Consider the following 144179-nt stretch of genomic DNA (forward strand, 5'->3'; position numbering starts at 1 on the left):
GGTGGGAGGCCCTCATAATGAGCACAGCACAGGGATGGGGGGAGCCCCTCATAATGAGCACAGCACAGGGATGGGGGGAGCCCCTCATAATGAGCACAGCACAGGGATGGTGGGAGCCCCTCATAATGAGCACAGCACAGGGATGGAGGGAGGCCCTCATAATGAGCACAGCACAGGGATGGGGGGAGCCCCTCATAATGAGCACAGCACAGGGATGGTGGGAGCCCCTCATAATGATAAATTCATCATAACGAACATTCGTAATTGTTACGAAAAGTTAACGAACCTATTTCGTACAAAATTTCGAATTACGAAATACGAATTAATCCTGATACGGAACGAAACGAAACAAATTTATCGATGGCGCACATTAGGTTACTAATTTCATTTAGTTGATTCATTTCGGAATTCATTTAGTTTCGTTTCCTCTATTAATTTCTAGGAAATTTCAATTTTTTTCAGGAACGATTCGGTACGGTCGGAAAATTATTGATCGATTCTCATTCTGTGTGAAGCAGTGTTCATCATTTTGACATCAAATTTTCGATTTCGTTTTTTAGTTATAGTCTTTGGACTAAAATGCCATTTTTGTTTTAGTCCCGTTTTGGTCATCTGAATTGTTTTTTAGTCGTATTTTAGTCTACTGAAATCTCCAGTGCGTTTTAGTCATCTAAAATCGAAAAGGTTTCGTTAAGTTGTAACGCATTATTTAAGCATTTCTCTAGAATTACCCAACTCATTATATACTCCTGGAGTAAAAATTGAAAGAACTTGTCATTGTTTCTGGTATTAGGGAATTAAACGTGCACTACAGACACAGATTTAGCCATTGTGATATATAACGTCTTTATAAATAAGTTTCATAAACAAACAAATAAATATATTGCACAAGAAGAAGTACAACTTAAAAATATAAAAAAACAAAACAAAAAACTAAACTCTTTTGGCTGTATGGAATCGATGTCTCCCAGCGATCGTGCCATGGAGCCACAGAACGGGGAGATTCCTATGTAAACAAGGCATTTCCCCGTTCTGCCTAGTGAGATGACAGACATCCACTGCTCCCTGTCATCGGGTGCAGTGATCGCTGTCATGTGTGTTGTAGCCCCCCCCCCCCCCCACACACAGTTAGAATCACTCCCTAGGACACACTTAACCACTTGATCGGCCCCCTAGTGTTTAACCCCCTTCCCTGCCAGTGTCATTTACACAGTAATCGGTGCATTTTTATAGCACTGATCGCTGTATAAGTGACAATGGTTTCCAAAATAGTATCAAAAGTGTCCGATGTGTCCGCCATAACGTCGCAGTCATGATAAAAATCGCAGATCGCCGCCATTACTAATAAAAAAAAAAATAATAATAATAATAAAATGCCATAAATCTATCCCCTGTTTTGTAGACGCTGTAACTTTTGCGCAAAACAATCAATATACGCTTAATGTGTCCGCCATAATGTAGCAGTCACCATAAAAATTACAGATCGCCGCCATTACTAATAAAAAAAAAATAATAATAAAAATACCATAAAACTATCCCTTATTTTGTAGATGCTAGAACTTTTGCGCAAACCGATCAATATACGCTTATTGCGATTATTTTTTTTAACCAAAAATATGTAGAAGAATACGTATCGGCCTAAACTGAGGAAAAAAAAAGTTTTTTTATATATATTTTTGGGGGATATTTATTATAGCAAAAAGTAAAAAATATTGCTTTTTTTTTCAAAATTGTCGCTCTTTTTTTTTTTTGTTTATAGCGCAAAAAATAAAAACCGCAGAAGTGATCAAATACCACCAAAAGAAAGCTCTATTTGTGGGGAAAAAAAAGGAGGTCAATTTTGTTTGGGTACAACGCCGCACGACCGCGCAATTGTCAGCTAAATCGACGCAGTGCCGAATCGCAAAAAAAAAATGCTCTGGTCAGGAAATCTTCAGGGGCTGAAGCGGTTAAAGTTCACGCACGTGTAAAGGCAGGCATCACAATACTTTTGGCAATATAGTGTATTTAGCAGTTTATTTTTACCAAAATAATTGCATTTCAGGCTGTGTACACAGCGGGGAGTCCGGTGCGTCCCTGTTCACCGTTTCAGGTCCGATTTCAGCCCGAATTTTTGGCTGAATTCGGACCTAAAACGGACCAGAAGACTCACAGGACTCCTGTGCAATTCGCTCCGGAGCCACTCCAGAGATGTGCGAACCGGCTCCATTGAGAGTCGGTCACAATCTCCCGCTGTGCGAATTGGACACGTGGAAATCCACGTCCGATTCGCAATAGTGTGAACCCAAAATCCATGTTCTGTGTACTGTGGGAGACCAGATATAGTGAATGCAGGCTCCTGGGTTTAGTAACACTCGAAATGTTTTTTTTCTTATCCATGTAAACTGATACATTCTGCTGGAGAGCTTGTGCTTTTGAATAAACAGACTTGCTGGCTGGATCACCAGTTGAAAATAGAAAAAAAAATAGAGCCTAAAAAAAAAAAAAAAAAAAAATGAATGCAGCCATCACATCTGAAAATTGGTAAGCTGCAATATAATAAATGTTTGCTTTTAGGTTTAATATCGCTTTAAATGAAAGAAAACAGACGGTGTATATGAAATGTATTGCGGTTAATGGTTACGGTCAGCTTGGTGATAGGACGGCCTATACTGAGGAGCGATGACATCTCTAGAGGAAAGTAAAGGCACTGTTGTTGGAGCGTTGAGGATTTATGTCCCCCGTGTAACCACCTTGGAACCTCAGGCAGGCCTAGATATTCAACTCTGCATATTAACGATCAATGTGATCGCCCAACGCTCAGAAATGACGGCTTTTTTTTGTCGCTCGAATCGGGCAGATTTGGGCGTTTTTGGCGCGTTTGTATTCCCGTAGAAGTGAATGAAAACGCGCCCTTCATGCGTTTTTGCGTGATTTTCTGCTCAAATGAAAAAAAAAAAATAGTAATAATATATGAATGAATAAATGTAAAATAAATACACAAATAACTAAAAATCATCATAAATAAGTCAAATAAATGAATATTATGTAATAATATATTAATAAATAATAATAAACCTCTAACCTTAAAAAATATTAAATACAATATTATTATTACTATTATTATTATTAATATTATTAATAATAATAATATAACAATAAACACCCAGACTTGAACAAAAAAATACATTAATAATAATAATAATAATAATAATATTAATAATTTAATTTGTGTTAGGGATAGGGTATTTAGTTATTTATTATTATTTTATTTTTTTAAGGGGTAATGGGTTAAAGTTAAGGGTTAATTATTTATTTATTGTTACTTAGTATGAAGTTATTGATTTTTTTTTATTTATGATTTTTATTTGTGTATTTATTTTACATTTATTTATTATTATTCGTATAATAATAAATAAAATAAAAAATAAAATAACAATATAAAATATTATTATTATTAATAATATTAATATAACAATAAACACCCAGAAAAAATACATTATTAATAATAATAATAATAATAATAATAATAATAATTTATTTTGTGTTAGGGTTAGGGTGTTTAGTTATTTATTATTATTTTATTTTTTAAGGGGTTAAAGTTGAGGGTTAATTATTTATTTATTGTTATTTAGTATTAATGTATTGAATTTATTTATTTTCATTTATGATTTTTATTTGTGTATTTATTTTACATTTATTTATTATTATTCGTATAATACTAAATAAAATAAAAAATAAAATAACGATAACAAATATTATTATTATTATTAATATTAATAATATTAATATAACAATAAACACCCAGACTCAAATAAAAAAATACATTATTATTATTAATAATAATAATAATAATAATTTATTTTGTGTTAGGGTTATGGCGTTTAGTTATTTATTATTATTTTATTTTTTAAGGGGATTAAAGTTGAGGGTTAATTATTTATTTATTGTTACTTAGTATTCCTTTATTGAATTTATTTATTTTTATTTATGATTTTTATTTGTGTATTTATTTAACATTTTTTAAAATTCATTTATTATTATTATTATTATTTGCATAATAATAAATAAAATAAAAAATAAATAAAATAATAAATAACCCTAACCCCAACTCCTATTAACCTAAACTGAACTCTAACCCCTTACCCTAACGTATAAACATTATAATAAATGAATAATAAAAAAAAGAAGAAATAAAAGCTGATGCAAAAGCTGAAATACCTAGCAACAAATGATGCAACAGATAACAGTTTTCTCTATTGGCTATTAAAAAAAAAAACGCTGCATACAAATGTGCAAAAACGTGCCAAAATCGGGCATAAAAACGCGTGAAAAAACGCTCAGGTGAGAATGCAGCCTTAGCGTCTTTGAGCGCCTTTCTGGTGTTTTTTTTTTCCGCTTTTTAATGCGTGGTTTTGGCGAGACTTTGCGCATTTGTATGCAGCGTTTTTGGGCTTTGGCGGGGTTTTTTTTGTTTTTTTTTGGATTAGAGGTGCAAATTATTTTAAGTACAGCCGGCAGCATGAAGGTCCTGAAATTCCATCACCCAGTCCAGCAATTTAGCGCCCCCCCGTGACAAACCCCGGTCCCCCCACTTCCATTGGGATAAGATTGATGGTCTTCCCAGGCTTGAACCCCCCTCTTCTCTCATTGAGGACAATTGAGGCTGTGATTGCAGTGAATTAGACACATCTCACTGCTTCTATCTGCTGCTATTCATGCTCCTGCCTATCTCTTGCTTGCCCTGGGAGTGACTATACTCTTGTCAACAGTGTGGTGGAAGTCATGAATATTCATGAGCAGCTGAGGCAGGGCTGTGCCGCTGGATTGCTTCTCCCAGGCAAAGACTGAGCCATCATCACCATTGTATACGCTGTATCTGGGTTTTTTTCCTTTCTGTTGTTGTTGCAGGGAATATACTAGACGACGCCAGGAGAAAATACATGGACTAGGATGCTCGCCTAAGCAAGAACGCCTATTGTTTACCGCAAGCTTTATTCTGATGCGGAGAAGATTGTGACTGGATCTTTTGCTATCTTCCAGGTGCTGTACCGTCATTATGTTGCTTCACCCCCCCTCTCCCCCTTAAAGCCAAATTCATTCTTTTCTTTGCAGTTTGCATTTGCCTTGTCTGTACAGGTCATACTCTCAAGAGGGCCTTGAAGGTTCTTAGATGCTGGTGGAACCGGCGTGTGATCCTTGGATGCTATAGTGGGGGGTCAGCATCCTCCGGCAGTCACCGGTTCCCTTACCCTTTAGTGACCGTCTTGCCGCTGCTGTGCAGCAAAATTGTTGGTATCAGGTCATATTGTCTGTGTACAGGTCATAATCTCAAGAGGGCCTGTGGCTTTGCAAGGTCTTGAAGGTTCTTAGATGCTGGCGGAACCGGAGTGTGGTCCTTGGATGCTATAGTGGGGGGGTCAGCATCCTCCTGCAGTCACCGGTTCCTTCACCCTTTGGTGACCGTCTTGCCGCTGATGTGCAGCAAAATTGTTAGCATCAGGTCATATTGTCTGTGTACAGGTCATACTCTCAAGAGGGCCTTGAAGGTCTTGAAGGTTCTTAGATGCTGGTGGAACCGGCGTGTGGTCCTTTGATGCTATAGTGGGGGGTTCAACATCCTCCTGCAGTCACCGGTTCCCTTACCCTTTAGTTACCGTCTTGCCGCTGCTGTGCAGCAAAATTGTTCTTATCAAGTCACACTGTCTGTACAGGTCATACTTAGGGTTGCCGCCTCATCCTTTTAAACCCGAACACATATGAATTACACAGGTTCTGAGGCTAATTGAATGCAGGTAAGGCACCAAGTCAGTTTAATTACCGCCTTAATCATCCACCGAACCTGTGTAATAAATATGTGTTCGGGTTTAAAGAGATGAGGTAGCAACTCTAGTCATACTCTCGAGAGGGCCTGTGGCTTTGCAAGTTCTTGAAGGTTCTTAGATGCTGGGGGAACTGGCGTGTGGTCCTTGGATGCTATAGTGGGGGGTCAGCATCCTCCTGCAGTCACCGGTTCCCTTACCCTTTGGTGACCGTCTTGCTGCTGCTGTGCAGAAAAATTGTTGTTGTCAGGTCATATTGTCTGTGTACAGGTTATACTCCCAAGAGGGCCTTGAAGGTCTTGAAGGTTCTTAGATGCTGGTGGAACCGGCATGTGGTCCTTGGATGCTTTAGTGGGGGGTCAGCATCCTTCTGCAGTCACCGGTTCCCTTACCCTTTAGTGACCGTCTTGCTGCTACTGTGCAGCAAAATTGTTGTTATCAAGTCACATTGTCTGTGCAGGTCATACTTAGGGTTGCCACCTCATCCTTTTAAACCCGAACACATATGAATTACACAGGTTCTGAGGCTAATTGAATGCAGGTAAGGCACCAAGTGAGTTTAATTAACGCCTTTATTACACACAGACCCTGTGTAATTAATATGTGTTTGGGTTTAAAGGGATGAGGTGGCAACTCTAGTCATACTCTCAAGAGGGCCTGTGGCTTTGCAAGTTCTTGAAGGTTCTTAGATGCTGGTGGAACCAGCGTGTGATCCTTGGATGCTATAGTGGGGGGGGTCAGCATCCTCCTGCAGTCACCGGTTCCCTTACCCTTTGGTGACCGTCTTGCCGCTGCTGTGCAGCAAAATTGTTGGTATCAGTTCACACTGTCTGTACAGGTCATACTTAGGGTTGCCACCTCATCCCTTTAAACCCAAACACATATGAATTACACAGGTTCTGAGGCTAATTGAATGCAGGTAAGGCACCAAGTGAGTTTAATTACCACCTTAATCACCCACAGAACCTGTGTAATTAATATGTGTTTGGGTTTAAAGGGATGAGGTGGCAACTCTAGTCATACTCTCAAAAGGGCCTGTGGCTTTGCAAGTTCTTGAAGGTTCTTAGATGCTGGTGGAACCAGCATGTGGTCCTTGGATGCTTTAGTGGGGGGGTCAGCATCCTCCTGCAGTCACCGGTTCCCTTACCCTTTGGTGACCGTCTTGCCGCTGCTGTGCAGCACAATTGTTGTTATCAGGTCATATTGTCTGTGTACAGGTCATACTCTCAAGAGGGCCTGTGGCTTTGCAAGGTCTTGAAGGTTCTTAGATGCTGGTGGAACCGGCGTGTGGTCCATGGATGCAATATTGGGGGGTTAGCATCCTCCTGCAGTCACCAGTTCCCTTACCCTCTAGTGACCATCTTGCCGCTGCTGTGCAGCAAAAGTGTTGGTATTAGGTGTGTGATCCACATCACGGCGAATGTAACATGACCTGCATGTTGTAACGTGATAGATGCGGGGTAGACGTGGAAGGATGTATGTCATATTTAATGTGCTCCAGGTTAGCTGCAGGACCAGACAGGTATACATGCAAAGCCGGTGATCAATTACATGTTTCTCGCTCATCACCTTTTTTTTATTCTTCATTAACCCTTCATTTACGGTTGCTACCTCCATCCCGTTAGACCTGAACACATATGAATTACACAGGTTCTGTGGCTGATTAAGGTGGTAACTAAACTCACTTGGTGCCTTATCTGCATTAAATAAGCCCCCAGAACCTGTTTAATTATTATGTGTTCGGGTTTAGGGATGAGGTGGCAACCCTACCTTCATTCTGCATATACTACCGGAACGATATTGGGGTTTTAAATAAACATTATACTTGTCTCTTTCTGACAACTGAGTGTGAATGCTGGGGGGGGGCTGGCATTATTAATAAGGATCGAAGAGATGATTGTAGTATACTGCCATGTTTGCAGTGCATTCATCTTGCCAAAGATTCAGGCCTGCAAAAAAAAAAAAAAAAACTGCTAGGCTTTTCCCCAAGCCAAAAAGGCTGCGGCTGTAGACGTAGCAGTGACATTTTCTGGAAATCAAACAATAATAGGCACGGAGCATCCCACAGGCCTTAAGCTCTAGTGCAGCCTTTTTCAAGCAGGGTGTCCAGGCAATCCGGGGGGGTCTTGAGGTTTCTTCAGGGGTGCCTTAGCAAAATGCCTACAAAAGTTGCCCAAAAATTGTATACAAACCAGCGGGTGACTAAAGCCTGCCTTTTGGTTACACAAAGCCACAGGTTTTCATTGTGCACTAGAGCTGAACGATTCTGGCCCTAACGAGAATCACGATTTTTTTTTTTGCTTAGAATAAAAAGATCACGATTCTCGCGGCGTAAAATATTTCACATTATACAAAAAAATTGGCTAACTTTACTGGTTCGTTTTTTTTTTTAAATTCATTAAAGTGTAATTTTTTGAATGACTGCTGCGCAAATACAGTGTGACATAAAATATTGCAACAACCACCATTTTATTCTCTAGGGTCTCTACTAAAAAAAAATTAATATAATGTTTGGGGGTTCTAAGTAATTTTCTAGCAAAAAAAAAAAATGATTTTAACTTGAAACCAACAAATGTCAGAAAAAGGTTTAGTGTTTAAGTGGTTAAACTTCCCTCATTTACACACCAAAGTGTATTCCTTTGATCTAAAGGACAAATCGTTACAATGTTTATACCTTAGTTCCACTGCTAAAAGAATGTTGTAATTCTTGGCAGACTGCACTTTTTTTTTTTTTTCCTTTTTTTTGACGGTTGTCGGCTTTAGCAGAGCAGAGAGAATTCTCTGCATAGAAAGAATCGGGAAATACTTTGTCAAGATCGCAACGGGAAAGAAAATCGCGATAACGATTCTTAACGAATAATCGTGCAGCTCTATTGTGCCCCATTACAACCTTCTAACCACCATTGTCCTAATAATGGCATCACCAGTTAATAAGGAGGATGTCAGTCGCTTGCATAGCATCCTTGTTTGACCCTCTCCTGCCCCTCTCCATCAGCACTGAGGGCGCCTTAGCTGAGCGATGGAGAAAAATTGAGGGAGAAGAGAAACATTGAAGTACTAGTCAGTACCAGTTTGCAAAAGTGTATTTGCTTTGGAAGAATAAACAACCTCTTAACGTTGGGTGTCCTCATAGGCACGTGCAGGAGTTGTGCCAGGTGTGCCTGGGCACACCCTAATCACTATGTGCGGCGCCGATTCCACCTACTGCCCAGGCTCCCCCCCCCTCTTGTTGGCCCCCACAGTGCTGCTGGATTCCCTCCTCTGCCCCCCGGATTCAGCGGGGTGATCTTTCAGGATGGAGAGTGGGGGAAGGGGCTTGCAAATATGTAGTTTACCTTTGGCCCCTTTCTTTTCTAAATGAACAAACTCGCTCACTGTGTCCATTCATGACTGAAGCATAGGTAACTGTGTTCAGTTTGTGAATGAACAGGAAGCCACTTAGCATAGAGCGCTTCCCATTCGTTCACTGCCCCGTGCACCTGAATCTGCAGAGAAAGGCATGTGTGTTTGAGCTTTGGGCTGCACACCATAATGCAATGGGTTGCGCACACCTTATGGGTGTCCTACTGTACATGTGTGGATGTTGTTGCATTATGCAAAAATATTAGAATTGTTTTTACATTTTAGTTTTTACATTTTAGAATGGGGTGATTCGAGACTTTCCATAATTTATAAAGGGTACATCGACACTGTCCTTAATTTTTAAAGGGTGCTTTGAGACTGTCCATAATTTATAAACGGTGCCTCAAGACTTTTCATAATTTTTAAAGGGTGCCTCGAGACTGTCCATAATTTATAAAGGGTGCCTCAAGACTATCCTTAATTTTAAATGGAGCCTCAAGACTGTCCATAACTTCTAAAGCAGGGGTCTCAAACTGGTGGCCCTCCAGCTGTTGCAAAACTATAAGTCCCATCATGCCTCTGCCTGTGGGATTCAAGCTTGTACCTGTTAGCCTTGCAATGCCTCATGGGACTTGTAGTTTTGCAACAGCTGGAGGGCCGCCAGTTTGAGACCCCTGTTCTAAAGGGTGCCTCAGGACCGTCCATCCTTTTTAAAGGGTGCCTTGAGACTGTCCATAATTTTAAAGGGTGCCTCAAGACTGTCCATAGTTTTAAAGGGTGCCTCAAGACTGTCCATAACTTCTAAAGGGTGTCTCAAGACTGTCCATAACTTCTAAAGGGTGCCTCAAGACCGTCCATAATTTTTAAAGGGTGCCTCAAGACTGTCCATAATTTTTAAAGGGTGCCTCGAGACTGTCCATAATTTTAAAGGGTGCCTCAAGACTGTCCATAACTTCTAAAGGGTGCCTCAAGACTGTCCATAACTTCTAAAGGGTGCCTCAAGACCGTCCATCCTTTTTAAAGGCTGCCTCAAGACTGTCCATAATTTTTAAAGGGTGCCTCCAGACTGTCCATATCTTATAAAGGGTGCCTCAAGACTGTCCATAATTTATAAAGGGTGCCTCAAGACTGTCCATAATTTATAAAGGGTGCCTCAAGACTGTCCATAATTTATAAAGGGTGCCTCAAGACTGTCCATAATTTATAAAGGGTGCCTCAAGACCGTCCATCCTTTTTAAAGGGTGCCTCGAGACTGTCCATAATTTTTAAAGGGTGCCTCGAGACTGTCCATAATTTATAAAGGGTGCCTCAAGACTGTCCATAACTTTAAAAGTGTGTCTCAAGACATCTATAATTTTTAAAGGGTGCGTCGAGACCGTCCATCCTTTTTAAAGGGTGTCTCGAGACTGTCCATAATTTATAAAGGGTGCCTCAAGACTGTCCATAATTTATAAAGGGTGCCTCAAGACTGTCCATAATTTTTAAAAGGTCCCTTGAGATCGTCCATAATTTATAAAGGGTGCCTCGAGACTGTCCATAATTTATAAAGGGTGCATCAAGATTGTCCATAACTTTTAAAGGGTGCCTCGAGACTGTCCATAATTTATAAAGGGTGCCTCGAGACTGTCCATAATTTATAAAGGGTGCCTCGAGACTGTCCATAATTTATAAAGGGTGCCTCGAGACTGTCCATAATTTTTAAAGGGTGCCTCGAGACTGTCCATTATTTTTAAAAGGTCCCTTGAGATCGTCCATAATTTATAAAGGGTGCCTCAAGACTGTCCATAATTTATAAAGGGTGCATCAAGATTGTCCATAACTTTTAAAGGGTGCCTCGAGACTGTCCATAATTTATAAAGGGTGCCTCGAGACTGTCCATAATTTTTAAAGGGTGCCTCGAGACTGTCCATTATTTTTAAAAGGTCCCTTGAGATCGTCCATAATTTATAAAGGGTGCCTCAAGACTGTCCATAATTTATAAAGGGTGCATCAAGATTGTCCATAACTTTTAAAGGGTGCCTCGAGACTGTCCATAATTTATAAAGGGTGCCTCGAGACTGTCCATAATTTTTAAAGGGTGCCTCGAGACTGTCCATTATTTTTAAAAGGTCCCTTGAGATCGTCCATAATTTAAAAAGGGAGCCTCGAGACTGTCCATAATTTATAAAGGGTGCCTCGGGACTGTCCATCATTTTTAAAGGTTGCCTTGACCGAAAAAAGGTTGAGAAACGCTGCTATAGAGGATCCGGGATTGTTGGGTTTGTGTAGAGTATTATGTCTTTTCCCTGGAGGGGTGTTCTCACCGCACTGCTGCAACGTACAAAGTAATTACAGAAATGATTTGCTGTCCTTAAAGCCGTATTAAACCCAAAAATGAACATTTATTAATGTTGCAGTTTAGCAATTCTTAGATGTGATGGCTGCATTAGTTTACTTATTTAATTTTTCTCTTCTTTTATTTTAACCTGGTGATCCTGCTGGTAAGTCTGTTGTTATTCAACAGAACAAGCTGTCCTGCAGATGTAGCAGTTAGAGCAGTGGTTGTTATGAGCTTAAAGTGTAACTCCACTGTTGTTAAGAAAAAAAAAAAACATTCCCCTCTGGGTGATCTGTGTACATTGCAAGGATTTTAGCAAACTTTGTCACAGATTCCTACCTTTTGCTATTTCTACAGTACCTTTTTTGTTATTCTTTTGTTATTCTATGTAACTATGAAGGGATAGCTGTTTGCAGAGTTGCCGATTTGGCATGCGATTTGACATGTCAAAAAAGCGATGCCAAATCGCTGCAATGTGAACCAGGGCGCAGTGTGAGGGCTTAAAATGATTGGTGTTGAAGATAAAAACGTGATTTTTAAAATGCAAGGCTTAAAAAGACACCAACCATAATAATTAGCTTTAAAGCCTATAATTTGTCATGCACTGTACCCACTGTGATGTCACTGAGCTAGGGTTGGCCATATCCACTTGAAGACCGGGCCTTTTTCTGACACTTTTTTGTTTACAAGTAAAAATCAATTTGCTACAAAATTTCTTAGAAACAAGCCCCCCCCCCCCCTTCAAAAAAATTGTGTATATATTTTTTAGTAGAGGCCCTAGAGAATAAAATGGTACTTTTTGCAATGTTTTTATGTCACACGGAATTTGCGCAGTTTCGAATGCAAATGTTTTTAAAAAAAAATACACTTTTTAATGCACACAAACACAATATAAAACCCAATTTTAAGGTAAAACATAAAGGATTTTTCGCAGAGTTTCGCCAATTAACCACTTGCCGACCAGTCGCCGCAGTTGCACTGCGGCAGAATGGCACGGCTGGGCGAAACGACGTTATGTTACGTCGCTTCGCCCTGTGGCCACTAGGGTTGCGCGCGCGCTGCTCCCCCCTGGAGCCGATGCGAGTGCTCAGCGGTCACAATCACCGCTGGGCTCCCACAATCGCTGCTGACACACCGAGAATCGGGATTAGTTTCCGGTTCTCTGAGTGGAGAAGAGACAGATCGTCTGTTCATACAGAGTATGAACAGCGATCTGTCATCTTCCCTACACAGTCCCCTCCCCCCTCCAGTTAGAACACACACTAGAGAACACAGTTAGCCCCTTGATCGCCCCCTAGTGTTAACCCCTTCCCTGCCAGTGACATTTTTACAGTAATCAGTGCATTTTTATAGCACTGATCGCTGTATAAATGACAATGGTCCCAAAAATGTGTCAAAAGAGTCCGATCTGTCCGCCATAATGTCGCAGTCCCGATAAAAATCGCAGATCGCCGCTATTACTAGTAAAAAAATAATAATAAAAATGCCATAAAACTATCCCCTATTTTGTAGACGCTATAACTTTTGCGCAAACCAATCAATATACGCTTATTGCGATTTTTTTTTTTACCAAAAATATGTAGAAGAATTTATATCGGCCTAAACTGAGGAAACAAATTTTTTTTTAATATATTTTTAGGGGATATTTATTATAGCAAAAAGTAAACAAAATTGTGTTTTTTTTCAAAATTGACGCTCTTTTTTGTTTATAGCGCAAAAAATAAAAACCACAGAGGTGATCAAATACCACCAAAAGAAAGCTCTGTTTGTGGGGAAAAAAGGACACCAATTTTGTTTGGGTGCACTGTCGCACGACCGCGCAATTGTCAGTTAAAACGACGCAGTGCTGTATCGCAAAAAGTGCTCTGGTCAGGAAGGGGGTAAAATCTTCCGGGGCTGAAGCTGTTAAATAGATACCTAACATGTCATGCTTTAAAATTGTTCACACACGTGAAATGGAGACAAACTACGTCGTCATAGCCCACACTTTAAAAGCCTTTACAGGTTACCAGTTTAGAGTTACAGAGGGGGTCTGGTGATAGAATTATTGCTCTCACTCTGGCATTCGCAAACAATACCTCACATGTGTGGTGTGATCTCCAATTACGCATGTGTGTGGGACCCATGCATGCGTTCACCTTTGCGTGTAAGCACAGGTGGAAGGGGGCGCTTTAAAGCTTATTTATTTATTATTAGTTTTACATTGTTTTTTTACATTTGTTTTTTATCACTTTATTGCCCCTTTCACACTGGGGCGGCGGGTCCATTAGCGGGTGGCGCTCTGGAATAAGGTATAAAGCAGCATATGTTTTTATATAGAACATACACTGGGACACATGACTTTATCGAACACAGGGGATTGTATGAAGATAACAAAGTGGCTTTACAACCACTTAAATTTCGTAAAGGCTGTTAACTTTGCAAGGGAAAACGCATATTGCAGGGGATTTTTCCCCAGAGTTTAGTGAATGTGGTGAAATTTCACTTTGCAAAGAATACCCAATCATGTGCAAGAAAAAAAAAAAATAGCATTTTGCTTGCACATAATTTGATGTTGGAAGGCAGCAGAGCTTCACCTCATTCACCTCCCTTTGCAAAGTGAACGGTCTATTTGCCTTTAGTAAATTAACCCCCATCTGTCCACACAACCTCCCATGTGAAGTGACAGAAAGGTGAACGGCTTTAATTGCACTATCCTTCTGGTTTACTACATGAAGGTTGAAGCCTGGCCCCCAGTGGCGGCTGGTGTTTTTTTCTTTTGGAGGGGGGGCGGCAGACAGCCCCCCCGATCGGTCGATGGCAACCCCCCACCCCCCGGGAGGGCGGTCAGGACATAAAAGCCCCGCATTTACCCCATCTAGGAAGCGGGCGGTCAGTGTGCCCGGAGAGCGGCAGCTTTCTTTCTTCCTCCTTCTGTGCTTCCGCCGTGCATCCCCCTTCTCCTCCTAGGTGTCCAATAGGATCGCATGTCCTTTCAGACAATTGGGAATATATATATATAGCAAGTTATGCTTTATAAACATCCATCTGCATGCACCCATCATGCTGCATGCTGTTGGATTGTCATATTTTGAAGAATACAACAGTTATTGTATGAGACGTGATCTCAAAATGATTGGACAGGGAAGTCTTGGGAACTGATTTGACACAGGGAGTAGATGTAATTTGGCAGTTGTCCGCATGCAAATGCTTTTTAGCTGTATTGTGGACAGTGCTTAAAGAAGAACTTCATCCAAATCAAACACATAGATCTGGGAGGAGTGCAACAAAATTTAATTTTGTATAAAATTTGTTTCTTTATCGTTCTGGCTACAGGATGAATTTTGGACAATGGCAAAGAAAATCGTAGTTGGCCAGCTAGGTATAATCCCTCCCACCCCATCACGCTTCAATTTTTTTGCTTGTATCCCAAGAGAAAAGTTTAACTATTACTTGACATTTTTTCATACTTCAGTGAGATTTTTTTTCTTTCAATAAAGACTTAATCATTCCGCTCCTGAGATCAGATCTTACGCAGCTTTTCACATCGTCACATCCTCCGTATGACCTTGAAACTTGTATTCGGCCCTGAAGATCGAGGGGCTTGCCTGCAATTTGAACCTTGGGCACTGGTCACAGCTTGTGGCAGACCTTAGACACCTACTGTGTTGGTTTGTTGGCAGCAGAGCTCTTCACGGGTTAAGGGCCATGGCCCAGCTTCTTTTTATTTTTACAAATGTATGGCACAGCTTCTGGTATGACCCTTTGTCCCTGATGACTACCTTGGGATACACCAAAGGATGAGGCAAAAAACTCTTGGAAAGTGACATTAATCACTGGGCTCTGTACATGGCACTCTCTGGTACCTTTAGTACTGTGCTTGTTTGCTGCAGAATGTTCTGCAGTCCTACGACTATGGTAGATCTCTTGGACTTTGCCCTTTATGAGCATGGCACACTATTAATTTTCTCACGCCATTGTTTTTCCCTATTCTTCACAGAAAGGATTAATGCTAACCAGGGGCGTCGCTAGGGGGTGGCTTTTGGGGCTATAGCCCCGAGTCTCTGCAGGGTCCCCAAGGGGAGGGGAGGCTCTCTGGGGACCCTTATGTAAGTGGGGGGCTCTCTGGGGACCCTGATGCAAGGGAGAGGCTCTCTGGGGACCCTAATTTTAAGGCAGAGGCTCTTTAGGGACCCAGATTTAGGGGGAGGCTCTCTGGGGACCCTAATGTAAGGGGGCTCTCTGGGGACCCTGATGTAAGGGGGCTCTCTGGGGATATATATACACACACACACGTATATTACTGTATACACATGTTAATGCTGCCCAAGCGTATGACTTTCTTTACTACGCTGCTATGGGCTCTAGCCCCAGATCTTTTGTAGACCTAGCAACGCCCCTGATGCTAACTCTTTTCGCCTTTTCAGTATGAAGTAGTTTACTGTCATTGCACTACTTGCATGGGTCACATTGTTTGACCTCAGTTTTGTCCTTCTTGCTGCTTACAGTGGTTTAGTTACCCCCAGTCGTATTCAGCAGCTGATTTGTGAGTACCCAAGGGCCTCCTTGGTGTGTTTATTTATGTTTTCTATTGAAGTGTAATATGTCAGATCTTAAATGCAAAGCTAGCGACCCTGCGGGCCTCTTCAGCTCATGATCCACTAACAGCTCCAGGGGGGGTCTGCAGTGTCCTTCCTCAAGGACCTGATGCTGGTAGCCTGGATCGTTGTTCCCACACTCCTCAGAGTCTTCCTTGGCATCCTTCTAGATGGAGCCCCCACCTCTGCACTACTCAGTGAGGAGTTTTCTATAGCTATGCTAGATTTTATGAACAAAGTCGTTACCGTGATAGCTGACTCCAGAATGCAGGGTCCATAAGCATACGTCTACATTTTTTCCTTTAGAATCTGTATCTGACCTTCCTGCAACTGTACAAGCTTCTGAGCACTTCACTGAGAATGTTTTCTTTGATGAGGAGTCTCACAAATCTGCTTTGGATGTGTTTGTACCTGAGGAGCCTCAGTGTGCTGATAGAGCTCCTAGGCTTGAAGATACCGTTCTTATTGACATGGTGCGCCATGTTTAAAACTGGAGCAACCTGTGTCTAAAACCACTACTTTTACTAGTCTAAACTCTATTACAGGTCCTAAGACCTTTTTTTTTTCTCCAGGGACTCCGACAAGCGCGTCGGGACCCTTCGGGGTAAGACCGCGCTATATCAAGATACCACTCGACTCAACTCAAGACTGTCAAAACCTTTCCATTACGTTTCGTACTTGAACCTTGAATTTTGTTCGGAGGCTAGATCACTCCTAAAAACTGGTCTCTCTTCCCAAATGCTTTTCTGAGCAATATCTGTTTTCGAGGAGAAATTTACAAAGAAGTGGGTCAGTCCCGCTGTGGATCTGGCAGTTTCTTGCCCTAATAAAACATTTACTATTCGCATTGAGTATGACTCAGTGTTCAAGAATCAGGTTGACAAATTTTGTAGGCCATTTCCAAATCCTTGTTCTCTTTAGCAGGCCCTGCTATGCAACCTGCTATAGCTGCCATATTAATTTGTTTAAATTTATGGGTGAGAAAAACTTTAAAAGAGATGTATGGGGTTTTTTGTTTTTTCAGAATCATACTTACCTAGGTCAATGAGCATCGGTTTCGATGCTGCTTCTGTCCCCCGCCGGCTCTAAGAATGAAAACCGAGCGATCAAACACCGTTGACCACTCGGTTCTCAGGGCTCCCTGAGCTGTCCCCCCCTCACTTACTGAAGCGCTGGGTTTTGGAAGGGGCAGGAGCGTCTGGCTCAGACTCTCAGTGGCTCGCTGAGAGGCGGCTGAGCTGCCTGCCAGTCCAGGCATGTGGGTGGATCCCGACTTCATTGTCGCGATCTTGCCCCAGCCTGGACCAGCTCTGTGACATCAGCCAACAGCGGGCTTCAGCAGGTCAGAGAAGTGCAAAACAAACTGTACTGCTGTGATCCACAGGAGAAGTACAGCCAAACGAGCTTTGGCTTTACATCTACTTTATCTGTCCATTCAGTTATGCAACTTTTAGTTCTTATCCCTGCTGCATTACACCATGTTGTTGAGAGGTTAGTGGATATTGTCTGTTTCATGTCCTATAAGTCTCCTATCTGTAAACACATGGAGAATTCTTTTGCCCTGTACACACGGTCGGACATTGATCGGACATTCCGACAACAAAATCCATGAATTTTTTCCGACGGATGTTGGCTCAAACTTGTCTTGCATACACACGGTCGCACAAAGTTGTCGGAAAATCTGATCATTCTGAATGCGGTGACGTAAAACACGTATGTTGGGAATATAAACGAGGCAGTAGCCAATAGCTTTCGTCTCTTAATTTATTCTGAGCATGCGTGGCACTTTGTGCGTCGGATTTGTGTACACACGATCGGAATTTCCGACAACGGATTTTGTTGTCGGAAAATTTTATAGTCTGCTCTCAAACTTTGTGTGTCGGAAAATCCGATGGAAAATGTCCGATGGAGCCCACACACGGTCGGAATTTCCGACAACACGCTCCGATCGGACATTTTCCATCGGAAAATCCGACCGTGTGTACGGGGCATTAGAGCGCCTCTCTTCTCTTTTATACTTAGTTGTGACATGACGCTACTTCTATATCACACGGTCGGAATTTCCGACAACAAGGTCCTATCACACATTTTCCATCGGAAAATCCTATCGTGTGTACAGGGCATTTGGCTTAAATGTTGGTCTGAGGAATAACAATGCAAAAAACGTTTGTTACGTATGCCCTTTAATGGAGAACAGCTCTTTGGTGCTTTCCTGGACAACTTTATGAAAGATTTCGCTGGCAGAAAGACTGCTCTTTTACCAAAGCAAAGGAAACCTAAGCCTCAAACTGTCAAATTGCATCCTGCGTCTGAAGCTAATAAGAGTTCTTTTTATTTCTCCCTGGCCTTTAAAGCTGAACTCCAGCGTTTGTTACACTTTAGTATCCTATGATTGGTTGAATCAGAGTGGCGGGCTGATGATGTCACAACCTCTGCCAATTAGAGGAAGCTTTGTATTCTTTTGCTAGAATACATGGCATTTTATGAATGGCTGAATGCCACTGTTATAGACTCTACTGTGTTCTAAGTATGAGACAGGAAGGTCTCGGCTTGAACACGGTGCGATATGCTATACGAAGCCTCAGCTACAAACAGTTTATACCGGACATCCAGTGGCCTCACATGTTAGTGAGGGACATCACATCAGCTTGGCCCAAACAAACTATCTAAAGTGCAACAAAAGCTGGAGTTCAGCTTTAAGTCGAGACCTATGTCTGGGACCCAGTTTAATTGCAGTTCCCAGACTTCCAAATTTGCAGGCAAGTCCTCTGCACAATGAAGGGACGCCACCATTAGGAGTAGGAAGACTTCTGTTGGCCTTTGCAGACACCTGGACCAAAAGCATCTCAGATGCATGGGTAAAAGATCTGGTGTCTAGGGCCTACAAGCTAGAGTTTCAGTCTCTGCATCTGCCACAAGTTCACGTCCTCTTGCCTACCTTTGTCTTTGGACAGACCATCATGCTGCTCTAGCAGACCTCCTAAAACATGGATTGAAATTTGCCGGTTCAGCAGGGACTGGTCAAATTTCGATCCATGTATGAGTAGGGAGGTTGTACAGAAGTTTTTCTACCAGTTGACTTCTGTACAATCTTCTTATTAGAATTTCCTGCTCGATCAGAGCTGCCAGCTATAGCCAGCAGTGCTGATCAGTGTATTCTGATGGTGGGAAAGTCTCCCCACTGTCAGAATACAATAGCTCAGCAGGGAGGATTCCCCCACCCACATAGAATGTGTGGATGGGGAAATTGAGTCCGTTTTTTTTCATTTAACCGGCTGGTTGGACAAAGGAAAAAAATGACTCATCTATCATCTGCCTTAGGCAGGCCATAGACGGTGCTAAATTCACACGATTCCATACCTCCCAACTTTTTGAGATGGGAGAGAGGGACACCTATTAGCAAATGTATGTAGGCATAGGACACACCCCCTGCCACGCCCCCTTAAAGGAGAATTATACAAAAAAAAATGAGTGTAACCCACAAGTGCCTTTTTTTTACCACTACTGTTCCTTTATATTGGCTTTTGAAGTTCACAAATGCAGCAATTTAGAATTTGAATGAAAGGTTTAGCACTGGGAAACACTTTTTGAAAGCTAAACAGTGCATTTTATATACAACTATATAGATCAGACCAAAATGAGGGACAAATGAGGAGGAATGAGAGACAGAGAGACTTTGTTCCAAATCAGGGACGGTCCCTCGAAATCAGGGACAGTTGGGAGGTATGGGATTCCCCCATTACCACAGACTGGGCTGACAGGGGAATCCCTTGCTATATTTAGCCTGCCCATACACGGTTCGAATCTCGGCTGGTTCCTGCTAAACTGGCTGAGATTTGAACCGTCTATGGCGGCCTTGGGCAATTGGCTGTTTTGTGTGTTTTCACTGTTTTACTTTAATCACTTTGCAGAAAACTCTTTTCCCTTAGGGCCCTTCCACAGTGTCTTTCAAGCACCTGAAAAAAAAAATCAATGAATGTGTGGGGGCGGTGTGCTTCCATTGCGGTGAAAAAAATCCTACTTGCAGCATGTTTGGAGCATGTTTGGGGAGCTGAAAAAAAATGCATCAAAAACGCACCTTCCTATTGAAAGCAATGAAAAATGCAAAAAAAAAAACGCTGCAAAAATTCCCCCGTGATGCATTTTCGGTGTGGTTTTTGAGCCTTTTGTCCTTCAAAAAGCACATCGCAAACGCAATAAAATCACAGTAAAATCGTTTTGCAGCGGATCAGTGTGAAAGTGCTCTTAGACGCTATTGATCATTGTAAAAGGAATCCACTGCAATTTGATGTTCTATAACAAAAAACAAGACAAAACGTGAACCCAACTGGGTGACCGGGGAGCTGAATGTCATTCATGTATATCACTTACTTTTTTGTCTAATAAATTAAAATATTTTTACAACAAGAAGCATAGGGATTAGGGACTTAGCAGCTTTTTGGAATGCGAGGGCAATTATTGGCAATTAATAATCACTTGTAAAATCAGGGTTATGGTATGTAATCAGTTTATATAGGAACATTGTGCTTTTTTGACTGCTTTAGTAAATCATTCAGTGCCTGAATAGACTGACAGTTATGCTGCACATTGCCTTTGTTCAAATTTATACAGAAAATTATCCTCTGCAGTATTTTACTCAGACATAATACAGAGCTGATTAATGATGAATAGGAACTCAAGAGGAGCTAGGGATGTGATTGAGTATGTGTCTACCACTTTGTCTTTATATATGTGTATTTAGTAGTCTGACTCATGCAGAAGATGCACAAGTCATTTTGCCTTGTATATTTTAATTTCTTAGGAGAAAGGGTTTGTTGCGTATGTTGTCAACCACAACTGTTTTTATTTTAGCATTGAACGGGATGCAAAGGAGCTAGAACCATTGCTTTTTTCCCAGGTAGCAAGCAAATGTGCTGCAAGTTTAAAAATTACTTGCTAAGCTATTGCTAGACTTGCCAGGATTCACAAGTTTGTTGCACAATTGCATCCGCATTGCATGACTCCAGATCAACTGCAAGTCTGCTGCAAGTTCTGGTTCAGTTATGTTGTGCAATAGTCATCCCACCACAGGGGTCACTGTCTGCCAGTGAGGTAGAACCCATGCAGTTGGGCTCCACACGTCTCTCTGCGGATGAGATGAGAGGGCCTTTAGGAGGAGGGAGAGACTGAGCCTTTATTGTGGTCAGGCAGGTCACTTTTTGAAGTCTTGTCCTACCCATCCGGGAAACACATTGCACCTGAGGTCCTGTAGGGGACAGACCTTAGGTGGCGTTGTTACGTCCCTAGTTATCCTGAAGGATAAGCCTTTAGTTCCGGTTAACCTTTCTTGATCTGAGTCATCCATCGAGACACAGGCTCTAATCGACTCTGGGGCTGCAGGCCTGTTCATAGATAGTGCATTTGTGTCTAAGCACTCGATTCCGCTGAAGCTTCGTGCCACTCTACTTGCCATTGAGGCTATTGATGGGAGACCTCTACAGTCTGCCCATGTGACTGATGAGACTACTCCTTTGACCATGGCCGTAGGGGCTCTTCACCATGAATTAATCCAATTCCAAGTCATTTCCTCACCTAATTTCCCGGTGGTTATTGGTTATCCTTTGTTTACAGAGGCATAACCCCTTTTTGATTGACTTTGTGCTGAGGTTCTTTCCTGGTCGCCGTAATGCAGTAAAACATGTTTTCAGAAAGTGGCTAAGGTCCTGTGCACCTCTTCACTCTCCTTGTCAGGGGAGTACAGTGAGTTTAGTGATGTCTTTGACAAAGGTTAAGCGGGTAGTTTGCCTCCACACTGGTCGTATGATTGCACAATTGACCTTCAACCTGGTACCATGCCCCCTCATGGCCGGGTTTACCCTATGTCTGTCTCTGAGGATAAAGCCATGGAGGAGTATGCTGCTGACAGACTTTCTCGAAGGTTCATGTGCAAATCTTCGTCTCCTGCTGGTGCTGGCTTTTTTTTTTGTGAAAAAGAAGAGCGGAGAACTGAGACCTTGTATCGATTATAGGTGTCTCAATTGCTTCACGATTAAGAATACTTATCCGATTCCATTGCTTACAAAATTATTTGACTGCCTCAAGGGAGCAACGGTTTTCACGAAGCTCGATCTGAGAGGGGCATACAATCTCGTGAGGATCAAAGAGGAAAACTGCGTTTAATACCAGGACAGAACATTACGAATACCTCGTAATGCCGTTTGGTCTTTGCAACTCTCCTACAGTTTTTCAGGAAGTCCTCAGAGACATGTTGCAGCAATGTGTGGTAGTTTATCTCGACGATATCCTCATAAATTCTAAATCCCTAGAAAGCCACCACACAGATGTCTCCCAAGTGCTACAGAAGCCAGATAATAACCTGTATTATAAGTTGGAGAAGTGCGAGTTCCATCGTGAACAGGTTAAATTTCTGGGTTATGTAATTTCTACTGACGGTTTTTAGATGAACCCAGAGAAACTATCTGCAGTTCTACAGTGGCCTCGACCCGTAGGTCTACGTCTGCTACAACAATTTCTTGGCTTTGCCAATTATTATCAGAAATGTATTCGGAACTTCTCTTCTCTGGTCAAACCCCTGACTGATATGACCAGAAAGGACGGTAACTCACAGAATTGGTCTCCGGATTCCATTAAAGCGTTTGAGTCTCTCAAGGCTGCCTTTGTTTCAGCTCCTGTGCTGGCACATCCTGATCCTACGTTACCCTTCATTCTTGAGGTTGATGCATCCGAGACTGGAGTAGGCACCCTTCTGTCTCAACGTCCCACCTCTGAGAGCGTTATGCATCCTTGTGGCTACTTTTCTAAGAAATTGTCTCCTGCAGAGTGCAATTACGAGATTGGGGAAAGAGAAGTGTTAGCTATAATTTTAGCTCTTAAAGATTGGAGGCATCTCCTCGAAGGTACCACAATGCCAGTCCTCATTTTGACTGACAATAAGAATCTCACATTCTTGTCTGAGGCAAAACGCTTATCTCCCAGAAGGGCGCGATGGGCTCTTTTTCTGTCAAGCTACAATTACATAGTTTCATTCTTAACCGGTACTAAGAATGGAAGGGCTGATGCATTGTTGCAACAGTTTTCCTGCTCCTGTGATACCTCCCGATTGTATTCTGGCCACTGTTCGTACTAGTTTCACGTCACCGTTGGGTGACAGAATTCCTGCCGCTCAGATCCATTCTCCTCCTGAGAAACCTTGTGACCGCTGCTTTGACCCTGAGAGTCTTTGCACTGCTTTGCTCCAGACTTACCATTATCCCAAAGCAGCCCGCCACCCAGGCAAGAATCAACTTATTTGGACCATTTCTCAACAATTCTGGTGGCCTAGTCTCCGCGCTGATATAGCCCCCTTCATAGCCGCTTGTTCCGTGTGCGCTCAGAGTAAGACACCACAACACCTTCCAGTGGGCCACCTTCAACCCATACCCAATACATAGTTACATAGTTACATAGTAGGTGAGGTTGAAAAAAGACACAAGTCCATCAAGTCCAACCTATGTGTGTGATTATGTGTCAGTATTGCATTGTATATCCCTGTATGTTGTGGTCATTCAGGTGCTTATCTAATAGTTTCTTGAAGCTATCAATGCTCCCCGCTGAGACCACCGCCTGTGGAAGGGAATTCCACATCCTTGCCGCTCTTACAGTAAAGAACCCTCTACGTAGTTTAAGATTAAACCTCTTTTCTTCTAATTTTAATGAGTGGCCACGAGTCTTGGTAAACTCTCTTCTGCGAAAAAGTTTTATCCCTATTGAGGGGTCACCAGTCCGGTATTTGTAAATTGAAATCATATCCCCTCTCAAGCGTCTCTTCTCCAGAGAGAATAAGTTCAGTGCTCGCAACCTTTCCTCATAACTAAGATCCTCCAGACCCTTTATTAGCTTTGTTGCCCTTCTTTGAACTCGCTCCATTTCCAGTACATCCTTCCTGAGGACTGGTGCCCAGAACTGGACCGCATACTCTAGGTGCGGCCGGACCAGAGTCTTGTAGAGCGGGAGAATTATCGTTTTATCTCTGGAGTTGATCCCCCTTTTAATGCATGCCAATATTCTGTTTGCTTTGTTAGCAGCAGCTTGGCATTGCCTGCCATTGCTGAGCCTATCATCCACTAGGACCCCCAGGTCCTTTTCCATCCTAGATTCCCCCAGAGGTTCTCCCCCCAGCGTATAGATTGCATTCATATTTTTGCCACCCAAATGCATTATTTTACATTTTTCTACATTGAACCTCATTTGCCATGTAGTCGCCCACCCCATTAATTTGTTCAGGTCTTTTTGCAAGGTTTCCACGTCCTGCGGAGAAGTTATTGCCCTGCTTAGCTTAGTATCGTCTGCAAATACAGAGATTGAACTGTTTATCCCATCCTCCAGATCGTTTATGAACAAATTAAATAGGATTGGTCCCAGCACAGAACCCTGGGGAACCCCACTACCCACCCCTGACCATTCTGAGTACTCCCCATTTATCACCACCCTCTGAACTCGCCCTTGTAGCCAGTTTTCAATCCATGTACTCACCCTATGGTCCATGCCAACAGACCTTATTTTGTACAGTAAACGTTTATGGGGAACTGTGTCAAATGCTTTTGCAAAATCCAGATACACCACGTCTACGGGCCTTCCTTTATCTAGATGGCAACTCACCTCCTCATAGAAGGTTAATAGATTGGTTTGGCAAGAACGATTCTTCATGAATCCATGCTGATTACTGCTAATGATATCGTACGTATTACTAAAATCCTGTATATAGTCCCTTATCATCCCCTCCAAGAGTTTACATACTATTGATGTTAGGCTAACTGGTCTGTAATTCCCAGGGATGTATTTTGGGCCCTTTTTAAATATAGGTGCTACATTGGCTTTTCTCCAATCAGCTGGTACCATTCCAGTCAGTAGACTATCTGTAAAAATTAGGAACAACGGTCTGGCAATCACTTGACTGAGTTCCCTAAGTACCCTCGGATGCAAGCCATCTGGTCCCGGTGATTTATTAATGTTAAGTTTCTCAAGTCTAATTTTAATTCCGTCCTCTGTTAACCATGGAGGTGCTTCCTGTGTTGTGTCATGAGGATAAACACTGCAGTTTTGGTTACTGAAGCCCCCCGATTCACTCGTGAAGACTGAGGAGAAGAATAAATTCAATACCTTCGCCATCTCCCCATCCTTTGTAACCAGATGTCCTTCCTCATTCTTTATGGGGCCAATATGGTCTGTCCTCCCTTTTTTACTGTTTACATACTTAAAGAATTTCTTGGGATTTTTTTTGCTCTCCTCCGCTATGTGTCTTTCATGTTCTATCTTAGCTGTCCTAATTGCACCTTTACATATCCTGTTGCATTCTTTATAAAGTCTGAATGCTGAGGATGATCCCTCAACCTTGTATTTTTTGAAGGCCTTCTCCTTTGCTTTTATATGCATTTTTACATTGGAGTTAAGCCATCCAGGACTTTTGTTCGCTCTTTTAAATTTATTACCCAATGGGATACATTGGCTAATGCCCTTATTTAATATGCTCTTAAAGCAAACCCATCTCTCCTCCGTATTCTTTGTTTCTAATATTTTATCCCAGTTTATGCCTTTTAGCAAGGTTTGTAGTTTAGGGAAGTTGGCTCTTTTGAAATTCAGTGTCTTTGTATTCCCTTTATGTTTCCTATTTGTGTGATTTATACTGAAACTAATTGACCTGTGATCACTGTTACCTAAATTGCCCCGCATTTCCACATCCGTGATCAGGTCTGTATTGTTGGTAATCAGTAGATCCAGTAATGCTTTATTTCTAGTTGGTGCGTCTACCATCTGACCCATAAAATTGTCCTGCAAGACATTAAGGAACTGGCGAGCCTTAAATGAATGTGCGGTTCCCTCCGCCCAGTCTATGTCTGGATAATTAAAATCCCCCATTATGATAACACTTCCCATTCTTGCTGCTAATCCAATTTGTGATAGGAGATCCGTCTCCACTTCCTCCCTCAGGTTTGGGGGCCTATAGCATACTCCCAGTATTATTTTCCCCTTAGCTTTATCCCTTTGGAGCTCTACCCATAAGGATTCCACCTCCTCTCTAGCTCCCTCAGTGATGTCATCTCTCACATTCACTTGTACATTTATAGAGAGAGGACTTGGACCCACCTGTCTATGGATTTTATTGTGGAGTTACCCAACTCTCAGGGCAACACAGTTGTTCATATGGTGGTTGACCGGTTCTCGAAAATGGCACATTGTATTCCACTTAAGAAGTTGCCCACATCCAAAGAACTGGCATTCATTTTTGCTCAGGAGATCTTTTGATTACATGGGCTACCCAATGTTATCATCTCGGACAGGGTAGCCAGTTTGTCTCCAGGTTTTGGCAAGCCTTTTGTGCACAGTTGGGAATTCAGCTTCCCTTCTCCTCTGCCTATCACCCACAGTCCAATGGGGGCGCAGAACGAGCCAACCATGCCTTGGAGCAGTTTTTATATTGCTATATATTGCTATATTTCTGACCATCATAACAAATGGTCAGAGCTCTTACCTTGTGTGGAGTTTGCTCACAATAGTGCTGTCAATATTGCTTCTCCGTTTATGACGAATTATGGTTTCCAACCATCCATGTTGCGTTAGAGGAGCATCTCTGTGATCTTCGTTCCACTTGGGTACAGGTCCAAGCGTCCTTGCGACTTGCCAGTGATAGGTACAGACTCCATGCTGACCGCAGACGCCTACCTGCTCCTTCCTATCAGGTTGGGGAGAGGGTCTGGCTGTCATCTCGCAACCCCCGACACCGCGTTCCCTCACTGAAACTGGCACATTGGTTTATTGGGCCTTTCCATATTCTCCGCAAGTTCAACCCAGTGGCTTACGCATTCGACCTTCCTTCTAACATGCGTATTTCAAATGTATTCCATGTCTTCTTATTAAAACCTTTGGTGTGCAACCACTTCACCACCCCAGTACCACATCCTCGTCCGGTTCAGGTAGAGAACCATGAGTAGTATGATATACAATCTATCATTGATTCCCGTAGGTTCCGTAGGCGCATACAGTACCTGGTTCATTAGAAAGGGTACGGTCCTGAGGAACGCTTTTGGGTCTCACATACATGCTCCTGTCCTCCTCTGTGCTTTCCATATATGTTTTCCCCTCAAACCTGGTGGCCCTCCAAGGGTGGGGGGTCGTTGAGGAGGGGGTACTGTCAGGGTTGGGCTCAGCCCTCCCTTCTCAGTGCTCAGGTTGCTCAGCTGTCGATTAATTGCCAGCACCCATCATTCCGTAGTGATCATTTCCTGCTCGTCAGCCAGCCCCTTCTGGCTATTTAAACTGCCTGGTTCATTCCTTTGGTGCCTTCGCCTTTGATCAAACATAACTGGAAACTCTCAGCCGTGTTCCTGTTGAAGACTTGCCTGACTGACGTCCCTTCTGGTTACTGATCCTGTCTGCTGCCTCCGACTACGCTGATCTCTGGCTTCCTGATTCACTGGCTTTTTCTGACTACCTGCTTTGGCTACTGAACCCAGGCTATGTTTTGACTACGTTTACTATTTGTACCATTTTTTTACCATTTATATTACCATTACCATTATATTAAAAGGTGTGATTTATACTGTATTTTCTGTCTCTGTCTGATTCATGGTTCCTGACAATCGCCCACTATTTTTACTTCACTACCTTTTACTGCCTTTTAAAAACACCTTTTTTTGAGAATCACATTGAGGCACAATGCTATCATAGGGCATAGTCAAACCCCAACCCCCCTCCCCCACAATGTCCTTGCACATTGGCAGTAATACCCCTTTTCATTAATCCACAGCAAAGGAGCAACATCGCTCAAGGCTAGTACACCATAGCCATATCCCGTTCGCAGATGAAGGTGCCTGCCCGGCTCGCCTTCACAATGGCTAAACATTCAAAATATAATGGTTGCACACTCCGCTGCAAACATTGATGCTTTATTGAAGATTCAGATAAAAACGATCACAGCACAAGAGCACAGCAAGTAGGAAAGTTAACGCGTTTCACACATCAGAGCGCTTAATTCTACTTGCTGTGCTGTTGTGCTGTGATGGTTTTTATCTGAATCTTCAATAAAGCATCTCTTTCATTACTTATGATGTGTGAAATGCAATGTGATCATTAAAAATGTTTATTATTTTAAGCCATATTTATATGTTGCATTGTGGTCCAGACTTTATCTTATTTGTACTTATCACTTGACCTCTGGAAGATTTACCCCCTTCATGACCAGGCCACTTTTTTTGCTTTTTTGGTACTGCGTTACTTATAACTGATTGTGTGTGAAAAATCAACATCAAAACAGTCTTACGTATTTCAAAATACTGAATTTCACTATACAAACTGAGTTTACTGTTTACTGCGAAATGCAAGACTCCGGTGGGTGTAACAAGATGTCCGCTTGCCGCCTTCTCACTGTATACTCACTGTGGAGGAGTGCGGGGTGTACCAAGATGGCAACGACAGAACGCCACTTCCGTTACAAAATCTGACGGGTCGCATAATCTGACAAAACACAGGACTTGACTTTGCTGTTTCATATGGGTGCCTTGATCACAAGATTATCCAAAGCACCAGACAGGGTGTTGTCCAGCATCTCAAGTGGAACTGTTAGAAGAGCCACAGTCAGATATTGCAGAGGTCACAGGTTCAGATGCAGACCCTATTATTATTATTATACAGGATTTATATAGCGCCAACATTTTGCGCAGAGCTTTACCACATGGGGGCAGACAGTACAGTTACAATACAATTCAATACAGGAGGGATCAGAGGGCCCTGCTCATTAGAGCTTACAATCTACAAGAAGGTCAAGTGGAACAAAAAGGTAAAGGTGTGGGGGGTGATCAGATGGAGAAAATTAAAATACAGTTGTTAGGTGTGGGTAAGATAGGCTTCTCTGAAGAGGAGGGTTTTCAGGGATTGTCTAAAAGCTAATAGAGTAGGAGATAATCGGACAGATTGGGGTAAGGAGTTCCATAGGATTGGAGAGGCTCTGGAAAAGTCCTGGCGGCGAGCATGGGAGAAGTTGATGAGGGAGTTAGAGAGCAGGAGGTCTTGAGAAGAACGAAGAGAACGATTAGGTTGGTATTTTGAGACTAAATCAGTGATGTAGGTGGGGGCAGAGTTGTGAATGGCATTGTAAGTAGTTGTTAGTATTTTGAATTTAATTTGTTGGGTGAGCGGAAGCCAATGGAGGGATTGACAGAGAGGAGTAGCAGACAGAGCGATTGGTAAGGTGGATGAGTCTGGCAGCAGCATTCATGATGGACTGAAGGGGGGATAGAGTATGCAGAGGTAGGCCAATGAGGAGGGAGTTGCAGTAGTCGAGGCGAGAGATAACCAGCGAGTGAATTAATACCTTTGTTGTGTCATTGGTTAGAAAGGGGCGTATTTTGGAGACATTGCGGAGGTTAAGGTGGCAAGATTTGGACAGTGATTGGACGTGGGGCTTAAAGGAGAATTCAGAGTCCAGGACTACACCTAGGACCTTGGCATGCGGGGATGGGCTTATAGTCGTGCCATCGATTTTTGACAGAGAGATCAGGGGGAAAGGCACGAGAAGGAGGAAAAATTATAAGTTTGGTTTTCGATAGATTAGGTTTGAGGAAGTTGTGTGACATCCAGACTGATATATCTGATAGTTAAATTAGTGATATGTGAGGAGACTGAAGGAGTGAGCTGAGGGGTAGAGAAAAAGATTGGGGTGTTGTCAGCGTAGAGGTGGTATTGGAAGCCATAGGAGGCTATCAGCTGACCCCGGGAGGAGGTGTAGATTGAAAATAGGAGAGGTCCAAGAACAGTACCTTGGAGGGACCCCAACAGAGAAAGGAAGAGGAGAGGAGGAAGTAGAATGGTAAGTAACGCTAAAGGTGGGGTTGGATAAGTAGGAAGAGAACCAGCGAAGAGTACAGTCAAGGAGACCAAAGGCATGAAGTTTTTTGAGGAGGAGGGGGTGGTCAACCGTAACAAAGGCAGCAGAGAGGTCCAGGAGTAGGAGTACAGAACAGTGTCCATTAGTTTTGGCCCTTAGTAGATCATTTGTTAGTTTTAGGAGAGCAGTTTCTATAGAGTGTTAGGGACGAAATCCAGACTGAAGGGGATCAAGAAGGCTATTATCAGCAAGGTGGTCGCTCAGTCCGTTCAAGGAGTTTGGATAAAAAGGGGAGCAAGGAGATGGGGTGTAGGTTGTTAAGATTGGATGGGTCCAGTGACTAACTGTACTTTCCTAACTGTACTCTCCTCCCACCAAGATGGCCCCTTGACATCTTAGGGCCAGGTGGAAACCTCTGGTGGAGCTACAGAATTACACATTCTTTGGCACACAAAAAGTCCCCACCTTTCTGTTATCAGCTGCATATTTAGCTGCTTGTCTCGAATCCATAATGTTAAAATGTTTTAACCGCTTGCCGACCAGCCGCCGTCATTTTACTGCGGCAGGTCGGCACGATCCCGCGAACCATCGTAGCAATACGTCGGCTCGCGGGACCGGAGGCGCGCGCACGTGCCCGCTGCACTGCGGGGGTGCCGATGCTCGTGGCCGACAGTCGCGATGATCACCGGCCACGAGCGATCGCAAGCACGAGGGACAGAAAACAGAAGTGTGTGTGTAAACACACAAATCCGTGTTCTGTTCTGAGAGTAGTGACAGATCGTGTGTTCCTATAAGCTAGGAACCACGATCCGTCACTTCCGCTAGTCAGTCCACTCCCCCTTCAGTTAGAATCACCTCCCAGAGAACACAACCCCTTGATCGCTCCCTAGTGTTATCCCCTTCACTGCCAGTGACATTTTTACAGTAATCAATGCATTTTTATAGCACTGATCGCTGTATAAATGCCAACGGTCCCAAAAATGTGTCAAAATTGTCCGATGTGTCCGCCATAATGTCACGATAAAAATCGCAGATTGCCGCCATTACTAGTAAAAAAAAATAACAAAAATGCTATAAATCTATCCCCTATTTTGTAGACGCTATAACTTTTTCGCAAACCAATCAATATACGCTTATTGCAATTTTTTTTACCAAAAATATGTAGAAAAATACATATCGGCCTAAACTGAGAAAAAAATTAGCTTTTTTTTAAAAAAAATGGGGATATTTATTATAGCAAAAAGTACAAAATATTGTGTTTTTTTCAAAATCGTCGCTCTTTTTTTGTTTATAGCTTAAAAAAAAAAACCAATCAAATACCACCAAAAGAAAGCTCTATTTGTGGGAAAAAAAGGACGTCAATTTTGTTTGGGTGCAAAGTCGCACAACCGCACAATTGTCAGTTAAAGCGACGCAGTGCCAAATCGCAAAAAATGGCCTAGTCATTCAGCTGCCAAATCTTCCGGGGCTGAAGTGGTTAAACTGCTATTTTTTTTTAATGGTTTAAATAAAAAGTAATTTGCGTAAAACAAAAATTCCTTAATTTTCCAACATCCATTGTTAATCTCTGACTCTCGGTGCCTGACGTCTTATAGATGTTCTATAATAACATTATGAAACCCCACCCCCCGTATATAAGAAAAAGAGAAACCATACAACTAGATAAAACACTGGTCCTAATACAATAAAATGAAAAGAATGATGTCATTTCTTACCTTCCAATAGTATGTTTTCTATAGAAGTCATTTAAGGTAAGGGGCCAATTAGCAAGCGAGGGATGAAAAACTCAGATTTGATAGTGAAAGCTCATTAACTTTCTCTCTACACGATTCAGTAATTGTCTGACACTGCTGGGGGTGCATTCATAACCCTATTTAGCAAATCTTTTCCTTCAGTAAATGGGTACTGCAATTAGTCCATGTAATGTCAGTTGCGTAGGATATATTTATTTCTTGCAAAGTGACAAGGTAATACAAATGACAGGATATTGGGTCAAGGAACGGAATCGGATTTGCAATTGTGTTTCTTCTATTCTAACCCATCTCTACTAGTATTTTAGATTCTCATAGTTGCTGGCGGTTTATTTGATATGCTAACATTTTTATTTCATATTAGTCAGGATTTTAGGTGAGAAAATGTCACTGCTATCGTCACAAATAACAATGTCACTCCACCCTAAGTGATGACAGGAAATGTCGTTAGAGACACATAAGGATATAAGAATAAATAAAATATCTGTTTCTGGTTGGCAACAAGTAGGTAGGGCCATATTGAGTTGACCTATAACTAATCATTTTTAGGTATATTTTCTTTAACTAGATACCCGTATTTATCGGCGTATAACACGCACATTCATTTTAAGAGGGAAGTTTCAGGAAAAAACTTACATTTTAAAGAAGGAACTTTGAAGCAAAATAAGGGTCAGTGTCCATCTGCAGCCTCTCAAGTGCCATCAATGCAGCAGCCTCACCATTGCCATCAATGCAGCAGCCTCACCATTGCCATCAATGCAGCAGCCTCACCATTTCCATCAATGCAGCAGCCTCACCATTTCCATCAATGCAGCAGCCTCACCATTTCCATCAATGCAGTAGCCTCACCATTGCCATCAGTGCAGCAGCCTCGCCATTGCCATCAGTGCAGCCTGATCGATGCCCATCTGCAGCCTAGAGGGGACAGGGAGGGGGGCGGGACACACGCCGACCAATTTACATACAGTGAGAATCTCCTATGATAGACAGAACAGTGGTCCAACGGCGGCCCAGGAGACAGGACTTCTTATTACAGAGGCAGCCAAGTAAACAGGAGATTCTCACTGTATGTAATCTGACAGCACTCTTCCCACCCCCCCCCTCCCTGTCCCCTCCGAGGCTGCTAAAATTAAAGCATCGGCGTATAACACGCACACGCTCTTTGCACCCGATTTTCATGGTGAAAAAGTGAGTGTTATACGCCAATAAATACAGTATGTGTAGGCAGTCTAGAGGTGTTCTTAGTCTAGCATGGAACTCTGACTATGCCTAAGATTTGAGGGTTGTTGTAAGTGTATTTCCATTGTGCATAGACAGGTACAGGCAGGGCCGGGACAAGGGGTGGTCAGGAGGGGCGGCTGCCCTGGGCGCAATGGTTTATTGCAGGGATGGGGGCACCCTGTGCTGAGTTCCTTCTGTTACAAGGCTGACAGGAGTAGTGACAGTCAGCCCAAAGCTGGGAGCAGTGAGGAGTGAGCCGGGAGGAGGTGCAGGTTGTGCACCCCCTAAGCGGATCACCTAAGCTCACATATGATGAATAGGAAGGGGGGGGCACAGTTTGGAATCTTTGCCTTGGGCACTGGATGACCTTGTCCCGGCACTGGGTACAGGTTTTACATGGAATATATGGTGGTTTTGCACACATTTTTCTTATTTATTATACTCAGGCAGGGCTGTGGATAAGGGGGTAACACCGGTCCTCCTGTACGGGGCCCAGGCCAGCAGGAGGGGGCCCAGGTAACTGGGTGAATTGAATGTGAGCAGGGAGGGTGATCGGCACAGTGGAAAGCAAATTACTGGAATCGATCCTGCAGTCTCTGCAGCAGCTTAAAGCTGGCTTTCCTCCTCTCCCTCCCACCAGCTTTCAGCTGGGAGCCATACAGGGTTCCAGTAATTGCCCCCCCCCCCGCCACACTGATCATATTCCCTGTGCACCATACACTTCATTCTGCTGCCTAGGCCTCCCTGTGTGCCCCTCCCCCCACCACCACCACCAAAGTGCTGCTGCCTTCTGTCCTCTCCTTTCCACTGGCAGCTGCAAGCACACCATAGGATCCTTCCCGGATGGAGAGTGGGGAGAGGATTGGGTAAATATGTTACATTTACCAGCCCCTATCTTTTCTGAATAAACACAATGAGTGATCGGTACCAATCACTCACTGGGTTCATTCATAACTGAAGCATAGTAAACTGTGTTTTTTTTTTTTGGAGGGGGAGGGCTGTCAGGTTGGCTGTATGGGGCCCTGTGGTTTCTAAAGGCAGCCCTGTGCTTGGGACTCAAAGAAGACCACTTTGACATTTGATTTAGAAAATTATTAGCGCTCCCGTATCTTTTTTACAACAAGGTATTACTATCAGCTGTACTTAAAGCATACCTCCTTTCCTGCTAGCTAATTCTTTCTTTCTGTACACTGCCTGCGGTGCATGCACAATTCAATGTGCTCCCCCAGGACCTACGATAGATTGATTTCTGCTGTAAAGGAGCCTGTTTGTTTTCAGATCTACAGGAGTTATGACAGTGGTGGAGACTAAAACTGGAGAGTACAAAATGTGGTGCAGTTCTGAATAGAAACCAATCAACTTTCAAATTTTTTTTTTTGTCAAAGCTTAATTGAACAAGCTGAAGTTAGAAGCTGATTGGCTATCATGCACAGATGCACCAGATTTTGCAATCCCCAGTTTTAGTAAATCAACCCCAGTGATTCCTTTCATATCAGCAACCTAGTCCAAGGTTTCAATCAGACAAACTTCATCTGCTGGGCTGATCAGTTAACCCACAGTGCTCTGTGAATATTTTGTCGTGTGATTTACTTTTTGATAAAAACATATATTCAGCCGGGGGTGGCCAAAAGATTTGAGAATGCCACAAATATTAATTTTCACAAAGTTTGCTGCCTCCGTTTTTATGATGGCAATTTTCATATGCTCCAGAATGTTATGAAGATCGATCAGATGAATTGCAATTAATTGCAAAGTCCCTCTTTGCTATGAAAATGAACTTATTCCCATAAAAAAACATTTCCACTGCATTTGTGAAGAAGGCTTCAGGGCGCCCAAGAAAGTCCAGGACCGTCTCCTACAGTTGATTCAGCTGCGGGATCGGGGCACCACCAGTCAGGGCCGATCCTAGGGTCACAGACAGCTGGGTGCAGAAATATTTCTACTGCCCCCATGTGGGCTTGGTCGTCTTACTAACTCCTCCCCTTTACAAATGTTTCTATGGCAATGACTCAAACACAGAGATGCTCCCCTAAGAACTCTTTGTTACCCTGGGATCCTCCCATGATCTCTTAACAATAAAGCAAATACAGGAAGAGGGTACACTAATGAGACCTGGAGGGGAGTCTCTCTGATGCACACAGAGAGGGCTTCTGTTAGAGACGAGAGTCTGTTAGAAAGAGCCCCCAGGCATAGTACATGAGATGGTCAGAGACTGGAGACATGTTACAAGAGATGGTCAGAGACTGCAGACATGATACAAGAGATGGTCAGAGACTGCAGACATGATACAAGAGATGGTCAGAGACTGCAGACATAATACAAGAGATAGTCAGAGACTGCAGACATGATACAAGAGATGGTCAGAGACTGCAGACATGATACAAGAGATGGTCAGAGACTGCAGACATGATACAAGAGATGGTCAGAGACTGCAGACATGATACAAGAGATGGTCAGAGACTGCAGACATGATACAAGAGATGGTCAGAGACTGCAGACATAATACAAGAGATGGTCAGAGACTGCAGACATGATACAAGAGATGGTCAGAGACTGCAGACATAATACAAGAGATGGTCAGAGACTACAGTTCTTATGAACGTTAGTAGATAATGACTGATCGGCCCTCTCACCTGACCCAGCGATACAGCAACAATGGTTCCTCTGATCAGGAGTCAGCTCACTCTGAATTGCCTGTGGCGACTCTGTTGGGTAGAGCCCAGATCTGTATTCTGGCAATGACTCCATTCCTTTCTCCGCCAGGGATGGCGCTAGGCTGTGTGGCTTTCCCTCTGGTGGCACAGGGCAGCAGGGTTCTCTCTCTGATGGTGTTCCCTCTGCATTATCCTTTCCCTCTGGAGTCCTGGGTGTACTTCCCTGAAAGCTTTCCAGTGCACCCGGCTCTCTTTCTCTCCCATTCAGCTGAGCATGCTGTGTGGGCTGCAGTTTCCGTGTTACAGTGGGGCTGCCAGTCCTCGGGACTACATGTCCCACAATCCTCTGCCATCAGTCAGGATGTGGCCCAGAAGTTGATGACAACATGCCAGTGGTTATTGCAGAGGTCTTGAGAAAGAAGGGTCAACACTGCAAATATTGACTCTTTGCGTGAACTTCATGTCATTGTCAATAAAAGCCTTTGACACTTATGAAATGCTTGTAATTATCCTTCAGTATACCATAGTAACATCTGACAAAAAGATCTAAAAACACTGAAGCAGCAGACTTTGTGAAAATTAATATTTATGTAATTCTCAAAACTTTTGGCCAAGGCTGTACAATAAAAATAGATATAAAACGACATTTTAAAAATTATGTAAGTATGACTCCATCATCCAGCATGTGAGGAAATTATAGTGTCACGTGATAACCTGGTACATAGCATGGCACTCATATGGGAAAATAGAAATGCTACTATATTCTGAAACAAGTGTAGTGTTGTGTCAAATTTTTGAAGGACATGTTTACTATGTTTATTTTTTCCTCCTGATTTCAATATGGATTGGGGTTGATTTATTAAAACTGGAAAGTGCAAAATCTGGTGCAGCTGTGCATGGCAGCCATTCAGTTCTACCTTCAGCTTGTTAATTAAGCTTTGAGAAAAAAAGCTGGAAGCTGATTGGTTTCTATGCAGAGCTGCACCAGATTATGCACTCTCAAGTTTTAGTAAATGAACCCCATTGCATAGTGGCTTTTGTGTTTACCTTCAAAAATAGAAGATTTTGGAGGTTATAAATGATGTCTTTCGTCATCTCACATACAGTACAGTATGATTCCTTGCTTAGTTATATAGTTGTTGACTGACTGATGTCTATATTGTGTCCAAACAGGCAAACTGAAAGGGCCAGTTTCCTCCCAGCCTCCACCCCTGAGGTACTCAGAGATGGAGGCCCCCTTGGTGTGCTTGGATGAGGAGTTTGAAGATGTGAGGTCTTACTCTGAGGACAGAGAAGAGAAGTCAAGGAGTATCTACTTGTCACCCTCTCGACATCTGGAGGATGCCTCCCTCTCCGAGCTAGAGAACTTCAGCTCTGAAATAATCAGCTTCAAATCCATGGAAGACCTCGTCAATGAGTTTGATGAGAAGCTAAATGTTTGCTTTCGAAATTACAATGCCAAAACGGAAAACTTGGCCCCAGTAAAGAATCATCTGCAGATCCAAGAAGAGGAGGAACGGCTGCGGGACGAGGAGTAAGTAATATCAGTTTTCACTGTTGTCCTTTTGATATACCTGATGGCTAGTGACATAGCTGAAAACTCAGCGGACCTCTTTTACTAACATATCAAAAGTAGGGTCAGATTGTATTACCCTCAAATTTAAACCAAGTCCATACAAACTAATCAATGCGAAGGCAGATCTTCACGTCACCCCTTTATTCATGGATGCAAAGTCATTAACAATGTAATAACACAAGATAGTGGTGCTGCTGCTCTCCATGACACCCACTGGATGGAGGGAGGATCTTGAAATGACACAAAGGAGAGAGCGCAATCCACCCTAGTGAAATCCCATTTATTGAGATTAGTTAAAAATAGACATAATGCAATTCACTTACATGATGGTGTAAAAAATGAGGCATGTGTCATAAAAGGGGACTTGATAAAGGACGCTACGCCTCCGGAATGCGTAGTCTTGGCAACCATTACGCGCGTTCCCGGTCTGGTTCCTGGTGTTGTGGAGGTCCGGGGGCACGGTTGTAGTCCACACACGCTCAAGCTCCCATTGGGTGGAGAAGCAGCGCAACCAGGAAACTACAACTCCTGGATCTTGGAGGCAGGCAGAGGCAGGGCGTGCCAGGGAGTCGGGACCCATGTGACTGGCTTGGGCTGCAACTTTACTTAATCCCCGTGACAGGAGCATGCCCTGCCTCTGCCTGCCTAAGATCCAGGAGTTGTAGTTTCCTGGTTGCACTGCCTCTCCACCCAATGGGAGCTTGCATGCGTGCGGACTGCAACCATGCCCCCAGGCGACTTCCTCCAAGAAAAAAAAAAAATTGCCATCAAAGGCAGCCACTGTGCCCATCAACTGCGGCCACTGTGCCATCAAACGCAGCCACTGTGCCATTTTAAATGCTCCCACTGTGCCCCATCAAATGCTCCCACTGTGCCCCATCAAATGCTCCCACTGTGCCCCATCAAATGCTCCCACTGTGCCCTATCAAATGTTGCCAGTGTGCTCCCCGCCCGCCGTCTGCACTTACCCTGTCTTGGCGGGACAGCTCCTTGATGCTCCTCAATGTCTTCTCCCATCCCCTCTTCCCATCCTCTGCTATGATTGGACACCTGATCACAGTGCCTGTCATTTCAGTCAATCAGGTGACGGGTAACAAATCCGAGCACCTGATTAGCAGAGAGGCGGTTTAGTGTTAGGAAAGTGAATATTCATTTGTTTTTCTAACGCAGCTGAGGTCACCTTTTTTGATGCCTATTAGAGCCTATGGCTCTAATCAGGTGCTTCAAAAACACCCCTCCCGGCGCTGTAATTCCAGTGCCAGAAAAGGGGCCGGGCCCCTGAATAGGGGGTGGCAGCGGTGGCCATAGATAGATTCATGCAATGCATGAATCTATCTATTGATGCTAACGGGGGTGGCAGGAGAGAGGGGGCGGTGCCCGTGCGCCCTTATGGTCGCACCGCCACTGGTTCAGAGCATTGGCTGTTGTGTTCAGTTCGGAATCCATGGTTAGATGTGTAACTTGCACGCTGGGACTTCTAGTTCTTTTGCAACTGGTTAAATACAAGTTGTCTTTGAAGTATTTTCCAAATTGTGTCTTTGCGGGTGCCCAGGGCCTTTGTCCTGGCAGATTAAGCTGTTTTGTATCTAAGCTGCTGGCAGTGCACTGTGTCTGTGGCGCAAACATCTGCCATGCTTTTCTAATTATTATATTTAATGAATGGGGAATCGACTACAACAACAAGAGCATCTGCCTGCGTATTTGCTACTGTCAGAGCTGTATTGACCATTGGGCACCGGTTAGCCTGTTTCTGGGATAGAACAACTATAATATTTACAGTTTGCTTTGCACACTTGGAAGTTGCAGAAGCATGCAGCCATGTTTTTTTCTGCAAACTCTTGATGGATGTTTAGTATTATGATAGTGGCCTGCTTATTTAAAACCTTATACCTTAATAAATATGCAGAGTGGCTACAGACAAAACTGGTAGATCTTATAAGAAGGAGCATCATCAACCACGCTCTTTCTAACAGGCTTCACGTAAATTTTTTATAAGGTTTCAGTAGTCTATAATGGTAGGACTACAATATATACATTTCTAAACATAACCATCCTGGGCATCCTGGGCTTGCATTAGATAAATTAGCTGATTTCCTCAAACTAGACATCCATAATCTTTGGTGACCCGTGCCCACATCTACTATTCCATCATTATGACTCACAAGAGTTTTTGTCCTTCATGGGAAAATTTTTTTTTTTAACTTCCAGGTTGAGACCTGCTCTGATCTTTTTTTTTTTCTTTATCTTTTAAAGTTGTGTGTCTGTTACTGTAACTAATATGTACTCTTTACTGCAAGCCTATGGCTACTCAAATCCCATTCCCATTCAAATCCCATTCTCTCCCACATTCTCTCCCATGAGGATACAGATAGGCACAGTGAGGCTGCATTGTTGGCACAGTGAGGCTGCAGATGGGCACAGTGAGGCTGCAGATGGGCACTGATGAGGATACAGATGGGCACAGTGAGGCTGCAGATGGGCATAGTGAGGATACAGATGGGCACAGTGAGGCCGCATTGTTGGCACAGTGAGGCTGCTTTGTTGACACTAATGAGGCTGCAGATAGGCACAGTGAGGCTGCATTGATGGCTCAGTGAGGCTGCATTGATGGGCACTGACGAGCCTGGATTGTTGGCACAGTGAGGCTGCTTTGTTGACGCTAATGAGGCTGCAGATGGGCACAGTGAGGCTGCATTGATGGCTCAGTGAGGCTGCATTGATGGCTCAGTGAGGCTGCATTGATGGGCACTGACGAGCCTGCGTTGTTGGCACAGTGAGGCTGCAGATGGCCACAGTGAGGATGCAGTGTTGGCACTGATGAGGCTCCAAATGGGCACAGTGAGGCTGCATTGTTGGCAATGATGAGGCTGCAGATGGACACAATGAGGCTGCATATTATTTGCTTAGGCCCTATGGGTCATTTCTCCTTCTCTCATGTCCCTGTTTTATTTCGATTAAACATTTTTGTGAAAAAAAAGCAAAGAAAAAAAAAACAGAACTGGTTCACCAGATACCGCGGGTAAAATAAGCATTGAACACGTCACCATTTTTCTAGGTAAATATATTTCTAAAGGTGCTATTGACATGAAATTTTCCCCACATGTCGGTAACGACCCATACAATCCATACATACAAAGACACCAAAACAAATACGTTCAGAAATAAAGTTCTGTGTAATAAAATGGAATGACACAGGGAAAACGTATTGAACACGCTAACTGAAATCAATTTAATACTTCATACAAAATCCTTTGTTGCTAATGACAGCTTCAAGACGCCTCCTGTATGGAGAAACTAGTCACATGCGTTGCTCAGGGGTGAGTTTGGCCCGTTCTTGCACACAAACAGTCTTCAAATCTTGGAGGTTCCGTGGGCCTCTTCTATGAACTCTGAGCTCTAGTTCTTTCCATAGATTTTCTGTTGGATTTTCCTTCTTTAAAACCAACTGAGAGTTTCCTTGGCTTTGTGTTTGGGATCACATTTTTCCATTCATCCTTCCTTCAATGATTAGACGTTTGCCAGTACTGTATGCTGAAAAAAACAGTCCTACACCATGATGTTCCCACCTCCAAACTTCACTGTAGGTATGGGGGTGTTTTTGGGGTGATGTGCCATTTGACCTCCAAACATGGTGTCTATTATAGCATCCAGCTAGTTCAAACTTGGTCTCATCTGACCAGACTATATTCTCACAGCTTTTTACAGGCTTGTCTAAATGTTGTGCACCAAACTTTAAACGAGCTTCAACATGCTTTTTCTTCAGCAATGGAGTCTTGTGTGGTGAGCGTGCATACAGAAATGATGTTCTTTCCACTTCGGGATTATGGCCCCAGCACTGCTCACTGGAACATTCAGATGTTTAGAAACTCTTCTGTATCCAATGCCACGAGTATGTTTTGCAACAATAAGGTTTGCGAAGGTCTTGAGGGAGCTTTTACCCATCATGAGATGTTTCTTGTGTGACACCTCGGTAATGAGACACCTTTTTATAGGCCATCAGGTGAGATTGAACCAACTGATATTAATTTGCACTGGCAAACCCTGCTGTATAAATAAAAGAAAGAAAACATAAAGAAAAAAAATGAATGAAACCATCACCTCACTGCTTTAATCGTCTCTCCTGAGCATCTTAAAGTAAAATAGTTCTAAGAGTGAGCAGTGCCAGATTCTGGCTGACCAGAGTAACCCAAGGCCACCGTCGTGGTAGGAGTTCAGACTGCCAAATGCCAGGACAGATGCTCTTCTCTGCACAGCATTCTGGCCTGTGGTCCTTGCTACAGTGCTTGGGGATCGGTGACGCTGGATGTATGCCCACCAGCCAGTTTCCCTTCTGCACCATTGATATTTCCATGGAAACCATTGCTCAGCCACTCTTGTCAGGCTGACTTTTATGTAGCTGTAAAATTACTAGGTCAGGGCCCGGTCTCCAAACCTCGTGTAGTCTATGCAGCTGTTAGATTGTGTTTTTCTTGGCAGGGTTCTGCTTAGGCTGCCAGGGCTTGTGTTAGATAAATTAGCTGATTTCCTCAATCCAGACATCCATAATCCTAGGCGACCCTGACCCGTGCCCACATCTACTATTGCATCATTACGACTCACAAGAATTTTTGTCCTTCATGGGAAGAGGTTTTTTTTTTTTTTTCTTCCAGGTTGAGACCTGCTCTGGTCTTTTTTTCCTTAATCCTTCATATTTTTGCGACTGTTTGTCACTTATATGTACAGTAAAACCTTGGATTGAGAGTAACTTGGTTTGAGAGCGTTTTACAAGACAAGCAAAATTTTTTTAATACATTTTGACTTGATATACTGTACAAGCGATGTCTTGATATAGAAGTAGCATCATGTCACAACTAAGTATAAAAGAGAAGAGAGGCGCCTCTAAGTGTAGCAATATGGTCATATTTAATGAAGGTACAACATTTAGCAACATATTGCTACACTTAGATTCGTCTCTCTTCTCTTTTATACTCTGGAGCTCCTGCTGGATTTTGCTTCTAATCCACTTGTGGAGGCTTCCATTTGTGGATGGACATTTTATGGTTACACAACCACAATTGCTATAATCTTTTTATATGGACTATAAACTGAAGGACTTATCAATAAATGGTTGTGGAACGAATCATTTGAGTTTCAATTATTTCTTATGGGGAAATTTGCTTTGATATACAAGTGCTTTGGATTACAAGCATGTTTCCAGAACGAAATATGCTCACAATCCAGGGTTTTACTGTACTCTTTACTGCAAGCCTATAGCTACTCAAATCCCATTCTCTCCCACATTAGCACTCCTTTCCATGGTTCCTGGACCCCTTTGGTCGGCAACAAAAGAGGTCCTCAGGCAACTGAACTTGATTCCATCAGAGACCTGGAACATCTGCTGTGGCATGAAAATCAACAACTTATGCCCCGTACACACGGTCGGACTTTGTTCGGACATTCCGACAACAAAATCCTAAGATTTTTTCCGACGGATGTTGGCTCAAACTTGTCTTGCATACACAGGGTCACACAAAGTTGTCAGAAAATCTGATCGTTCTAAACGCGGTGACGTAAAACACGTACGTCGGGACTATAAACGGGGCGGTGGCCAATAGCTTTCATCTCTTTATTTATTCTGAGCATGCGTGGCACTTTGTCCTTCGGATTTGTGTACACACGATCGGAATTTCCAACAACGGATTTTGTTGTCGGAAAATTTTATAGCCTGCTCTCAAACTTTGTGTGTCGGAAAATCCGATGGAAAATGTGTGATGGAGCCCACACACGGTCGGAAATTCCGACAACAAGGTCCTATCACACATTTTCGGTCGGAAAATCCGATCGTGTGTACGGGGCATAAGGATAAGGCGCAAGGCCAATGGTCTATTGGGATTGGGAAGCAACATGAATATGAGCAGAGCAACTATCTGGTTATAGAATCAGAATCATGGCTCATTAGTCTAATAATATATAAAAGAAAATTCATGTAGAACAAATGGAAACAGTCTATAGACGATGAAGAAATAGGAAGGAAACAATCTAACACGAATGGCAGCTTCTATAGAGGACCTGAAGTGGGTTTCAAGTTGATATATGTAGATAAGGAAAAAGAAGCGCCTCTAAGTGTAAACGGTAAAAATATTTATTACAACCACCACCCCCAACAAAAAAAAACACCAAAAAATAAATGAATAAAAAAATAAAATATTTATTACTCAAATCAGACAATTGCCAACTCGCGTTCCATAAGTGTAAAGCAGGCATGTACAGTAAGAGAAGTGTCTCAGGAAAGTAAGGAAAGGCAGGAAAATGTCAGGGATGAACAGTTCAGTAAAACTTGGACCTCTTGGTCTATATTCCGCTACTCATCTCCATTTCAGGATTGGATCAAGGAAGTTATTCCTCGATCCTTTTCTTTCCTAACTTTCTTGTCCTCTCTTCCCTTGATAAGAGCCAAACATCTTAAATGCTCACATATCCTCCCTTTACTAGTAGACAAGCCTTCTAATTGCAATGTGTTGCTTGATTGTCACTTCTTTACCCAGAGAAGGTAACAATTCGACTAATGTAGTTGGGTTGTTGCCTTCCCAGCTCCTATCTAGATGATCTGAGACAGTAACGCTTTTTCTTCATTGTATTTTTGCTCGTCACTACTAGAATCTGAGTTTTTGTACAGGATTTTCGATGTTTATAACATACCATCTTGGATGACTTGAACCTTACACCCTTTGTACTTTTTCTATTCTTTGTATCTGTACTCCCTTTTTATAAAAAAACTTAAACTAAGATTGAACTAAAAACAAGTTATATGCACTATGCTTACAGACTATACAATGGAATACTTTAGACGATTCTGATGCTGACATACTCTGTATGGACCGAAAAAAAATTGCAGCCAATAAATGGTGGCTGTTGGGACCAGTGGATGGGTTGTCAGGGATTGACAGTGCTCTCTCCTGAAGATGGTCTTCCATGCTTCTAAAACATGCAGTGTCCAGTAGATGAACATACTGGGTGGAGGTACAATCCTGATGGAACAACAACCCTCCTACTTATGTAACTTTACTGGACTTTCAAATTTATTTTTACCTTTATTTTATTTATTTGTATTCTTCTCTCATTGGACTGGTGAGGGGTGCAAGGAGATAATGTGACCTTTTAGAAATTGTTCATTGAAATATTTAGCAGGAATTGGGTTTTTGAATGTTTACCCCTCCCTGCCCCCCCGCTTGTGGCCTTTTTACTGGGTGTTAATTCTGGCAGGTGGGGTGGACATCCTGATCATGTGATCACTGTGACTGACTGTCACAGTGGTCACATAATCGGGAGCCTGTCCAGTGGGCTCTTGATCACACACAGAAATCAGGAGCTGTTTGTGACAGCTCCATCACTGTGCTGGGAGTGTGCATTCTTGGCACAGAAACCTCAGCCACTGTGAACACATAGTGCCCTTTCACACTGGGGCGGGGGCGGCGTCGGCGGTAAAGCGCCGCTATTATAAGCGGCACTTTACCGTCAGTATTCGGCCACTAGCGGGGCGGTTTTACCCCCTGCTAGCAGCCGAGAAGGGGTTAAATACCACCGCAAAGCGCCTCTGCAGCGGTATAGCCGCGCTGTAGCATTGATTTCAATGGGCAGGAGCGGTGAAGGAGCAGTATACACTCCGCTCCTTCACTGCTCCAAAGATGCTGCTAGCAGGACTTTTTTTTCCCGTCCTGCTAGCGCATCGCTCCAGTGTGAAAGCCCTCGGGGCTATCACACTGGAGACAAAGCAGCGCCACTTTTGGGTCGGTTTGCAGGCGCTATTATTAGCGCAATAGCGCCTGCAAATCGCCCCAGTGTGAAAGGGCCCATATGTGCATAGTACGCGCTAGGGCACACTCTCCCTGCCACTGGGCTTATGTGTTATGTGGTAGGCAACAGGTTAATGCTGCTAAAGCTAAACTTTGGGCAAAAAACTTTCTTTTAAATATATTCCTTAATAGCCACAGAGGATATATAGCCACTTTGTATGCACCAAATGCCTTTGCAAACTCAGGCATTACCTTGTAAAGTATTTGCCATATCATCAGTGTTTGTACATGTGGAAGGCACCCAGCAGCTCCACTCACAGAGAACTACAGGAGGGGGCGGAGACAAGACCAGTCACCCTGCACAAGGAGAGAGAGCAGCAGTGACCGGTCTTTATTACAGGAAGTCTCACACTGGATTGCTGCATAGATCTGGATGAAATACACAAAGCTCACCGAGATTCAAGGAAGAAAATATATGACTTGGGGTTGCCAAGTCACCAATATAGAGGACTGTCCAAAGATTCAGCCTGAATAACAGTAGAAACTTTATGAGCATGGAATAATATTTATAAATGGGATGATATTTATAAAAATATGAAATGGTGGTATAACTGTCCTTTAATGCCACTTTCAGGTACAAATTATTTCCTGCTGGAGAAAGAGACTAAGGCTTTTAAAAGTGGACAACTTTAGATTGTGTAGCAAGGTCCTGGACCTCCAAAGGCCTAATGATGACCTCTAGGGTCAGGGATAGCTGACATCCGTCTATGTAGAGTGGGTTACAAGGCATGGTGGGTGTGATGCAAGATGGAGTGGAGGGTGCCAGACACTTTTTGAATGCAAAAGATTTATTGTCTCTTAACAGTTTTGTGGGAGAGAGGGTTAGGGCCAGGACACCCTTAAGTAGATGCAATGATAATTGGCAGACTCTGAGACTTTTATAGGTAGACAGCTATACAGGGGAAGGCCTCCAGCCGAACACTACTTCTGTATAGGTAGGACCGCTGTCTCTTATGGCAACAAATCTTGTAACAGTCACTAACAGTAATTGTACTTGACTATTGGCAACACAGAATAGTTCTTCTCTTTACACTAAGGTCTCTCACTGTAGACTTTTACTCACTGAGCTCCCAGTCTCTTGCCTTCCAGATCCAATCACCACTGAATCTCCTGAGCTTTTCCACAGCTAGCATGCTGTATGCTCCTCAAGTGTCAACCCTGCTATCCTGCTGGGTCCCTAGCTTGGCACTTTATAAATCCCCAAGCGCCCCCCCTGCTGTCCTGCTGGGTTCCTTGCTTGGCACCTGCTGAAGCGTTCCCCACTTCTTCACCATCCCTGGCTGGTGAAAAGACTGCTCGGTTACTTGCTCCAGCCTACTTACTGTAGTCTCCGGTAACAAGGTGGAAGATCCCTTAGTGGCGTCAGCTTCCCCTCTACCTCCGACCACAACTGGTTCCCCGTCCAGCTGAACCTTCACAACTCGGTTGGACTCCAATCCTGCAGTCCCAACCCTACGCTGCTTCTCGTACTTCTGGATAGGCCTCAGGCAGCCTAGCAGCCAGGTGTCATCGGGATAGGCCTCTGGCTTGGCCTAGCAACCCAGGGCGACATAACACACGTCCACCCAGACAGCCGTCCAGGTGGCACAGAACCCCGATCACCTGACTCCACCCAAATAAATAGGCTCTCCCAGCAGGCCAAGGGACCAAAGAAACCCCCGGCCAATTGGCTGAGACACCCCATCCATCCATAGTCTGACCTTGCTTTACCCTTGTCAATCTAATGCCACCAGCAAGTGCCACCTAGTGACAGAAGAGAAAAGGTAGAAAAAGCAATCTAGAGTTAGAGAGGAATCAGTGGATCTTCTAACAATCAGCCAGGATGATTAATACCTGACAAACTAAATTTATTAGCAACCCTGTCTAAACACCAGGGTGCTACAATTGTTTGAGATTAAAGGGTGTTTTAAAGGAGACTGGTCTATACCCCCTTACAAGTGAGATCTAGATATGGATCCTTACTTTGGGATGTTTGGAGCTATAGGCAAGTTCAGCACTTTGTGGCCCCACTGCCAAGGCCTCTTTACTCAATGTGTGAGCTCAAACCAATGGAAAAGCTCATTGAACCAAATGGAACACCAAAGCATGGTATTTCTAATCTTTATAGAATGTTGGTGTTGTTTTTGGATCCAGGATGTCCATATTTTTTAAATGGGTGGGAATTAGCAAGGTCAGTTAGGAAGATAAGCCTAGGAGGACCAATAAGTATTTAAAAATCAGGGGTTATCTTTCTATCTTCTTGTTCCGTTTTAAAGGGAATGAACAGTGTGGTTATGATAAAAGATTAGGTTTTTTTTTAAATGCACCTTCTTGTATATCCTTTTGTTGTATTTCCTTTTGTGTTATGTCCGAATTGTTTTTTGTTATTACAAAATTTGTTAAAACATAGAAAAAGGATTATGCCCAACAAAAAGACATTAAAACCACTCTATATTAGGTAAAATTTTTTTTTTTTTTTGTAATTTGATTTTCAATATTCTCTTATAGATGATTTTGCTCTTTAAAACACTCCTGAGGAAGCAGTCAATGCTGCGAAACATGTTGAGAAGATATGGATATAATCTGTTGTGATAGACCATAAGAACCTTTATTTGGTATCACGCTGTAATTATCCACCTAAAAGAAAGTGGTTTTAATGCCTTTGTGTTGGGCATAATCCTTTTTGTATGTTTTAACTAATTTTGTAATAATAAAAAACAATTTTAGAGTACTTTTTGCGTTGTTATCCATGTAAGTACCATGAAAGTCCACGCAGCCTCCCAACTTCAATTTTTTGAATAACAATTCTAGGACAAAGGTATGTTTTAAGCAGTATATTATTTAATGGCACTATATTAATGTTATCTGTAATGCATTTGAAATAAATAATAAAAAGGTAAAAAAAAGAAGAAATACACAAAGCACACCAAGACTCAAGGAAGAATGTATAAGACTCTTACATACCTCCCAACTTTCTGAGATGGAAACGAGGGACATCTTTTAGCAAGTATGTAGACATAGCACACACCCCCGTAAAGGAGAATTATATATAAAAAAATATTGGCTAAACCCACAAGTGCATTTTTTTTTACCACTACTATTCTTTTATACTGGCTTTGGAAATTACCAAATGCAGCAATCTGGAAATGGGATGAAAGGTTTAGCACTGGGAAACACTTTTTGAAAGATAAATACTGCATTTTATATACAACTATACTGAGCAAAATTATAAACTCAACACTTTTATATTTGCCCCTATTTATCATGAGCTGAACTCAAAGTTCTACAACTTTTTCTATGTACACAAAAGGCCTATTTCTCTCAAATATTGTCCACGAATCTGTCTAAATCTGTGTTAGTGAGCACTTCTCCTTTGCTGAGATAATCCATCCACCTCACAGGTGTGGCATATCAAGAGGCTGATCAGACAGCATGATTATTGCACAGGTGTGCCTTAGTGCCGGTTCACACAGGGGCGGCACGACTTGCAGGTCGCCTCAGCGAGGCGACCTGCAAACGACTTCCGAGGCGACTTGCAAAACGACTTCTGCATAGAAGTCTATGCAAGTCGCCTCAAGTCGCCCCCAAAGTAGTACAGGAACCTTTTTCTAAGTCGGAGCGACTTGCGTCGCTCCTATTAGAACGGTTCCGTAGCACAGAACGGGAGGCGACTTGTCAGGCGACTAGGTCGCCTGACAAGTCGCCCCTGTGTGAACCGAGCTTTAGGCTGGCCACAATAAAATGTGCAGTTTTACTGTATTGGGGGGGGGGGGTCCGAAAACCAGTCAGTATCTGTTGTGACCACCATTTGCCTCATGCAGTGCAGCACATCTGCTTTGCATAGAGCTGATCAGGTTGTTGATTGTGGCCTGTGGAATGTTGGACCATTCCTCTTCAATGGCTGTGCGAAGTTGCTGGATATTGGCAGGAACTGGAACATACTGTCGTATACGCCGATCCAGAGCATCCCAAACATGAGTGACATGTCCGGTGAGTATGCTGGCCATGCAAGAACTGGGATGTTTTCAACTTCCAGGAATTGTGTACAGATCCTTGCAACATGGGGTCGTGCATTATCATGCTGCAACATGAGGTGGTGGTCGTGGATGAATGGCACAACAATGGGCCTCAGGATCTCGTCTCTGTGCATTCAAAATGCCATCAATGAAATGCTCCTGTGTTCGTTGTCCATAGCATATGCCTGCCCATACCATAAGCCCACCGCCAACAGGGGCCACATGATCCACAACGTTGACATCAGCAAACCGCTCACCCACACAAGGCCATACACGCTGTCTGCCATCTGCCCTGTACAGTGAAAAACAGGATTAATCTGTGAAGAGAATACTTCTTCAAAGTGCCAGATGCCATCAAGTGTGAGTATTTGCCCACTCAAGTCAGTTACGACAACAAACTGCAGCATAGGTGTGCGCAGCCTATTGCATTAGGGTGTGCATCTCAAAGCTCCAACACATATGCGTTTGACATATTTACCAGCCTCTTCCCCGTTCTCCATCCTGAAACAATGGGAGGAAGGGGAAGCCAGGGAGCACATGGGAGACCCAGGCAACAGAAGGAAGAGGATCAGGGAAATGAGGGGTGGTGGGGGTGGCATATATTAGTACCAATCCCCTATATTTTCCTCCTGTGGCAGCTGAATGTTGACAAAAGGGAGAGGAGAAGGCTACTTTCAGCTGCTGCAGGAGGAAAGTACAGATCGGTTCCACTAAATTCCACCCGCGCCACTTCTCCTGTCCAGGTTCTGAGGGTCGGCAAGGAAGGGTTGTGGTTTACCTGTCACCTGCCCACCATTGACAGGTTGCCAACCCCAGGATTAGGGTGTGCCCAGACACACCTGGCACACCCCTTGCGCACGCCTATGAACTGCAGTCAGGTGGAGACCCCGATGAGGACGACGAGCATGCAGATGAACTTCCCTGAGACGGTTTCTGACAGTTTGTGCAGAAATTCTTTGGTTATGCAAACCGATTGTTGCAGCTGTCCGGGTGGCTGGTTTCAGACAATCTTGGAGGTGAAGTTGCTGGATGTGGAGGTCCTGGGCTGGTGTGGTTACACGTGGTCTGCGGTTGTTAGGCTGGTTGAGTGTACTGCCAAATTCTCTGAAACGCCTTTAGAGACTGCTTATGGTCGAGAAATGAGCATTCAATTCAAGGGCAACAGCTTTGGTGGACATTCCTGCAGTCAGCATGCCAATTGCACGCTCCTTCAAAACTTGCGAGATCTGTGGCATTGTGCTGTGTGATAAAACTGCACATTTTAGAGTGGCCTTTTATTGTGGCCAGCCTAAGGCACACCTGTGCAATAATCATGCTGTCTAATCAGCATCTTGATATGCCACACCTGTGAGGTGGATGGATTATCTTGGCAAAGGAGAAGTGCTCACTAACACAGATTTAGACAGATTTGTGAACAATATTTAAGAGAAATAGGCCTTTTGTGTACATAGAAAAAGTCGTAGATCTTTAAGTTCAGCTCATGATAAATAGGGGCAAACACAAAAGTGTTGCATTTATAATTTTGCTCAGTGTGTATAGACCAAAATGAGGGACAATTGAGGAGGAAAGAGGGACTTTGTTCCAAATCAGGGACAGTCCCTTGAAATCAGGGACAGTTGGGAGCTATGCTCTTATATACAGACAATACTTGCTTATCCCATCTTTCAGCTTTAAATGTAAACTAGCCATTTCCTTTGGAAATATGCCATTATTCTGATTAAATCCTTTCAGCGGGGAAGCATCAGACTAGTATAAATATGACTGGTATCAGTCATTATAAGGATATGTGCCCTCTCTATTATAGCTAAAGTCTATTATACACATTAGGCTGGATTTACTAAAGGCAAATGGACTGTGCACTTTGCAAGTGCAGTTGCTCCAGAGCTTCCATCATCCAATCAAAAATGTTTTTTGTTTTTTTTTTCTTGCACGTGATTGGGTATTTCTTGCAAAGTAAAGCTTCATCTCATTTACTAAGCTCTGAAACAATTGCACTTGCAAAATGCACAGTCTTTTTGCCTTTAGTAAATCCACCCCATTAATCTTATAACTGATAGAATTGGACGTTCTGTTCGTTCTCTTTGCTGGCTGTGCAGAGTTGTTCGCTTCATCTCCCACGAAAATCTTTTGCTGCTCGGGATATCTCTACACTGACATCATTATATTGCCTCCAGGGTAAGGCAGGCTCTTCCGCCATGCACTGACAAGTTTCTTTCATTCGCAGGGTCTGGGACGCCCTCACGGATAACTACATCCCGATAACTGGTGACAAATGGAGAGAACACAATGAAGAGCTACTGAATGGGAACTTGTCTGATTCCGAGGTATTTCCATTTTTTTTTTTTTTTTTTTAAATTTGGCGTTCTGTACCTTTCTGGAAAATAATACACCTGCCTTTGCTGTTAATTTATATTTATTTGGAGGTTAGAAATTTGCAGGAAAAAAATGTATTTGTCTTTATCAGTCTTCTGGTTTCTTGCCGAGTTTCCCATTGTTTATTATCCAGCCACAATGCTCTCTCAGATTAGTACTTAGCACTGTGGCTCTTGCAGCATCTTCCATCTAAAGTTGCTCCATTGTGTGCATATTGTGTAAAGCTAGTGGCGACTGGTGTTTTTTTTTTTTTTTTTTGGGGGGGGGGCGGCAACTAGGGTTGCCACCTGTCCAGGATTCACCCGGACAGTTCGGGTTTGGAATCATGAGTCCGGGTTTCAGACTCAACCCGGACACCTTATTTAGACAGGACTATGGCTTTACAGCAGGGTTGCTGGCTGCAGTTGTCTAAGCTGAGGGTGTCTGTTACACTCTTTCATGCTGCTCAAAGCCAACACTAACAATCCTCCCTCCGCCAAACACATACAGATGGGAGAGGAGAGAGGGCTCGATCTGCACCTCTTCCTTACGCCCCTACCCCTCTGTGTCTGCCCACACTCCAATCCCCAGCACTGAGCCTCTGAAAAGGAAAGTGGGAGCCAGAAATTTGAAGTCCAGCAGCCTCAGATACATCTGGATAAGAGGTGCTGACTGCCATGGGGTGAGTGAGCTCACCATCCATCCCTGTCTGTGACTGAAGTCTCCCCCCTTCTCTCTCCTACCTCTGAGTGAGTACACTAAGGTAAATCAGGGTTCTCAGAGCACCCCTTACATCGGAGTTCCCCTTTACACCAGAGGTCACAGTGTTCCCCCTTACATCAGAGTCCTCTCCGTACATCAGAGTTCTCAGTGTTCCCCTTAAATCAGGGTTCCCAGAGCATCCCTTATGTTAGAGTCTCCAGAGTTCTCCCTTACATCAGAGTCTGCAGAGTCCTCCCTTACAGTGAAAGAGAACTCTGCGAGTTCAGATATAAAAGGGGAACTCTGTGGACTCTGATGTAAAGGGGGATTCTTGTTCATAAAGTGGTGTTCCACCCAAAAAAAATAAATGAATGTGCCAAAAAAAAAAAAAAAAAATTTTGAAAATTTTTTTTTTTTACTCGCCTCTAAATGGCTGTTGCTAGGGGGTCCCTCGTAGTCTGCCTCCTTCAGTGCCTGGGCTGGTGACATCACATCCCCTCTGCGCAGGAAAGGCTCAGCTCTGCCCCCTCCCTCTTGTCAATCATCTGGGACAACATTATTGGTCCCAGATGACTGAGCGGCCAATCACGGCGCACGGCGCCGCTCGCGCATGCGCAGTGGGTGCCAGGCTGTGAAGCCTAAGGCCGGGTGCCCACAGTTGCAATGACGGCACCGCTGAAACGGAGGGGGAGACTAGTGGGTCTTCTATCCCCCGCATCGCTGGACCCTGGGACAGGTAAGTATCTGATTTATTAAAAGTCAGCAGCTGCAGTATTTGTAGCTGCTGACTTTTAATTTAAAAAAAAAATGGGAACTCCTCTTTAACTTCATATGATTAGAAATGTTATTTAATAGTAAAAAATATGTAAAGTTTATACTATAAAAAAAAAAAATTCCGTGCGCTGTTAAAGTGTTTGGGTTTGAAATTTGAAGAAAAGGTGGCAACCCTAGCGGCAAACCCCCCCGCTGTTTCCTGGGCGGTCTGGCACTTACCCCGTCATGGCGGGTGGCAGGCAGCTCCAAGTCCTCTCCTCCATGGTGGCTTCCAGCTCCTCACCCTCTTAGGATCCAATAGGATCGCCTGTCCTTTCAGCCAATCGGGTGACCGGTGTCAAAACACGCTTCCTGAGGAGGATCAGTGTTACAACAGCGAATATTGTTTCAGCTGTTGTAACACACCTGGAGGGGCTCGGAGCGCACTCTCTGCAACCTAAGCCCACCCTATATTGAAGCCTATTAGAGCCGGTGTCCTGAAAGGGGCCGGACGCATGGATAGGGGAGGCGGTGATGGACAGGGGGGGGTGTCCTTAATGAATGGCCCGCCCCTGTATAAGGCCATAGATCAGGCTATGGGAATGATTAAAAAGAAAAGAATGAGAATTAAAAAAATTAACGCACATACTCACATGGTGGATGCAGCATCGGTCTAAAGCTGCATCTGTCCACCGCCGCCTCTAAGACCAAGAACTGAGAGATCAAAGACCCCCTGATGGCTCAGTTCTCAGTGAACAGAGAGCTGGTAACTGTCAGTCTTAAGCTCTCTTCTCTGCCCCTCCAGTGCTCACTGGAGCGCTGGACTGTGCAGGGGGAGGGCGCTGCTGGCTCAGGCTCTAAGTGGCATGCTGAGAGGCTGAGCCGGATGCCAGTCCAGGCATCTGGGTGTATCCCCACATTAAAGTCAGGCACGCTTAAGAAGCGGGACCAGCTAAGTTATGTAAGCTGACAGCGGACTTTAGCCCGCTGTCGGCTAAATACAGGTCACAGGAGTGCAGAACGAAGTGCCTTTAATGTTTCCTGTAGGGCACTGCAGAACATGTCAGCGATGTAAAAGTCAGAAAAATAAATTAGTAGGTTTTACTATATATCCTTTTTAAATTATCTGACCTAATAGGTTGTGGTTTAAAGGGGGGGGGGGGGGGGGTGAAGCAAAGTAGAGGGCTAGTTTTTTCTAGGTGCAACTGGTAGTCCGGATTTGTTGGCCTGCCTTAGCAGAATTTAACCTGTTAATAGTTTATATAACTTTGTCAACTTTAAGGTGTTATATGCAGTGACGGCTGGTGCTCCATCAGTCGAGGGGGGGCGTCAAACAAACCTGAGACATTTACCCCCCCCCCGGTCACTCCAGCCCGCCAACCCACACCAACCTCCCCCTGGGTCGCCGGCTCGCTCACTCGCTGATCGATCGGCACTTACCCCATCCAGGTCTACTGTAATCTATAAAGTGTGTTTTGTAACAGTAAATTGCTTAGCGTGATGTTCATCCCTTAAATCAATACTTCCTAGTGAACCTCAGTCAATGGCTTTATAATCTATTGATGTATATTGAGAAATTTCTGTCTTATGCACAACTACGACTAAATTCACGTGTATAATTATTTTTACATCAGGGCCGTCTTAACGCATGGGCACCCACCGCAGTGCCCAGGGGTCCCAGGTGTATAGGGGCCCGATGATCATCTTGCATTGCATCATGCTTGCCAACTATCCTGTATTTGCCGGGACAGTCATGCTTTTTACTAAGCTGTCCCGGGATGGCCGTGTCCCTGGCATCATCCCGGAATCTGAGCTGAGGGCACAGCAGCAACCCATCACAGGGCTAAATCTACATTTGAGGGGTTAGAACCCCCAAGGTGAAGCTTCTTACTAGTGCTGGTGCTTGTGTTGGATGGGATGTGTACTGCTCCAATCACTTGGGACGAATATGGGAAAGGGATTGGCGCCCCAGTCAAATACTCTGTCTTCCAGAGCAACGGGAGCCGATTGCACCACAGAGGTTCCCATTCTGTACAGAGGTTTAAGAGTTAAGTTGAGTGCACGGTGGGTCCCACTCCGCTACTAGGAATTAGTAGTGGAAAACACTGGACAGGTGGATGTGGACATTGGCTCAGCATGTCCTTTCAAAATCCAGATTACAGAGAAGGTGTACATTGTCACGGGGAACCAAGAATTAACTGGAGAACAGATATGGTGTCAGTGTACATGGCGTACGTTCATCTTTAACAGTTGAGATCCGCCCTAAGGTTGCGTGTTCCCCCACGGCAGCCTCAGCCTTGTTCCAGGGCATTGATGAAGATGACACAGCACAACGGTACCCCATGTGTTTAGTAAAGTGACCCGTAACAAAGTCGCTAATGTAGCCCAGAAGAACCCCCCCCGGGTCAGACCTCTCATGTGACCCTTGCTTGGTGCCCAACGAGGAGGGAAACATGGAGGACGGGACAAACAACCACCACACTACCCTTACTAGCAAACCTCCTAAAACGCCAACATGGCATGCAAGACTGTTAACAAAGAGTAATAAGTGTGCTAAACAGTTTGCTACCGCCTTGACAGACTAAACATTTCATAGGGCTGTCATTAGCTGGATAAATATAACCCACACAATGTTAGGATTATAATTGGAATCGGGCACTAGAGCGGTGTGGCCTGTCATCAAGTCATTGCCAAAAGCTGTGTGTATGTTTTCCGCCCACGCATTCACATTCAGTTTCAGTCATTGCCGCAAGTCTTGCAAAGAGGTTCCCTGCAGTAGTGAAGGTCTAGGCCAGCCTTTCTCAACCTTTTTACCCCAGAGGAACCCCTAAAATAATGTCTTGGGGAGCTCTTATTAAAACCATTTCATCAGAGGTCAATGGGAAGAATGTCCTTTACAGTGGTGGACAGGGTGCCACCCTTACAGACAGCTAAAAAAGATCATTGGTGTCATGCTGCAGACTTTACTAGTTGGTGATGGCCCGGGACCTATGCAGACATCATCAAATAGAAGGTCAATCAGCCACAACTCAAGAAACCCCTGGCAACCTTTGGAAGTTCCCCAGAACCCTGGTTAACAACGGCTGTCAAAGCTGATGTCTGTAATTTCTTTGCACTGAGGGGAGGGGGGCTAAATAAAATCTTACCTAGGTAGGTAGAAGGCTTAAAATATAAATTACTGCGCTATCTGTAAAAAAATAAATGAGATATGTTCCTGTGAAACCTAAAATAAACCTGCTGCAACTTCTTGTGAGACACACACAATAACATGCAATTCAAAAAATAAGTTGCGCTGGTTGAAAATAATCAAAGTGAAAATAACATATGTGAAACACAAATCTGCATACACGTGGTGGCGTCAGCACGTCGCTCCTCCCTACGTACGTTTCGTCACACACCTCACGTCGTCCTAGGGCCCCAGGACGACGTGAGGTGTGTAACGAAACGTACGCAGATCCCAGAAGCAACGTGCTGCTATCGAAAGCCAGCCGGCTCGATTCTTAAATAAGCTGTTTTTTAACTTCAGAAATGTAAGTGCAATCTTGCCCTTATTTGTACCCAATAAATTAGGATTTACACTATGCTAGCCTTCTATGTATTTTTATGAGGACCTACGGAATATATCTCCACTTGAGGCTGTTTGTATGGTTATAACGCTGGGAACAGTGGCGCATTGTATATAGACCCGAGGCGGGGGAATAAGCCATAAGCGCATTTGATCTCCCGTAATAGGAGATCATTCACTTCCTGTAAGCAGCAGTGTGTACAGAGGTGGAGGTACTATCTTATCTTCTATTGGGCACTTCTCTAGTGGTGTTGATATATCAGTTCCAGTACATGAACTCTCTTGGCGATTTATTTTTTGAAAGGTAGAAGGCTGAACTAAGACTTCCCAGGAACCCAACCATGGGATCAGCACTATAAGTGTGTTATTGCTCTTATACTGTAGCTGCAACTGTCTTTTCAGAGACTTTTGGCCAAAGCGAAATGTATAAAATTACGTTTATGACTAATTTAATGCTGCTGGCCGGGGCTGCTGTTAGAGATCACAAAATCACAGGGCCCCATACAGCCTACCTGACAGGTTCCCCCCTGGGCCGAAAGTAACTGAGGAGATAGATTTATCAGTGCCTTTCTTTACGCAGGGGTCTCAAACTGGTGGCCATCCAGCTGTTGTGAAACTACAACTCCCATCATGCCTCTGCCAGTGGGAGTCATGCTTGTAACTGTCAGCCTTGCAATGCCTCATGGGACTTGTAGTTTCACAACAGCTGGAGGGCCGCCAGTTTGAGATCCCTGCTCTACAGCCTTAGCTGCACAGATGAAAGAATAGGAAGCACTCTGTACTAGGCTTCAGTGATGAATGGACACAGGAGTGATTGGTACCGATCGCTCGCTGTGTTCATTCAGGGAAGGAAGGGGCCAGTAAATTACATCCCCCTGTAAAAAAAGGGCTCACAGGGGGCCCGGACAGCAGATGGAAGGGGTGCATGTGCAAGAACCAATCCCCTTGCAGTGCAGCCAGAGGGAGGGAGAGGAGGAGACGCTGGCAGCTCTGCAGTGGAAGACAAAAGAGGATCGGTGTTTGCAATAAGACAGTACAGCCGGCCCTCCTGCTTAGCAGGTGCCTGGGCCCCCCCTTTTGAAGTGATGGAGCCTGGGCCCAGTACAGGAGGGCTGGCTGTACTGCCTTATCAGCGGCGCTGCTGCTGGCCTCCTAGTGGGAACAGATTCAGGTACACAGAAAAAAATGATTCTCTTCCATGACTTAAAGAGAAAAGATCCAGCTTTTTAAATGTATCCTCATAAGACATCAGTCCATTGCTCAGGTGTATTAGCAGTCATTTTTGCATAATGTAGATGTTGTTTATTGCCGCCTCTCTCTGGATTGCTCTCTCAGGCACTCTCACAGTTCTAGGGGGAATTCTACAAATGGGATGTAATGAGCAGAGTTTCTCGTGTAAGAGCCGGATGTTTCTTGCACGCTGACCTTGCAAACAAAAACCTTTTACTGGAAGACGCTGAATCGGATCATGAAATCACATTAATGCTGAGCAGAGTTAAAAAAGGGGATACTTTACATTCATTCATTCTTAAAATGAGATAAACATACACAGATCAGCTATAACATTCTGAGCACATGTAAAGTAAATTACATTGATTATCTTGTTACAACGGAAAAAATATGCAGCGCTAAAAATCAAATGAAACATAGAAGTTCAAAAGTGGCCACACACAAAAAAGTCCATTATATCTTAGGAGTCACCCGAGGTGTATAATCAGTCAGACTGAGTAGTAGTATGTCTTCCATAAAACACCAGCACACCGGGTCTCTTGCCCCAAAGTATGGACCACTAGGTTATTGTCAGAAACCATGAAATCAGACCGAGACAGAAGTACAGTTAAATCACACTTTAATAATAAAAGTAAAAAGAACAAACGTAGTGAAAACATAGCCAAAGTTCAGTAACCGGAACGGATAGTCAGCCAAGCCAGAAGTCAGGGATCAATGTAGGATCTGAAGCCAGAAGGGTTGTCAGCAAAGCAAGTCTTTAAACAGGAACACAGAAGAATGTCTCTGTGATGTTGACCAAGGCGAAGGCAGAGATGCTTTGGGCTGGACGGATTAAGTAGACAGGGCAGGATATCAACAGCTGAGTAACTGTGGAGAGATAGGAGCTGGCAATTAGGCGACAGCTGAGCGGCCAGCTCAGAGAAGGAAGGGCTGAGCCCAGCCCTGACAGTTATAGGTGGTCAAACAGACACAATGTTAATCCACAGGCTGGTCTTCTCTCCTCTCAGGTAACGTGGAAATGGATCCTGTACATCCCCCAAGGATGGTAATTCCACAGGTCTCAGGCATTAAAACAAGAGCACACAGCTCCTCATGGTGCAGTATTTCAAACCATTATAAAAGTTTTTTCCAGATAAATCAGAATACTCATATACTCATAATACAAGCGTGTCATAAGGTAAAACAGACGGATGTTTCCGACCCAAAAAATGGTCCCCGTCCACACGTGTAGCAACATGACACCAGATCCCAGGCTCCACCCTACGTGTTTTGTCCAAAAAGGAATGTTGTCAGGGGCCGCCCCTGGCAACTTTCTGTTGAAAGCAGAAAAAAAAGCAGAAAAAAATGGGCAAGCGAAAGGATTTGAGCAACTTAAGGGCCAAATTGTAATGGTTAGACAACTGGGTCAGAGCAACCCAAAAACTGCAGCTCTTGTGGAATGCTCCTGCTCTGCAGTGGTCAGAACCTATTTCTACTACTAGACTAAAAGCAGTCTTAGGCATGAAAACTGGCAAACTTACAACTGGGTCATGGGCAGCCAAGGCTTATTTATGCACGTGGTAAGTGAAGGCTGGCCCCTGTAGTGTGATCCAACAGAAGAGCTACTATAGCTCAGCGGTCGGGGTGCCAATGATGACCCGTGTCTACAGTCAAAAGCACCTACAATGGGCCTGTGAGCATCAGAACTGGACTACAGGGCAATGGAAGAAGGTGGCCTAGTCTGATGAATCACATCATGAGACTTTTACATCATGTGGCTGGCCCTGTGTGTGTGCATTGTTTACATGGGGAGGAGATGGCACCAGCATGCACTATGGGATGTCCAATCCATGGATGTCCCACCTTGCAACATACAGGACTTAAAGGATCTGCTACTGATGGCTTGGTACCACATACCACAGCAAAAGGGGACCTACTCAAAATTAGGTGGGTCGTCATGATGTTATGGCTGATTAGTGTATACTTGTAGCCATTAAGAGCAATTTGAAGTTATAGGGCAGGCATCACTAAATGGCGGACCGTGATCCGGACTGAGTCCCTGTCCCATCCTAACCACTGCAGTCACACCATTTGGAAGCCACCTTATTCCCCCAGCCCCCACTGCTGTGATTTTTACCACAGATCAGAGAGTGGGAGGCACAGCAGCACTGGACGGAGGGCAGGAGTGGGAGCTGCTCGAGTTAACTTTCAAAGTTAACCAGCATGTGATTGGTTGCTAGGATGCAGGGTGGGCCTTGCAACCAATCACCAGCTTGTTAATATTAAGGGTTAACTCCAGCAACTCCCACCCTCCATCCAGTTCTGCTGTACCTCCCACTCTCTGTCCAGAACTGTCCTGCCTCCTGATCTCCACTCTGTATACCTGTGTAAAGCAGGAGTTGGGGTTGGGGTTGGGAGTTGGGAGGGTGGGGTGATGTGGGGGGGGGGGGCAGAGGACACTAATGTGGGGGTGATGTAAAGGGGTAGAGGACACTGCTGTGGGGGGGGGGGTGATGCAAGTGGGGCAGAGAGCACTACAGTGATGGTCAATGTGAAGGTAGCAAGGGGGCAGAGAGCACTACTGTGTAGGTGGGGGGGGTTGATGTGAAGAGGACAGAGAGCACTACTGTAGGGGAGTGATTTAAAGGGGGCCTCTGCTGTGGAGGGGGGATGTGAAGGGGGACAGTGCTGTGCGGCATTGCTGAGGGGGGTGAAGGAGGCAGAGGACACTACTGTGGGGGGAATGCGATGTAAAGGGGGGCAGAGCACACTACTATGAGATATGATGTGAAGGGTGCAGAGGGGGACACTACTGTGGGGGGTGATATGAAGGAGGGCAGAGGACATGGCTATGGGGGGGGTTGTTCTGAAGGGAGGTTGAGGACACTGCTGTCAATATAGGGGGTGCGTAATGTTAAGGGTGGTTCAGAACGCTAATGTGAAGGAGGGCTGAGGACACCGCTGTGAAGGGGAAACTGGTGTGTAGTGGGGGACTGTGATGTAAAGGAGGACCTTTGTTGGAAGGAAATTTTACTGATTGGACCTCCATGATTCTTAATTCAATAGCCCTGTTATAGGGGGGACACTCTGATTCTTATAATAATTAATATAAGTGTCTGTCAACCTGGGGTTCACCAGCAGATACACAGTGAGGAGAAAAAAGTATTTGATCCCCTGCTGATTTTATAAGTTTGCCCACTGACAAAGAAATGATAAGTCTATAATTTTAATGGTAGGTTTATTTTAACAGTGATAGACAATATAACAACAAAAATATCCAGAAAAACGCATTTTAAAATTATTTGCATTTTAAGAAGTGAAATAAGTATTTGACCCGTTCACAAAACATGACTTAATACTTCAGAAAACAATGGGGTGGCCCCTAAAAGTCGCACATCTAGGTGTTCTGGAGTGGTGAGTAGAGTGGCAACCTCAGCCTGGACTCCAACCAGGCCAGGCTGAGGTTGCCACTCTACTCACCACTCCAGGACACTTTTAGGGGCCACCCCATTGTTTTCTGAAGCCTTACAGGAACCAGGATGGGTTCCATCCCCTGTCAGCACTCTAGCGGCGACTGCGGAAGCATTGATTACATACCCCTTACCACCGAGCCTGAGCGGCACACACACATTTCCTAGGTCACAATGACTTAGTACTTGGTGGCTAAACCCTTGTTGGCAATCACAGAGGTCAGATGTTTCATGTAGTTGGCCACCAGGTTTGCACACGTCTCAGGAGGGATTTTGTCCCACTCCTCTTTGCAGATCCTCTCCAAGTCATTAAGGTTTCCAGGCTGACATTTGGTAGCTCGAAACTTCAGCTCCCTCCACATATTTTCTATGGGATTAAGGTCTGGAGACTGGCTAGGCCACTCCAGGACCTTAATGTGGTTCTTCTTGAGTCACTCCTTTGTTGCCTTGGTTGTGCATTTTGGGTCATTGTCATGCTGGAATACTCATCCACGACAAGGAGGTTCCCACCCAAGATTTGATGGTACATGGCCCTGTCCATCATCCCTTAGATGTGGTGAAGTTGTCCTGTCCCCTTGGAAGAAGAAAAAAACCCAAAAGCATAATGTTTCCTCCTCCATGTTTGACAGTGGGGATGGTGTTCTTGGGGTCATAGGCAGCATTCCTCCTCCTCCAAACACGGCGAGTTGAGTTGATGCCAAAGAGCTCAATTTTGGTCTCATCTGACAACAACACTTTCGCCCAGTTCTGAGCTGATTCCTCACTGTTCTTATGATCATTGAAGCTTCACAATGTGAGATCTTGCATGAAGCTCCAGACTGAGGGAGATTGACAGTTATTTTGTGTTTCTTCCATTAGTAAATAAATGCACCAACTGTTGTCACCCTCTCGCCAAGTTGCTTGGCGATGGTCTTGTAGCCCATTCCAGCCTTGTGTAGGTCTACAATCTTGTCCCTGACATCCTTGGACAGCTCTTTGGTCTTGGCCATGGTGGAGAGTTTGGAATCTGATTAACTGATTGCTTCTGTGGACAGGTGTCTTTTATACAGGTAACAAGCTGAGATTAGGAGCACTCCCTTTAGGAGTGCTCCTAATCTCAGTCTGTTACCTATATAGAAGACACCTGGGAGCCGGAAATCTTGCTGATTGATAGGGAATCAAATACTTATTTCACTCATTAAAATGCAAATCAATTTATAACTTTTTTGCAATGCGTTGGTCTGGACATTTTTGTTGTTGTTCTGTCTCTCACTGTTAAACTAAACCTACAATTAAAATTATAGTCTGATCATTTATTTTCAGTGGGCAAACGTACAAAATCAGCAGGGGGGGTCAAATATTTTTTCCCCCCACTGTACAATTCTCATCTCATCATTGCCTTTCATGGCATGCTGGGACTAGTTTTTGGCAGTTGAAGGAACACAGGTTGCACATTGTTGCCAGTAATAAATTATGAGTGGCATGAGTCTATAATATTGTAGTTTTTTGTGTATTTTCTTCTGAATCAGATATAAATCTTCCCTATAATGTTACAATGTATCAGACTGTGCATCACACAGCTCTGACCTATCACTTTGTTTTATAAGCTAACATAACATACAAGGAAGATAAAAAAATCTGTGCAAAATCTTGTTTTTCTCTAAATGATGGTTTTCGGGTGTAGACAATAGCTCTGTTGTACTGAGGATTGTTGTGCGATGAACACTTGGAGCCACTGAACAAAACGGTTCCCTCATCTCATTCCAGTTCCATGAGAAGGAGGAGGAGGAGCTGAATGAAAAGAGTGAAAATGATTCGGGGATTAACGAGGAGCCATTGTTAACGGCAGACCAGGTAATGAGTTGTCACTTTAATTTTCGGCTTTGTGAAAGAATTAAGTTTGTGTTTAATCATGGAAATTTACCGAGCTGATCTGTCAGTGGTCGGGAAAAGAAGATTATTATATGTAGCAACCCAACAATTATATTAGAGTTTTTATTGTCTGATTTACCATAGCAAAATGGAAGCCAGTTGATGTGGACAAGTCCGATACTTTCTGTGAACTTGTTTTCAAACTGAGGCCCCATTGTATTAAAAAGAATATATATATATATATATATATATATATATATATATATATATGTAGTAAATATACACTGCCATTACACGCACGTGAACTTTAATGGCATCCCAGTCTTATGCCCCGTACACACGGTTGGACTTTGTTCGGACATTCCGACAACAAAATCCTAGGATTTTTTCCGACGGATGTTGGCTCAAACTTGTCTTGCATACACACGGTCACACAAAGTTGTCGGAAAATCCGATCGTTCTAAACGCGGTGACGTAAAACACGTACGTCGGGACTATAAACGGGGCAGTGGCTAATAGCTTTCATCTCTTTATTTATTCTGAGCATGCGTCCCTTGTCCGTCGGATTTGTGTACACACGATCGGAATTTCCGACAACGGATTTTGTTATCGGAAAATTGTATCTCCTGCTCTCCAACTTTGTGTGTCGGAAAATCTGATGGAAAATGTCAGATGGAGCCCACACACGGTCGGAATTTCCGACAACACGCTCCGATCGGACATTTTCCATCGGAAAATCCGACCGTGTGTATGGGCCATTAGTCTGTAGGGTTCAATATTGAGTTGGCCCACCCTTTGCAGCTATAACAGCTTTTCAGGTGCAGGCCAGTCAAGTTCCTCCACCCCAAACTCGCTCATCCATGTCTTTATGGACCTTGCTTTGTGCACTGTTCGAAATAATTTTAGTGGAGGGGGGATTATGGTGTGGGGTTGTTTTTCAGGGATTGGGCTTGGCCCCTTAGGGAACTCCCAAGGGAACTCTTCTGGTTCAATAAGTTTTTATTGCAGAAGTAGTGTTAAACATACAACAATGTCAAAAGCACGCAGGGGCTAGAACTGGTGCATAAGAGACAAAAACAACAAAAGGAAATACAACATAAACCGAGGAGAGGCAGCCTCCTATTTAACAGTCACAGAAATCCTGAGTGCAACATACGTAATTTAGGGTAACCCCCATAATTGCAGGAATAACCAGGACAACTCTGCATTAAGATTGTCTTGGGTCTCTGTTAGCACACACGACCGGACTTTCCGGCAGAAAAGGTCCGACAGAATAATTCCGTCAGACATTCCGATCGCGTGTGGGCTTCAGCGGACTTTTTCTTTCGAAAATTCTGACGGACCTAGAAATAGAACATATTTCAAGTCTTTCCGATGGACTCAACCCCTATCGAAAAAAAACGCTTGCCTGTATGCTAGTCTGTTAGACCAAAAAGGACGCAAGGGCAGCTATTGGCTACTGGCTATTGAACTTCCTTTTTCTAGTCTCGTTGTACGTCATCGCGTTCTAAACGATCGGACTTTGATGTGATCGTGTGTAGGCAAGTCCGTTTCAGCGGAACTCCGTCGGAACTCCATCGGAAAGACCATCAGAGTCTACTCTGACGGAAAGTCCGCTCGTGTGTTTGCGTCATTAGAGCCCTTCATTAGAGCCCTGGTAAGAGAAGAAAAACAGAGAGAAATAAGAAAGAGAGGGGGAGAAAAAGAGAAAGTGGGGAAGGGGGAGAAGGGAAAGAGGGACCCGGGATCATCCAGGAAACCAGTCAGAGTCACTCCATACAAGCCAGAGGGAGTTCGGGGAAGGAATACAAAAACCATGGCTCCCAAACTTTAAGGACAGTGAAGGGAACTCTTAAGGTGTCAGCATACCGAGACATTTTGGACAATTTTATGCTCCCAACTTTGTGGGAACAGTTTGGGGATGACCCCTTCCTGTTCCAACACGACTGCGCACCAGTGCACAAAGCAAGGTCCATAAAGACATGGATGAGTGAGTTCGGGGTGCTCACAGATATTGTCCCTTTAAGAGTTTTAAGAAACTGGTGGAATTCTTGATATAGACTACATTTTGGGTTCCTTAACACCTGCGGGTATGTGTTTGCTGTGCATAAAGCTGGCCCACTGCTGTGGGTTGTGCACCTGCGCTGTAATGCATGGTAATTTACAGTGGTGGCCTGTCCATTAGGGGTGCCTGTGCGCCGCCCCCTCTGTCCACGCCACCCCCTATATGAATAGATAGAGCTCATGCTATGAATGAATCTATCCCTGATCGTCATGGCCACCCCCTATTCATGTGTCAGGCCCCTTGAATTACAGCGGCGGGGTGGTTTTTTTGTAGCACCTGATTAGAGCCATAGGCTCTAATAGGCTTCAAAATACGGTGGGCTCGTGGAGCAGAGCATTAAGCCATGAGCCCACCCAGGTGTTACAACAGCGAATGAATATTCACTATTGAAACACTGATCCTCAATTGGGCCAATCAGAAGCAGGTCTGAGACCAGTTTTCCAATTGGCCAAAAAGAGAAGAGTCCCAATTGGCCACCGAGGAGGAGGGAGGAAACGGAAGCCACCGCAATGCCCTTGGAGAACAGGGGAAGGGAAAGCCATCACCAGGTGGGGGGTTACTGTTTGCCGCCCCATCAAAAAAAAATTACCACCGGACGCCACTGGTAATAATGCATCTCAGTGGTTTACAATTTCTCTTTTTTAACTTTTTAACAAATGGTCCATTCAACTTTATGTACAACAGCGCATTGCAAGGTGCTACTGTGTGTGTGCTGTAATGCCTTGTTTGCGTGTTGCATAAAAATGCAGCATATATACCATATGCTGCATTTTTATGCTGCGCACCTGCATGGTGTGAACAGAGCACAGAAAAAACAATTGTTTTCTGCCTGCTGGGGTCAGCAGTATTGGTTTAATCTTCCTCAGGGTGTTATTTTAAATGAGCATTACACGCATACCTCTATATAACGATAGGAAGTTCTCTCGCCAAGAGATTTTTGTTCCTCTTCTATTGCTCAGCATTCAGACATGTTTGATAAATGTATTATACAACGATGAATAGAGGCAGATTGTTCATTGTTTTCATTGTCATGCTTTGTGAAGAACATTTGGCTTCCTTTTAGCCGTTATGACTAGACCGAGTTCTGCTGCAAGGACCAACACTTGTGGAATGACTTAGCAAATTGGTATGCTTGTCCCAACTTGTGTGATGTCTTGGTGTATGTACGCCAACACGGGGATCTGCATTGTGGGATTGAGACTTTATTGTATAGAAAAGTAAATGCCCCAAACAAATCATAGATCAAAGGAGTGCTTTACTCTTTCCGGGTTCAAAAGAAACTGGCTATGCAGTTGAAATTCTTATACAACATGTTTGCTGTTTTACCTGCCAAAATGACTTTCAATTATGGACAAGCCGATCTCTGCACACTCTGCCACATTTTACGGCTAGATCACTTTGGTACTTGGTTACTCCCTGGATCATCTCCCATCTGATTGGACTGCAACAGGTTAAAAAAAAAAGTGGGGGGGGGGGGGGGGGTCGAAACTCGGGATAGTGGAAATCAAGTGCCCATGCATCCTCCTCCAGCATTAAATCAGCATATTGATCTTTGGTCATCTTGATTTGCCAGTCATCCCGCCACACAGGCACTGTGCCGGAATGTAAACTGAGCTATGCATGCGCAGCTCATTGTACAATATACAGAACACTGTGAGCAGGTAGGTAGTATCACAGAAAAGACATTGCATGTCTCTTTTTGCAATAAAGAGCCTGTCTGTTTAATTTTTTAATATCAGGGTTTAATTCTGTATAAAGTGAAAGTCCATGTCTATCCCTGTAAAGAAAAAATCAGTATACATAGTATATACCTTTTTGGATCTGACCCGCTCCATCCGGATCCCACACTGAGCTGTCAGCCGCGGCTTCATTTTAAAAGGCGGGTGCAGAGGAGACAGACGACAACGGAAGCCCCATATAGTCTATGGGTGACGTCACTTCACATTCATTTCACAGCCGTTGTCGACCGTGTCCCCTGCAGAGCTTCTGCCGCTGGAGATTGGGTCAGATCGGCTTCCAAAAAGGCATGTATACTGTTTTTTTCTTTACAGGGATAGAGAGGTTAGTGTTAGATCTGTGGTGCCTATAGATGCAGGAAATTTAGTTTTTGCTTCCACTTTAAGTGAAAAACATTATTGCAAGGTCAGCAGGGCAGTGTATAGGAGTCAGTGGGACAGTGTACAGGGGTTCAGCAGGGCAGGGGGTAGGGTCAGCAGTTTGTAAGGTAGTGTACAGAGGCCATTCGTTTGCAGGGCAGAGGACAGGGGGCAGCAGGGCAATGTGTAGTGGGTCAGCTGGGCAGTGTACAGGGGGTCAGCAGGGCAGACAATGGGAAGTCAGCAGGGGAGTGTACAGGAGGTCAATAAGGCAGAGGATAGGGGTCAGCAGGGCAGAGGATAGGGGTCAGCAGGGCAGAGGATAGGAGGTCAGCAGGGGAGTGTACAAGAGTTGGTAGGGTAGTGTACAGTGGGTAAGTAGGGCAGATCATAGGGGATAGCAATGCATTGAACAGTGGTCAACAGAGCAGATGACAGGGGTCAGTAGGGTAGAGAACAGGGGTTATTAGGGCAGTGGACAGGGCTCAGCAGGGCAGGGGAAAGGGAGTCTGCGGGGCAAAGGAAAGGGGACCAGGGCTATGTACAGGGGTCATCAATATGGTGGATAGGGGTCCTCAGAGCAGAGGACAGGAAAAGTATTTCAGAGAACAGGGGTCGCAAGGGTAGAGGAAAGAGGGCCAGCAGAGGATAGGGGGTCAGCAGTGCACAGGACAGGGGTCAGCGGGGCAGTGTACAAGAGTCAACAGAGCAGGGTACAGGGGCTCAGCAGGGCAACAGACAGGGGTCAGCAGGACAGAAGACAGTTGTCAGCAAAGAGGACAGGGACATTGCTGGCTGGGCACTGAGCAGATCTCTTCCTCCCCACACAGCACATAGCTTCGATCAGATTCCCTTACAGACACAGCCTCAATCTGCACAGTGTGTAGCTGGCTATGGCAGCTGCCATTCTGACCTGGGAATTTCACAGTTCAGAACTGCAACATAGCAGCCAGCTGCACATTGTGCAGATTGAGGCTGTGTCTGTAAGGGAATCTCCCATCTCAGCTACTGTATGTGTTGTGTGGGGGGATGAGACCTGATGAGTGCCTTGCGTGCAGTGAGGGCAGTGCTGGGATAAGGTCATCTAGCACCCAGGGTGAAGATGACAAACTGCGCCCCCCTCCAATGTGCATCATGTCTAAGCAGAAACCCCCCCCCAACTAAACCCAGCACTAATCAGCTGCGCTGCTGCCGATTGCTCACACACACCCCCTGCTACCAGCGCCCCCCATGATCCGCTTGCCCATCTGTGGGCTGGGACCCACATGGCGGGTGGCTGGGGGGGGGGGGGGAGAGAGAGACACAAATCCGCTCTCCTCCCCTTCTTTCTGGGTTTTTCAAGGAGACCTGCCCCCTGCCAATCCTAGCTGGGGATTGGTCAGGGCTCCCTGATAGGGTTGCCACCTTTTCTTCAAGCCAAACCCGAACACTTTAGCGGCACAGGGCACATTTTTTTTCATAGTATACATTATAGGATTATAAAAGACCTGGGGCATCTTTGGGTGCCCCAAAGAGAGTGGTAATGCAGCGCACTGTGGCAAACAGTGGATGTGGCCAAACTGCTCTTGCTGAAATCATCGCCCCCCCCCCAGTGCTAAATTGATGCCAAACCTGCCCCCAGACAGCGGCCTGCAGCTCCCGGATGGTAACAGATTTTTGTGTGACTATCTCAGTTACTTGGGGAGCCACAGCCCAATCTGAATAATGTGTCCGGGTTTCAGGCAGACTGAAACCCGAACACATAATTCCAAACCCTGACTGGGTGAATCCCGGACAGGTGGCAACCCTACTCCCCGAGACACCCCAGACAGCTCCACCCCTCTTCACCTTCTCTTCTTCTAGAATCCTCTAGAAGAAAGAGGGAGGTGACAGTGGAGTGATGCACAGCTGAGCTGCTACTCTAAGCCACTCCCAGCCCACACAGGTCAAAACAAACAGGCCTAGCTTCCAGCTAGGCCTGCCTAAATTTACATGTACTACAGCAATCCTAACTTCTAGCACCTACCTAGGTAGATGGTGCTACATGTGTAACATAACAAATTGGAACTACCATTATTTTATTCTCTAGGGTGTCTGCTTATCGAAAATATATAATGTTTGTAGTTTTGCATAATCTAGTCCCAGCTGCTACTCTGAGCCACTCCCAAACCCACACAGATCAAAACAAACAGGCCTAGCTTCCAGCTAGGCCTGCCTAAATTTACATGTACTACAAAAATCCTAACTTCTAGTACCTACCTAGGTAGATGGTGCTACATGTGTAACATAAACAAATTGGAACTACCATTATTTTATTCTCTAGGGTGCCTGCTTATCGAAAATATATAATGTTTGTAGTTTTGCATAATCTTCAGGGCTAAAATGTTTTTTTAAACATTTGCAAAAAAACGCGAAAGCGGCGCTGGCAGAGAAAAGATTAAGCTGTATAACATGGAGAAGGTGTTATGTAATATCCGGGCAGTCTTTGTTGATTTTGCTTTTACCACATCATTCAGTAACACCCTGCGCTTTTTGAATTGTCTGATATGTGTGACCTCCTTAACATCACCACTATGAAGCCATCATTGAGGTTGTCACTTACGCCGGCAGTCTTATAGTAACGAGCCGGTGCTCCAGGTTCACCCGGTGTGCTGATGAAGACAGAGAAGCCGGGGGGGTTCAAGGCTGCCTGCCCGGTCAGGTGACAGTGTGCGTCAATGCATCTCAGTGTGCATGGTTCTCGAGATGGTTGTTGCTATGGAAACCAATTCGTAAGAGTCTCAAGACATATATCACATCAAGTCTGTGTTTACCCGTCAGCCGCAAGCTTGATATTTGTTTTTTTGTCTCACACTGACAGTGCAGGAGGTTTCATTCTCTACAGATCCTCTGTGCTGCCCTCAGGGCTCTAAAAAAAAGGATGCATCATCAGGACGCGTGGAATGGTCACCACCAGATTGTCCCTCCATTTAAACCCAAAAATAAAACACTATTACGTAGTAAAATATCTACTGAAAACATAAATAAAACAAGGCCTGCAGAGGTAGCGACATGCGCGTGCTGGGGGATCTGTCATTCCTCAGCAGCTCAAGGGGCTTAAAATTGTTCTTGAGCTACACACAGGGCCGGGACGGGGTGGGCAGAAGGGGCGGCTGCCCTGGGCACTGTGGTATCATGTGATTTGGGGGGGGGGGGGGAATTTGTATTGGGAGGGGGAAGTTGGAGGGTGGCAGAGGATAGGAATTGTTCTAGGAGGGGAAATTAGGAGGGGTGCTAGGAATGGTGATTTGGGGGGATTTGTGTTGGGAGGGGGAATGGGGTAAAGAGGATTTGTGCTAAGAGGGGGATTTGGAGGGGGGGGTTGTGCTGGTAGTGATATGGTAGTGGGGGGAAGGGAATTTGTGCTAGGAGAGGAATTTATTTTTTTTAAGGGGGATTTGTGCCAGATGGGATGATTGGGGATGATTTGTGCTAGGGGGGGAAGTTTGGGGGGGGGGGATTTGTGCTAGGAGGGGAAATTTGAGGGGTAAAGAATTTGCACTAGGTGGAGGATTTGTGCTAGGAGGGGATTTTTTTGGGGGGGGGGATTTGTGCTAGTAGGGATGATTGGGGATGATTTGTGCTAGGAGGGAAAGTTTGGGGGGAGAGGATTTGTACTTGGAGGGGATATGTAAGGGGTAGAGAATTTGCACTGAGAGGGGTGATTTTTTTTTGTGGGGGATTTGTGCTAGTAGGGATGATTGGGGATGATTTGTGCTAGGAGGGGAAGTTTGGGGGGAGAGGATTTGTACTTGGAGGGGATATGTAAGGGGTAGATAATTTGCACTGAGAGGGGTGATTTTTTTTTTTTTGTGCGGGGGATTTGTGCTAGTAGGGATGATTGGGGATGATTTGTGCTTGGAGGGGAAGTTTGGGGGGGAGAAGACTTGTGCTTGGAAGGGAAATGTGAGGGGAAGAGAATTTGCGCTAGGAGGTGATTTGTGTTGGGAGGATTAAGTGAGAGGGAGGATTTTTAGCTTGGTCGGGGATGAGGGGGCAAGGATTTGTGCTGGCAGTGGGGATTTTAGCAGGGGGGCGGATTTGTACTGGGACGAGGGGGAATTTATGTTTAGGGGGTAAGCATGCAGATTGGTGCTCTTTTTTTTTTTTTTCAATATGGGGTGGTGGTGCGATGTTGGTCTATTTGAGTGAGGTGGACCCACATCCCAAAATTCAGGGAGAAATGGAAATTTGATCCTCTTACGGGACTTTAAAGGGGACACCTACTCATGAGTAATAGAGTATAATAAAGAGTGTAATAGATGTAGGTATGATTGCAAATGTTTAGGTGTTTATTGGGGTAAGGATTCGGGTAAATTAGGGGTACAATAGATGAGGCATAAGGTACAGGATACAAGTTACAAACATGGAAACATGGCAATACAGCATGCAAAAGATCCACAATCATGGGACTCCAGGTGTGTATGGAGCACACACCCAGAGAGTACCCGACGCGTTTTGAGATAAACTCTTCCTCAGGGGTGTCTGATAGGGATCAGCAAGCACAGAGGTATGTCTATAAATTAAAAAGACAATAATGAACAAGCTATACAATAATGTATGTACAACAAGGTCGGTAACATCATAGGATAGTGTAGCTATACTACTACAGAACTATGGTAATTTGTACAAGGTGAGAAACATTTGAGGTACTGACCATATTGTGTTGCTTGGAGGGCATGTATTGCTGCATTGTATCCAAAGAAGCACTCAAAAGAAAGGGGGGGTTGGTTTGTTGGGGGGATAAAAAGACACACCACTGGACTTCCACAGACCGCTTGCCCCCAGTCCACGTCAAGCCCGTGACACCCAAAACCCGGCGGGCCGGCCTGAGAGAGAGCTCCCCAGCAAAGGGCGCCACAGAGCCACCGTAGAGAAGAGTAATTCTAAGTGTGCTCCAATCTGTAGAGGGTCAAAAGGGTGAGAGGGGAATGTTACCACCAGGTAGGGAGGTGTGTCCCGGGGGGATGGATTATAGAAAAACCCCCCGGGACTTTCTAAAGGCTTTTCTATAATCCATCCCCCCGGGACACACCTCCCTACCTGGTGGTAACATTCCCCTCTCACCCTTTTGACCCTCTACAGATTGGAGCACACTTAGAATTACTCTTCCCTACGGTGGCTCTGTGGCGCCCTTTGCTGGGGAGCTCTCTCTCAGGCCGCCCCGCCGGGTTTTGGGTGTCACGGGCTTGACGTGGACTGGGGGCGAGCGGTCCGTGGAAGTCCAGTGGTGTGTCTTTTTATCCCCCCAACAAACCAACCCCCCCTTTCTTTTGAGTGCTTCTTTGGATACAATGCAGCAATACATGCCCTCCAAGCAACATAATATGGTCAGTACCTCAATTGTTTCTCACCTTTTACAAATTATCATACTTCTGTAGTAGTATAGCTACACTATCCTATGATGTTACCGACCTTGTTGTACATACATTATTGTATAGCTTGTTCATTATTGTCTTTTTAATTTATAGACATACCTCTGTGCTTGCTGATCCCTATCAGACACCCCTGAGGAAGAGTTTATCTCGAAACGCGTCGGGTACTCTCTGGGTGTGTGCTCCATACACACCTGGAGTCCCATGATTGTGGATCTTTTGCATGCTGTATTGCCATGTTTCCATGTTTGTAACTTGTATCCTGTACCTTATGCCTCATCTATTGTACCCCTAATTTACCCGAATCCTTACCCCAATAAACACCTAAACTTTTGCAATCATACCTACATCTATTACACTCTTTATTATACTCTATTACTCATGAGTAGGTGTCCCCTTTAAAGTCCCGTAAGAGGATCAAATTTCCATTTCTCCATTTTATTTTTTTTTGGTGGGGGGATTTTTGCTGACACATAATGGTCATACATCTTGGGGTGTGTGTGTGTGTGTGTGTGTGTGTGTGTGTGTGTGTGTGTGTGTGTGGGGGGGGGGGGGGGCTGGGGGTGCAGTTTGGTATGTTTGCCCTGGGCTCTAGATTACCTTGTCCTGGCACTGGCTACACAAATCATACCATATCACATTATTGCAGTGTATAGTTATGTGCATTCAACGTAATGTAATGCTGCCTAAAACAGTAAATGGAAAGAAAGACTTCATCAGCAGAATAAATGGCCACTCAGCTCTTTAGTGCTTCTCTATATGAAGGTAATTTTCCTTTACAATCGCTCTCTGCAAGGATTGATTAACCTCTTCGGGACACCGTAGATTTTAAGTGGAACTTCAGGCAGAACTTTTTATTTGTACTATTGGTGTATTGCGTGAAAGTGTCAGACCCTCTTTTAGGTTTATATTGCTAGCACTAACACACATTTTTATCATGATGAGGGGCCCCACAAGGCAATATGCCGCGTACACACGAGCGGACTTTCTGTCAGACTTCGTCTGGCGGACTCTGTTGGACAATTCGATCGTGTGTGGGCTCCAGCGGGCTTTTTTTCCCCCAAAAGTCCGACGGACCTAGAAATAAAACATGTTTCAAATCTTTCCGACGGACTCGAGTCCAGTCGAAAAATCCGCTCGTCTGTATGCTAGTCCGACGGACTAAAACCGACGCTAGGGCAGCTATTGGCTACTGGCCATAAACGTCCTCATTTTAGTCCGTTCATACGTCATCACGTACGAATCTGTTGGACTTTAGTTGATCGTGTGTAGGCAAGTCCGTTCGTTCGAAAGTCCGTCAGACCAGTCCAGTCGAAAAGTCTGCCCGTGTGTACGCGGCATTAGACATACCTCCCAACTTTTTGATATGGGAATGGGGGACACCTATCAGCAAAAGCATGCAGGCATAGGACATACCCCTTGCCACTCCACCTTAAAGGAGAATTGTACAAAAAAAAAAAACAAGATTGGTTAAACCCACAAGTGCTTTTTTTTACAACTACTATTCATTTATATTGGCTTTTGGAATTTACAAATGCAGCAATTTAGAAATCAGATGAAAGGTTTAGCGCTGGAAAACACTTTTTGATAGATAAAAAGTGCATTTTATACACATCTATATAGATCAGACCAAAATGAGGGACAAATGAGGAGGAATGAGGGACAGAGGGACATTGCTCCAAATCAGGGACAGTCCCTCAAAATCAGGGAACTATGCATTAGAAACCAAAATTTCAGAGCCTCACAGGGTTCCTTTCTCAAGCAACATAGTGGCAAATTTATGTTGCCTTGAGAAAGAGGCCGTGCCAGACGCCGAAACTCAGTTTTTATGACTTATGTGATGCTATCTTCACAATAAACATGCAAAATGCATCCATTTGGAGTGCTGATGCCTTCATGTCAGCAGTATAAAACAGACATTTTTGGATTGTCTCATTTGTATCGGTAAAGTCTGCTTCTTATTCTCTTTTGTTCTGTATTTGCAATATTGATTAGAATGTGTTACAGTGGAAACTTTGGGGTTTATATGTGATTGTATTGTTGGTTGTTGACGGTGTCACTGTGGGCCTTGCACTTTGGAGGAAAGAAGGAAACATATGGGTCTGGTGCTGGATGGATTTATAACAAGGTTTGTATTGCTAACGTGACATCATCAGCACTCCAAATAGATGCATTTTGCGTGTTTATTGTTCAGGTAGTGTCACATGAGGCAAAAAAAACTGATGTTTCAGGGCTTGGCAGGGTCCCTTTCTCAAGGCAACATAGTGGCTACTATGTTGTCTTGAGAAAGGGACCCTGTGAGGCTCTGAAACCTTGGTTTCTTGTGCCTTATGTAACGCTGTCTTCACAATAAACATGTGAAATGCTTCTATTTGGAGTGCTGGTGACTTTGCATTTTTGCTTTTCTACGGTGGGGAGTGCAGCTGCTTTTTGCTCACTATTTATACAATTGACTGTTGTTACTAAAACAGGAAGTGAGGGTAATCCAAAACCGTATGGTTATCATTGTAATAGGAGTAGAGGGGAAACCTTCCAATGGGGTACCTGTTTCAGTGACAACAGCCAAACATTGAACTCTCTGCAATTTGGGGAGAGTTCTGCTTCCTATCATGTGTGGGACAGGAAATAAAGAGAAATCTCCACAATGAGGACATAGACAGCAGTAAGAATCTACAGGCAATCCAATACAGAAATGTCCAAGGTAATTTAACCACTTCAGCCCCAGAAGGATTTGCCCCCTTACTGACCAGGCCAATTTTTGCGATACGGCACTGCGTCGCTTTAACTGACAATTGCGCAGTCGTGTGACGCTGTACCCAAACAAAATTGATGTCCCTTTTTACCCACTAATAGAATTTTTTCTTTTTGTGGTATTTGATCACCTCTGCGTTTTTTGTGTTTCTTTTGCCCTATAAACAAAAAAAGACCAACAATTTAAAAAAAAAAAAAAAAAAAAAATTTTTACTTTCTGCTATAATACATATCCAAAAAAATATATAAAAAAACAAATGTATTTATCAGCTTAGGCAGATATATATTCTACATATTTTTGGTAAAAAAAAATTGCAATAAGCATATATTGATTAGTTTGCGCAAAAGTTATCGCGTCTACAAACTATGGGATAGATTTAGGGACTTTTATTTATTTTTATTGTTTTTACTGGTAATGGCGGCGATCTGCGATTTTTAGCGGGACTGCGATATTTTGGCGCATAGATCTGACCCCAAATGACACTTTTTGGGGACCAGTGACATTATTACATTGATCAGTGCTATAAAGATGCACTGATCAATGTAATAATGACACTGGCAGGAAAGGTGTTAACACTAGGGGGCGATCAAGGGGTTAAGTGTGCTCCCTGGGTGTGTTCTAACTGTAGGGGGGGATGGGCTTACTGGAACATGACAGAGATCACTGTTCCCGATCACTGGGAACAGAAGATCTCTGACATGTCATTAGGCAGAACGGAGAATCGCCTTGTTTACATAGGCAGTTCTCCGTTCTGCCTCTCCTCACCATGATCGCGGGTTTGACGGCGGGCATCAAGTCTGCGGGGTCTGCGTGCTCGTTCCCGGGGCGGGCACCCGCTATTCTCCTTCCACAGACAGGTACATTGGCTCGCGCAGGAGAGCCAACCTGCCGCAGTATATCTGCGTGAGCTGGTCAGCAAATGGCTAATGATGGGATTGATTCATAGCAGAAGAGAGCCAACACTTTTCAGGGGCTAAATGTACTCTCCTTCATCAGGGACTAAGAATTCTGACTGCGCTTAAATAGACTCAGGTGAGCAGATACCAAATACAACTTAATATTGACATAACAACATAATAAAGTGCACTGTGCAAACATGTAACTTCTATATACAACCAAAATACTAAAGTTTAGGTGACCTGATCAACATCAACTGAATATTGATGTATGAACATAATAAAGTGCACTGTGCAAAAATATACTTTTATATATAAAAATAAAAATTAAAAAGCTTGAGTGACATGACCAACATAAACTGTATACTCCAATTGGTGATACAAAACACTAGTTCATTCACATAAATTTGTGAGAAAAAAAAACAAGAATATTGACTTAAAGCGGAATTCCACCCACATTTTTCACTCCTCACCATGCAGCACCGTTGTGCATCCTTAAAATGAATTGGCAATTTACTTAAATTTTTTCTATTCACTTACTTGAGTTAAGCCTATATCTAATTTGACTTCCTCCTTTAGCGGCCGCAGCCATGGACGTCATTTCCAGTTTTGCATTGGCTCCTGGGAGATCTTGGTCAGCTTGACCTGGCACTGCTCCCATAACATTGAACATTAGGGTCTATGGAAATTCTTTGTCAGCTTGGCATGGCACGGCTCCAGTAACATTTAACATTGGCGTCTATGAAAAATCTTGGTCAGCTTGGCATGGCACTGCTCCCGTAACATTGAACATTGGCGTCTATAGAAATTCTTTGTCAGCTTGGCATGGCACGGCTCCAGTAACATTTAACATTGGCGTCTATGTAAAATCTTGGTCAGCTTGGCATGGCACTGCTCCCGTAACATTGAACATTGGCGTCTATGGAAATTCTTTGTCAGCTTGGCATGGCACGGCTCCAGTAACATTTAACATTGGCGTCTATGTAAAATCTTGGTCAGCTTGGCATGGCACTGCTCCCGTAACATTGAACATTGGCGTCTATAGAAATTCTTTGTCAGCTTGGCATGGCACGGCTCCAGTAACATTTAACATTGGCGTCTATGTAAAATCTTGGTCAGCTTGGCATGGCACTGCTCCCGTAACATTGAACATTGGCGTCTATGGAAATTCTTTGTCAGCTTGGCATGGGACGGCTCCAGTAACATTTAACATTGGCGTCTATGTAAAATCATGGTCAGCTTGGCATGGCACTGCTCCTGTAACATTTGCGTCTATTGAAAATTTTGGTCAGCTCGGCATGGCAAGCTGACCAAGACTGCACCGCACTGCACATGCACATGCACGAGATCAGCAGGTACATGCTGGGTATGCAGCATGCATGGAATCCAGGAAGAAGGACACTGTGGCTTCAGATGCCCACACTGGAGATGGCCGCAGTGTGCCGGAACTTTACAAAGTAAGAAAACAATGCTGCACAAATAGAAAACTAGGGGTATTTTTATTTTAAAAGTCATATTTCGGCTGGAACTCCACTTTAAGGAGTCACCACAATATGTGCATCCACCACCCAGGCGAGGAGATTGAATACACTTACCATCCGACAGCATCAACCAAGCGTGTAGAACTAAGGATCAAGATGGTAGTCATAAAGATGGTATCCAAAAGTAAGGGCAGCAAAGTTCTCCTCCACAGCCAAACCGCTTGTTAAGTTACAGATTGCACCATCCATAAAAAACAAAAGACCTCCACATAGTGTAAAACCGTTTGACTACAGATTTTATTTAAAAAGTAGAAAACTCACATAAATCCTGGGATATTAATCAACAATAAAATATCTCTTTATTGTGATCACAAAGGCATGGAAAAGTGGGTACAGTGGCATGGAAAGAACTCACCCAAGCTTTTTTATTTCTATTTTTATATATGAAATTATATTTTTGCACAGTGCACTTTATTATGTTGATAAGTCAATATTCAGTTGATGTTGTTCAGGTCACCTAAACTTTTTTATTTTGGTTGTATATAGAAGTTGCATGTTTGCACAGTGCACTTTATTATGTTGTTATGTCAATATTCACTTTCGACATTAGGCGCTGCACTTTTTTTTTTTTTTCATGTATTCACGCAATTTTGTTAGATTGTAGTGCTGGCTTCTACTGTCTCATTAATATAGTAATTTTTTATATAATTTACCAAATAAAACTGTAGTTTACTACTTGGAACATTTCAGGAGGGCAAGTTACACCAAATCAGCGACGGACTTGGCCCGTGAAGCCCATTGGGTCTATTCTGCTATGAATCAATTTTATCATTCAATTACCTTGGACTTTTGGATGTTTGGCACTCCCATTGGATTGTATGTGTATGGATTGTCAACTCTGTGTCATATCTAGCATTACAAAGAGACCTTAGAAAATTAAAAAAAAGGTGGGTACCATCATCCAAATTAGACCAGACATTAGGGGTGGAGACAGTTCCCCAAACTTGTCTCCAAAAAAATGGGGCGATGGACTATCTTGGTACTGATAATATATAAAAGAATTATACTTTTTTATCCATATGTGTATGCTGTCTTATCAGGAACCAAGATAGTCCATCCCCCCATTTTTTTGGAGACAAGTTTGGGGAACTGTCTCCACCCCCAATGTCTGTGTCATATCTGTCATGTACCTGGCAGGATACTGAATTGACGAGGTTGGCCTCTCATTTATCTCCAGGAGGCATGTGCACTGAGAAAAAATTTGTTAGTTTTCGTTTCATTCGGTTTTTTGCTTTTTTTGGAAATTCGGAAATTCGAAAATTTGGATTTTCAAATTTACGAATTTTCCAAATTTCCGAATTTTGAATTCCGAATTTCCGAATTTTTGGAATTTGAAAATGCGGAAATTCGAAAATCTGAAAAAAAAAGAAAGAAAATCAGTAAAATTCGAAATAACTAACTAATAATAACTAACTATTAAATTATAGGTATTGGAATTTCCTTTCAAATTTGGCTGTTTGTGAATGCAACGAATACAAATTTATCTGAAGTTACGAATTATCCGAAATAACGAATGCCGTATCTAAACAAATGGAATGGAACAAGTTAATAATAGATAATAATAATAATAAAAAGGTTTTATTATTATTATTATTATTGTTATTTATTATTATTAGATCATTACGTTATATTTGTTTAGATACGGCATTCGTTATTTCAGATAATTCGTTCAAATACGTTCATTAACAGCCAAATTTGAAAGGAAATTCCAATACCTATAATTTAATATTTATTATTAGTTAGTTATTATTTCAGATTTTCATGTTTTAAAATTTTCAGATTTTCATTCTTTTGAATGTTCAGATTTTCAATCCTATCTTTGGATTTCCAAATTTTTGAATTATGGAATTTCCAAATTTTGAAAATTTGGAAATTCGGAATTTCGGAGATTCCAAATTTTCGAAAATATGAAATTGCAGAAATTTGGAATTTCGGGAATTAATGAATTTGTCAGTTAAAAAACTAATTCGGAACTAAATGAATTGCACATGTCTAATCTCCAGCCCAGGCCCCACTGAAGGTGGAACAGATGGTGCCAAGGATCAGGAGGAACATGAGTGCTGGCAGGTGTTGATAGCAGAACTTGCAACAGGAGAATGCAGGCTTGAGAAGTCAGGCAGGACATCAGGCAAGGAGCAAATGTGATGCACGCTGGACCAGCCAAGGTTAAAGGGGCAATCCGCATGTACTGCTGGTTCTGGAAGCATTGCTTGTCGAAGCTCTTAGCAGGCTTTAGGCAGGAACACACTGCGATGACTGGAGCGGTTACGAAGGACAGCTGAAGCAGGCACTCAGAAGTGGTATGAAGCCAGGTCGGAAGCAGGAGCGAGGTCACAAAGGTAGCCAAGGTCAGTAGCAGGCGGGCAAGTACAGAAGCATAGGCGGAAGCGTGGTCAGGAACGGAGCCAAGGTCAGTAACAGGTGGCCATAGGCACAAGCAGAATCCAGGATCAGATCAGGAACAAGCTGGGTCGTCAACAGAAATTAGATACAGGATACATTCAAGACCCAGGGAAAGCTCAGCACTGACTGTGAGCAAGATCATTCCTTAAATAGCCCGTCTGGTGCCAGAAACTGTGGGCGCACACACGTTGGCACGCATTTCTATCAGCAATGCGCCTACGCTCATTTTTATTAGCAATGCTATGCACATGCGCATATCTATGAGCAAGTTGCCGTGCTGGAAATCCCTTACAATATCCCTTTATTCTGAGGGTGGTCCCCCGTTTTGTGGAGTGCTGCCAAACTTGAGGCAGTGTGCCCAGTGACCGTTTCGGTGACCAGATCCAGTGCCCTTTTTGTCCTTGAGTTAGCAGTAAGAATGTGCCAGGGGTTCTGACTCTTTCCCACTGCATCCAAGGCGAGAAAAAGGCTTTGGGTTAGAGTTCTACCTTCAGTATATAATAAACAAAACACCCACCTGTTAATAAGGAGAAGATAAGTACTGGCGACCGGCATCTTGTAGTCCTCATTTGAATGGACAGTGATGTCTACTTGGTAAATAGACATCGTGATATGTGATGTAATACTTTGCTTTGATTCTCTGCATGTAAATAAAGACAGGGCAGGTCACCTTCACTTTTTTTTGTCCAATTTCCTTCCACTTTATTCACCTGTGAATTGTATTGTGTGATTTGAAGGTGATAGAAGAGATCGAGGAGATGATGCAAAACTCGCCAGACCCGGAGGAAGAACTCGATGAAGATGACAATGATCTGGAAGAGATTTCCACCCACTCTGACTCCATTCTCTTACAGGAGATGCAGGCCTTGAGCAAGACCTTCAACAATAACTGGACCGCTGAGGGTAAGGCTGGTCCTCCAACCACTTACTGTCATTGTATACTACAGTATAGGTGGGCAGTTCCATTTAATATATAATACAATATTGCCCCAAATAAAGAATTAAGACCTTGTTTGTAGACATGTGCAATTCATTTCAAATTTGTTTTTTAACCACTTCAATACCAGGCACTTAGACACCTTCCCGCCCAGACCAATTTTCAGCTTTCAGCGCTGTCGCAATTTGAATGACAATTGCGCGGTCATGCAACACTGTACCCAAACAAATTTTTTATCATTTTGTTCCCACAAATAGAGCTTTCTTTTGGTGGTATTTGATCACCTCTGCGGTTTTTATTTTTTGCGCAACAAATAAAAAAAGACCGAAATTTTTTTAAAAAAACAAGTTTTTCTTTGTTTCTGTTAAAATTTTTTGTAAATAAGTACGTTTTCTTCTTCAATGACGGGCACTGATACAGCGGCACTGATGGGCACCGATGAGGTGGCACCAATGAGGTGGCACTGATGAGGTGGCACTGATGGGTGCTGATGATGGGCACTGATAGGCGGCACTGATGGGCACTGATAGGTGGGACTGATGGGCACTAATAGGTGGCACTGGTATGCGGCACTGATGGGCACTCATAGGTGGCACTGATGGGCACTCGTAGGTGGCATTGATTGGTACATATGGGTGGCACTGATGGGTACTTATGGGTGGCACTGATAGGTGCCACTAATGGGCACTGATAGGTGGGCACTGATGGGCACTGACAGGTGGCACTGATGGGCAATGACAGGTGGCACTGATGACACTGATTGGTGGCACTGATAAAATTTATTGGTGGCATTGCTGGGCATAACTAAAACATAATGGTGCCAATCAGTGCCCATTTGTGGGCACTGATTGGCACAGATTGGGCACATTGGGCACATGTGGATGGCCATGGGGTACATACCTGGCCATCCACATGTTGCCCCTTCCCTGGTGGTCCTAGTGGCGATCCCTGGTGGTCCAGTGTGGTGATCTGAGGGGGGGGGGCTGCGCTGATAAACAATCAGCGCAGACCCCCCCTGTCAGGAGAACCGCCGATCGGCTCTCCTCTACTCGCGTCTGTCAGACGCGAGTGAGGAAAAGCCGATCAACGGCTCTTCCTATTGACAGCATGATCAGCCGTGATTGGACACGGCTGATCACGTGGTAAAGAGCCTCCGCCGTCAGGTTGACACACCGCTCCACCGGTCGCCGCGATGCGCGCGGGCGCGCGGCGGCATGTTATCCTGCTGGACGTCATATGACGCCCAGTCAGGATAACGGAACCACTTCCCGGACGTCAATCCGCTATAGGGCGGGCGGGAAGTGGTTAAAGAATTTCGACAAATTCGTTGATTCGGAAATATCCAAATTAACAAAAAGCCGTTTAACTAATTTTTTCTGAATATTTGAACATTTGAAAACTCCTAAATTCAGAAATTCACAAATTCAAAATTCGAAATTCTGAAATTTCAGAGATTCGAGAATAAGAACGAAAATTCAAAAGAACGAAAATCCGAAAACCCAAAAATCCGAAATAACAACTAACTATTACTAACTATTAAATTGTAGGTATTAGAATTTCCTTTCAAATTCGTCTGTTAGAGAACGTAACACATGGAACGAAACAAATTAATAATAATAAATGACAATAATAAAAAAACTTTTTAGTATTATTAATAATTCATTCCCTTCCATTTGTTTAGAGGCGGCTTTCGTTATTTCGGATAAATTCGTATTTGCTACGTTGACCAACAGCCAAATTTGAAAGGAAATTCCAATACCTATAATTTAATAGTTATTATTAGTTAATTATTATTTCAAATTTTTAGTTCTTTCTTAATTTTCAGATTTTCTTTCTTACTTTCGGATTTTAGAATTTACGAATTTACGCATTTCGATCATAACGAATGACCTGGAGAAAAAAAACCCGAATGAAACGAAAACGAACACATTTTTTGGCAGTGCCCATGTCTATTTGTTTGCTTGGAGTTGCATGACATTTGATTCTTATGGGACCCCTGCTATAACCTGAATGGAAACTTATCACAGAATATTGGTAAATACAACCCCAATTCCAAAAAAAGTTGGGACACTGTGTAAAATCTACATCGGCGGGTGCCGGTGGTGATCTATTGGCACAAGCCAATCATCCGGAAACACACACAGGACAGGGCTCTGCCTATGTAAACAAGGCAGAGTTGTGTTCTGTCAGCGGGGAAGTGCTGGATTTTCTTTCCCCGCAAAGCAGGGAATAAAATCCATTGCTTCCTCTAGTAAAAGCACCACAAACACTGGCTAGGCACATATTTAACCCTTTGATCACCCCTGATGTTAACCCCCTTCCCAACCAGTGTCATTAGTACAGTGACAGTGTATAATATTAGCATTATCATTGTATTAGTGTCAATGGAGATGTCCGTGTCAGTTAGTCAGTCCACCCCCAATAGTGTCAGTTGGTGTCAGATTGCCCACCGCACTCATGCATTCCCACTATGAATTGCTGATCACCATTATTACTACTATAAAAAAAAAAAAAAAAAGTAAATACAAATTCCAGTATTTTACCATAGTTTGTAAACGCTATAACTTTCACGCAAACCAATCAATGACAAGGGGCGTATCCTATACAAAGTCTGCAAGAGCCCTGCATAGCAACCAAGATCTGCTGATCGTTAATGCATTGCTTTCCAGGCATAATAAATGCACATTTTTTTTTTACCTGCAAAAAGATGAGCATTTATTTTTTTTTAAAAGGTGAGCTTCTCCTTTAAGCCTAGTACACACGGGCCAAATGTCGGGCGGCATTGGCGGGTTCAATAGGAAACCGGCCAACATTCGGGCTGTGTGTAAAGCAGCCGGTCCCCTTCTGACGAAGGGACATGACCAAAAAAAGGTCTGCCAGAGGCTCTAATAGGCTTCAAAATAGGGTGGGCTCGGGTCGCAGCGAGTGCGCTCCAATCCCACCCAGCTGTGTTACAACAGCGATTGAATATTTGCTGTTGCAACACTGATTCTCCTCCTGGGCCAATCGAGTCTGATACCCGTCACCCGATTGGCTGAAGGGACAAGCGCTCCTATTGGATGCCTAGGAGGAGGGGAGGAGACAGCGGAAGCGAGAAGGAGGAGGAAAAGAGCCGATGCACGGATGTCCCCCCCGCAGCTTCTCGGACACCTAGATGGAGTAAGTGCCGGAAAAGAGTGGTGGTGGTGGTGGGGGGGGGGGTTCCGTTGTTTGCTGCCCCCCCAAACAAAAACCCACCATCCGCCCCTGCCTGAATGTTCTGGCGGGGGGGGGGGGGGGGCTTTCCTGGCGTTCCCCCTATCAGAACACAATAGAACAGTGAGGGAGATTGCTGTACTAACATTGGATGGTTAGTACAGCGGCTCCAACCTGAGCTGTCAGGTTTTTTTTTTTTTGTTCAGCTCACTGGGTTGAACGAAAAAAAAAAAACGAGCAGCGTGTACGAGGCTTTGGCATTGTGAATTGAGCCTTATTGTGTGCTGAGCACAGTTCCATCATTCATGGACAGGGAGTGCTTGTCTTTATATGTAGAGTGGTTGGATCCTGAGCATCCGATTCCTATTTCAGTACAGAAAGGATGCAGAGAAATAAATAGTAATATCTCCTCCTAGTAAATGAATGGGATTACCTTCTGCATTAAATTCAGGTAGGATTACAGTGCAATAAAAAGTGAGCAGACATGACAGCATCATCTTGTAGACCTCTCTGTAGACGCCCCCCCCCTTTTTTTTTTTTGCAAAATCTCTATTTTTGTTTCAGATTTCATAATAACAGAAAAAGGAATACAAAGGCAATTAAGGAAGATGCACCCATAAATCGCTAAAAAAAGGGGTGCGCCATGAAATACAGGCACCCACTGCTACAATAAGCTCGCATTGTAATCAAATTACAGGCAAAACAAGAACAACTGCACAAATATAGAGAGCCTGTAGACACTGTATAGACACTCCTTTTTAATCCCATTATGAGATGGTATGAATGCCACAACCAATTTCTATTGTTATGCATTTGCAAGAGCTGCAGCACGTACTCAGAGAGCGCCACCTGGTGGAAACGAGTCATAAAGGAGTAAGGTGCCTTTTAGACAAAGGCACAGAAAAGCTCACACATAGCACCGCCTTCCTTTGTGACATCACTCATCCGGTCTTCTTTTCATTTATATGTGAATTATATCAGTAAGGCTGACTGTTATTCCTGGTAAAAAAAAAAAAAAAAAAACCCCCAAAAAACTGACTTTTGCTTGCCCTTGGTTGTTTAGTAATGGAGTTCAGGTCTCACCTATTGCTTGAAAAGTCATTGTGAACTAGAGCTGCACGATTCTGGCCAAAATGAGAATCACGATTTTTTTTGCTTAGAATAAGAAGATCACGATTCTCGCGGCATAACATCATCTTTCACATTATACAAAATTGGGCTAACTTTACTGGTTATTTTTTTTTTAAAAAATTCATTAATGTGTAATTTTTTCCCCAAAAAATTGCATTTGAACGACCGCTGCGCAAATACAGTGTGACATAAAATATTGCAACAACCACCATTTTATTTTCTAGGGTCTCTACTAAAAAAATATATATATATAATGTTTGGGGGTTCTAAGTAATTTTCTAGCAAAAAAAAAAAAAAAATGATTTTAACTTGAAACCAACAAGTGCCAGAAAAGGGTTTAGTGTTTAAGTGGTTAAACTTCCCTCATTTACACACCAAGGTGTATTCCTTTGATCTAAAGGACAAATCGTTACAATGTTTATACTTAAGTTCCACTGCTAAGGGTCGGTTCACATTACAACGACTTGGGATCTGACCTGTCAGCCCTCAAGTCGCCCCAAGTCGCTTGACATTGGGAATTGCATTATAGTCAATGAGAGCCGTCTTAATGTACACTACTGAAGAATCTCCGACTTCAGAAAAGGTTCCTGTACTACTTCAAGGCGACTTCTAGGCGACCTGTACCCATAGAATTCAATGGAAGTCGCCTCCAAGTCGGATCTCCCATCTATATTGAAGCGACTTTACAGGAAAAGAAATTCGTTTACCCAGGCAAACCCCTCCCTCCCAGAGAGCTGATTATTCTGTGATTGGCCACAGCCAAAGTCGCCTGTCCTGGAGGCGACTTGAAGTCGCGCTGTAGGTTGCTTAAAGTCGCGCCGAAGTCGCGTTGACGTCGCGTTGAAGTCGCCTTGCAAAGTCGCGCTGAAGTCGTGTTGCCCCTGTGTGAATCGGCACTAAAGAATGTTGTGATTCTTGGCAGACTGCCCCTTTTTTCTCCTTTTTCTTTCAATTGACGGCTGTGGGCTTTAGCAGAGCAGAGAGAATTCTCTGCATAGAAAGAATCGGGAAATACTTTGTCAAGATCGCAACGGGGAAAAAAATTGCGATAAGGATTCTGAACGATTAATCGTGCAGCTCTATTGTGAATCTAATTTTATTTTTTTTTTAAATAACATACGTTATACCGTGTTTCCCCGAAAATAAGACCTACCCCAAAAATAAGACCTAGCGTTATTTTCCAGTTGGGCTGCAATATAAGCCCTCCCCTGAAAATAAGCCCTGGTTTAAAATGCTTGTAAAAGTAGTATATATTGTACAATGTGTGTGTTTTTGTAATATAATTGCGGGAAAGAAAGCTCCAGGTCACAGAAGCTTAGGGCAGCACTATAACTATATTACAGAAACACAAACACTGTACATTATATAATACTGTAATAGAGTGGATTATAGGATTTTACAAGCATTTTAACTCAGTTCACACTGGGGATTCCTGACAGGCAGGGAGGGAGAGGGGGAGAGATGACAGCACATTACATGGTAAGACCTACCCCAAAAATAAGCCCTACTGTGTCTTTTGTTGCCAAAATTAATATAAGACCCGGGCTTATTTTCGGGGAAACACAGTACTTACCTGCTCTGTAATGGTTTTCCACAGACCCCAATCCTCCTCTTCTGGGCTCCCCCCCCCCCCCGCTGAGAGCCCCCAAAGCAAAGGGGACAGATACCAAGCTGCGGGTGTCTAAAGACACACACAGCACGGCTCAGCCCCCCCCCCCGCACTCTCCTTACAGGCTGTGATTGAAGGCAGCAGGAGCCAATGGCTCTCACTGCTGCCTCCATGCAGTGGTGTATTTAGGTTTTGTGCTGCTCTAGGCCTGACTAAACTCATGTACCCACCTAATTTAAATATGACCCACCCCTTCCTGCCGAGGCCACACCCCTTCCTGTTTAAGACCCACCCTATCATCTGTAAACCACACCCCTTTAGACTCATTTGGCACCTTTCAGGGGGAAGGGGGGAACGGGTACCTGTTTTTGACAGGTACACTTCCCCACTCCCGGGAGACTGCGCTGCCCCCTCTGAAGATCGGGCCCCCTCCTCCTTCCTCCACTGGGGCATTCAGAAAGTGCAACGCACTTCGCACACATGCAGTAGTTACCATGAATGATGGTGGCAAAACCCGAGAGCCAATCCGAAAATCGGCTGAGGTGTCGACATCGCTGGATCCCTGGACAGTTAAGTGTCCTAATATTAAAAGTCAGCAGCTACAGTATTTGTAGCTGCTGAATTTTAATGTTTTCACGGGGTGGGGGCGGGACTCCTCTTTAATGAGTTTGCATTGATTTCAGTATTGATGGAGCACTTTATTGCAATATCATGATCTGCATACTAATGCACTTTCACTAAATGTGGACTGTTTAATGGGTTTGCATTGATTTTAGCATGCATGGAGCACTTTGCACATGCCAGTGGCGGCTGTTGCTCAAACTAAAAAATTCAGAAAAAAAGACATCAATTGCAGCCTCACTGAGCCCATCAATTGTAGCCACTGGGCCATCAAACGCAGTCACTGTGCCCACCAAACGCAGTCACTGTGCCCACCAAACGCAGTCACTGTGCCCATCAATTGTAGCCACTGTGCCCATCAATTGTAGCCACTGTGCCCATCAATTGCAGCCACTGTGCCCATCAATTGTAGCCACTGTGCCCATCAATTGTAGCCACTGTGCCCATCAATTGTAGCCATTGTGCCCATTAATTGCAGCCACTGTGCCCATCAAATGCAGCCACTGTGCCCATCAATTGCAGCCACTGTGCCATCAAACACAGCCACTGTCCCCTTTCAAACGCAGCCACTGTGCCCATCAATTGCAGTCACTGTGCCCTCAAATGCAGCCACTGTGCCCATCAATTGCAGCCACTGTGCCATTAAACGCAGCCACTATGCCCCATCAAACGCAGCCACTGTCCTTAAATGCAGCCACTGTGCCCCATCAAACGCAGCCACTGCCCTCAAACGCAGCCACTGTGTCCATCAAATGCTGCCACTGTGCCCATCAATTGTAGCCACTGTGCCCTCAAACGCAGCCACTGTACCAATCAATTGCTGCCACTGTGCCTATCAATTGTAGCCACTGTGCCATCAAATGCCAACACTGTGCCCATAACACCCATAACACTGATATAATTTATTAAATAATGTTACCTGCTGTCCTGGGGGTTTCCCTCGTGCTCCTCTCTCTCTCTCTCTCTCTCTCTCTCTCTCTCTCTCTCTCTCTCTCCTCCTGACGTCACTGCCAGGCCCTGCCCCAGTGCCGAGGAGAAGATTCAAGGAAGACAGTGTGGAGGAGGGTAGGCGGAGCATAGGGCTCCACCTCCTCCAGTCACCGGCCACTTATGGGGGCGTGAGTCACATGCCGCCCCCTGCATGAGAGAAAGTCCCCCCACCCGTCTTCCTGATCCCCGGCTCCCGCGGCCGCCCCCCGCACACATGCAGCCCACCGCGGCTGCCTTGCTGTAGCGGCGCCGCTGTGTAAGGGCGTGATTGGCAGAGGGTAACTCACGCCCCTCCACCCTCTGCCAAACACGCCCTTACACATCGGCTCCGCTACATCAAGCGGCCGCCGTGGGCTGCATGTGTGTGGGGGGGGCCGCGGGAATCGGGTGGGGGGACTTTTTTTGCCGCCCCCCGCAAAGTGTCGGCCTAGGCCAAAACACAGCCCTGCCTCCATGGCCAGTGAGGAGAGAGAGCAGAGAGAGCCACTGCTCTGGGGCACAGCGCTGGATTGAGTTTTAGGTAAGGGGGAGGGGGCTGCACACAGAATTTTTTTTACCCTAATGTATAGAATGCAATTGGGTAAAAAAAAAATTTACCTTTACAACTTGGCTTGGCGTGCCTTCCATTGAGAGAGCCATCAACGTGGCTTGGCCAGTAAAACTGCGAACATGGAAGGAAGACTGAAGCACCGGGGAGCCGTGACAGCACAGCCCTGGAGGGCTTCGTTCTAAGGTAAGTCTTTCATAATGTGCTAGTATGCGATGCATACTAGCACATTATGCTAATATTCTGCAGAGGCCCAACTTTTTCGATTTTTTTTTTTTTTTTTTGCGGTTTACTACCGCTTTAAAGTGGAACTTTAGTATAAAAGTCCTGCTAGATAACTTCAGGCTGGCCCCTTTTGCAGGCATAGCTATGTAAAACATAAAAAAATAGGTGCCTATTAACCACTAGACCCCCTGGAAGATTTACTCCCCTTTCATGACCGGGCCATGTTTTACGATACGGCACTGCGTTACTTTAAGTGACAATTGTGCGGTCGTGCAGCACTGTACATAAAAAAATACAAACTTGTCCTTTTTCTCCTTACAAATAGAGCTTTCTTATATTTGATCACCTCTGTGGGGTTTTTTTTTGTTTTTTGTGCTACAAACCAAAAAGGCTGACAATTAAAAAAAACATATACATTTTTGCTATAAAACATATCCAATGAAAAGAAAATTGAAAAAAAAAAAATCACATTTCTTCATCAATTTAGGCCAATATGTATTCTGCTACATATTTTTGGTAAAAAAAAAATCTCAATAAGCGTATATTGATTGGTTTGCAGAAAAGTTATAGTGTCTACAAACTATGGGATATATACTGGAATTATTATTATTTTTTTATATATATATACTAGTAATAGTGGCAATCAGCGACTTTGTCTGCGATATTGCGGCGGTCAATCTGACATCTAACTGACAGTTTTGGGAACCAGTGACACCAATACAGTGATCAGTGATAATATTATACACTGTCACTGTACTAATGACACTGTCTGGAAAGGGGTTAACATCAGATGATCGGCTGGTACCAATAGATTACGACCGGCACCCGCCGATCATCCAGAACGCACACATCTAAACCAGGCCGGGCTCTGTCCTGTCAGCGGGGAAGTGCTGGATTTTCTTTCCCTGCAATGCAGGGAATGAAATCTATTACTTCCCCTAGTAAAAGCACCTCACACAGTGTACACAAACACCGGCTAGGAACACATTTAACCCTTTGATCACCCCTGATGTTAACCCCCTTCCCAGCCAGTGTCATTAGTACAGTGACAGTGTATAATATTATCACTGATCACTGTATTGGTGTCAATGGTTCCCAAAACTGCTAAAAGCTTAATGATTTACTGCTGCTCAGGAGGCTCTGGGTTTCAGCAAAATGGCTGCACTCAGCAAGAAAAAAACAGGAGCAATGCTGGAGGCGATTTATAGCACACACTCATTTTGATAGCATCATTAACCACTTCAGCCCCGGAAGATTTGGCTGCTCAATGACCAGGCCATTTTTATGCGATACGGCACTGCGTCAATTTAACTTACAATTGTGCGGTCGTGCAATGTTGTACCCAAAACAAAATTTATGTCCTTTTTTTCCCCCACAAATAGAGCTTTCTTTTGGTGGTATTTGATCACCTCTGCGGTTTTTGTTTTTTTATTTTTTGCACTCTAAACAAAAGAAGAGCGACAATTTTGAAAAAAACACAATATCTTTTACTTTTTGCTATAATAAATATCCCAATTTAAAAAATTTTTTTTTTAAACAAATTTTTTCCTCAGTTTAGGCTGATATGTATTCTACATATTTTTGGTAAAAAAAAAAAAAAATGCAATAAGCATATATTGATTGGTTTGTGCAAAAGTTATAGCGTCTACAAAATAGGGGATAGATTTATGGCATTTTTATTATTATTTTTTTTACTAGTAATGGCGGCTATCAGCGATTTTTTTTTTTTTTGGGACTGCAATATTGCGGCGGACAAATCGGACACTTTTGACGCATTTTTTTGAACCAGTGACATTTATACAGCGATCAGTGCTATAAAAATGCACTGATTACTGTATAATTGTCACTGGCAGGAAAGGGGTTAACACCGGGAGCGATCAAGGGGTTAACTGTGTTCCCGGTTCTCTCAGGGGAGAGGAGAGAGATCGTGTGTTCCTACTAAGTAGGAACACTGATCTCTCTCCTCCTCTAGTCAGTCCCATCCCCCCTACAGTTAGAACAAACACTAGGGGGCGATCAAGGGGTTAACTGTGTTCCCTAGTGTGTGTTCTAACTGCAGGGGGGGATGGGACTGACTAGGGGAGGAGAGAGATCAGTGTTCTTACTTGGTAGGAACACACGATCTCTCTCCTCTCCCCTGAGAGAACCAGGATTGTGTGTTTACACAAAAACACACACATCCCCGTCCTTGCTCTGTCACGGGCGATCGCGGGGACACGCTTCGCGCACGTCACCGGAGGCGCCTTAAAGAGCCGGTGTACAGCTACGACGGCTCGCGCAGGGAGCCAACCTGCCTGGGTATAGCCGCGGAGGCTGGTCCAGTTAATAATGTGGAATGTATGTTCCTTGCTTGTTTGTTCTAAATGTAGGGGGGTGGGGACTGACTAAGGGAGGAGAGAGATCGGTGTTCCTACTTAGTACATTGTTTTTTTTTTATCAAGTGTTATGGGTAAAGTTCCACATAAATACAGCCCAAAAAAAAAAAAAAAATCACATAAGAAGTTCCATATTTCATTAAAACAAAAGATTAAAAAGGTACACATCCTAAAAGAACACCAATGCTCTGATACATATGTTTAAAAATAAATACATAGTGATACCCTTGTGCCCTAAAGCAGGATTCCTACAAATGAATTTTCAATAGAATTTCTTCAAGAGATATGCCCTGCCAGGGAAGCCCCAAGAGGGGATATGATCACCATAATACCTTTAGAAGGAATCCTACTGAAAATGCATTTGTTTGGATCATCCTGCTTTTAGGGCATCACTATGAATTATATATGTTTTTATATAGAGCATTATCAGAGCATTGGTGTGCTTTTAGGACATGTACCTTTTTATATTAATAAAATATGAAACATTTTTTTTTCTTTTTGGCTGTATTACATCCGTAGTAAACCATACCAGGGAAAAAAAAAAATAAAATAAATTGGGCCCCGGGCACTTTAAGTCATAATGACCTACCTGAAAATGAAGCCCAGAAGCAACGTTGTTACTGCTGAAGGCGCTTCCGTCTTCACCTGGTCTTCCTTCGGGGTTTGCCGGCTTTGGCGATACAAATGGCCAAAACGGCGATGCGATCACTCGCTGTTTATGGCACGGCTCTAAAGGAATGGCACGGGTATGCCATTTCTTCAGAGCGCATGCGCCGGTGACGTCACCGTCTACATCTAAAGTAAATATCTCTTAAACGGTGCACGTTTAGAGCCCTTGCACACTGGGGCGGTTTGCAGGCGCTATTGCGCTAATAATAGCGCCTGCAAACCGCCCCGAAAGTGCCGCTGCTTTCATTCCAGTGTGCAAGCCCCGAGGGCTTGCACGCTGGAGCGATGTGCTGGCAGGACGGTAAAAAAAGTCCTGCCAGCAGCATCTTCGGAGCGGTGAAGGAGCGGTGTGTATAACGCTCCTTTACCGCTCCTGCCTATTGAAATCAGTGGGACGGCGCGGCTATACCGCCGGCAAAGCGCCTCTGCAGAGGCGCTTTGCGGTGGTATTTAACCCTTTCTCGGCCGCTAGCGGGGGTTAGAACCGCCCCGCTAGCGGCCGCATACCGACGGTAAAATGCCGCTAATAATAGCGGCGTTTTACCGCCGACGCCGCCCCCCGCCCCAGTGTGCAAGGGCTCTTAGGAAATATCTACTGTACTACCTATAGGTAAAAATCAGACATGGGAGTTTACTCCCACTTTAACCACTTCCACTTTACCCCCCTCCTTCCATGACCAGGCCATTTTTTGCGATACGGTACTGCGTCACTTTAACTGACAATTGCGCGGTCGTACCCAATTAAAATTTATGCCCCCCCCCACAAATAGAACTTTATTTTAGTGGCATTTGATCACCTCTTCGGGTTTTTATTTTTTTTTGCACTATAATAATATATAATTTTAAATATATATATTATATTATAAATATATATATTATTATATTTTATATATTATATATAAAAAAAAACACCATTTTTGAAAAAAAAAATATTTTTTATTTTCTGCTATAAAACACATCCCATACAAAAATGTAAAAAAATCAAATTTTTTCATCAATTTAAGTCAATATGTATTCTCCTACATATTTTTGGTAAAAAAAACCAAAAAAACCCCCAATAAGTGTATATTGATTGGTTTGCGCAAAAGTTATTGCGTCTACAAACTACGGGATAGATTTATGGATTTTTTATGAATTTTTTTTTCCTATTAGTAATGGCGGCGATCAGCGACTTATAGCAGGAATGCAATATTTTGGCGGACGAATTAGACACCTAACCGACACTTTTTTTGGGGGGACCAGTGATACTAATACAGTGATCAGTGCTAAAAAATATGAACTGTCACTGTACTAGTGACACTGGCTGGGAAGGGGTTAACATCAGGGGCGACCAAAGGGTTAACTATGATTCAGTGTAGTGTGGGGGGGGGGGGGGTGCTTTTACTAGGGGAAGGCATGGATCGGTGTTCCTGCTTAGCAGAGACACAGGATCCACGCCTTCTTTACTGACAGAACGGCGATCTGCCTTGGTTACATAGGTAGATTGCCGTTCTGCCTGTGTACGGAACGATCAGCGGGTGCTGGCAGACATCAGGAGAAGAAAAAAAAGTATTAGGTATGGCAGCTTGAATCTGAAAATTTGAAAACCCAAAATAATAACTAATAATAATAATACCTATTACTAACTATTAAATTATAGGTATTGGAATTTCCTTTCAAATTTGGCTGTTAGTGAACATAACAAAAACGAATTTATCCGAAGTTTAGGAATTATCTGAAATAACGATTGCAGTATCTAAACCAGTGGAACGCAAAAAAAATTAATAATAATAATAAATAATAATATTAATAATAATAAAAACATATTATTATTATTATTATTATTAATTATTAATAATTTGTTACGTTGCATTCGTTTATCCGAAATAACGAATGCCGCATCTAAAAGAATGGAACGTAACAAATTAATAACTAATAATAATAATAAAACGTTTTATTATTATTAATATTAGTGTTTATTATTATGAATAATTTGTTACGTTCCATTCGTTTATCCAAAATAAGGAATGCCGCATCTAAAAGAATGGAACGTAACAAATTAATAATAATAATAATAATAATAAACAATAATATTAATAGTAATAAAATGTTTTATTATTATTATTATTAGTTATTAATTTGTTTCGTTCCATTCTTTTAGATGCGGCATTCGTTATTTTGGATAAACGAATTGAACGTAACAAATTATTAATAATTAATAATAATAATAATATGTTTTTATTATTATTAATATTATTATTTGTCATTATTATTCATTTTTTGCGTTCCACTGGTTTAGATACGGCAATCGTTATTTCGGATAATTCGTAACTTCGGATAAATTCGTATTCGTTACCTTCACTAACAGCCAAATTTGAAAGGAAATTCCAATACCTATAATTTAATAGTTAGTTATTATATAGAATTTTAGAATTTCCGAATTTTAAGATTTACAAATTTAAGAATACCGCATCTAAACGAATGTAACATAACGAATTAGAATTTTTCCAAACTTACGATATTATTTGAAATAACTAATTTCGATCATAACGAATGACCCGAAAAACGAAAAAAAAAAAAAGAATAAAAAGAAAACTAACAAATTTTTCGGCAGTGAGGTCATCCCAGCCCAGCCAATTAGGTGGGTGAAGAGTCCGAACCCAAAAGAAAGACCAGGAGAGGGATGCTCCTGTGTTGGGAGCAATGACTAGACATGTGCACTGCCGAAAAATTTGTTAGTTTTCTTTTTATTCTTTTTTTTTTTTTTTTCTTTTCTTTTTTCGTTTTTCAGGTCATTCGTTATGATCAAAATTCGTTATTTCAAATAATTTCGGAGAAATTCTAATTCGTTATGTAACATTCTTTTAGATGCGGTATTCTTAAATTTGTAAATTTTAAAATTCGGAAATTCTAAAATTCTATATAATAACTAACTAATACACTCACTTAAACAAACAATGGGGCATTATTTTCCCCACTGACGTCAGGAGGACCTATTCTACAGTGCCTAGAAAAAGTATTCATACCCCTTGAAATTTTCCACATTTTGTCATTTTACAACCAAAAACGTAAATGTATTTTATTTGGGATTTTATGTGATAGACCAACACAAAGTGGCACATAATTGTGAAGTGGAAGGAAAATGATAAATTGTTTTCAAAATTTTTTACAAATAAATATGTGAAAAGTGTGGGGTACATTTGTATGGCGCCCCCCCGCCAGTCAATACTTTGTAGAACCGCCTTTCACTGTAATTACGGCTGCAAGTCTTTTTGGGGATGTCTCTACCAGCTTTGCACATCTAGAGAGGGACATTTTTGCTCATTCTTCTTTGCAAAATATCTCAAGCTCTGTCAGATTGGATGGAGAGCGTCTGTGAACAGCAATTTTCAAGTCTTGCCACAGATTCTCAATTGGATTTAGGTCTGGACTTTGACTGGGCCATTCTAATGCCGCGTACACACGGTCGAACTTTTCGTCTACAAAAGTCCAACGGACGCTGACGGACTAAAGCTGGCTGGTAATCCGATCGTGTGTGGGCTTCTCCGGACTTTCAACTGACTTTTTTAGCCTCAAATCCGACGGACTTTAGATTTGAAACATGCTTCAAATCTTTACGTCGTAAGTACGACGGACCCCGAAATCCGCTCGTCTGTGTGCTAGTCCGACGGACAAAAACCCATGCTAGGGCAGCTATTGGCTACTGGCTATGAACTTCCTTATTTTAGTCCGGTGTACGTCATCACGTACGAATCCGTCGGACTTTTGTGTGGTCGTGTGTAGGCAAGTCCGTTCGTAAGAAAGTCTGCCGCAAGTCCGCCGAAGGTACGTCGGAAGTATGTCGGACAGGCTGTCGGACTTTTGTAGACGAAAAGTCCGACCGTGTGTACGCGGCATAACACATGAATATGCTTTGATCTAAACCAGGGATATGATATAGCGGACCTCCAGCTGTTGCAAAACTACAAGTCCCATCATGCCTCTGCCTCTGGGTGTCATGCTTGTGGCTGTCAGAGTCTTGCTATGCCTCATGGGACTTGTAGTTCTGCAACAGCTGGAGGTCCGCTAATTGCATATCCCTGATCTAAATCATTCCATTGTAGCTCTGGCTGTATGTTTCGGGTTGTTGTCCTGCTGGAAGGTGAACCTCCGCCCCAGTCTCAAGTCTTTTGCAGATTCTTACAGGTTTTCTTCTAAGACTGTCCTGTATTTGGCCCCATCCATCTTCCCATCAACTCTGACCAGCTTCCCTGTCCCTGCTGAAGAAAAGCATCCCCACAAAATGATGCTGCCACCACCATGTTTCACGGTGGGGATGGTGTAAAGTCCAGATTTGTGGAGAACACGACTAATAGTTGTCCTGTGGACAGATTCTCCCACCTGAGCTGTGGATCTCTGCAGCTCCTCCAGAGTTACCATGGGCCTCTTGGCTCTTCTCTGATGAATACTCTCCTTGCCCGGCCGGTCAGTTTAGGTGGACGGCCATGTCTTGGTAGGTTTGCAGTTGTGCCATACTCTTTCCATTTTCGGATGATGGATTGAACAGAGCTCCGTGAGATGGTCAAAGCTTGGGATATTTTTTTATAACCTAACCCTGCTTTAAACTTCTCCGCAACTTTATCCCTGAGTTGTCTGATGTGTTCCTTGGCCTTCATGATGCTGTTTGTTCACTAAGGTTCTCTAACAAACCTCTGAGGGCTTCACAGAACAGCTGTATTTATACTGAGATTAAATTACACACAGATGGACTCTATTTACTAATGAGGTGACTTCTGAAGGCAATTGGTTCCACTAGATTTTAGTTAGGGGTATCAGAGTAAAGGGGGCTGAATACAAATGCACGCCACACTTTTCACATATTTATATGTAAAGAATTTTGAAAAACATTTATAATTTTCCTTCCACTTCACAATTATGTGCCACTTTGTGTTGGTCTATCACATAAAATCCCATTAAAATACATTTTACATTTTTGGTTGTAACATGACAACATTTGGAAGATTTCAAGGGGTATGAATACTTTTTCAAGGCACTGTATGTACCCCATACTCATTCACATGGAAGGGTTCCTAGGGCCCTTGTTAAAGGGGGCTTTCAGATTCACATAGGTCACCCCCTGCTCCCCCCCCAACCACCAGGTCAGGGTTGTGGGAAGAGACCCTTGTCCCCATCAACATGGGGACAAGGTGCTTTGTTGAGGGTATGTAAGCTGGTGTAATGGTTCGAGGGGGGGGGGGGGGGGGGGGCTCGCTCAGTCAAAATGTGAAAAATTGCAAGGGGGTATGAATACTTATTCAAGGCACTGTACTTCTACTGGCCCTAGTCCAGCCCTAAGTCTGAAGGACAATAAACTGGCCTTTTGTTTAGAAAGGTTGGAGATACTTTTTCTGTGCTCTTGCCAGCAATGTTTTGGGTCTCTCATGACATGGGTTTGCCTGTGGTAACTGGAGAGCCATATACAAAAAATTCACTGTGATATAAGAGTGCTTCGGATTACAAGCATGTTTCCGGAACCAATTATGCTCGCAATCCAAAGTTTTACTGTACTGTAATTTTCTTAGTTAACCTCTGTGATGTATAACGGCAAGTGTTCTCCTCCATCTTCTGACCACCAGCAGGACTTCAACACATGAGCAGAGAGGAGCTGACCCAACTGCTGGAGCGCGTGGAGCGAGCCATCTGCGACTACTCGGAGGAGCTGGTGCAGCAGCTGGCTAGACGGGACGAGTTGGAGTTTGAGAAGGAGGTGAAGAATTCCTTCATCACAGCTCTCCTGGAGGTCCAAAACAGGCAGAAGGAACACAGAGAGCTGGTGAAGAAAAGAAGGAAAGAGAAAGGGCTGAGCCTTCAGAGCAACCGCCCTGAGAGACACGGCCAGATGCCCATGAAGGTAGGTGAAGGACCTTCTCCGTACTCCAGGTATTTCAGTGTGTCGCACCTTACTGTGTCCATCTTGACCTGTCCTGGGTTTTTCCCGCAGCGTTTCAGCATGGAGGGACTCTCAAACATCCTGCAAACGGGAATCAGGCAAACGTTTGGGAATTCTGGGAACGATAAGCAGGTGAGTTTTTGCAGAGGACACTATGGTAGGAAAGTCTCCATAGCTCCCAACTGTCCCTGATTTCGAGGGACGGTCCCCGATGTGGAGCAATGTCCCTCTGTCCCTCATTCCTCCTCATTTGTCCCTCATTTTGGTCTGATCTATATAGTTGTATATAAAATGCACTTTTTATCTATCAAAAAGTGTTTTCCAGCCCTAAACCTTTCATCTGATTCCTAAATTTCTGCATTTGTAAATTCCAAAAGCCAATGTAAAGGAATAGTAGTGGTAAAAAAGCACTTGTGGGTTTAACCAATCTTGTTTTTTTTTTGTACAATTCTCCTTTAAGGAGGCGTGGCAAGGGGCGTGTCCTATGCCTGCTTACATTTGCTGATAGGTGTCCCTCATTCCCATCTCAAAAAGTTGGGAGGTATGGAAAGCATGTTATTCTAATGCAAAAATTATGGCTATTTCTTTCTTCTTTTATTATTTTTAACCCTTATGCTGCTACCCTGTTTTCCCTAAAATAAGACCTAGCGTGATTGTCGGTGATGGCTGCAATATAAGCCCTACCCCCCAAATAAGCCTGTTTCCCCGAAAATAAGCCCTACCCTGAAAATAAGACCTACAAGGACTTTAACTAGGGCTTATTTGGGGGGTAGGGCTTATATTGAAGCCATCGCCGACAATCACGCTAGGTCTTATTTTAGGGGAAACAGGGTAGCATTAGTAAATAGATAGGAAGGCGTATCATATTAACTTGTAAACTTTTTAAGTTTTTTTTATTTTTTACATTTCTTCAGTTACTTCCTGGTTTCCAGACTTAGGCAAATGATGTCATGCATCCCAGGAGTCTTCAGAGTGGAGAAGGCGCTTTCTCAGCTAGGCACACCCTCCTACCTGCACGCCTGAGCTATAGGCAGATGGATTCCAGGAAGTAAATGCTACATGAATCATCTGCCCTTACTCAAGATGGCCACTTCCAGAAATGCTAGGGGGTGTTTTTCAAAAGTGATTTCTCAGTAAAGTCAAGCATAGAGACATGGATGGATGGGGAAGTTTGCATTGAAGATTAAAAATGACCTACACAGCGTTGTTTGTTTGTGGTGCTCGGATGCAGTTTAGTTTCGCCTTAAAGTGTAAGTTCATCTTTTACAGAAAATCTGTAAAAGCGACTTAACACCCGACCGCCCCCCCCTACTCCCTGGTCCCCGCTGTACTTACCTCCCATGACCCTGAGCTGTGAAGGCTCCCACAAGCCGCTCCAACGCTCCGGGGATGTGAAATCCCTGTTGCTTTCTCACCTCTCCGTCCAGAGCTGCGAGTGCAGACCAGGCGGATTCTAATTGGTCAGCACCATTACAGGAACGGCACTGACCAATCAGAATCTGTCTGGCCTTTACTGGCAGCACTGGATGGAGAGGAGGGAAAGTAGCGGGGATTTCACATCCCTGGACTGTTGCAGCGGCTTGCCGGTTGGACCAGGGGGGTGGGGAGGGGGTCCGGTGTTGGGTCACCCTGACAGATTTTCTATAAAGGTGAACTTACACTTTAAAGAGTAACACCACGAAAAAAACTGTCCCATGTGGGTGATCAATGTACAGTGCAAGGATTTTAAGATCTCTTTCACACTGGAGGCGCTTTTCAGGCGCTACAGCACTAAAAATAGCGCCTGAAAAAAGCCTCAGCTGCAAACCCAGTGTGAAAGTCCGAGTGCTTCCACACTGGGGCGCTGGCAGGGTGTCACAAAAAGTCCTGCCAGCAGCTTCTTTGCAGCGGTGGAGGAGTCGTGAATACACCTCTCCTCCACCGCTCCTCCACCGCTCCTCCACCGCTCCTCCAGCGCTCCTCCACCGCTCCTCCACCGCTCCTCCAGCGCTCCTCCACCGCTCCTCCACCGCTCCTCCACCGCTCCTCCAGCGCTCCTCCACCGCTCCTCCAGCGCTCCTCCACCGCTCCTCCACCGCTCCTCCAGCGCTCCTCCAGCACTCCTCCACCGCTCCTCCACCGCTCCTCCACCGCTCCTCCACCGATCCTCCAGCGCTCCTCCACCGCTCCTCCACCGCTCCTCCAGCACTCCTCCACCGCTCCTCCACCGCTCCTCCACCGCTCCTCCACCGATCCTCCAGCACTCCTCCACCGCTCCTCCACCGCTCCTCCACCGCTCCTCCACCGCTCCTCCACCGCTCCTCCACCGATCCTCCAGCACTCCTCCACCGCTCCTCCACCGCTCCTCCAGCACTCCTCCACCGCTCCTCCACCGCTCCTCCAGCACTCCTCCACCGCTCCTCCACCGCTCCTCCAGCACTCCTCCACCGCTCCTCCACCGCTCCTCCACCGCTCCTCCACCGCTCCTCCAGCACTCCTGCCCATTTAAATGAATGGGGCAGCGCTGCCATACCGCTGGCAAAGCGCCGCAGCAGCAGCATTTTTGCGAGCCGATTGAACCCTTTTTGGGTCGCTAGTGGGGGTTAAAACCAAACTCCTCAGCATGGGTTAGCATTAATCCCGGGGATGTTAATTGTGTGTAAAACAATTAAAAAACGTACATAGCGTGATACCGTCAAAAGAATAAATTGTATGCGTGCAAAAGATCTAGTAACACTCACAGTATGAGCAACCAGACGTGAGCAAAAATCATTATTAAAGCGGGATTCCGGCCAGCTAAAATTTTTTTTTAAAGTCAGCAGCTTCAAACACTGTAGCTGCTGTCTTTAAATAAGTAGACTTACCTGTCCTGGGTGCCCGCAATCTCGGCCGCCCGAGGCCGACCCGTCCCTCGGCTCTCGGGTCCCGGCACCGCCATCCTAGGTAAGGGAAACAGGCAGTGGAGCCTTGCGGCTTCACTGCCAGTTTCCTACTGCGCACGCGCGAGCGGCGCGGCGATCTGTGAATGGCCCCGTGGTGTTCTGGGAACACACACAGTTCCGAGAAGGCAACGGGGCCGCTCACCGAGGAGAAGAACACGCCGCAAAATAGGAAGAGGCAGATTAGGAAGACTGCCTAGCAACAAGGGTTTAGGTAAGTACAAAAAATGTTTTTTTTTTTTTTTCCCAAATGTTTTTTTTTTTATTTTTTTAGGATTTTTGGTGGTATTTTTTTCTTTTTTCAGGGTGGCCCTCCACTTTAGTAACCACCCAGTGAATGAAATGACATTAGGTGAACCGTCACCAGACAGAGGGTCTCCTTACCAGATATAAATACTAGAAAGGCATAAAGGGTATGACCTATAGAAAAGCAAACGTCCACCCAGTGGATACATTGAATGAATTGGAACCGTCACCACACAGAGGGCATCCTTACCAGACCTCAGATCAAACTGAGCAAATATCCCTATAGGAAAAGCAGAACCTCGACTCGATCCAGGGAATGGCTTGTATAGTAGATGAATCAGTAGCTCAGCAAGTAAGGGAATGGTTCACGGAGTCATGGTTGACAGTAGATGGTACCCAAAAAATATATAATATAGACCAATGGTGTGATATCATCAACACTAATTTATTAAAAATAAGAGAAATGCACTTCCAAATAAACAATAAAAAACTCGCATAGAAATGTGAAGCCGGCCGGCATAAGCAAACAAGTCCCGTCCTACTCAACGAGACAGCGTGGTGATGTCAGCACGTACCTCCTCACGCTGTCTCGTTTATTAGCGCAATTTTTTCTTGTTTATTTGATTTGTGTTTATCCCACATTTTTTGCAGCTCAGGGATTTGCCCACCCTATTGGTTTATTGGATTAGCGCAGTTTTTTCCTTTTTTCATTGACAATAAAGCTGTGCTTTACCGCCGACGCCCGGGCGCTGTGAGTGTGAAAGCACCCTTACAAACTTTGTTGCAGATTTCTACCTGTTTGCGCTAAAGCACAGGTCCCCAAATTTTCCAAACAAAGGGCCAGTTTACTGTCCTTCAGACTTTTGGGAGGCCGGATTGTGGCCATTGAGGGTAGAAAATGTCCCAGTGTCTCAGGTGTGTTCATTTGCATATTGCCTATGGTCAGTAGAAGGAGGAATAGTGCCCCATCATTGGTGTCAGTAGAAGGAGGAATAGTGCCCCATCATTGGTGTCAGTAGAAGGAATAGTGCCCCATCATTGGTATTAGTGGGAGGAATAGTGACCCATCATTGGTGTCAGTAGAAGGAATAGTGCCCCATCATTGGTATTAGTGGGAGGAATAGTGACCCATCATTGGTATTAGTGGGAGGAATAGTGCCCCGTCATTGGTGTCAGCAGGAGGAATAGTGCCCCGTCATTGGTATTAGTGGGAGGAATAGTGCCCCGTCATTGGTATCAGTAGGAGGAATAGTGCCCCATCATTCGTATTAGTGGGAGGAATAGTGCCCCGTCATTGGTGTCAGTGGAAGAAAGAGTGCCCCATCACTGGTGTCAGTGGGAGGAATAGTGCCCCATCATTGGTGTCAGTGGGAGGAATAGTGCCCTATCATTGATATTAGTGGAGGAATAGTGCCCCATCATTGGTGTCAGTGGGAGGAATAGTGCCCCATCATTGGTGTCAGTGGGAGGAATAGTGCCCTATCATTGATATTAGTGGAGGAATAGTACCCCATCGTTGGTGTCAGTTGGGGGGATTATGCCCCACTGTTGATGTCAGTGTTAGAAATAGTGCCTTAGATCAGTGGGAGGAATAGTGCCCCAAGGGCTGGATAAAGGCTTGCAAGGGGCCGCCTCCGGCCCTCGGTCCGCAGTTTGGAGACCACTGCTGTAAAGAAATAGCTCTTTGTTTGATCGTGTCCTGTGCATGATGATACTGAATAGGAGTGACTGGTACATTATAATCAGCTGATGCAATTTCAGTGTTCTGATGAGGAAAGTTGTAGTGTCTACATCCCTGCAGAAGTAATTAGGGAGCGTCTCGCCCAAAATGACTTTTGTTGCAGAGGATGCCCAAAATCTCACTTGCATCTTCACACAAGCTGAAATTGACATTTTTGTAGCTGTTCTGTACACCGATGTTGTACAGAAGGCCTCCAAGTTGCGATACTGCATTGAATTTTACAGAAAATGACAGCGCTGAAAAGCAAAGGGGAATTTTAATATCATTTAATTACTACAAGGTGGCTTATGCAGCAAGTTTATATGCTATCATTTATTTGCTATATTTTTTGCCATTAAAGTGGAGTTACCCTTTAACTGCAGGGCCACCATACCTAAAATACAGGACAGTCTATGCAATTTCAAATTTGTTTCCTTTCAAACCTGTAGCAGTAAACATGGCGCCCCACCGGGCTCTATGGGCAACTGGGCATGCATTACTTTGTTATCGGTGTCATAAATCACACATACACAGCAGATAATCCATTCATTCATAATCCATGAATATAATCCCTGGTTTGGTGACAGGAAAGTCCTCCGATCTCTTCCAGGTCTAATATTTCTAATATTTCCTCCTCATTTTTTACGCAGTATTTGAACACAGTCATCCCATATGAGAAAAAAGCCACGCCCCCATCTGTGGAAGACTTGGAGATGCTGACAAACAGTAAGATTTCTACCTTGGCATGCATGGGGTGGGGTGACCTTTGTTCTGGGATTATATTTTTCTTATACAGTTTTTTTTTTTTTTTAGCCAACAGTTACAGGTTTTAGCTGACGTTTATGTGGAACAATACTGCCCCCATGTGACCGCACAGCAGAATTCTTGTTGTTTGGTCCCTGAATTTTGCATTTAGTGGAATGCATTACGTGAAATCTAAAAATGATAAATTGACCCACTATGACATCATGAGACCAAAGGACACTGGGTGGGGCGTCTTATTCTACTCTACTTTAACCAGTAAAACTCTAGAGCCATTATCACATTTCAGTTTCGGACTTATTACCACTTATTACCACTCTAGCTGCCCAAGACAATTCTAACATTTCTTTCATACATGTCAAAAAAAAAAGCTTTTTTTTTTTTTTTTATCTGGAAAATTACTCAGAATCCCCAAAAATACATCATAAATATACATACATAATTAATAAATACACACACACATATAAAAAAATTATATATATATATATATATATATATATATATATAGATAGATATATATCTATCTATATATATCTATATATAGATAGATATATATCTATCTATATATAGATATATATAGATAGATATATATATGTAGGTATATATCTATCTATCTATATATATATATAGATATATCTATATATATATACATATATATAGATATATCTATACATATATATATATATATATATATATATATATATATATATATATATATAGATATATATACATATATATCTATAGATATATATACATATATATCTATAGATATATATATATATATACATACCTATATATATATATATATATATATATATATATATATATATATATATATATACACACACATATATATATATATATATATATAAACACACCTGCCTTTAGGCTACTTTCACACTGAGGCATTTTACAGGCATTTTTGCGCTAAAAACAGCGCCTGTAAACTGCCTCTTCTGCTGCCCCAGTGTGAAAGTAGCCTAAAGGCAGGCGTGTGTTTGTGTGTGTGTGTGTATATATATATATATATATATATATATGTATATATATATATATATATATACACATATACATATACACACGTCTGCCTTTAAGCTACTTTCACACTGGGGGGGGATTAGCTGTAAAGCGCGGCTAGTTTTAGCGGCGCTTTACCGCTGGTACAGCGGCGCATTTTGGCCGCTAGCAGGGGGCTTTTAGCCCCCGCTAGCGGCCGAGGAAAGGGTTAAAAGCACTGCTGCCAAAGCGCTTTGGCAGCGCTGCCCATTGATTTCAATGGCAGGGGCGGTTTAGGAGCGGTGTATACACAGCTCCCCAAAAAAGCTGCTTGCAAGGCTTTTTTCCCTTCCTGCAAGCACACCGCTCCAGGGTGAAAAGCACTCGGGCTTTCACAGTGCGGCTGCAGGAGAGGCAGTTTACAGGCGCTTTTCAGGCGCTATTTTTAGCGCAAAAAACGCCTGTAAAATGCCTCAGTGTGAAAGTAGCCTTTACACGCACGTGAACTTTAAAGGCACCCCAGTCTTAGTCCGTAGGGTTCAATATTGAGTTGGCCCACCCTTTGTAGCTATAACAGCTTCAACTCTTCTGGGAAGGCTGTCCACAAGGTTTAGGAGTGTGTCTATGGGAATGTTTGACCATTCTTCCAGAAGAGCATTTGTGAGGTCAGGCACTGATGTTGCACGAAAAGGCATGGCTCACAGTCTCCGCTCTAATTCATCCCGAAGGTGTTCTGTTGCTTTGAGGCCAGGTGCAGGCCAGTTAAGTTCCTCCACCCCTAACCCACTGATCCATGTAGTATGCAGTGGGTAAGTAGGACAGATCATAGGGGATAGCAGGGCAGAGAACAGTGGTCAACAGAGCAGATGAATGGGGTCAGCAGGGTGGAGAACAAGGATTATTGGGGCAGTGGACAGAGATCAGTAGGGCAGAAGACAGGTGATGCAGGCCAGTCAAGTTCCTCCACCCCAAACTCTCTCATCCATGTCTTTATGGACCTTGCTTTGTCCACTGGGGTGCAGTCATGTTGGAACAGGAAGGGGCCATCCTGGGGTTGCCACCTCATCCCTTTAAACCCGAACACATATGAATTACACAGGTTCTGAGGCTAATTTAATGCAGATAAGACACCAAGTGAGTTTAATTACCACCTTAATCAGCCACAGAACCTGTGTAATCAATATGTGTTCAGTTTTAAAGGGATGAGGTGGCAACCCTAGGCCATCCCCAAACAGTTCCCACAAAGTTGGGATCATGAAATTGTCTAAAACATCTTGGTATGCTGAAGCCTTAAGAGTTCCCTTCACTGGAACTAAGGGGCCAAACCCAACCCCTGAAAAACAACCCCCCACCATAATCCCCCCTCCACCAAACTTTACACTTGGCACAATGCAGTCAGGCAAGTACCGTTCTCCTGGCAACCGCCAAACCCAGACACGTCCATCGAAATGCCAGACAGAGAAGCGTGATTTGTCACTCCAGAGAACTTCTCCACTGCTCTAGAGTCCAGTGTCGGCGTGCTTTACACCGCTGCATCCAACGCTCCACATTGCCCTTGATGATATAAGGCTTGGAAGCAGCTGCTGGGCCATGGAAACCCATTCCATGAAGCTCTCTATGCGCTGTTGTTGTGCTAATCTGAAGGCCCCTCGAAGTTTGGAGGTCCATAGCCATTGACTCTGCAGACAGTTGGCGACTTCTGCGCACTGTGAGCTTCAGCATGCGCTGACCCCGCTCTGTCATTTTACGTGGCCTACCACTCCGTGGCTGATGCTCCCGGTTGCTTCCACTTTGTTATAATACCACTAACAGTTGACCGTAGAATATTTAGTAGCAAGGAAATTTCACAGAATAAGGGATGACTCCACTGAGCTCCTGAGTGCGCCCCATTCTTTCACAAATGTTTGTAGAAGCCGTCTCCATGCCTAGGTGCTTGGTTTTATACACCTGTGGCTATGGAGGAGATTGGAACACCTGAATCCAATGATTTGGAGGGGTGTCCCAATACTTTTGGCAATATAGTGTATGTTCTTCATCTGTGTGCCCAATCTTCAGGTTTTTATACTGGTTTGTCTCAATGATTAAGTACTATGCAATAATTAACAGTATGTGTTTTCTCTGCAGTATTGTATGCAATGAAAGAAGACAGTGAAAAGGTTCCCATGTTATTAACGGACTACATTTTAAAGGGTAAATCATTTCTGTCCGATCCTCATTCTGAATAGCTTGGCTTGATGTGCTTGTCACTTACCCCTTCTATCATCACTCACCTCAAACATATTGAGCCCTATTTACCAAAGCGTCTGAATTTGACGTATTGTCCTTTAGAATTTTTTTTTTTTAATAAAAGAAGAAATGTGGTCAGAGGCAGGTTTTTTAAGTTTTTCTATGCAGAAAGCTTTTTTTTTTTTTTTTTTTTGCATATACCACTAATCCATATAATGGGATAATATACAGTATATTATTCATAAAACAGTACATATGCAACACCAACAACCTATAGGTAGCTTCTACTGAGCCCTGATGCTCAGGGAGCTCAGTTATACCCATAGGCATGTGCAGAGGGTGTGCCAGGTGTACCTGGGCACACCCTAATCCCTGCATGCAGAGCTGATTCCCCTTACTGCCCAGGCTTCCCCTCATGCTGGCCCCCCCTAGGGATGCCACCTCATCCCTTTGAGGCTGGGTTCACATCTCCGACCGATGCTGCTCGCAGCAGGGGGTCCGGTGTTTCCCTGTTCTCCGTTTCAGGGACAAATTTTTTGGGCTGAATTTGGCTCTGAAACTGAGCCAAAGACGCACAAGACCCCCTGTTCAATTTGCTCCGGAGCCACACCGGAGGTATGTAAACCGGATCCATAGAGAGCCGGTCACTGTCTCCTGTCATGCGCAATGGATGCAGAGAAAACCACATCCAATTCGCATAACTGTGAACCCGGCCTAAACCCGAACACATAATAATTACACAGGTTCTGATGCTGAATAACCACTTACGGACCGCCCGTCGCAGTTTTACGTCACTACTTTGAAGAGTAATATCGTTGTTATGGCAGCAGCTAGCTGCCATAAACCCGGTATCCTCTTCTTCAGCGGGCGGTCCGCTACAAGATAAAAGTGGTCTCTGCGGCGGATTCGCTGCAAGATCACTTTTTTCGGTGGTGGGAGAGGGCCCCCCCTCCCGCCGCGCTCCGGTGTCCTCCGCCGGAACCGTCGGTAGCGGCGGAGGCAATCAGATGTTGTCCCTTGTGTGACATGGAAACAAGTGAGGAGAAGATGGCCCCCACCCGTCTCCATATCATTGCAGGGCGGAAGCCATGTCAAAACGTCACTTCCGCCCATAGCTCTTGAAGAGACATTTTTTAAAAAAATTTTTAAATGACAACATTTTTATTGCATTTCAGTGTAAATATGAGATCTGAGGTCTTTTTGACCCCCAGATCTCATATTTAAGAGGTCCTGTCATTTTTTTCTATTACAAGGGATGTTTACATTCCTTGTACTAGGAATTAAAGTGATACAATTTTTTTTTTTTTTTAAAGGACAGTGTAAAAATCAAAAATCAAAGGTAAAAGAAATAAGAAAATTTTTTTTTTTAAAACGCCCCGTCCCGACGAGCTCGCGTGCAGAAGCGAACGCATACTTGAGCAGCGCCGCATATGAAAACGGTATTCAAACCACACATGTGAGGTATCGCCGCAATCGGTAGAGTGAGAGCAATAATTCTTGTTGGATACCCAACGTTAGAGGTGATTTATTCTTCCAAAGCAAATACATTTTTGCAATGTATGACCCCAGTGCTGCTGGAGAGGGGCAGGAGAGGGTCAAACAAGGATGCTATAGAGGCGACTGACATCTTCCTTATCAACCGATGATGTCATTGGTCATTTGGATGCCGGCAGCTAGAAGGTTGTAATGTTTTCCAATGAAAACCTGTGGCTTTGTGTAACTAAAAGGCAGGACTTCATCCATAGGCCGGCTTATATAACATTTTTGGGTAATTTTTAGGCATTTTGCCAAGGCACCCCTGAAGAAACATCAAGGCACCCCAGGGTGCCTCTGCACCCTGGTTGAAAAAGGCTGGTTTACAGAACAAGATTAGAGGGGAACTCTTACAATGGGAACACTAGTCCTTGTGATAATCAGGGATTACCTAACTTGAAAGGGATTTCCTCTCACTTCCTGTCTTGGCTATGGGGCAGGAAGTGAAGGGAGGTCTTTTAATGAAAAAAGAAAACTGGAGTTATACCCTTCCTTACTCTAAAATGAAAAAAAAAAAAAAACCCAAAAAACTGAAAATTGTATCATACTTACCGTAATTTTCTTTGCCTGGGGCCTATCCATGGCAGCATACATGTGATAGTAGCCTCGCCTACTTCTGTCCACAGAACCAGTGCAAAGCTATAAAGAGTTAAAACCCACACAACAGCCCATTCCTTGTACATCGCTAAGAACGAACCGGGTGGGTTCGGAATGCTGCCATGGACAGGCACCAGGAAAAGAAAATTACGGTAAGTAGGATACAATTTTCTGTTTTCCTGATGCCTCCATGGCAGCAGACATGTGACAGATCAATAACTAGCTACCAGGGTGGGAAGCTTCAGCAAATCCTATCATAAGAAAGTGAGTAAATGGGCTGCTGTGTGGGTGTTAACTCTTCATAGCTATGCACTGGTCCTGTGGGTGGAAGTAGGCGGGGCTGCTATCACATGTATGCTGCCACGGAGGCGCCAGGAAAAAGCTTTTTGCTTTGAGTTCCACTTTAGGTCTAGGCCTGCAGGGATCTCCAAACTACGGCCCTCCAGCTGTTTGCGGAACTACACGCCCCATGAGGCCTTGTAAAACTCTGACATTCACAGACATGACTAGGCATGATGGGAATTGTAGTTCCTGAACATCTGGAGGACCATAGTTTGGAGACCCCCTGGCGAGGGGGTAGAGGAAAAGACTGTAATGATTAACTTAGTCCTTGCTGTGCCGGTGCTCTTTTCTCCATTGTGGGCCCCAGTTTGTTGGTGGGCCCCCGGCATCCTCACATACAAAGCAGGAATATCGGTCCTGCATTGTACTTGATACAACCGCTGGCCAGAGCACTTCAGAGAAGAGACTTCTCGGCACCAGTGGCACAGATGGTGGGAGCCTGCTGGTGAGGATTATGGTAAATAATATTGCAGCTGATTCCTCCACCCAGGGACGGGACAAGGGGTGGGCAGGAGGGAAAACTGCCCTGGGCGCAATGGTTTGTTGCAGGGGCGCCCTGTGCCAATTGCTTCTGTTACAGGAGCAGTGATATCACTGCTAACCCTAATGGAAGCGGGGAGGTGGGTGCAGCTTGGCATCTTTGCCCTGGGCACTGGGTGACCTTGTCCTGGCACTGTGCCTCTACCCCTAGAGTTCATGAGCATTTAACCCTTGCTGTGCGGCATGGGGGGGGGGGGGGGGCAGAGTGGCCTACTTTTGGGAACTTTTTTTTTTAACCCCTTGGCGCCGGCTGTGCCCAAGTATGCGGCCTCTGGTTCTTAGCGCCAAGGGGCTGCATATTTGTGTGAATTGCCCCCAATACACCCGTGCTGAGAGCGCACGCACTGCAAGCTCGCCTAACCGAAAGCTCCCGATCGCTCCTTTTGATCGTGAGTTTTGTGGCCGCCATGACAGCCAACCGTGGCGGTCACGTGATTTTAAGCCGCGACCCGCGTCTCTCGGCATCCTAAACCTCTTAAAGGGCCTGGGGACTCCGGCGCCATGGGGTTAAGTTCTGAGCTTTATTTGTATTTAAATTAATTAATTAAATTAATTAAAGGTTGACCCCTCTGGCTTTAGCACCCCATTGCGTAAATATACTTCTTGCCGGTTTCTTCCAACTGAAAATAATCTGTTGTTTTCTCTCTAGTGCTGTGCCCAACCTAACGTGTCCTGTCACCAGCACCAATCAGGGAGAACGTATGTGTTACACCAGGACTGCATGACATAACATTTAAATTTGCATCGAATTAATCCAAACTACATGCCGGTATTATTACCTATTGCTTTCTCATCAATTTAACCACTACCTGCTCAGAGAAGCCCGGAATTTACCCCCCACCCTATTAGATTTTATGTTGACTTGACCTCTGAATCTTCTACCAGCACGTCTGCCCTCTGCTGGTCACAGGTAGTAGTCAGATGTGTTCATAGCCGACTCCTACCTTGGAGGTCTTGTTCTATTGATATAACCAAGGTAAAATGATATTGTTGGGACAACTTTGTGTCATTTGCAGGCAAGCCATCCTCCTAACTATGTGATATGTAAACTGCTTTGAATGAAGACAAAGTATTACCATTACCTTCATTCCCGGAGGAAGAGGAACGGATCACCAGATAACACAATCCTATACAGTCCTTCATGAACCAAACCAGCCATTGCATTGACCATTGGCTGCTTGTTCATATCCGTCCCTTCCGGCTCTGTTTATCCGTACCGGATTCATGTTTATGGAATCCAAATTCGAGTTGGTTCGCCTTTTTTTTTTTTTTTCCTCCTCCAGTTTTATTGGCGAAGTTCAGACCTGTCTCTTGTACCTTGGTGTCGATCTTTTCCTTTGTATTGAGTTATTTTGTGGACGTGTCGGGAGAAGATACCGGATTGTATGTCATGTGTGTGCGCTTTGCCAAACAAGTAGCTTTAATGGAAAGCGTTTCCTTACCTCTGAGTATCACCGGAAGTATTATCACCCGCCCCTCCCCCCATTACACTCTAATTTATCATTTATGCAGCAATACGGTACCTCAAGACGGACAGACGGGCGAGGTGGCGACTCCGCCACAAGGAGGGTCTCTGTACATTGTAGTGTGTTAGAATGTATCTTGCGATTATATTTACATGATAGTAAAATAAATCTCATGTAGTGAAGTTGTTGTGTGTTTTTTTTTTTTTTTTTTTTTACCTGTCAACTGGTCACCTCTGATCGATCAGTCAGTGTTTCATTTAAGGAATCAATCAATCGACCATTGTTATATAATTGTCACATACAGTATCTCACAAAAGTGAGTACAACTTTTTTTTTTTTTGACCCACAGTTATATAACAATTCATAGACCTGTGCACAGGGTTTGCCGGATGTGCCTGGGCACACCCTAATCACCCCATGCGCATTAGCATTATCGTTCTGTGTGTGCCAGCGGTAAGATAGGAAAGATCTCCCTCTTACCGGCACAATGTGCCAGTACCACATACTAGACATGTGCACCGCCAAAAAATTCGTTCATTTTCGTTTTCGTTTCATTCGTTTATTATTTTTTTCGTTTTGCGGGTCATTCGTTATGATTGCGATTCGTAAATTCGTTCATTCGTAAATGCGTTCATTCGTACATTCGTTCATTCATACATTCGTTCATTCGTACATTCATACATTTTTACATTTGTACATTTGTAAATTCGTACATTCGTAAAATTGTACATTTGTAAATTAGAAAATTCGGAAATTTGTAAATTCGAAGTTTGAAAATCCAAAAACCCGAAAATTCTAAAATCTGAAATAGTAACTAACTATTAAATTCTAGGTATTGTAATTTCCTTTCAAATTTGACTGTCAGTGAACGTAACAAATACGAATTTAACCGAAGTTACGAATTATCCAAAACGAATGCTGCATCTAAACAAATGGAACGGAACAAATTAATAATCAATAATAATAATAAAACATTGTTATTATTATTTATTATTATTAATTCATTACGTTCCATTCTGTTTTTTCGGATCATTCATAACTTTGGATAAATTTGTATGTGTTACGTTCACGAACAGCCAAATTTAAAAGGAAATTACAATACCTATAGATTAAAAGTTACTAGTAATTACTAATAGTTAAGTTATTATTAGTTAACTTTTATTTCAGATTTCCGAATTTTCGAATTTACAAATTTACTAATTCACTAGATTACTAATGTACGAATGTACGAATGTAAATTGCGAATGTACGAATGCCCCAATTTACGAATGTCCAATTTTATCGAATTTACGAATATTCGGAAAAAATTCGTTAAATGGGTTTTCGTTAATTCGGATATTCCCGAATTAACGAATTTGTCGAAATTCGTTAAAAAACTAATTCGGAACGAAACGAATTGCACATGCCTACCACATACTTCTCGACATTTTGAGATAGGAATGAAGGACACCTACTAGCAAATGTATGTAGGCATAGGACTCGCCCCCCTGCCACACCCCCTTAAAGGAGAATTAACCCCCAAAAAAAGGGTAATTAAATCCACAAGTGCTTTTTTTACCACTACTATTCCTTTATATTGGCTTTTAAAATTTACAAATGCAGCAATTTAAAAATTGGATGAAAGGTTTAGCACTGGGAAACACTTTTTGAAAGATAAAAAGTGCATTTTATATACAATATACAGATCAGACCAAAATGAGGGACAAATGAGGAGGAAAGAGGGATAGAGGGACATTGCTCCAAATCAGGGACAGTCCCTCGAAATCAGGGACAGTTGGGAGGTATGGTACCATATATGTAGACACACACACACACGCATAGGCGTGCGCACAGGGTGTGCCGGATGTGCCTGGGCACACCCTAATCACCCCATGCGCATTAGCATTATCGTTCTGTGTGTGCCAGCGGTAAGATAGGAAAGATCTCCCTCTTACCAGCACAATGTGGCAGTGCCACATACCTCCCAACGTTTTGAGATGGGAATGAAGGACACCTACTAGCAAATGTATGTAGGCATAGGGCACGCCCCCCTGCCACACCCTCTTAAAGGAGAATTAACCCCAAAAACAGGTTATATAAATCCACAAGTGCTTTTTGTACCACTACTATTCCTTTATATTGGCTTTTAAAATGTACAAATGCAGCCATTTAGAAATTGGATCAAAGGTTTAGCACTGGGAAACACTTTTTGAAAGATAAAAAATGCATTTTATATACAACTATATAGATCAGACCAAAATGAGGGACAAATGAGGAGGAATGAGGGACAGAGGGACATTGCTCCAAATCAGGGACAGTCCCTCGAAATCAGGGACAGCTGGGAGGTATGCATAGGCGTGCACACAGGGTGTGCCGGGTGTGCCTGGGCACACCCTAAACATTCTGCATGGTGCCGATTCCCCCTACTTCCTCTCTCCCCTCTGCAGTGCTGTCAGCTTCCCTCCTCTCTTTTCAGGAGTGGGGAAGGGGCTGGTAAATATTTTATTAACCGGCTCCTTCCTTTTCTGAGTGAGCACAGTGAGTGATCTGTACTGATCGCTCCTGTCTTCAATCCTAACTGAAGCATAGTAAACTAATGTAAAAATCATGAAAAAAAAAAGAATTGCAAAAAAATAATAAAAATAAAAAAAACTACTGACACTGCCCACTGACATCAATCTTTGCTCTGCTGATATAAACACGCATGTGTTTGTGTTCTGGGGTGCACACCCTAATGTAATAGGCTGCACACACCAATGGAGGTACGGTACCTTATATGAAGACACACACGTTTTTGAGCTTTAGGGTTCACACTGATGCTGTAGGTGTGCGCCGTCTGTTGCATTAGAGTGTGCACCCTAAAGCTCAAAAATGTGTGTGTGTGTCTACATATATGGCCCTTGCACATTGTGCGTAAGAACACTTATGGAAGAGCCGGTAAGAAGGAGATCTTTACTATCTTACCGCTGGCACACACAGAACGATAATGCTAATGCGCATGGGGTGATTAGGGTGTGGCCAGGCACATCCGGCAAACCCTGTGCACAGGCCTATGAATTAGTTATATAATTGTGGGTTAAAAAAAAAAAAAAAGTGTTGCTAACCTCCTGAAAATACCAGCTGTTAGACTTAAAAGTGGTTGTAAACCCTTACATATACGGTAAAAACCTTGGGTTGCGAGTAACTTAGTCTGCGAGTGTTTTACAAGACAAGCAAAATCCTTTTTATAAGATTTAACTTGATAAACGAGCGAGGTCTTGCAATACGAGTGATCTGACTTGTGAGACCCCCAAGTGGCGTGACGTATGAAATCCCATGTTAGTCGATGAGAGCTGTCTTAATTAGCACTACTGAAGTCGCTCCAACTTTAGAAAAGGTTCCTGTACTACTTCAAGGCGACTTCTATCCGACTTGTGCCCATAGACTTTAATGTAGTCGGATCCTCATCCTAATTGATGTGATTTGGACCCGACATTACAGGAACATTCCCCGGGCATTCCCTGAAGTCGCTTGTAAGCCGCGCCGAAGTCGCCTGGCAAAGTGGCACTGTAAGTCACTGACTGCAGTGTGAAACGAGCCTTAGTATAGCAATATGGTTACATTTATGGACTATAAACTGAAGGACTTATGAATAAATGGTTGTGGAAGAAATCATCTGAGTTTCCATGCAGGTTTAGGAGATATTTACAGTAAAAAGTGGTATGTAAGGGTTTTTCAACCACTTTAAACAAATCCTCCTACATAAGATGTACCTGCTTATCTGCAGTCTTCTCTTCTATACCTCCATTCAAAATGCTGAATTTTTACAGCTTGTCTGAGCTTTCAGAAAACAGGAGGCAGAGAGCTGAAATGACACACTGCAGAGCTCAGTGAGGGGAGCTGATTTGAGGGAAGGGAAGAGGGACCACCCCGCCCCCCCCCCCCCCCCCCCCGGTCAGACAGCACACAGGAACAGAGCTGATGCTGTCAATCACAGGCTGTGTACTGGAGCTCCCTCCCCTGTCACCTTTTGGTGTCAGGAAAACTTGTCAGAAGTGACTCACGCTGAGGAAAGAAACAGCAGACAGAAATGTCTCTTAGCGCTCTGGATTGAGACAAGCACACGCTATAGAGGGATATGCTTTGTTCATATTTCATGTCTGAGGTTTACAACCACTTTAAATCAGGTCTGATTCTCTGTGGTCTCTGAAGGATGGACTACTCGAGGATAGGAAAACTACATATACCAAGCTTACACCATTGGGCTTACAATTTGTTAAAGGGTTAGTTCACCTTTACCAAAAAAAACGCCTATGCAGATAAAGGGCGTCCGTAGATATAGACAAACTGTGACGCTCTGACAAAAGTTGAATAGGCCATTTATGTACCTCCCTAAGCCTGACTATTAAACTTCCAGGATGTTGCTAAGGCCGCGTACACACGAGCGGACTTTACGGCAGACTTTGCCCGGCGGACGTGATTTCATCGGACAATTCGATCGTGTGTGGGCTCCAGCAGACTTTGTTTTCTCAAAAGTTGGACGGACTTAGATTTGAAACATGTTTTAAATTTATCCGTCGAACTCGAGTCCGGTGGAAAAGTCCGCTCGTCTGTATGCTAGTTCGACGGACAAAAAGCCATGCTAGGGCAGCTATTGGCTACTGGCTATGAACTTCCTTATTTTAGTCCGGTCGTACGTCATCACTTACGAATCCGTCGGACTTTGGTGGATTGTGTGTAGGCAAGTCCGTTCATTCGGAAAGTCAGTCGAAAAGTCCGCCGGGCAAAGTCTGCCGTAAAGTCCGACCATGTGTACGCGGCATTAGACCTCTCTTAGCAACGTCCAGGAAGATCCTGGGAGTTTTTAGGTCAGGCTTCGGAAGGTACATAAATGGCCTACCCCTATAGACTTTCGTCAGAGCTGCAAAGGTTGTTTTTTTATCTACAGACGCTCCTTACTTGCATAGGTAGTTTTGGGTAAAGGTTAACTAACCCTTTAAGCCAGTGTTGGTGAACCTTGGCACCCCAGATGTTTTGGAACTACATTTCCCATGATGCTCATGCACTCTGCAGTGTAGTTGAGCAACATGGGAAATGTAGTTCCAAAACATCTGGGGTGCCAAGGTTCACCATCACTGCTTTAAGCAGTTTCCCCTAAGGCCCCATGCACACTGGGATTTTAGCCCCAGTGCATGGGGTTTTGGCATTTAGGTGCAGGTGGAGGGCACAGGTGTATTGTCCAGCCCTGCAGACAACAGCCTGCCAAACTCTATGAGAGGCTGACAGCTGCTGCCTCTGGATGGTGCACTGTTTTTTACGTTTGAGGCAGTATGCCCCTAGGGACGAATGCCTAGAATTACAGGTATTCATCCCTAGGTGCATACTGCCAAGAACCACCATAAGTACCACTGGGTCCACTCTCCAGCTGCAGCAGCTGTCAACCTCTCACGGAGTTTGGCTGGCAGCAGGGCTGGATGGTGCACCCATGTCCTCCTCCCGCACCTAAACTCTGGAACCTCATGCAATAGGTATGAACGCACAGTGTACATAGGGCCTTGCATTTGCCTGCCCATAGACATGCATTGTGGTTCAATCTGGAGCCATCTGAACAACAGACAGATTGGAATCCATGGACAACCTCAGATTCCAACTGCAGGTTTAAAGAAATTGCTGCATCGCATATATTTACACATTCTTATTTTTACACTTATTGTATTATACCTTGTATTGTTTAGTGAAGTACAGTGCATCCAGAAAGTATTCACAGCGCTTCACTTTTTCCATGTTTTTTTTTATGTTACAGCCTTATTTCAAAATGGATTAAATTCATTATTTTCCTCAAAATTCTACAAAACAATACCCCATAAAGACAACGTGAAAGACATTTATTTGAAATCTTTGCAAATTTATTAAAAATAAAAAATGAAAAAAATCCCAAGTATTCACAGCCTTTGCCATGACACTGAAAATTGAGCTCAGGTGCATCCTGTTTCCAATGAGAGGTTTCTACAACTTGATTGGAGTCCACCTGTGGTAAGTTCAGTTGATTGGTCATGATTTGGAAAGGCACACGCCTGTCTATATAAGATCCCACAGTTACCAGTGCATGTCAGAGCACAAACCAAACCATGAAGTCCCGAGACAGGATTGTATGGAGGCACAGATCTGGGGAAGGGTACAGAAAAATTTCTGCAGCATTGAAGGTCCCAATGAGCACAGTTGCCTCCATCATTTGTAAAGGGAAGAAGTTTGGAACCACCAGGACTCTTCCTAGAGCCAAACTGAGCGATCAGGGGAGAAGGTCATTAGTCAAGGAGGTGGCCAAGAACCTGATGGTCCAGCTCCAGCATTTCTGAGAACCTTCCAGAAAAACAACCATCTCTGCAGCACTCCACCAATCAGGCCTGTATGGCAGAGTGACCAAACGGAAGCCACTCTTCAGTAAATGGCACATGACAGCCCACCTGGAGTTTGCCAAAAGCCATCCGAAGGACTCTCAGACCATGAGAATAAAAATTCTCTGGTCTGATGAAACAAGAATTTAACTCTTTGGCCTGAATGGCAAGTGTCATGTCTGGAGGAAACCAGGCACCGCTCATCACCTGACCAATACCATCCCTACAGTGAAGCATGGTGGTGGCAGCATCATACTGTGGGGATGTTTTTCAGCTGCAGGAACTGTCAGACTCGTCAGGATTGGGGGAAAGATGAATGCAGCAATGTACAGAGACATCCTTGATGAGAACCTGCTCCAGAGCGCTCTGGACCTCAGACTGGGGTGAAGGTTCATCTTCCATCAGGGCAATGACCCTAAGCACACAGCCAAGATAACAAAGAAGTGGCTACAGGACAACTCTGTGAATGTCCTTGAGTGGCCCAGCCAGAGCCCAGACTTGAAAATGGCTGTGCACCGACGCTCCCCATCTAACCTGATGGAGATTGAGAGGTCCTGCAAAGAAAAATGGGAGAAACTGCCCAAAAATAGGTGTGCCAAGCTTGTAGCATCATACTCAAAAAAGACATGAGGCTGTAATTGGTACCAAAGGAGCTTCACCAAAGTACTGAGCAAAGGTTGTGAATACTTATGTACATGGGATTTCTTTTTATCTTTTAATAAATTTGCAAATATTTCAAACAAACTTCTTGCACGTTGTCATTATGGGGTATTGTTTGTAGAATTTTGAGGAAAATAATGAACTGAATCCATTTTGGAATAAGGCTGTAACATAACAAAATGTGGAAAAAGTGAAGTGCTGTGAATACTTTCCGGATGCACTGTAAGTTGACTACTTTGGTGTAAACCTACTTCATCTTTACCTGACCTTTAACAGTTATCTATGATGAAAGTTATTTTTATCAGTGAGAGTTGAAAGTATCTGGCAAATAACATGTATTATAGCTTAGTGAATTGAGCTTCTTGTGTTGATAGATGACAAGCAACAAAATTATAAAAAGTGGTAGTAGAGTGTAGAACTGTAGCAAAGGGAAAAGAAAGGCAATTGCATACTGTATATTGAAACTAAAGGCAAATGAGACTATAGGTAGAACATAATAAATCAAAAGAATCATGAACTTATGCTCTAAGACAGTGATCCCCAAACTGCGGACTGAGCGCCGGATGTGACCCCTTGCTTGCCTTTGTGCTGCCCTTAAGGCCTTCTACTGACACCAATGATGAGGCACTATTGCTTTCACTAACACCAACGATGGGGCACTATTCCTCCCACTGACACCAACAATTGTGCACTGTTCCTGCCACTAATACCAATGATGGGACATTATTCCTCCTCCCACTGACCATATTTTTTAAATCCCACTGACCACCAGGCCTGAGACAACTCTCATCGATGTAGAGGTATTTTCTACTCCTATTGGCCACAGTCCGGCTCTCTTAAAGTCTGAAACACAGAAGACTGGCCCCGTTGTTTAGGAAGTTTGGAGACACCTGCTCTAAGAAATTGAACACTGGATGCTACAAGGAACAGTTTTCACTTTCTTCATTTTTGATGTTCTGCGAAAAGGCTCCTATTCCCCCCGCCCCCGCCTTACAATTTAAAGCTGAAGTTTAGGTATGGCAATTTTTACATGGCTACAATGATCCATAGCCATGGTTGCCTTGAAGCTGGAAATTATTGTAATGGGCACCTCTGTTACAATGGTTGCTACTAGTTTCTGGGTCTTGTGTCAAGCAGCTGTCTTGCTGCTTACCTAACAGAGGAGGTTGCTCGCATGGCACGGGCACTATTCAGAGGACAAACTACATTTTCTCAATTAATGCAAAGTAGTCATTGATTGGAGGCAGTAGAGATAATAAAGTCCCTGCCCCGCCTCTATACTTCGTCCAATCAGAGAATGCTTTGCATTCATTAAGCATATGTAAAATGTTCCTTGAATGGCGCCCATGGAGAGCTGGTGACCTCCTGTGTTCACAATGCAGCAGGGCATCTGCTCACCGTGATTGGAAACTAGTAGAGATCACTGGAGTAGTGATCCCTACTACAGTGATTTCCAGCTTTCACGGAGATCCTACAGGTATGGTACATACTTACTTACAGCTGTCCAAGATAAACCAATGTAAGTATGTAAAAATTGCCTTACCTAACCTTCAGCTTTAAGTCAAAGTGGAATTGATGCCGACAATACCCATCTGCTTGGTTGCTATAAGTAACAACTCCTTTTTTTTTCCTTCCTCTACTTTGACAATGTGGCATTTCAGCACTTTTTACCAATTTTTGGCACCACTCTGTAGAGCAGCCATTCTCAACCAGGGTTTCCCCGAACCTTAAAGTGTATGTCCACCCTAACACTAAAATTTTTGTGTTAGGGTGGACTTCTACTTTAGGGTTCCTCCAATGTCCATGGAGATTCCTCCTATCCATATCCTTCCACACCAATTAGCCACTGAATGTGGCTACCAGCTAGAGATCGGCCTCTAATACTATGCCCTACTTTGTCCTTCTAGTTGAGCTTGTGGGACAGACTGTGCGCTTCACACAAATTCAAATCTGCTCACACTCCCCCGACTCCTTTATTTCTCAACCCACAGTTTACCTCGGGCCTCACCCTTTCGGTATTTAAATGGTGGCAGAAAAAAGGCTTTTTAAGAATTGCAGATGTATGTGAGGGTAACGGAGTTCTAGCCCAACAATTATTGGGAGAGAAATACTAGTTCCCTGACACAGAACTCTACCGATACTCACACATTTCTCACTTTAAAACTTCCCTACAACAAAAGAGTGACCTCTCTTGTATGACTGAGTTGGAACCTTTGTGCAGGAATATTGATAAACACTCTGGTCATATTTCAGCATTGTGTTCTGAATTAATGGCTATATCTACAAAATTGCCTTATATGCAAAATGGGAAAATGATTTAAACTTGGAAAAGGGTCAGGATGAATGGTACAAGATAGCAAGCTACGCCTCCAAATCTTACATAAACATGTCTATCATTGAAGCTAATTCTAAAATACTACTCCGATGGTATATGGTCCAGACTAGATTGACCTCTTTTGTCCCAGGAGCCTCCACCCTATAGTTACATAATTAGCCTGGTTAAAACAAGTCACAAGACACAAGTCAATCTAGCTCAACCAATAAAAGGGAAAAAAAAATACAATTCCATATACACAATCCTATACCCACAGTTGGTCCAGAGGAAGACAAAACCCCCAGCAAAGCATGATCCAATTTGCTCCAGAGGGGAAAAAATTCCTTCCTGATCCTCCGAGAGGCAATTGGATATTCCCTGAATCAACTTTACCTATAAATGTTAGTACCCAGTTATATTATGTACATTTAGGAAAGAATCCAGGCCTTTCTTAAAGCAATCTACTGCTCTTGAGGGAGTCTAGTCCACATTTTCACAGTTCTTACTATGAAGAAACCTTTCCGTATTTGGAGATTAAATCTCTTTTCCTCCAGTATTTATACATGGTGATCGCATCCCCCCTTAATCTCCTCTTGTCAAGAGAGAATAAATTCAGTTCCTCTAATTTTTCCTCATAGCTGAGTTCCTCCATGCCTCTTATCAGTTTGGTTGCCCTTCTCTGCACTTTCTCCAGTTCCCCGATATCCTTTTTGAGAACTGGAGCCCAAAACTGAACTGTATATTCCAGATGAGGTCTTACTAATGATTTGTACAGGGGAAAAATGATATCTCTCTCTCTGGAGTCCATACCTCTCTTAGCCTAGGTTCACATTGCTGCGGGTTAGAAATCAGCTGAACTCGTACGATTTCAAACCAGCAATGCAGTCCAACTTTGGTGGCGATTTGACAGACATCAGCGCGGGTTCCTGCACAGATGTCTATTCAAATTGCCCCCCAAAGTCGCCAAAAGTAGTACAGGAACTACTTTTTGGAATCGATGCGGCGCCTCAAAGTTGGCGTCGCACCGATTTGGACGGTGCTATTGCCGGCAATAGCAGCCCGATTTGGCATGCAATTTGACATGCCAAATCGCATGCCAAATCAACCCGATGAATGAAAAGACAGAACGAATGTAGCATTTATTTCACATGGCAAAGATAACAATAAAAACTCACAGGAGGGAGATATTGGCTCATCTGTGTGCTGAAAGCGACAGTTGACAAAGGAGCGTGCATGCTCAGTACGAGCGTTGCACATGCTCTGAAACGCGTTGTGTTTCCAAGCCACCCGGTGACGTCACACGCCATCTTTGATGCTACGCTCCATGCTGCCATTCACACGATCATATCCGGAACCACATAGACTTTGCCAGCTTCCTTCCCTGTGACACAGCGGTTTGATTCCCCTGGAGCGGCGCGCTGAACCCCTCTCATCGGGATGCTTTCATCACACAGATGAGCCGATACCATATCTCCCCCCTGTTTTTATTGTTATCTTTGCCATGTCAAATAAATGCTACACTTAGAGGCGCTTTTCGTTCTGTCTTTTCATGCATCTACTACAGAGTCGACCCTGCTCCTGAGAAAAGCCTTAGCCCTGAGTAAGCATTACAGACTTCCACCTGTGGCCCGGTCCTTTTCCATTTGTCCTGCATTACCTTTTAATTGAACTTCTCATGGACCTTGTTGGACATCACATCACCTTTTACAGAACCTTTTGAAGTAAGTACAGTACTTGGACTTGTCCTTACACAGCCCTTATAGTGGTCTACCCTGAGCGCATGCCATATATGTCGCAAATTGGCCCGGTGTGAACGTGGGTTAATACAAGAAAGGACTTTGCTCGCTTTGGAAACCGCAGCTTGGCATTGCGTGCCATTACTAAGCTTATGATCTACCAGAACACCCAGATCCTTCTCCACCATTAATTCCCCCAGTTGTATTGCTCCTAGTATGTATAATGCATGCATGTTTATAGCCCTCAAGTGTACAACTTTACATTTATCAACATGAAACCTCATTTGCCACACAGTTGCCCAATTAAACAGTGCATTGAGGTCAGCTTGTAAATTGGAGACATCCTGTAAGGACGTTATTCCACTGCATAGCTTGGTGTCATCTGCAAAGACAGAAATGGTACTTTCTTTCCCAGACCCTATGTTTTTGAGGTTTTTTCAGGAGGGCACACTCTACCATGTTTGTTGGATATCTCCAAAAGTAAAGCATTATTGGATACGTATCTACAATTTTATTTACTCCTTGACCCAAACAAACCTCAAAAAATCCCCAAAACAAGCTTCACTGGATTATCTTGCGCCTGAGGCCCCCCGAGACATGTGAGGAAACTATTTTCCTTTATATTTATACTAATTACCATTGCGAGATCCTGGAGGTCTGCTATTATTCTATTTGATGTGGTCAAAGCAAAGCTACAGTATGTTGGATAAATGAAAGACTCTCTGCGATTCTAAATGACAAACTAAAACTGTTTAAAAAAATTTGGGATCCATGGATTTCCTATCTCTTGGGAAACGCTTAATGTAATTGCTAACTTCATCAGGGAACGGGCGGTCCTTTGGTCATATCTCTCACTTTCCTCCTGTTCAGTACCACTCTCTACTTTCCTTTTTCTTCTCCCTTCCTGGGAGGGTATCTCCCTCTCCGGTGGGGTGTCCCATGGACAGTCAGTTTTCAAGGCAGGATGTGGCAGTGGAGAGGACCCCCCGCCACAGAATATCTGTCTTGTTTACCCAACACAGGCATGTTGGTTTATTTCGGATAGACACAACGAAACAAGTATATTGGTTTTAACATATTGATAGGGGACAGAAAGGTCCCATGTATCTGTCTCTATCCCATCTGTTCTAATATTTTCTGTTATTTAGGTTGACTTATATGTTACCACACATAACCAATGATGGGAAAAGTGCTTTACACCACCTCTAATTCTTTTCTTTATATAATGCAGTGCTTTTTTTTTCATGCACAAAGTGAAAGATTGTATTCATGCACTAAACCCACAATGTTTTGTACACTTTCTCTTTAAAACAATAAAAATTGTTGAAAAGAAGGTTCCTCTCTATAGGTTGTTAGGGGTTCCTTGAGCTGTGACGAATTGACCTCCCATCTGATGGTGCCTGCAAAGCTCCAGGGCCAACACCACTTGGAAGAATCCATGGCATGACACTAATGATCTTTTTAACAATCTCTTAGGCTGCATTCACACTTCAGTGTTTTGAATCGCGGGCAGATTTGCCGCAATTCTGCCCACGATTGGAAAGCGCTGATGTGTAAATGACAAATCGCAGGACTCGCATTTAAGATGCCATTCATTTGAATGACACCTAAAATCGCGGGAAGCATGTCGCCCCAAAAAAAGTTCAGGAGCCACTTGTGGGCGACATGCTTCCAGCGATGCAGGTTGCCACGTCTGCACCGCAATTTTAGGTGTCATTCAAATAAATGGCAACATAAATGCGAGTCCTGCGATTTGTCATTCACACATCGGCGCTGTCAAATCGCGGGCAGAATCGCGGCAAATCTGCCCACGATTCAAAATGCTGAAGTGTGAATGCAGCCCAAGGATGGCATTCTGACCACCACTGTAAGGGGCATATTTAAAGAGCATAGGGTGTCCCTGAGATTCCCACAAAGGGGAGGCACAGGAGTATGGGGGATTTTTAAATGTGCCACAACCAATAGTACACAAGATAAAGATATGTTTAAAATATTGAGAACCTTGTTGTCTGTCAAAACTTATTTTCAATAAAAATCATTGGAAAAAAAAGATATGTTTTTAAAAAAAATTTATTAATCCATAGAAAAAATGTAATAAGACATCCAAAAACATGTATACAGTGCTGCCAAATTTGCCACACAAACAAAAGAACCCAGGATGGTGGTGGGATCAATGCGTTTCACCCAAAATCCCACCACCGTCCTGGGTTCTTTTGTTTGTATGGCAAATTTGGCAGCACTGTATACATGTTTTTGGATGTCTTATTACACTTTTTCTATGGATTAATAAATGTAGTTTTTAAAAACATATCTTTATCTTGTGTACTATTGGTTGTGGCACGTTTAAAAATCCCCCAAAGTCCCGTGTCTCCCCCAGTGATACCCTATGCTTTTTAAATATTGACATTAGCTGATTGTACCTCCCCTTTTTGTTTGCACAAGCTCCCACATCCAACTTTTTCACTGTAAGGGGCATACTTTCCATTGACCCCCCACCAAAGCCCAATTGGTGTTAGTAGGGGTTCCCCAAGACCTGAAAATAATTTCATGGGTTCCTCTGGGATAAAAATATGGATATATAAAGGTAAGTACCACCCGGTACAAAGGGACTTCAGGGGCAAACTTTTTAGAAGACACAAATGTTATTCAAAAAGATAGAAAGATTTATTAGATAAAAAATACTGTAGTAGTCAGTAACAACAGTTATGCACAGAATAATACATAATGTCCATGAGTAGTATATAAGCAGAAAAACATTTCTCCTATAGCCCAACACGTTTCAGGAGATTCAGGATGGATCCCTTCTTCAGGGGAATGAAGGAGACAATAATTGGAAATGCTCAATACTACATTCATAGAATGGAATATTAAAAAAACGATGGTTCAAGATGGTGTTGAATATATATGAAGACACGTATCCATATTGAAAAGGAGGTTACCCCAAAGGGGAAAAGAAGTCCTAAAGGCTCGAGAGATCCCACACAAGGGTCCTCAGAGAAAAGTGAGTCCTCGCAGCAAACATGTGCAGAGTAATGTAAAACTACACTTAGAAGGTATGCTGCCTGCTGTGGTCCTATGTGAGATAAACGCCGCCATCTCTCCACTAAGGACTGACTCTTCTAAGTGTAGTTTTACATTACTCTGCACGTGTTTGCTGTGAGGACTCACTTTTCTCTGGGGACCCTTGTGTGGGATCTCTCGAGCCTTTAGGACTTCTTTTCCCCTTTGGGGTAACCTCCTTTTCAATCTGGATACGTGTTTTTATATATTGAGAATGAAAGGTGTACTAAAGTGGTGATATGAACTAGTAAATAAATAAATAAGTGACAAATACTAGAAGATGGCCAAATAATATAGCTGCAATTATTGTGTATGTGAACTGATATCACACAAAAAAAAATGTTGTTTATATTCAGAATGTTTAATGCGCTAATATTAACCTCCCAATATAACACGGTGTAACCTCCTAATGGTTAATCAGTAAATCATGTGCAAAATAAGCAAATGGAGACTATTATAAAATAACATAACATCCTTCACCATAACAAAATCCTATAACTAAATATCAATGTGATTATAAATTATTAAACACAATAAAAAAAGAAAGAAAGATGAGATATATTAATGTGATGAACCACAGTGCATAAATATCTCAATACGTGTAAATGTGTTTTTATATATATTTTCAGCACCATCTTGAGCCATTGTTTTTTTAATATTCCATTCTATGAATGTAGTATTGAGCCTTTGCAATTATTGTCTCCTTCATGCCCCCGAAGAAGGGATCCATCCTGAATCTCCCGAAACGCGTCTGGCTATAGGAGAAATGTTTTTCTGCTTATATACTACTCATGAACATTATGTATTATTTTGTGCATAACTATTGTTTCTGACTACTACAGTATTTTTTTTATCTAATACATTTTTCTATCTTTTTGAATAACATTTGTGTCTTCTAAAAAGCTCGCCCTTGAAGTCCCTTTATACCGGGGGGTACTTACCTCTATATATCCATATACCTGGGATGGTGGCAACAACAAATGGAGTCTTTTTTTCTCTATATATGGTTCTTTTTAGAGAATTCTGTGATAAAAAGGTTGAGAAAGGCTTCTGTGGAGAATTTCATCCTTCCCTCCTGTTGGTAAAATGGTTCCAGTTCTGTAGGTTTTGGTGGCTTTGTTTCTGCTTAACTCAAGAAACACGGGAGCACGCCAGTAGTTTTATAACCGTCATACTCTGTTTATATGGAAATTTCATAAAACAGTTTACTTGCCAAAATAGATGAGTCTGGTAAATATTACATCATTTGAAAGATTGAAGGGGGGGGGCGGAGGTGCGTTTCCAGAGTTTCACACACAAATGTTTCTGTGAAAAACTTGTTGATAATAGATGAGAAGTATAGAAATGTACCTATAGATATACGTGTGTATAATATACTGTATATCTATACATACATCCACCCTACGGAGTGCTCTCAAAACCCTAACACTTCAATAGCATTCAGTCATAATAATACAGAAAAAAGCTTGACCTAAAAACAGGTTCTTTAAAAAAAACAAAAAAAAAATAAAACAAAACAGCCACAACATATGGCTCTGTAAACATGTGTCCTTCACTTAAATAACATCCAGGGACGGGTGACACGGGCGCCTGTGGCAGGTAATGGGGGTGTTAGCGTTCTTCTGTCTGAAGAGCGGCACAGGAAGTTGCATTTTACACAAGCGGAGTTCCATCTTGGGTGGGAGGGGTCCTCGTGGTTCTGGCAGGAGAGGGAAGGGCTCTTGTCCTTTTATCGGCAGTTTGTTTTCTACCATTTGTGCAGGAGGAAGGACAGGCCTCTCACCCTTCCCGTGCAGGCGGTGGGCTCCAGTAAAGTCAGAGGATGAAAGTTTTAGAAATGATGTCCCAAGGCTAAACTTGTTATAAGTTCTATTGCGCGTGTGGGCTTCGCTTGGACAGTCCGCTACTCCAGGGAGTCGCTCTGTTCTAAGCCCAGGTCACTGACATTAGTTGTTTGAAGGTCTTCGCTATCCTCCTCGAGGTCATCCTCTTCCATCTCCTCCTCGTCATCCTCCTCTTCTGTGCCATCCAAGGAGTCGTCGTGTGCGGCCATCATGGCTTGTTGCATGGACAAGGTGTCTGCGGACAAAGACTGCAGGTTGTCTAGGTTCACAGAACCTGGAGGAAAGGAACAAAACAAGCTGCTTTCAGTTCCACAATGCAAGAAATACCATCTGTGTATTAGTAACAGTGGAAGGTTCAAAATATAGAAGAATGGTGGCAGGAAAAAAGACCAAGTGGCAGAGGCGTAACTAGAAGCTTCAGGGCCCCCCCGATGCAAGAAACCATGAAGCACCCCGTTGGCCCCCGGGCCGGTGCCCTTCCCACTGATCCCGGGGCCCTTTACTCCCCTTGTGGAACCCTTTATTACGGTCCCACAGTAAGCCCCCTTCCTGCCGTCTTGGAGTACCCCCACAGTGGCAGAACGCCTGGGCCCAGTAGCAAGTGCAACCTTTGTGACCCTGGTAGTTCTGCCACTGGTGTCAGTAGTTTTGTTCTTTTTGTTATTTTTTCATTATTTTGTTTTTACCATTTTATTTTAATTATTTTACAATTTTATTTTTTTAAATTTTTTTGGGGGGGCATTGGTGAAATAACAGGGGTCTAAACAAACCTCTGATGTTTCACCTTTCAGACAGAGAAAGGAGATTAAGGACACCTCAATCTCCATCTCTGGAGCCTCAGCAGCTCAGAATAAATGAACAGGAATTGCTCTGTAAAGAGCTTCCAGTTTATTCATAAACTAAAGCATAGTAAACTCAGTTTACTATACATCAGCTATGAATGGAGAAAATGTTACTGAATACTGATTATGTTCATTAAGACAAGGAAGGGACCAGTAAATGACACATTTACTGGCTCCTTCCCCGCTCTCCATCCTGACAGTATCCCCAACAGCAGCAGGCAGAAAGTGGGAGGGGGAAACTTGGCAGCGCACACAGGGGCCCGGGGCAGTAGGACAGGGATAGTGGGTGGGGGCAGTGGCGTGTAGAGTAACTGATGCCCTCCATTTCCCTCCTGCAGCCGTTAAATGTCTACAGGAGGAAGAGGAGGAGAAGCAGGCATTCCGTGGCTGCATGGAGGGATCGGTTCCTCTACATGCCACCGCCCCCACCGCCCCTCCCACCCAGGTGTACGGGGGGGGGGCGGACATTCCCCCTGGAGCATGGGGCTGAGTCGCAATCGCCACCCCTGCATGTACGTCCATCAAGTGTGCCCCACTTCTTTTTTTTTTTTTTTAACCTTTAATTTTTTTGAGTATAGAACCATGTTTATCCCAAGCATGTTTAAATCCACTAAGGGCTTTCAGAAAGGTGGCCGTGGAGAACAAAAAAAAACAGATGGCTGAGCCGCAGTTTTGACCCTCAATCTTGCGATACAATCACCATGGTGCGTGTAGCCACAAAGGATAAAAATGAAGGTGTGTTGATACTATGCACCAGTGGCGGTCCGTCCATAGAGGACGCACGGGCGGCGCCTCCCCTATCCATGCCGTGATCTACATATCAGTGGTGCCGGACCAATAGGCTTTAAAAAAAGGTGGCCTCAGAGCGCAGAGCATTGCGCTCCGAGGTCACCCAGTTGTGTGACCATAGCGAATGAATTTTCACTATTTTCACACTAAAGTTCCTCCCCGCCAATCAGGAGACCAAAGCTTTGGCCGATTGGCCAAAGCTTCAGGCGATCCTATTGGACGCCTAGCGCGTTGGCTGAAGAGGAGACACACGGCGGAGGAAGCCAGAGGAACGGACACCGGAGCCGCCACACTCCAGGTGCCGGACCCCCCCGCGGGGTGTGTGTGTGTGTGTGTGTGCAATTTCAGTGCCGTGCCACGCCGCTGGGGGAGGGTGTGTTCTTTGTTTGCCGTCCCCACAGAAGAACCCACCAGCCGCCACTGCTATGCACCCCCAGATTAGACCCTGCCTTACATCTCTGTGCAGGCAGTCCCATTCATATCAATTGGGATGCACCGGCTGCACGGCTAATAAATGGCCTCCGTAACGGCATATGCCAATGGGCTTTTGTTTTTCTCATGCAGGTTTTGCATTGCTATATTGTATGGGAATGCAAAACCCACTTGAAGCAGATTAGGAGGCCAAATGCCCCCGTCATTGATGATCTCAGAAACATCTCAAGCTGATGCAATTGACACAAGCCCAAAGTCCATCAACAGAGGCCCTAATGGACATAGGCACTACGGCTGCTACAATAAGAAGCAGCCGTCGTGCTGCCGTAAGAATCTGTCCTTTGCTGACTGCACCCTGACATTGCTATGAAAATGACTATGCATAATAATTGTAACTAAGAGCATGGCTGGCAGACATAACCCCGCTAATGGAGTTTAAGTGGGCCATGGGCACTAGATGGCAATCAGACATGCAGGCACATTGTCAAAGACTGCTGGATAAAGGCAGGTGGTGGAATAGGAGTAGACAACCCCGGCACCTATGTATGGTGATGATTGACTAAAGTAATTCAACACAGTTAATTGCTATTCATGCAAAAAAAAAAACCTTTCTTCTACGTTGGGACCAACATAGTCTCCTTTCCAATCTCCCATAGTGCAACAGCAACATAAAAGAGAACAAAGTGCTTATGAGCAACAAAACAGTTCCTTTCTCATGTACAAGGCCCAGTGTGGTAGGTTCTTTGGTGGTTTGGTCCTCTCCAGCAATACAGACAAGTATCCTGAGCCCTATGCCCCCATGTTCCACACTCACCATCAGAATTGGTCCCAGGTAACCCTCCTTGTTGCTGTAGGACTCCAGCTGCGATGGAGTTGGGCCAGAACCTCTGCGTTGGCCGGTGCTGAGATTTTATCTTCTTCGCTTTTGGTGCTGGATCTGGATTACTGGCATCTAACATTGGCTGGAGGATACGCCGCCGGGCATTGATGAACCTAGAACACACACAAGGGGACAACAGTCACGTCTACTCTGAAGGTTGAAGGGATTTTGCAGCAACAGGTATAAGGTAAGACCAAGTAACGCAACACAATACCAGCAGAGGTCAGCATGTATGTACATTCTTCTTGGGTACACAGTCTGAGTGTAACACTCTGTATATGATGGCGAGGTGAAAAAAATGCTGTGGTTAGCCTGCAAGAGCTCTGAAGGAAGCAAAGGCCACTAAAAAAAAGGTCTATGGACTGCAAAACCAATTCAGTGAAAAGATAAATACAAAAAAAATAGCAATGCAAAGCCCACTTAAAGTCTTATTAAACCCAGGACCCTGCATTCACTATATCTGGTCTCCCGCAGTACACTGAACATGGAAATGTAATTATTTTAGTAAATACAGTGCCTTGAAAAAGTATTCACACCCCTTGAAATTTTCCACATTTTGTCATGTTACAACCAAAAACGTAAATTTATTTTATTGGGGTTTTATGTGATAGGATAAACACAAAGTGGCACATAATTGTGAAGTGGAAGGAAAATGATAAATGGTTTTCAATTTTTTTTTTACAAATAAATATATGAAAAGTGTGGGGGGTACATTTGTATGGCGCCCCCCGGAGTCAATACTTTGTAGAACCGCCTTTCACTGCAATTACAGCTACAAGTCTTTTTGGGGATGTCTCTACCAGCTTTGCACATCTAGAGAGGGACATTTTTGCTCATTCTTCTTTTCAAAATATCTCGAGTTCTGTCAGATTGGATGGAGAGCGTCTGTGAACAGCAATTTTCAAGTCTTGCCACAGATTCTCAATTGGATTTAGGTCTGGACTTTGACTGGGCCATTCTAACACATGAATATGCTTTGATCTAAACCATTCCATTGTAGCTCTGGCTGTATGTTTAGGTCGTTGTCCTGCTGGAAGATGAACCTCCTCCCCAGTCTCAAGTCTGTTGCAGACTAACAGGTTTTCTTCTAAGATTGACCTGTATTTGGCTCCATCCATCTTCTCATCAACTCTGACCAGCTTCCCTGTCCCTGCTGAAGAAAATCATCCCCACAACATGATGCTGCCACCACCATGTTTCACGGTGGGGATGGTGTGTTGAGGGTGATGTGCAGTGTTAGTTTCCCCCCACACATAGCGTTTTGCTTTAGGCCATGAAGTTAAATTTTGGTCTCATCTGACCAGAGCACCTTCTTCAACATGTTTGCTGTGTCCCCTACATGGCTTCTCGAAAACTGCAAATGGGACTTCTTATGGCTTTCTTTCAACAATGGCTTTGTGCACTGGTCCAAATCATTTGGTGGAGTGGGGATTATGGTGTGGGGTGGTCTTTCAGGGGTTGGGCTTGGCCCCTTAATTCCAGTGAAGGGAACCCTTATGCCACATACACACGATTGGACTTTCCGATGAACAAAACTGTGGATTTTTGTTTGAAGGTTGTTGGCTCCAACTTGTCTTGCATACACACGATCGCATAAATGTTGGCCAACAATTATGAACGTAGTGACGTACAAGACATACGGCGAGCCAATAAAAAGCAAGTTCAATAGTCATGTGATATCTCGATTACGAACACTAGTATTACAAGACCGAGGGCTTCCGGCTCGTACTTGATTCCGAGCATGCGTGAACTTTTGTGCGACGGACTTGTGTACACACGACTTTCCGACAACAGAGTTTTGTTGGCGGAAAATTTGAGAACCTGCTAGCCAACATTTGTCCGGGGAAAGTCCGACAACAAATGTATGATGGAGCGTACACACGGTCGGACTTTCCGCCAACAAGCTCACATCCAACATTTCCCTGTCGGAAAATCCGACCGTGTGTACGTGGCATTAAGGCGTCAGCATACCAAGACATTTTGGACAATTTCAAGCTCCCAACTTTGTGGGAACAGTTTGGGGATGTCCCCTTCCTGTTCCAACATGACTGCGCACCAGTGTACAAAGCAAGGTCCATAAAGACATGGATGAGTGAGTTTGGGGTGGAGGAACTTGACTGGCCTGCACAGAGTCCTGACCTCAAATCGATAAGAACACCTTTGGGATGAATTAGAGCGGAGACTGCGAGCCAGGCCTTCGCGTCCAACATCAGTGCCTGACCTCACAAATGCTCTTCTGGAAGAATGGTCAAACATTCCCATAGACACACTCCTAAACCTTGTGGACAGCCTTCCCAGAAGAGTTGAAGCTGTTATAGCTGCAAAGGGTGGGTCAACCCAATACTGGACCCTACGGACTAAGACTGGGATGCCATTAAAGTTCATGTGCGTGTAAAGGCGTCCCAATACTTTTGGTAATATAGTGTATATTAACCTTTCATCTCCCTTTATCCTGCACATCTGAACATTAGCCGCCTCATCTCCATCCTGATACTGTATGTGACCAGTACATGAATCCCTTCACTTCCTCCTTCCTCTGTGTATTTTATTTTTTATAAATCTAATGCAAACTCCATGTGTAACCCCCTCAGTACCAGAATGTTTCTTAATTTCCCAAAAATTGTGGCAAAAAAAAAAAAAATTAGATCACCTCGGAGTGTCTACTTTCCAAAAAATGTGTCATTTGAGGGATTTTCATACTATTCTCGTATTGTTTTTAAACGGAAAGTAAGAATATATATATATTATTCAAAAATGTCTGGTTCTTTTTCCTCTTTATAGTAAAAAAATAAAACTCAGACGTTATTAAATACCACAAAAAGAAAGTTTTATCTGTCTGAAAAATATGATATAGAAATCCTCTGGGTACAATGTTGCTTGAAGGATTAATTGTCAGCCAAACTAGCGCTGAAAACTAATAAACAGGCCCGGAAATTGAGAGATTAGAGTGGTTAACCATGTCCTTGCTTTTTTTTTTTTTATTTAATATGTGAAACACCAAAATACTGAATATAAGGAGTAAAATATTCCAATTGTAGAACCATCTTAGAAATTTGCACAAAAAGCCACATGCATTACACAGGAGAAGGTCACAGCAAAAATATCAGCTGTTCATTGCTGTCAATTCCACTAGAGGGCGCAAAAGTCCCAGAAATAGCAGTTCATGGCAGGTACCATAGTCTGCAACTTTTACTGAACAAAGTTATCTTCTCTCATCTCTGATCCAAAATATACAACAAAGGTTTTATTTTACTTTGTACAATATATTTTTGCTAGATTAGACACACAATTGTGCTGTCACTGTATGCTGTACAACCTACAGATCTCTGCCTTGGTTCATATAGAGAATGATTTTTGCAAAACAATGAGGGTGAAATGCAGTGGTGGCTGGTGCTCAAAATTTTTGGGGGGCACAAACAAACTGAAAAATACTTAAAAAAAAAAAACATCAATTGCAGCCTATCAAATTCTGCCACTTTGCCCATCATATGCAGCCACTGTGCCCACTAAATACAACCACTGTGCCCATCATATGCAGCCACTGTGCCCACCAAATACAACCACTGTGCCCATCATATGCAGCCACTGTGCCCACCAAATACAACCACTGTGCCCATCATATGCAGCCACTGTGCCCACCAAATACAACCACTGTGCCCATCATGCGCAGCCACTGTGCTCACCAAATACAGCCACTGTGCCCACTAAATACAACCACTGTGCCCATCATATGCAGCCACTGTGCCCACCAAATACAACCACTGTGCCCATCATGCACAGCCACTGTGCTCACCAAATACAGCCACTGTGCCCATCATGTGCAGCCACTGTGCCCATCAAATACAGCCACTGTGCCCATCAAATACAGCTACTTTGCCCATCAAATACAGCCCCTGTGCGCATCATATGCAGCCACTGTGCCAATCAAATACAGTCACTGTGCCCATCATGCGCAGCCACTGTGTCCACCAAATACAGCCACTGTGCCCACCAAATACAGCCACTGTGCCCATCATGTGCAGCCACTGTGCCCATCAAATACAGCCCCTCTTCCCATCAAGTACAGCCACTGTGCCCATCAAATACAGCCACTGTGCCCAGCATATGCAGCCACTGTGCCCACCAAATACAGTCACTGTGCCCATCATGCGCAGCCACTGTGCCCACCAAATACAGCCACTGTGCCCATCATGTGCAGCCACTGTGCCCACCAAATACAGTCACTGTGCCCATCATGTGCAGCCACTGTGCTCACCAAATGCAGCCACTGTGCCCATCATGTGCAGCCCCTGTGCCCATCATATACAGCCACTGTGCCCAGCATATGCAGCCACTGTGCTCATCAAATGCAGCCACTGTGCCCATCATGTGCAGCCACTGTGCCCATCAAATACAGTCACTGTGCCCAGCATATGCAACCACTGTGCCCATCATATGCAGCCACTGTGCCCACTGACCCCCCCCCCACTCGCGGGGCTCGCGGCTCTGGCAGCACCCCCAACCCCACCCTCGCGAGCACGGCACTGACAGACCCCCTGGCACTTACTGCCGGGGAGCAGCTCCTCTCCAAGTGCACCAGAGCGGCGGTGGCGACCTCCGCTCCAGCGTGTGTCTCCTCCGCTCCTCTTCCTAAGCGCCTGGTATCCAATAGGGTGGCCTGGTACTTTGGCCAATCAGGAAACATGTCCGACGCCCTGCCTCCTGATTGGCGGGGAGGAAGGTTAGTGTGAAAATAGTGGAAATTAATTCGCTATCGTCACACAATTGGGTGGGATCAGGGCGCACTCTCTGCGCCCCGAGCCCACCCTATTTTGAAGCCTATTAGAGCCTGTGACTCTAATCAGGTGCTTCAAAAAGTACCACCCCCTCCCGCCCCCGCCAATGGAATCCATGCGTCCGGCGTCCTGAAAGGGGCCGGCGCATGGATGGTGGGGGGCGGCACCCGTGTGCCCACAATGCACGGGCCGCCACTGGAATGACTGCACAGCTTTATAAATGTTATATATCATTATTGCGCAGTGGTGGGGACTATTACCAGTAGACCCCTTAAAGTGACACTAAACTCTGTAAAAAAATTAAAAAAAAATATAGAATAAATAATAAATAAAAATAGAATAAAAATGAATAAATACATATTTATCCTTAACTCAAAAAAAAAGTCAATTTTAACGGTTGCAGGGGCACTAGAAGGGTCATTTTTCTTGTGCTCAGAGATGAGCTGACACTAAACTCTGGTTTAAATAAATAAATTTCTATTCACATGAGTATTTTTAATTTAGACAAGTACCTTCTATTTCTCTGAGCCTTTTCCAAATCTCCTTTTTTTTTGTACTGCTGTGATCTGACTTCCATGGGCGTGCCCACAGGGTGTGGCAGATGTGCCTGGGCACACCCTAATCACCCAGTGTGGTGCCGATTCCCCTTGCATCCCCTGCCTCTTCTCTGCAGTGCTGACAGGTTCCCTCCTGTCCTGCTGGCTGCTGCGGGAGATGTTTCAGGATGGGGTGTGGGGGGAAGGGGCCAGTAAATATTTCATTTATCAGCTCCTTCCTTTCCTGAGTAAACACAGTGAGTGATCTGTCTTAAGCGCGCCTGTGTTCATTCTTAACTGAAGCATAGTAAACTGTTTACCATGCTTCAGTTTGTGAATGAACAGGAAGCCGCTCAGCACAGAACACTTCCCATTCATTCCCTGTCCAGTGCAGCTGAGGCTGCAGAGAAAGGGACCGGGGAATCCCTGTCCTCATTCCCTTTCTCTTATCAGGGGTCTGTTTAGACTCTTCATATTTCATCAAAGCCCCCATCAGGGCTGCTAAAAAAAAAAATGTAGAAAAATAATAAAAATAATATTGTAGAAAATAATAAGAATAAAAAAAACTACTGACACCGTCCACAGCCCTACAGACACCAATCTCTGCTCTGCTAACACTGTCCACTGCTCTGCTCCTACAGTGCCTTGAAAAAGTATTCATACCCCTTGAATTGTTCCACATTTTGTCATGTTACAACCAAAAACGTAAATGTATTTTATTAAGATTTTATGTGATAGACCAACACAAAGTGGCACATAATTGTGAAGTAGAAGGAAAATGATAAATGGTTTTCAACATTTTTTTACAAATATGTGAAAAGTGTGTGTGTGTGTGGGGGGGGGGGGCATTTGTATTCAGCCCCCTTTACTCTGATACCCCTAACTAAAATCTAGTGGAACCAATTGCCCCCAGAAGTCACCTAATTAGTAAATAGAGTCCACCTGTGTGTAATCTAATCCCAGTATAAATACAGCTGTTCTGTGAAGCCCTCAGAGGTTTGTTAGAGAACCTTAGTGAACAAACAGCATCATGAAGGCCAAAGAACACATCAGACAGGTCAGGGATAAAGTTGTGGAAAAGTTTAACTCCTTCAGATCTGCGCTATAGCGGAATGACGGCTACAGCGCAGACCTACCTTGCCGGGAGGCCGTCAATAGATGTCCTCCCCTTTGCACGCTCCCCGCCCACCACTTGCAGGGCGCACGCAGCGCGCGCTGTGATCACCGAGACAATCAGACTCGGGTAATCACAGATCGGAGTAAGGGGTCGATCCCGGCCCCTGACCATGTGATCAGCTGTCAGCCAATGACGGCTGATCACGTGATATAAGCAGAGGATCGGTAATCTTTTTTTTTTCAACTCATGCTGAAAAGAAAGCCGATCACCGGCTTCTGTGCAAGGGACGTCGATCCCGAAGAGGAAGAGGCAAAGCTGCCTCATCTGTGCCAGCCAGTACAGCCTGCCAGTGCCCACAGTGCCACAAATCAGTGCCCACCAATGCATAATGCCCTGTGCACACGGTCGGACATTGATCGGACATTCCGACAACAAAATCCTAGGGTTTTTTCCTGACGGATGTTGGCTCAAACTTGTCTTGCATACACACGGTCACACAAAATTGTCGGAAAATCCGATCGTTCTGAACGCGGTGACGTAAAACACGTACGTCGGGACTATAAACGGGGCAGGAGAAAATAACTTTCGTCTCTTAATTTATTCTGAGCATGCGTGGCACTTTGTCCGTCGGATTTGTGTACACACGATCGGAATTTCCGACAAAGGATTTTGTGGCCGGAAAATTTTATATCCTGCTCTCAAACTTTGTGTGTCGGAAAATCCTATGGAAAATGTGTGATGGAGCCCACACACGGTCGGAATTTCCGACAACAGGGTCCTATCACACATTTTCCATCGGAAAATCCGACCGTGTGTACAGGGCATTACAGTGCCAACAATCAGTGCCACCTATCAAAGCCCACAAGTGCCACCTAACAATGCCCACCAGTGGTGCCAATCAGTGCCTCATCAGTAACACCTAGCAGTGCTGCCTATCAGTGTCACCAACCAGTGCTGATCAGTGCCCATCACTGCCACCCATCAGTGCCCATCACTGCCACCTATCAGTGCCCATCACTGCCACCTATCAGTGCCCATCAGTGTTAACTATCAGTGCCTCCTGTCAATGCCCTTCAGTGCCACCTCATCAGTGCCCACCATTGCCGCCTATTATTGCCCATCAGTGCAGCCTCATCAGCGTACATCAATAAGGGAGAAAAATTACCTGTTTGCAAAATGTATTAACAAAATATAAAACGGTTTTGGATTTTTTTTTTTAAATTTGGATTTTTTAAATTAAAAAAAAAAAAAAAAAAAAAAACGCAGAGGTGATCAAATACCACCAAAGAAAGCTCTATTTGTGGGGGAAAAAATTATAAAAAAATTCATTTGGATACATTGTTGTATGACCGCGCAATTCTCCAAAGAGTGACAGCGTAAAAGCTGAAAATTGGTCTGGGCAGGAAGGGGGTTTAGGTGCCCAGTAAGCAAGTGGTTAAAGCAGGGTTAGGTTATAAAAAATTATCCCAAGCTTTGAACATCTCACGGAGCTCTGTTCAATCCATCATCCGAAAATGGAAAGAGTATGGCACAACTGCAAACCTACCAAGACATGGCCGTCCACCTAAACTGATAAGGAGAGCATTCATCAGAGAAGAGCCAAGAGGTCCATGGTAACTCTGGAGGAGCTGCAGAGATCCACAGCTCAGGTGGGAGAATCTGTCCACAGGACAACTATTAGTCGTGCTCTCCACAAATCTGACCTTTATGGAAGAGTGACAAGAAGAAAGACATTGTTGAAAGAAAGTCATAAGAAGTCCTGTTTGCAGTTTGTGAGAAGCCATGTGGGGGACACAGCAAACATGTGGAAGAAGGTGATCTGGTCAGATGAGACCAAAATTGAACTTTTTGGCCTAAAAGCAAAACACTATGTGTGGGGGGAAAACTAACACTGCACATCACCCTGAACACATCATCCCCACCGTGAAACATGGTGGTGGCAGCATAATGTTGTGGGGATGCTTTTCTTCAGCAGGGACAGGGAAGCTGGTCAGAGTTGATGGGAAGATGGATGGAGCCAAATACAGGGCAATCCTAGAAGAAAACCTGTTAGAATCTGCAAAAGACTTGAGACTGGGGCGGAGGTTCACCTTCCAGCAGGACAACGACCCTAAACATACAGCCAGAGCTACAATGGAATGGTTTAGATCAAAGCATATTCATGTGTTAGAATGGCCCAGTCAAAGTCCAGACCTAAATCCAATTGAGAAACTGTGGCAAGACTTGAAAATTGCTGTTCACAGACGCTCTCCATCCAATCTGACAGAACTTGAGATATTTTGCAAAGAAGAATGGGCAAAAATGTCCCTCTCTAGATGTGCAAAGCTGGTAGAGAAATCCCCAAAAAGACTTGCAGCTGTAATTGCAGTAAAAGGCGGTTCTACAAAGTATTGACTCCGTGGGGCGCTATACAAATGTACCCCACACTTTTCACATTTATTTGTAAAACATTTTGAAAACCATTTATCATTTTTCTTCCACTTCACAATTATATGACACTTTGTGTTGGTCTATCACATAAAATCCCAATAAAATCACTTTTTTGGTTGTAACATGATTTTAAGCAGTGGATGTGTATGGATTACTTTTGGAAAATAAGAATATCCTCTAGTTGTCTTTGTCCCATTTCCATGTTCCCTTTGCAGTGTGGGTAAATGAAATAAAAATGGGACCTCTTTATCTAAGAAGAGGACATACATCTCTAATAAAGAAGAGACCCACAACCTTGGCCCAAGTCATGTGACCACTGCTTTCTGGGAAGTTGCGGAGCATTCATTGGTAGATTTTTTATATAGACCCCTCAGGTAATGTATGGTCCAGGAAGCCTTCAATGATGGAGGTGCAGTCATCACCCCGGGGCACTCACCAGTTGTTGACTTGCAATAAGGTGAGGTTTGTCTGTGCAGCGATCTGCCGCTTCTCATCCTCTGTTGGGTATGGGTGCTGAAAAAGAGAGAAAAATTACAAGAGTTAATCTGGGCAATCCACACAAAGAATCAAAGGAAAAAAAAAAAATTGTCAAAAGTATTGGAACATCTGGCTTTACACGCACATGTCTGCAGCCTCTGACCATCTCCCCTTCATCATGTCCGCAGCCTCTGACCATCTACCCCCGCACCATGTCCGCAACCTCTGACCATCTCTCCCTGCACCATGTCCGCAGCCCCTCACCATCTCCCCCCGCACCATGTCCGCAGCCTCTCACCATCTACCCCTGCACCATGTCCACAACCTCTGACCATCTCTCCCTGCACTATGTCCGCAGCCTCTGACCATCTCTCCCTGCATCATGTCCGCAGCCTCTCACCATCTCCTCCCGCACCATGTCCGCAGCCTCTAATCATCTTCCCTTCACCATGTCCACAACCTCTGACCATCTCTCCCTGCACCATGTCCGCAGCCTCTGACCATCTCTCCCTGCACCATGTCCGCAGCCTCTGACCATCTACCCCTGCACCATGTCCGCAGCCTCTCACCATCTCCCCCCGCACCATGTCCGCAACCTCTGACCATCTCCCCCGCACCATGTCCGCAACCTCTAATCATCTTCCCTTCACCATGTCCGTAGCCCCTCACCATCTCCCCCCGCACCATGTCCGCAGCCTCTCACCATCTCCCCCCGCACCATGTCCGCAGCCTCTGACCATCTCCCCCGGCACCATGTCCACAACCTCTGACCATCTCCCCCCGCACCATGTCCACAACCTCTGACCATCTCCCCCAGCACCATGTCCGCAACCTCTGACCATCTCCCCCTGCACCATGTCCGCAACCTCTGACCATCTCCCCCCGCACCATGTCCGCAGCCTCTCACCATCTCCCCCCCACACCATGTCCGCAACCTCTGACCATCTACCCCCGCACCATGTCCGCAACCTCTCACCATCTCCCCCTGCACCATGTCCGCAGCCTCTCACCATCTCCCCCTGCACCATGTCCGCAACCTCTCACCATCTCCCCCTGCACCATGTCCGTAGCCCCTCACCATCTCCCCCCGCACCATGTCCGCAGCCTCTGACCATCTCCCCCTGCACCATGTCCGAAGCCTCTGACCATCTCCCCCTGCACCATGTCCGCAGCCTCTGACCATCTACCCCTGCACCATGTCCGCAGCCTCTCACCATCTCCCCCCGCACCATGTCCGCAACCTCTGACCATCTCCCCCCGCACCATGTCCACAACCTCTAATCATCTCCCCCTGCACCATGTCCGCAGCCTCTGACCATCTCCCCCTGCACCATGTCCGCAGCCTCTGACCATCACCCCCTGCACCATGTCCGCAGCCTCTGACCATCACCCCCCGCACCATGTCCGCAACCTCTCACCATCTCCCCCAGCACCATGTCCGCAGCCTCTGACCATCTCCCCCTGCACCATGTCTGCAACCTCTGACCATCTCCCCCCGCACCATGTCCGCAACCTCTGACCATCTCCCCCGCACCATGTCCGCAACCTCTGACCATCTCCCCCCGCACCATGTTCGCAGCCTCTGACAATCTACCCTGCACCATTTCCACAGCCTCTGATCATCTCCTGTCCCAGATCTTTTGTAGACCTAGCAACACCCCTGGTCATTGGTGTATTTGTGTAGCTGCCTGGAGTTTAGCTTTAAAAAAAATGGCAGAATTTCAGCGCGCTAAATCAAGGGATACAAACAGTTAATTAAACTGTTGAATTCCTCTTCTTTCTTTTTTTCTTTTATTAATAAGCTACAGTGTTACACACCAGAGAAGTAGGACAGTAGTAGATACAGTAGATGAGTGCTACTTCCCACATGGACCCCTAACTTTCGCAGTGTTGGAACATGAAAAAGCTAATTTTTTTGGATGCCCCATAGATGGCATCACAGGCAAAGGAAAGCATCTCACCATTGTTGAACTAAAGCCATGCGTCCGCTATCACTTTTCCATTTTTTACTATAGAGTTAGATCACCAACATTTCCAGAAACAGAAGGACTTCAAGCATTGCTACAATACAGGCACATGGCAATGACTAAAGTAACTGTATGATCGTCAGTCCCCATGATAATACAAACAGTAGGCGGTGAATTCTATACGATCATCAGTCAACATAACAATGTAAACAATAGGCATTCACCTCTGTATGAGTATTAGCCCCCCTGATAATGTAAACAATAGGAGGCCAACTCTGTATGACAGCTCATAGACGAGTCTTTTTTTTTTATGTTCTACCGATGTGGATGGGGGAATCCCCCCCGCTGAGATACTGCATCCTAAAAAAGGAATTCCCAATTGTAAGAGAGGGAGATGGGAGGAGGCAAGGCAGGAGAACAGGGCGAAGGTCTGCTTTAATCTCTATTTTTTTCATGAAAAATACTGCACAGTGTAAAATGATTGCACTCAAATTTGAACAAAAATATAACAAAAATAATGCACGACATGCTTACATACACTATTACTATATTACCAAAAGTATTGGGATGCCTGCCTTTACACACACATAAACTTTAATGGCATCCCAGTCTTAGTCCGTAGGGTTCAATATTGAGTTGGCCCACCCTTTGCAGCTTTAACAGCTTCAACTCTTCTGGGAAGGCCGTCCACAAGGTTTAGGAGTGTGTCTATGGGAATGTTTGAATGTCAGGCGCTGATGTTGGACAAGAAGGCCTGGCTCGCAGTCTCTGCTCGAATTCATCCCAAAGGTGTTCTATCGGCTTGAGGTCAGGACTCTGTGCAGGCCAGTCAAGTTCCTCTACCCCAAACTCGCTCATCCATGTCTTTATGGACCTTGCTTTGTGCACTGGTGCGCAGTCATGTTGGAACAGGAAGGGGCCCTCCCCAAACTGTTCCCACAAAGTTGGGAGCATGAAATTGTCAAAAAAAATCTTGGCATGCTGATGCCTTAAGAGTTCACTTCACTGGAATTAAGGGGCCATACCCAACCCCTGAAAAACAACCCCCACACCATAATCCCCCTCCACCAAATGATTTGGACCAGTGCACAAAGGAAGGTCCATAAAGACATGGAAGAGCGAGTTTGGGGTGGAGGAACTTGACTGACCTGCACAGAGTCCTGACCTCAACCTGATAGAACACCTTTGGGATGAATTAGAGTGGAGACTGTGAGCCAGGCCTTCTTGTCTACATCGGTGTCTGACCTCACAAATGCTCTTCTGGAAGAATGGTCAAACATTCCCATAGACACACTCCTAAACCTTGTGGACGGCCTTCCCAGAAGAGTTGAATCTGTTATAGCTGAAAGGGTGGGCCAACTCAATATTGAACCCCCAAGGACTAAGACTGGAATGCCATTAAAGTTTGTGTGTGTAAAGGCAGGCGTCCCAATACTTTCGTTTTTGTAGTGTATACTGCTACTTAGTGAGTTAACCCCAATGTCTATTGAATGGATTGGTACTTAGATTAACACAAATTATAACAATTTTCCGACATCCAAAAAAAAATGAAATGTGCTCACAAAGCTGGCAATTGGTTGGAAGTCCAGGCAAAGGACAAATGAGGGCTGAAGGAAACACAACGTCAGTTCCACATGTTGGGTGCTAGACCGGTGATGGGTGGCCCACTCCAGATACCAAGCCAGAATCAACCTATTCTACCATTATTTGTTTGTTTGTTTGTTTTTTTGTTTTTTTTTTCAAATTCTTTATTTCTACAAGAGAGCCAAGAGTCCATTACCACTTCAATATTCCAAGAATAATAGTACAAAATCTTTAATACAATTCAAAATCACTAAAAAATTCCATAACTGGGTACAACAGGACACAACATCCCAACAACTCGTTCTTATTTTCATATTTTAACATGTGACTAATGATAATTTTAATTTAAAAAAGGGGGAAAAACCCCCAAAAAACCCAAAAAACAAAACAAACCCCCCCCCCCCAAAAAAAAAACACAATTTCCAGAGGAGATGGATTGCATAAATGCGTTAAAAAAACAAAAAGAAAGGCGGGAGGACCTCACTCCCCGGAGCAACTATCTAGTAACCCCCTCCCCTCTTCTGAATGTACAAACAAATCCCAAGAAGACCACATTTTAATACATTGTTCCCTTTTATCTTGTGCCGTAAGCACCAAGTCCTCCATGGTGCCGATACTTCTGACCTTGTTGAGCCACATAGCAATGGAGGGGGATCTAGAATCCTTCCAGCACAGGGTAGTACAGGCTTTGGCGACATTAACCATGTGGCAAAGCACCGATTTTTTTTTTATATTTCTGGAGTGGAATTTGTGAACAGTGGAACAAGAAAAAAGTCGGTTCCTCTGGTATTAGGAAATCTGTGAATTTTTGGGGAATCTTTTGTACCTCCAACCAATACTGTCTAGTTTTTGGGACAG

The 144179-nt window shown here is 44.0% G+C and overlaps 2 protein-coding genes across 9 annotated transcripts in view; one reads left to right on the plus strand and one right to left on the minus strand.

Annotated features, from left to right (window-relative positions):
* Positions 1–4698: 4698 nt before the first annotated feature.
* FEZ1 (fasciculation and elongation protein zeta 1) lies at positions 4699–111707 on the plus strand. 5 transcript variants are annotated; one of them, XM_073603568.1, is made up of 10 exons: positions 4709–5022; positions 36695–37055; positions 51149–51248; positions 62722–62808; positions 80827–80875; positions 97866–98140; positions 98231–98311; positions 103714–103789; positions 106946–107011; positions 110709–111707. In XM_073603568.1, exons 2-10 carry the CDS (start codon positions 36748–36750, stop codon positions 110723–110725), a joined length of 1059 nt encoding a protein of 352 aa, XP_073459669.1. In that variant the 5' UTR covers positions 4709–5022; positions 36695–36747; the 3' UTR covers positions 110726–111707. The 5 variants fall into 5 exon arrangements, with proteins under 5 accessions (XP_073459668.1, XP_073459669.1, XP_073459670.1 ...); XM_073603569.1 differs by having other exon boundaries at positions 97869–98140; XM_073603564.1 differs by having other exon boundaries at positions 4718–5022; positions 80710–80875.
* A 15096-nt stretch (positions 111708–126803) lies between these two features.
* Positions 126804–144179, minus strand: part of PKNOX2 (PBX/knotted 1 homeobox 2) — a 763496-nt gene continuing 746120 nt past the window's right edge. For all 4 annotated transcript variants that reach the window (XM_073603571.1, XM_073603573.1, XM_073603570.1 and 1 more), the window contains 3 exons: positions 139730–139806; positions 130370–130548; positions 126804–127766 (listed from right to left, as the gene is read on the minus strand). In XM_073603571.1, the coding sequence (XP_073459672.1) occupies positions 127552–127766; positions 130370–130548; positions 139730–139806 (471 nt within the window). In that variant the 3' untranslated portion in view covers positions 126804–127551. The remainder of the gene's footprint in view (positions 127767–130369; positions 130549–139729; positions 139807–144179) is intronic.

This window comes from Aquarana catesbeiana, linkage group LG10 (genome assembly GCF_042186555.1).
Source record: "Aquarana catesbeiana isolate 2022-GZ linkage group LG10, ASM4218655v1, whole genome shotgun sequence".
Classification (NCBI taxonomy): Eukaryota; Metazoa; Chordata; class Amphibia; order Anura; family Ranidae; genus Aquarana; species Aquarana catesbeiana.

Bases quoted from the DNA above. Each gene is read 5' to 3' on its own strand.
- FEZ1 (XM_073603564.1), top strand. From the start codon at position 36,748: ATGGAGGCCCCCTTGGTGTGCTTGGATGAGGAGTTTGAAGATGTGAGG. The intron at 51,249-62,721 runs GTATTTCCATTT...ATCTCATTCCAG, and splicing joins GGAACTTGTCTGATTCCGAG to TTCCATGAGAAGGAGGAGGA. The intron at 98,141-98,230 runs GTAGGTGAAGGA...TTTTTCCCGCAG, and splicing joins ACGGCCAGATGCCCATGAAG to CGTTTCAGCATGGAGGGACT.